The 126,691-nt window shown below is 39.0% G+C and overlaps 2 protein-coding genes and 1 long non-coding RNA gene across 6 annotated transcripts; 2 read left to right on the forward strand and 1 right to left on the reverse strand.

Moving 5' to 3' along the window:
* Positions 1-16,667: 16,667 nt before the first annotated feature.
* LOC119779306 lies at positions 16,668-60,452 on the forward strand. The gene is made up of 3 exons (XR_005280208.1): positions 16,668-16,829; positions 17,158-17,237; positions 60,409-60,452. It is a non-coding gene; the product is annotated as an uncharacterized LOC119779306 (long non-coding RNA).
* Positions 60,453-65,321: 4,869 nt separating this feature from the next.
* Positions 65,322-92,003, forward strand: LOC119779293 (mucin-2-like). The gene is made up of 4 exons (XM_038278881.1): positions 65,322-65,386; positions 65,624-65,774; positions 90,589-90,822; positions 91,224-92,003. The coding sequence occupies exons 1-4, from the start codon at positions 65,384-65,386 to the stop codon at positions 91,274-91,276; spliced, it is 441 nt and encodes a 146-aa protein (XP_038134809.1). The 5' UTR covers positions 65,322-65,383; the 3' UTR covers positions 91,277-92,003.
* A 7,587-nt stretch (positions 92,004-99,590) lies between these two features.
* On the reverse strand, positions 99,591-117,036 carry LOC119779310 (heterogeneous nuclear ribonucleoprotein C-like). 4 transcript variants are annotated; one of them, XM_038278928.1, is made up of 9 exons: positions 116,878-117,036; positions 115,154-115,263; positions 113,609-113,877; positions 107,075-107,147; positions 106,865-106,915; positions 106,542-106,708; positions 102,097-102,210; positions 101,833-102,011; positions 99,591-100,173 (listed from the first exon to the last, which is right to left on the reverse strand). In XM_038278928.1, the coding sequence occupies exons 2-9, from the start codon at positions 115,156-115,158 to the stop codon at positions 100,066-100,068; spliced, it is 966 nt and encodes a 321-aa protein (XP_038134856.1). In that variant the 5' UTR covers positions 115,159-115,263; positions 116,878-117,036; the 3' UTR covers positions 99,591-100,065. The 4 variants fall into 4 exon arrangements, with proteins under 4 accessions (XP_038134856.1, XP_038134840.1, XP_038134850.1 ...); XM_038278912.1 differs by having other exon boundaries at positions 106,865-106,918; positions 116,878-117,035; XM_038278922.1 differs by lacking the exon at positions 116,878-117,036 and adding an exon at positions 115,996-116,871 and having other exon boundaries at positions 106,865-106,918.
* Positions 117,037-126,691: the final 9,655 nt, after the last annotated feature.

A 126,691-nucleotide genomic window follows, 5' to 3' on the forward strand; every position in this document is an offset into this window, starting at 1 on the left:
TCGTCGCAGTCTCCCATTGCCGGAAATGCTAGTGACACAAGGCAGCGGGCGTCAACACATCCGCAGCGACATCTGCTGGACTGGAAGTTGTATTCCACTTGGTTTGGCTGATGTGCGCCAACCATTCATGTATTTTATTTGTTCATTTTTTTTTATTAAGAATCGATTCTTGCCATCAATAATCGATGCAGTAGATCACAAGAATTAGAATCGCGATGCATCGTAATGGCGATTATTTGGCACACCCCGAATATATATATATATATATATATATATATATATATATATATATATATATATATATATATATATATATATATATATATATATATATATATATATGCTTGGAGGTTTGATGGAAATGTTTGGAAACATTTCACACCTGTTTTTCTTCGGCTGTAGTCTGTGGACAAGCCCCACTGGGTTCTCGTATTTTGGAAGGTGTTTCAGTGACATCAGCTGGCGAGTGGCCATGGATGGCGAGCTTGAAGAGAAATGGCCAGCATGTCTGTGGAGGGACGCTAGTGTCTGAGAACTATGTGCTAACCAATGCTGACTGCTTCGCAGAGTAAGTTGATGCTGAAGGTTTTGACAGGTTTTGAGAATTAGTATTAACTCAATAGCAATTTTAAACTGGTAAAATGCTAAAATACCCTTTTAGCCCTTATTCAGTCCATCTTCTGTTCATCAGCTCAAATGAGGCGTCCGAGTGGACAGTCATGTTGGGTCGTCTGAAGCAGAACGGATCAAACAAATTTGAGGTGTCACTGAATGTGATACATATCACTATGAGCAACCTGACAGGAAGCAACATCGCAGTGCTAAAGCTGTCATCCCCACCCCCCCTGAACGACTACATCCAGCCAATCTGCTTGGACAATGGAAGAACTTTCCCAGTAGGGTCAGCTTGTTGGGCAGCTGGCTGGAGCTCTGAAAGAGGAGGAGGTGAGCCTAATACAGAAAGGCTGAGAGTATTGTTAATATTTACACAATGATCAATCAGAAATATTGCAGCTTAGTTCAATGTACCTGAAATAAATGTTTTCTTATTTCACCACTATCAGACGAACAAACTCTGCAGCAGTTAGAGACAACAGCACTTGATTGTGGGGACTCATCAGCATCTGACAGCATCTGCACACAATCATTCACCCTGGAGAAGGTACACATGCCAATATTTCTCAGCCACTGTTTGGTTATGTATATTGCTGAATTTATGTTTCCTATAGTTGTAAAACCTAAAACATGCTGTCTGTCAAAGTATGATTTCATATACACAATCACACAATTTTGATTTATTTGTGAGTTAATGTTAATAAACTAGAATATAATTGAAAACTTCACATTTACTTGAGTATATCATGCAAAGAAACCAGAATGGCCTTTGGGAGGAGCTGCTACCAGACTTGGATGAGGAGCAGATATATTTTTCAGAGTTTCCAACCTCAGGCCGGATCAATTCAGAGTCGAGGATTTGAGTCTAAGTTCAATAAACCTGTTTTGTAACGGACCTCTCATCTCCAACTATTTGTTGTTGGTGTACAGGTGTTACTTTGGAGGATAAAAGCTTCATGTTTTTCAATCATAGCAGTTTGAAACCTGGAAGCTGGCTAATTTGCCCTCATTTTGTCTGTATAATGTCAGGATTTGTAGCAGATACTAGTCTGACAGTCTGAAACAGCTTCTCTCTCTTTCAGACTGATTCCGGTGGTCCGCTGATGTGCAACCAGGATGGGACCTGGTTCCAAGCTGCTGTGCTAAACTTAGCGAACACCTCCAATAGAAGCAGACGAGACAAGCCTATGATGATCTTCGATAAAGTGGATCGTTTTCAGTCCTTTCTGACTCGTACACTGGGAATATCGAATATATTGTCTCCAGCCGTGAATGCCAATGACAGCAGCACTACCAGCACAACCCCCTCAACCACCTTGACAACCAATAGGGTTTTGGTTTCTTACTCCCCATTTTCTCTCTTAGGCTATCTTCTTTTCCTTGTTTTAAGCCTTCAGTTAAGTGACCTTTTTACTGCCTGATTTACAAAATATGAAAAACATAATCCTCTCATATAATTCTGTCATATAGTATAAATCTTGTTTCTGCCTTTGGTTAATCCATGGAGACCTTCAAAGCATAAATTGAAAAATGTTTCTAAGGTTAAATCTTACTAAAAGGTCTGTGTTGATAACATGAAAATATTAAAAGGTCATTGAATGCAAAACCGAGTTTACTTTGTCAATGATGAATAACGATGGTTCAGTGGGTAAAATGGACATACAGAGACGTTCAAACCCCATCATTTCCTTTACCTGCAAATCTCACAATTCCAAACTTTCACCATAAAACGGGCGAATACAAACAAAGCACCGAATTGACGTCAGTTCGGGGATGTTATCTTTATTGGTTAGGGCCTGTACTTTTGTTACGCCCCGAAATTGACATGCAGTAAATGCAGTGTTCCAGGCTGCACAGAGAAAGGGTAACATTTTAACAGTCTTCCCAAGGATGCAAAGACTTGACAGGCATGGATTATTTTTGTCTATCAGAAGATCCTTGCAAAGTTTTATGCTCAGCTGTTGTCATGTACTGTCAGTACTGGTCCGGGAACCCCGGCGGCAGGGGACGGAGCGACCGAACCCGACCCAGTGATTCAGGTCACTCATGGATCGAGCGTAGAAAGCAAGGACAATTATTGATGGCACCATGAGGTGCTGTGCCGATCATGGTGTTGTGATTTGGTGTTCTATTCAATTCCCAGGCAGCTGGGAATTTATATTTATGATACTTTAGGATGTGTATTGCCCTCCCCGGTAGGGGTGGTAAAATATCTTATTTAATCAGATATTATTTCGGCTGTTAATATTGTTTATGAACACACGCCCTACTAGCTGTGTTTTAGAACAATAAAAGAAAGAGTGATTCAAGCACTAATCATGGTCAAACTGTTAAGTCTTCACATACATGGAATAAATTCACCACAACTTCTGTTCAAAATATAAAAGTTTATTAACAAAAATCATTCAGCTCCAAGTCAAACATATTTCAGTTTAAAACTCTTAACTAAGACTAGTAAAACTCCACTAAACTAAACTAACTACTATGTACAAAGAGGAAGGGGAACATGGTTGAAAACCATATCACAGTTTAATATGAATTTTGAGTTTGAAAACCAAAGTTTATCTGGAAGAAATTGGGATATGATCAAATTAGCATTTCACTAATTTAGAGAAATTGGAATGTTTTTAGACCAATTTACAATGCAAATCCATGAGGTTAATAAAACATTAAACTTTATTAAATTATTTGCTTAATCAAGAACCAATAACCTTTAGTCAAATGATTCTTTACCCTCTTTGGAATAGCTAGTAGCGAATAGACATCAGGATACCACTAAATGACTCTTGGTCATAGTTGGTAATGGAAATGTAATGAGCATATGAGGAACTCATGAACACTAATGTTATATCAGTGTTTAATGATTCTGATAAAATTGCTCACCTCTGGGCTCACCTTTCAGGAAGTGGTTCCGATTACCAGTTAAAAAGACATTTTTTATGTCTCCAGTCTGCCACATCATCATACTTTACATCAGACACATCAGCAGATGATGACACTTCATTCTTAGCTGAAGGACACTGCTCTCATTCCATTTCCAAATCTTTGCCACGTACAAAATGAAGATTATAAATGTATGTCCAGACAGAGGAATTGTCCTAATTAGATTAAAATGTCTGTTCTGATGCACAACAGGCAGCCCATACCAGGGTGTGATAAACTCACACATCTTCAATGATAATTATCCTACCAGTCACGATAATGACTCATCCTTGAGAATTCTGGAGATCTGGTGCTTTTTTGGGCCCAGATCTCTATTCATTCCAGAGATCCTGCCCAAGTGGACCCCAGCTTCATGGGCAAGGGAGAGGAGGCAAAGATATAGAATCTGGTTTGTGCTCTGTGTTTTTTTTTCTGTCCTCACCAGAGGGGGCTGGGAAGTCACACCCCTGTGGGCTGCCATGTTACTTGCCTGTGGAGGCCTTGGCTGAAAAGGGGGGGATAGCAGAGATTCCACAGCTGTTTATTCATCAAACTTGCGTTCTCTTCTCTGGTCGTCAAGATGAAACATGGACACTGGTTTCCAATGTCCAAAAACCATGATCATAGCATATGGTACAAAATGGACTTCAGTCTGGATACACCAGAGTTAAATATAATATTTACATTTAATACATGTTAATTGTGAAGCAAACATGAACTTTAATTTCAAAAAAATTTAAATGGTTAAAAATCATGGATGACAAGCTCTACCATATTTAGAAATATATGCTCAATAAATAAATAAGCATACAATTAATTGCCCCCAAAAATACCATAAAAAATATATGTAGGTAGAAATTAAATTATACAGTGAGACATAAATGTATATATCTGCTTTAATGCTTTCTTGTCTTCTTTATTTATTCGCCTATACAATAATTCAATTTTTTATTTATTGTACGTAATAATCTTCAACTTTATTTATTAGTTACTTATTTTTTAAAGTATTTATTTAAGTGTATGTTATAATATTTTTGTCTGTTATATTTGAAAGTTGAAAATGTGTTCTTAAAACTAAATGTAGATAACAATATGTAAAAGCTGCATTTTAAATGTTTGGTACATAGTTTTGTCAAGTTGCCTTTTATTTGTGCTATAGAAGTCTCGCTATGCGCTGCAAGTTCATATGAAGAATGACCCATCTACTAGAGGGCCACAAAAAACTATTTTCTTTTGCACAATTTATAATTTAACAAGGTATTATTTCTTCGTAATCTAAGATAATGTAAAAATATGCATGAATTTATCTTCTTTGTTGTAGTTACTATAATTAGATAAAAATCATAATGTGTGCATGAAAAAAAAGAAAACTAATTGCTCTTGGGGGCCCTTTAGTAGCCCTTGAATTTGCTTTTGCCTTGGGCCAGCCCTGAATCTGCAGATTCCAATAAAAAAGCCTTGTTTTCACACAATTGTGACTTAATTTTTTCACTGCTCTTTTATGTTTCATAATTAGAACACCTTTTAGGTGTTCACCTTAAATCTGGAGTTAGTGTCACGCCTGCTGATTTACAGCTGAAGAGCAAATTTACTATTTGAAATCACATTATATGTCTTTTACCATGACAGTTTGAATTGAAAAGTACCAAGAAAAATTTTTTTTCCATCCTCTTTTCAAAGCTGTTAACCAATTAACAATCTTGCTGAGCGTTTTAAACAACAGCCGTCATAATGCCTTCACCAAAATACCTGACTGCAGCTTCTGAGCTCGTGCCACACACTGCCATTGCACAGCAAAAATATTTTAGTTGTCTGACGCTTTCCGCACTACAACGGTGAAGTTGGTTAGGAGTTGGATATTGGCAGTAGACGAGTTGTAAAAAAAATAAATAAATAAGGGGGATGTTGTATTTTTATTTATTTATTTATTATTTTTTTTGTAAGCATACATAGCCTAATTAATATAGTCCAGGGGTCTTCAATGTTTTCCAGGCCAAGGACCCCCAAACTGATGGCGTGACGGACCAGGGACCCCCTAGTTATAATAATTGTATAAAATTGTGTGATATCAAACTGGTCCTATAGTCAATCTATTACAGATGGAGTAATGTAACCAAAGTAATTTCGCCCTGTAATAATTCAAGTATTTCTGATTGTGATTCCTGGTTGATGGGACAGGTGTTGTGAATCAAACGGTGCCCAGCTTGAAAGAGCTCCTGTGTGTCGCTGAATGTGTGCGTTGATGACTGAAAGACATCTTCTGCCTCCATTTATCTTTTTACTACAGTGTGTTGAGTTCATGTTAATGTGTATTTAAAGAAATTTCATTTAGTGGAAAAAATTATAAAAAATAATAATATAAAAAAAAGTCTAATCAACCAAAACTTTTGCGACCCCCATGCAGTACCTCCGTGGACCCCCTAGGGGCAGCAGATCCCCTGTTGAGGACCTCCGCCTTAAAAAGTAGATAGTTCTGCCCCCTGAGCAAGAGTCTCACTTTACTATATATTATGAAATAATGTATGTGTTTATTAAGATAGCCACTTTCTCTTGCATATCCAGTTTAGAAAGGGGAATATTCACAATGATCAAGCATGGAGAGACAAAAAACAAATCGCTGTGATGAATAAACTGGAAGTTATTCCCAAACCAAATTCTGCTTAAGTGCCTTTTACTGGCACTGGACAATGTTCTAGCTCAAAGCAATCTTTAAATTGAATGACACATCCTTCATTATCCAATAAACTGTGGAAATTGTAATACCAAAAAGAAATTTTCTAAATAGAGTCACTGCTACTTAAAAAAAAAAGCTTCCACAATGGGGGGTTTCGGTTGTTTGTTTTAAAGATCTTATATTTAGCAAAACTGTGATGGAAACATTTTATTTGCTTCAAAGGTCACGTGATCTTCAAGTGGACCTTTATGCATTGTAAAGAGACGCCATGTATTTCTTACATTTAGTTTGTGATGATGAATGCAATATGCAGTAGAGCAGTGGCTGAACTATTTATAAATCTCCTGTTTACATCAGCCACTTTCATGTTTTTTTTTCAGGAGTTATCCCTTGAAGAAACATACTTGCATGCAATGGACATGACCTCGGTATTCTCATTGTAAGTTACGCTCTTGCAGTTAATCAAAAGCAAGAGAGGTGTGGGAGCAAAGTTTCAAGTTGTTGGGTTAAATAATCTGTTTGCAGCATGTTTTCTCTATACAACTGTAACAAGATATCATTACTTGGCTCATCTTTTGTATATTAAGATGTGAAACAGTCCTTCTGGTAAATCCCGTGCCTCCATTAGATGAGATACAGCCAGCACAGAGTTTTATGATTGCCGTCATTGTGGTTTGGATAGAGTTTGGCTGTGGCCTTAAGGTTCTCCTGTTTTTTTTGTTTTTGTTTTTTTTTTATGATTTCAGTTTCAGTCCCCCTGCTAACTTAACTATGGAGTGACATGAAAACATTTAATGTCTTTCAAAGGAAAGTATAAATCCTGTCCAAGGAGTCTTTAAGAGAAAGCCACTAAACAGACACTATGGTGCTGTTTTTCAGTTGTGTCCCTGCTCCATCTCTTCTGGTCGAATTACTTCCTCTGTCTGCAGTAAAGTTCAATAATGAGAGTTAATTGATTTTGGTCTCTTGATTGCACAGAAATTTCTAAACTTCGATGACCACCCATAATGGAGAGCAAGCTTTGACACAAGTTCCCAAAAAGCTAGTTTTATCTTTCTTAAGATTGTATTTAGTTTAAAGTCATTTTTATGCCCGGTTAACTAACAGCTCTTGAGAATTGTTGGTCAAGACCTCTTTGAAAGAATAATGAGGCCTTGAGGGTTTTAACACAGTGATGGCCTAACTTTTTTGACAGATTTGAAAGTTGCTGAGGCTAATGAGCAAATGCGGCTGGTGGAGTTTTCTCCGGGGGGGGGATATAAATTCAAAATAGACGTATACCAATAACTAATTAAAGATAAAGTTATCACACCAGTATATTTATATGAATGCCACAACAAAAAACATTATAAAAAAAACATTTTATAAAAACAAAACATAATGTCATGTACAGTTTGCTTTTTTGTACATGTGCTTTGTGAAGGTAAATCTATGTTTTTCATGGTCCAATATTGTGCCACAAACCTAAAAAAACTAATGTACCAGTTTAATAATGGATAAGCTATTAGTCAGCTTTATTATTCTTTAATATATAAAAACTATTTATGTTCTGAGAATGTGTTTATTTAAGAGAAACTATGCAAATTAACACACATCTAGAAAAAATATTATGTTATTTTCAATGTGAATCCTAGATTGTTCATTCTTCTTTGCCATTTCTAAAAAGTCCTTTAAATCAGTCCTACCTGTCTTTATCCATGCTGGACATTTGAAATGGAGGCAGGCAGTCAAGGCAGCAGAATAAAGCTTTAGCCTCGCTCCATGCAGTTAGCCAAGCCTTGTAGCTAAACGGGTCCTGTGAAAAAGACAATGTGTACCGTTTCTATCTGTCTTTTGGGCTGCTGGTTAATATTGATGTTCGGCGGATCAGGTCCAAACGGTTTCCTCTCCAGCTTCTCTTGGTAAGTTTGCTTCCCTCCCATGACTCTGCCTGTCAATTCTCCCCACAACAACTGTGATAACATTTCCTGTCACCTTAGGGCTTAGATTTGGTGCACCCCAAGCTCTTCTATACTTCTGTATTGCAGAAAAGGTACTGCGCATGTGTAGGGTGGCAGTCCTACCCACTGCCCCACTGTGCAGCCCATGCAATGAACTGTTTGTTTTCAGCAAAAAAAAAAAAAAACAACTAAAAACTGAAAACTAGTTCAATATTAAGCAAGCTAAAGTTGATTAAAAGTAATTACTCTATTAATTGGCAATTATTAAATTGGCAATTAATTGGCAGCTCCATAGTCAGAAACGTGGCATTAGAGAAACCAGGGACCATAGTCAAATGTTTGCTAGGGGCCAGAATGGGCGACATCAAATCCTACCTTAAACTGCTGGCTAAGGATAAGGTTAAATACATTAAGAATGTTATTCATGCTGGCGGTAATGACATCCAGTTATGCCGAACAGAGGTCATTAAGATTAGTGTTGCTTCAGTGTATAAGTTTGCCAAAACAATTTTGAACTCTGTAATCTTCTCTCGTCCCCTGCCTGATCTGACCAATGAGGACCTGTTTAGCTGCATGTCGTCATTCAACCGCTGATTGTCTAGGTGGTGTCTTGAAAACAACGTGAGCTACATTAATAATTGGCAATCCTTTTGGGAAAAGCCTGGTCTGGTTCGGAGAGACGGCATCCATCCCACTTTGGATGGTGCAGCTCTTCTCTCTAAGACTCTGGCCACATTCTTTAGTCCACTAAAACCCTGACCACCCAGGGTGCAGACCAGGAAGCAGAGTTGTAGTTTAACACACATCTCTGCAGCTTCTCTACTGTTACCCACTCATTACTCCATCCAGACAGTGTCTTGCCCACGACCAAAATAAAATAAATTAGAAAAGATTCCCAAAGAAGTAAATCATGATAATCAAATTAAAATAAAAATTACTCCAATTGGGGACAAGGTTTAAATGTGCTTTATTTAACATAATATCTCTTTCTCAAAAAGTCTGCTAGTTAATGACTTGATTTGTAATAATCACATTGATTTATGTTGTCTTACAAAAACTTGGCTGCAGCAAGAGGATTACATGAGCATAAATGAGGCAACTCCCTCTAGTTATTTAAGTTTTCACATACCCAGAAATTCTGGCCGAGGAGGAGGAGTAGCAACAATTTATCAGTCTGACTTACTTATTACTCCAGAGGCAGTTAATAATAATAGTCTTTTGAGATTGAGAGGAGAGCAACTTGGAGGAATCCCTTTCTAAACTTATGTATGTCGTATATCACAACAAGAAAAAGTTTTAGGAATATTTTAAAATTATAACAATTTGCCTAACTTTATCATAAAACCCTTTAGTTGGTGTCATGTCAGACATAACTCAGAGTTTACTGCTATCAATTTTTTACATTAGCTGTTTTCTATTTTGCTTACAATGCTGATCCCTCTAAAATAAATGTATTTGTAGTGTATGTTAAATTATTTTTATTTGATTAATGTATAATTTTCTGTTGAAATTCGATAGAGCTCCTCTGTTTGGGGCATTTCAGATACTTTCCTCATAATTTTAACCTTACATCTGTTTTCTCATAATCAGCGATTTCTCTGAGCTGCCATCCTGGAGTGATTCCAGTCATAATGACAGCATCCTACTAAATGTGAGTGGCTGACACAGAATCATCATCTTATGAGCACTGGATTTATCTCTTGTACTGTATATGTTTTATGCTCAAAGTTATATTTCAAGTGTCAATTAAAAAGATTATATGCTTCGTAGATCAATCTCTGTCTTTGGAATATTCATGTTTTTCCACATTTGCACTGTTATTTGTTGTCATTTGACCAAATGTATGTATTTATTTTCTGCACAGTTATCCATAATTCCATAATTGTTGTTTCCTTTTGGCACCACCAGATGGTGCTAAAGCCGTTCCTTTCAGCACCACAGTATTTGGTCATATCCAAGCTTTTACAACCACCTGGGTACTTAAAACATGATTTAAATAACATTCAATAAATCACATTTATTATTCTGAATATATATATATATATATATATATACATCCATCCATCCATTTTCGCTTAATCCCAGGTGGGGTCGCGAGGGTTGCTGGTGCCTATCTCCAGCTGTCAAGTGAGAGGACATCATCATGTAAGTTCACTATGGAAATGTCAACTTACCAACCTTTTGTTAACATTATTTGAATGAAACCTTATCAGATTTCTAATCTTCTGTCCCCTAAAACTAATATGAGCTTTAAATCAGAGTCTAAATCTTGACATTCCTAAGTGGTGACACAGGAACATGAAGAAACACATGAATGAGGAAAACTTTCTTCACAATTAGGTTGTGGCATATTTACCAAAGGTGTTCTTTTAATGATACAGTCCCTTACTTTCTTATCAGCTTTAAAAGAGAAGACTGTACTTACAGTGTGTATACATAGTAAAGCTCTATGTTCCTTCATAAAATAGGCCTTTTGAGAAGGAAGTTTACTAGAACACATTTTTGCTCTGTCTCTTTTACAGAAAAATGCATTCCTTCCAGGAAAGCAGCATCTACAAAACTATTTGATTGTTTTTGGCAAAATACCAGCAGGGAAAATGGCTCAAGGCTTTAGTTTGATCACACACATCATCCTCGGCCGCTGAGCTAGGGGCAGAGTATCTTTGAAAACATTTTGTTATTTTTATTTACTCGTATCTGACAAAGTCAAATGCCATCACTGGAGGAAATGTCCTCAGATCACAAACAAATCTGTGGAACGGAATTTGTGACTAATGGAAAAAAAAAACGTAATGTTCTGTCCTGTGACCCAAAATGCATTCCTTAAACACCTAAGATGATCACTTTACAGTGTTCTACAAACACATTTTATTTTCTGCTGCGAAGAAACTCTTTTCAGAAATCAGAATAATGTGTTTAAAAAAAATTGTTTTTATAAATGTGGCATGAAGTCATCATAGGAGCTTCCAAGAAAACATAATCACCAAGCTACTGTATATCTGATACATTATTTGTATCTGATGAATCTTTCTATACATTCTCACATTACAAACATCATTTTTGTATATTTATATTTACTCTTTAATCTCACTCACTGGTTTTGTTTCCCAGTTTGACTAAAAGTGTCCCATTAGATGTTCAAAGTATGAGATACTATTCTATGATTTTATGATAATGTGGATGTTCCTTCTTTTTGTTTTTAAACCCCCACGCTTGACTTAGTCCATAGCCAAAAAATTATATTAAAATATTAAATTAAGTTCCTGCCTTCTATGTTTTTTTTTTTTTTTTTCCGTTCGTCTTCTTTTGTTGTTACTTTGAATTGTTTAAAAGGAAAAAAAGCAAAAAGCCTATAAGCTTCAGGGTTAGCATCCTTACCTTGTTTTTTTTTTTTAATGGGCTACCATTGCAATATATATATATTTTTTTCTTTGTGGCAATTATTCTTTGTCATTAATTTTCATCAATGTTGTGTTGCCAGTAATTTGTATCTGATGCATCCTTCTAGGACGGGTAAAAACATTTCCTTCAAAGCTGCTTAAGTCGACCAGCAGATGCTCAAAAAGGCACCAAACCTTGACCTATATATTTGAGGTTTCAGCTAGCAAAGCATTGCACAAATAACACAATAAACATTTCATAGGCTTGGCATGACAGAATTGAACAGAAATGTGCTAAAATTCTTCACGCTTAGACTCAAGTAAATCTCAGTTTTACATCAACATAGAAAGTTAGCAGACATACAGTCTGCTTGCAGCTCTCCTGTCACCCTTTCTGGGGACATGAGGTAAACGTTTTATGCTTTTCCTTCTTTCTTATTGGGAAGTTAAAAATAAATAAGTCTGTTATTAATCTGTAACCCTAAAGAGTTGCTAACTCAGAGGACTGGAACGTCTTTGAGTCATAAAATGAAAAGGAATCTGAATATTAGAGCTATGTGTGGTTGTTAAAGAAGTGACCCAAATAGTGAAAGAGCACAACCCATGATAATAAACCGAGGTAGAGGCAGAGATCAGTGAAGCAAAAGGGGATTCAAATTTGACAATATAAATTTACAATAAAGGTACTTTGATGTCTCTTATAAGACCGAGAGGTCAAACTAGTTGCAGATTCTAATGGATCTAAAGAGAGAAGTTCAGCTAATGACAGAAGCACTGAACAAGGGACACTTCCTATGGGACAGAATAACAATGAGCCTACAGAGTGAATGGTAACGATAACTCTGCCCCTGACTCAAACAAATGGATGCTTTCTATGAGGAAAGAGAACAAGGCTCACAAAAACAATGATGCCAAAAGATCTATTAGATAAGATAAGATTTATTGATCTCACAGTGGAGAAATTTATTTGTCACATTGGCTCAGTAGTCTAAAGAAGGTGGCAAAAGGAGGAAAAGGTCCATGGGGTATATACACTGCGTCCTCATGTATTCAGTGGGTCGAGTAAAAAAAAGAAATAAGCCAGAGATTTAAGTTGACCTATTCACATTTGGATTTGTACATTAAAACACATTTATGTACTTTGTACATGAATGATGAAAAGAGAAACACAGAAGCATGGAACCTGGAGCAGTTTCTATGGTAACACAGCACATAGTTACTGCAGCAATGGTTCCTCCTATTAATTCACAAAAGAGACTTTGCTAAACACGGGATTACTCAGCAACTGGTGCTGGTTTCTGTATAGGAAAGTTTTGAGAAAAGTGACTCCATTGAAAAAAGAGAAACGCAAGTAAACATAGAAGCACTGAGCCAGGAACCTTTTCTATGGGAACAAAGACATTAAACAAGGAGTTAACCGCAGCAGTTGCCCTTTCAGTGGATCTACCAAGGAGAGAGATTCTCACTGATAACAGAAATGCGTTAAAAAGGTAATTTCAAATAATGCCCTAAAGGAGATTAGTAGAAGAAAATGGCTCAGGGTAAAAGAACTTCTGTTTGGTTTTTTTGTTTTTCATTTTCCCCAGGATGTGTTGGGAAGGAAAGATCAGATTGTTGTGACATTTGCACCACAAATGGGTAACTGATTATTGTCTATGATAAACTCATCCACCACCAAGCAAACATCTTTATAAGACACAGAGGGTGTAAATGGTTGTAAAAGTGCATGGTTAAAAGGCTGCAGAGAAAAGCGACAGGACACCGTCTCTGTGTTATAATGATAGAACATTAAACAGCGGTGTTGACCTCTGAGGTGACCTTGACATCCAGCTCCTCCTTGTTGTACAAACATTCTTACTTTTGACTCCAAATCAACCGGATTCAGAGCCAAATAGTTGTTCACACCCCAATAAGTACTTCTAATTAGTAGCATGCCTTTTCCATAAAGAGTTAGCCTGATTTTATAAACACGAACTCTGCAGGTTAAATAGCAGACTGACTTCTCGTTAACAAGGGAACCTATTTAAATAACGTCTAGTTGAATGGCAGCGCAGCTCGGACCAGTGATCACATGGAAGTTCTTGCATGAAAAGCCTCATTGTTGTTTATTGGCGATTCATGGTCTGTCTGTGATCTACAGCTCTTTAAACAAGCCTAACTGAGCAGGGCTCGGTCTGTTTAAACTGTGCCACAAGGACTTCAGAGTGAAAAAAGAGCAAACAAAAACTGGAGACAGCCTGTTGGCTTAAGAAACATAATCAAAATACTGAAGTCAACGGAATACCAATGAATAACCAGGCCTTTATTTAATGAAGTAGCTCACTTTAATGGTTTATATGTATTAGTTTATTATTTTTGCCAGTAATTACTGAAGCAATTATGGGCAACTCAAACTTACTTGGAAAGATTTCAAATAGTTCATTTAACGATTTTTGTTTTGTTTTGTTTTTTTTTTGTTTTATTGCAAAGATAAATGAGTATTTTTGTAGAATTTTTCATGTTTCTATTTTTACATTGTCTTTACTTTAATGCAACAACTATAGTTTGCATTTCTTGTTCACTTTGAACCAGTCATCATTTATACCCCAAAGAAAAAACAATGTTTCAACAAATGTTTCTAATGCTCTAATCTTGTTTTTTCTCTATAATTCCTTTAATATTGCTCATTTTTTTATATCCTATTACTGATGTTTTTTTTAAAATTGTTTGTTTAGTTTTACCTTCAACCAGGATTGTTCTAGATAATAATAACATGTAAACGCCTTCTATAATCCTGCATTTGTCTCCCAAAGCTCTTAAATTAACACACTTAGGAAACAAATGGCATCTTTTAAAAAGTTGGTTGGAAGTTAGTTGAAGTAGTCAACCTAATAAGTCAATACCATAAAAATATATCAGCTAGAAAAATCCAAAGACCTTAATTAAAAAGACTAAATTTCCATTCAGTTCAATAACTGAGTCCAATGAAACCTGATTTACTTCCAAATCTTGATTCAAATATTACGTTTTTTCCTTATGTCTTAGTGAGGGATCCATCACTGATTTGTAAGGCCCTCTTCCCCTGTAAAAAACATGCATTTTATCATTCTCTTTAAATAAATAATAGGCCTTCAAACAGGGAAATTCATTCTTTTATGTTAGAAGTTCCTGTTGAAAGGCAGCTCATCACATGTTCATTGTTTCTTCCTGTAACAAAGCTGATATTTATAGACAACTATGAGGAAAAAAGAGGGACAAAAGTAAATGTAACTTCCCCTATGATATAAGACTGCCTTTAACTATGTAAAGTTAGGACTCTTTTTTGCTATTTTCTTGTGATTGTATTATTATATCCAACATTTTTCTTTCAATCTATTTCTTTCCTGTGTTGCTGTGGTTGTCAGGATGAAAAACTTGATCCAGTTAGACTGTAAGGACAGGGATTCTCTGTTTAAAATGAGATTCCAGGAGAAACATCTATGTTTGGATTGTTGAAGTTTAATCAAATTATCATTAAAACTATGTAAAAAAAAAAAATCCACCAGCATAATGACTAAGACAGAAGTTTTCTCATAGGTAAAACAATAAAACAGTCAATAAGGAATGCAGCCCCTCCCCCTCTGGCATCATGGCACCAAACCAGCAGGTTTTCTTTCCACAATGACGTCAAAGTTTTTGCGGGATGATTCAGGTGTCGCATTCCAAATGTTATGAACTAATCATCATGTGGTTCAATCACTTGGAAAAAATGTAGCTTATCTTCTAATGTGGTTTATCAAAATTAAAAATGACTCCGATTGTTGTCCCTCATGTCATGTTATCACATGTACTTTAATTTAGGTTCTACCTGCTAATTCCATTTTTAAACAATTTATATGTTATTCAGTTATGAAAACTACAACATGAAAGAAATTTGATGAAAGGTCATTAAGTAGATTATTGAGTTTAAAAATTAAAAAAAGAATACATGGATTACAGGAACTGAATCTGTTTGCCAGTTTAACATAACTGGCATAAGAAAACACAAGAAATATAAAATGCAGTATTTAATAAAATAGACCATCAAAGCTATTCAGACTCTTTATCAAAACCCATTTTTAATTATGAATTAAGCCTCTTTAAACAGATTGCACTCATTTTAAATCAGATATTACCTAATGGAGGTCAGGCCAGCCAACTAGAATTATTAGAGGAGGGCTTCAATGTTTTATTCCGAAGATCAGAAAAAACCCAGACCAACATTTGAAACACTTAAGGCATCAATTCTTCCTTAACATTAGCGTTAATTCAAGAATAACAAAGAGACGGAGGCAGAAACAGCCTCCATGTGAGGGATTCACTGGCAACAAACAGCCTGATGATCACAGAGAATATTGGGGAAATAAAGGATGAATTTTAGGATGATGAACATCCTGGATACGATCATTCTGACAATCAAACACCATAGTAGTTACATTTTGTGTTGAGCTGCTGGACCTGATCTGAAAGATCTCCTGTATCCAATGGAACCACGAATCCTGCTCTGTAGCAAGAAATGTCATTTGAGCAGCACTGGGGTTACGCAGCAGAACCACCATCCAAAGTACAAGTACGCATTTGAATGTTAATCAAACCAGAATGACGGTTTTGAAGTGGCCTAGTCAAAGTCTGATTAAGAAGCCAGGGCATAACCCTCACCAGGTTGTTCAAAAAGGCTCTGAGACGTTTCTCCAGCCGACTCTAGAAAGCAGTCATTTATCAAAGAATAGACTGAAACCAAGACTTATACTTGTCTACCATATTAAATACAAAAATCTAGAAGCTTTGCAAAATATAACCAAAACTAACCATTACTATCTTATTGCTGTATTGGATTCATAATACTCTGAAACACATTTAAAATACTGGGTACTTCTATATAACCTTGGCTTTGGTTAATTAATAGGTGTCTTCTCTCTCTATTATTTAAAAATATCGAGGACAAAATGATGATGAGTGATGTATGACAAACCAAACAGACGAGTAAAGTAAATCTTTAAAAGAAGCCCTTGAGGATCTTTATATTCTGCTCTATTAGAGAATAAATTCCCGTCAGTGGAAGAACTTGTTTTACAGAAACCGTTTTCCGCTGAGAGAAAGACAAAAGACACAACTAATCATACCCTGCTGGTGACACAGGTGTTCTTACAAAGCCCCGCCCCTTCCGAGGTGATGTTAAAAAGCTCAGCCAGCCTCCCCTCATCAACACAACTCCACAGCATCAGCACTGACATCTGCTCCTAAAGCGGAAAACACTTCTCCCTGCTTCAACCCAGCGTTTAACCTTCAACTCTACATCAAGTAAGTCAAGATCTCATTATTTCTTTAACAAAGTTTGTTTCGCTTGAGTCTTGAAATTAAATGAATATTAAGCAGATGGTTAAATGTGACGTTTTTTTTCATTAAACTCAATACATTGTGATTCAGTTTCATTAAACATAATCGAAACCTTAAAAAAATAAAATTCTAACTTGTTTATTTCATTTCGGGGGTGTTTTGCGCTCAGATAAAATACAGAATAATTATAAGTAATAATGCAACTTAAAATATTTTTAAGGCTTTGTAACATTTTTAATGTTTTCTTTCTAAAAATAAAGCTTTGTGTAAATAAAATGTATTTTCCTGACAGCAATGGAGCATACAGTGATCCAGGTTATCGCCACAATGATGGTTTTCCTGACTCTGAGTTTCAAGCCAGTGTCGTCACAGGTTAGTATTTATCATCATCAAGCCTTTTATGCTTTAAACCACCTTTTTATGACCAGCTTGTTCTTCAAAGCAGAAAAAAATCATTAGATTTTTAATGCTAAAGATCTGAGCCTTCAAATATCTTCCTCTCAGTTTTACAAACTGAAGATTTTGACAGAGATTTTTCAAACGTTTACTTCTAAAAAAAAACTTTATTAGACCCAGATTCATGAAAAAAAAATAGGGCAACAAAGAAAGGATAAAATCTTTTGATTTATTGATGTTAAAGAGTAACTGATGGTTTACATAGAGCTTAACATTACCAACACAGCGACAGAAGTTAACCATTAGCCATAATTCTTTGGGCCTTACTGGAGACCTTCGGTGGTCAGTTTTCTATCAGATTTAAAAAAATATAAATAAGACAATATTTTGTGTTGAGTCATTTAATGTGTCATATATGCTGTTATATTTTCACATTAAAGATACTGGGTCAGTTAAGGTGTACTTAACTTCAACATAAGTTAAATTATCCTTTGACTGTTTATTGACTTTGACTATGTGTTTTTGTCTTAATTAGGTTGACATTACCAAGACAGGATGTGACTCTGCAAAATTTTGTTTGGAGGAACCTACCGACTGTGACCCTGCAGGCAATATGACCTGTCTTTTTGGATCTGTGGATACCACTGCTATAAACATCCCAAACGGCATGGACCTGGCCTTTGAACTCAGTGGAAACTCTTCAGGATACATCGCCATTGGTCTCAGTCCACGTAATTCTGAGGTAAATCACAAATTCTTTTAGATGGTTAAAAGTAAATTAAACTACAGTAGTTTAATAGTTTGGATCAACAGTGAGAGATTTTACAAAGACAAATGATCACTGTAACATGTGACTCACAGAAACCACGTCAATATTTAAGGTTTAATGGTTATCAAATTTTAGAGTTGCTGAAACACTGAACAAATGTTTTCCCAAGTCCCAGAGACGGACCTTCCTCCAACCCCTATATCCTAATGGTCTGAGTCAATAGCAACAGGAATCCACTGCAAACAACAGCTGGATATGGCATAGCCACAGGCCTTTATGGTCGGAATGTGTCATGAAAAAATCTAAGAACATTAAAGAATTTTAAAAAACAATCAACAAAGGATTTGTCAGGTTTTGTTGATATATTAGCAAAATAAAATTAATACCAATGTTTTTATTTTTTTATTATACATTTTATTAAAATACAATAAAAAAACTTTCAAATTTAAATATTATTTCAAAAGTCTCTTCACAACGTTCTACCGCAACGATAAAAATGCTTATCAGAATGCTTTTCTGTTTGTTTTTACATGTTGTTCCTTTTTTTATTATTTAATATAACTGTTTTTTTTTTTGGGTTATGTAACTTGGAATAATGTTTAGAACTAGGTTTTTCTTTTTTGATTGACAACCTCTGACTTCTCCTGGGCATGCTTATTTCTTTAACTCTGACTCCACCCTTTAACTGAATTACAGGATATCATGCTTCTCTTTAGATCTTAATGTCCACAAATAATGACAGAAAGAATATTTTAGTTCAAAGATTGATGTTTAAATATGAATTGTAGTTCATATGAAGTTCCTGTAGATGACTTTTTTTGTGAACTGACACTAAAACATTAACTGCATTAAATATGGACTTATATAAAATGATGGGCTCCATCCTTTTATTTACTAATGCCTTCCTTTAATAGAGAGACTCTGACATATGCCCTCTATTGTTTCATGGCTGTGATTTGACTTGTCTGTAACCTTTAGCCTTTGCATCTCTCTACAGCGTACCCTGCTGTTCATCTGTGGTCAGAACAGCTCATCAAACGTGAACTTTTTCTCCACAGCAAGGATATTCAATGAAAGCACAAAAGACCTCACAGAAACAGCAGTGGTAAGACTTTGAATTCATTTTTACCATTGCATTTCTAAATTAAGGGTTATAACAGTAATAACTGCCTTGCAAGTCATGAGAATAATACACTACAAAGCAGTGATAAAACAAATAATCTCTAAATTTATTCATTTGCACTTTAATCTCACAATATGCTTTTATAATACTAAAAAAATGTAAATTCCATATAAACAGATCCATTTTGACAAATCATATGTAAAAATGAGCAACTACAAAATGTGAAAAAAAACTTTTGTCTTCAAATTTATCCACAAAGTGTTTATGCAATACTGTGGTATTGATGGCAGATTTCAAATTCACAGAATATTTCAGTTACTGCACAAAATGTCAGTATGGACAACATCAAGTGTGTGTTTACGGTTGGTGGACTGAATGTGACCACCGTCGGGTCCTCAGCCAGGGCCGCTGAGGATACCAGCTTTACTGTGGTCATCGGGAGTGGCTCGATCAATGGAGGTAAGAGCATGACTATGAACGCTTTTCTATGTACATAGGACATCCTATCTGTTTTTAGCTTTTTGAAATGCTGAAGAAATTCTGCTCATTTTTTAATTTTCGATTTCCTTTTCAGGGGTACTTTCAGCCTTTGTGTCTGCTAAGAATGAAAGTGTAAATCTAGCCAACTTCCTATCAAACTCCACAACAAACTCCACAGCAGCACCAAATGGGGCCAACCATCCTGTCTCCTCTAATGGTAAATAAAGACTGACCTATTTGGGTCTACTTTCTGCACATATTTAGGTTGTCTATATTCAAAATAATGTTTTTGTGCTACAAGCTGATTTAACTGGATCTTAATATGTTGCAAAAGCGAACAAATTACTGCACTGATTTCATTTTAAATTGTTAAAGTTTCTGCTTTGCTGTAAATTAAATAGACATAGACTTAGACAGATTTATTTTGTCATTTTGTATACACAAGTGTAAACAAAAAGAAATTTCGTTAAGAACAGCTCTCTGGACAATTTCATGTTTTTAAGTGCAGCCTTAAAAAACAGTAAAAAATAAAATCTATAAATAAATACCAAATAAATAAATCTATAAATAAAAACTAAAATAAATCTAAAACAAATGACTTTTTACGTTGCACAGAATCTGGTTAATTAGATTAAATTAACATAAAGATTTCTCTGCTTCCCAGAAGCTTAGAAACTGTCTAAAGGTCAGATTTTATGCAGATACCAACATATACATTAATACATGAAATTAATATCAAACTGCAAGTTGATAGTTTTCCAATCTGTCCTGTTTTTTTGTGATTTTATTTCAGTCACTAACACCTTTTGCTGCTTTCTGTTCTCCCTCCAGCTGTGCTGCCTCTGCTGAGCTTCCTCACCTTGTCCCTCCTGAAGTTCGCCTGATAGAGAGCAGAAACAAAGCTGGTATAAACAAAGACACAGTGAAGGAAGCTGATTAAAAACAGCAGAAACCGAGTGTCCTTTTTTTTAAATTGGTTTTACGAAGACACTTCAGATTTTTTTTAATATTTTGCACTTTGTTTGAAATAAGAGATGAAGAAACTAATGATATAGGTTCTGAAAACCATTTTTTGATTTAAAGTATATTTTTATGTTGTAAATATATCTATTAAAACAGTTGTTTTAAATCATTCAACTGTAAATAACTTTAATGCTTTTATTACCATGTGAAATGTGAGCAGGTCTCGTCTGTTTTATTAAATCTGTCATCCAGCATTCTTCAAGGGGAGCCCTTCCTAGGATTGGCATGTTTTTAAAAGTATCTGTCGGTTAGTGATATAACAAGACGAACTCACTTTACAGAAAATACAAACTGAAAGAAAGATTTTATGTGTTGCTTTTGTTGGATCTACTTTCTGAATTTGATTGTCAGCTGATCCTCTTGTTCTGGTAAGATTGAAGAGAAACAAACCAACTGATATTTTTGCAAGTGAACAGGTTTTCAAGTGTGTGGGAGGTGAAAAATGATTACACACTAATAAGGGCCATTTTGCCAGCAGATAATGGACAGACAACACATATATGTGCAGATAATTCTTCCCACCAAGGTGTAATGGGAAGGCATGAAACATTTACAAAGAAGAGAGAAAAAATATGCAGAAAATATTGATAACCACATCCCTGTCTGTGCTAACTGTAATTTCTTTTTGACAATAAAGTGTTTGAATCAAAATAATTTTTTGTGAGTTTCTTTCAATATGTTTCAACATAATCCCCATCATAATTTCAGTTTAATATCAAGCGGCATTCATGTTTTAAAAATATTAACATCAGCTCTTCCCTGACAGCATGGTGGGAATTTCTTAAAAAAGTCATCACTTATTCCGTGCAGTCGTACATCCATCTGAAATAATCCTGACATCCTAAAAAATAATATTAAGATAAACTTTCCGTATTGGAAGACTAAAGGTATTACACATCTGGATAATTTTTTTAAGTTTATCACATTTGCTATATTAAATTTGCAATATGTCATTGATAAAAATAAATTCTTAGAATATGAACAAATTAAATCTATAATTAGAAATAAGTTTAAACATATTAATGGAGGTTTACAAATTCCAACTAATATTTCAATCTGAAAAACTCACACAGAGAGAAAAGATAATTAGAAGAATTTATTGATAAGAAAGTATAGTCTTTGGCGCTCAGACCTCGGCAGAACAATTCATGCTGAATTATGCTTTAACATGCATGAGTAGATGAATGAGAATAGGGATGTTCCCCCCGGCCTGAAACTGGTGGTGGTTTTGTCCAAGCTGGTTGACAAGGTGATCTGCTGAGCAGAATTGTGGGACTAGAAGACTGAGGGAGCTGACGCCGGGGCTTCACTCAGACTCGGGATATAGAGGTCCTGCTCGATGATGCAGGTACCGTGAACTGTCCATGATGAGCAAGCATGAAGCGACAGTGGAGAGGAAAAACTCCCCCTTGGGAAGAAACCTCTGGCAGAACCGGGCTCAACATGGTGGTCTTCTGCCGGACCAATGCGATGAGACGAGGGATGGTGACAACTGGGATTAATACTCTCTGATGAGGTTGAGGTGAAGTCGTGTCATGGAGGACGATTCAGCTGTGATGGCGGAGAGGGGGATGGAGGTGGGTGAATTGTCATCTGAATCGAAATCTGACATTGCGATTGCAGGATAGCGGGCTGGGATGAGGATTTGAAAGGAGTTTATAAAGTGGAAGCAGGACGCTGATTGGGCTTCGTGGTGGAGTAGTTCGAAGCTGATTGGCTCGCTTAGGAGACGGATCAGCTTCTGATTGGATGGAGGTAAGTCAGAGTTTCTTCAATTGAACTTCCGCTAGAGCTTCATATTAGAGTTCCTAGAGTTAAACCCTCCAAAACTGCTGTCTAAATTATACAGGACACTGACTAAACTGGATAATGTAATATCTCCTCCTCTTATGAAATGGGACGATGATTTATGAGTCAGCTTTGAACAAATATTTCTAGGCTCAGATATGTCTAAGAACTTTCAAAATGACTAGAAACCATCATTTACAACTAATACAATACAAAATCTTTCACAGAGTGCACTATACACGTCAAAGATTATTTAAGATGGGTTTTGCACAATCTAATATCTGTACACAGTGCACAGGCAATCATCTTGATATTATTTTATTATTATTCTCACGTTATGGTTATGCACACCTTTTCAGAGTTTCTAGATACAGATATGTAAGGACTTAAAAAAGTGCCTGAGTTGTAAAAATTTCACCTTCCCCATCAGTTTGCTTGCTAGGGAAAAATAGTATGTATGGCTTTCACTGCCTTATGTATCCTTATGTAAGAAAACTGTCCTCATGAAGTCGAAAAGTAAGGAAAAACTCAGTATCAATCAGTATAGAGATCTTTTGTTGGATCTTGAGACTGTCACATAGGGGGTGGAGGTTGGACAGGACCCAAATGCAGACACAAGAGCTTGAGGTGGTTACTTGAATATTTAATTTACCACAAGTCCAACAGAAGCAAAAATCCAAAAAGACATAAATGCACAGACATCCAAAAATGAAGAAAACCAAGAATACTCACAACAAGAAGGGGACAAAGTAATGACGACAAACCAGCAAAGAGTGGCTGAACAGGAGGAGATTATATGGTAGAGAGAAACAAAGACCAGGCTAATTAGCAGATTTGGAGCAGGTGTGAACAGAGGCAAGAAGGTAGTTAGGGAGAAGGAGACTGACACAAAAGGGCAAACAGGAAATATCTAAGAACTAAAAAAAAAAATCCCACTCAGGGTGGGTGGAGCAAGGACCAGGAAGGAGGGGACGAAACAAAAGCAAAGTCAAAAACACAACACAAACCGCCAAGGGTGGGCGGAGGGGAAAGCAGAAAAGAGGTCAATAAACAAAAACCAAAAAAAGAGTTCAAACACAAAACAACCCACCAAAGGTGGACTAGGCCAAGCAAAGTCCAATGAAAGACCAATGAAAGATCAGAGATAAAACTAGAACAAAACCAAAACCATGACAGAGATAACATCTGAATCCATATCAGACCCATCTCTTTGGGCTTTCTTGATTGGCTCCATCACTTAGTGGAAATGGGGCCTGTGGGATGGGTCCTGCGGGGCGCGGGGGGACTGTGCGGGGGGTCCCTTCGCCATGGGCTCTGGGGGGGTAATCGTAGTGGGGCGCCTAGTGGGTCTGACCCTGGGGTCTGTTGCCCCCTTCGGGGCGGGTGCCCTCGCAGGGCATCAGGGGTTTGGGTTCTGGGGTCTGAAGGGCTTCATGTCCGGCCCCCTATCTTAGTCCTGGTCCATGCCGTCTCCTGGTGTGGGTTTCGCCTGGGGTGGGGCGTTCTGCATGGTTTGTGTGGGCTGGCTAACCATGAATTTTTTTTTTCTCTCTTTTTTTTCTTCCATTACAGCCAGGAGGTTTGGTGAGCAGGTTGGGGGGGTATGGGGTGTTGGCCCTGGTGGGTGGTTGGCTCACAGGCCATGCCTCCTGTCCCTGGCCCCCGGGCTATGGTGGTGCAACTAGAGGGGCCCCCCTCTCAGGGGTGCCTATCGGAGTCAGCTGGGGAGCTGGCTCCCTGGGAGTGCAGTAGGCCCCCCACTCCTTTTCTCCCCAGCCCAGGATTCCTCCCTCTGCCTGCTCAATCACACTGCCACACATGTAGGACCTTGGGCAGGGGGTCGTTACTTGAGGGCCCCACCTCCTGATGACAGCCCTCACCACAATTTTATTTTGCATTTAAGACACTTTCATTCACAACATTTTAACAACACACATCTATTTAGGGCATTGTCTGGGAGGGTGGGGGATAAAGACACCTGGGGGGGCTTATTGCGTGGGCCGCACCTCGGATGGCTACTCATTTCGCATTTAGACATTGCGGACCCTGGGCGGTTGATCCGGAAGATCTTCCAGACGGGGGAAGGACTGTGCCGCACACCCCCTTTGCTACTCTCAGTTTTAATTACAGCTGAGAAGAACACGCAACAACACAAAATTTGAGCAGGAGCAGAGAGGATTGGGGTCTTTCTGACACCCCCATTCTCTGGTTGCCACGCAGAGTCTGGGGCCCGGAGGAAGAGCAGGCCACCTGGTACGGGGTCTTGGCAAGGGTTGTGCAGGGCCTGGGTGGCTTTCTGGGACTGGGACTGACATTTCTACTCTCCCCAAAAATGGGTGGGGGGAGGGGTGGCTAGGGTATGGAGGGGGAGGGAGTGGGCCTGTGATGGGGGAGAGAGGTTCCGGTTGGGTGGCCTGTGTGGGACATGTTAGACCCGTTTCTTGCACCAGGGTCATCTGGTCCGGATGCGAGATGGGGGAGTCAGGTGCGAAGAAGCAACTAGATGGGTTGGATTGTGGTGGTGACACTGCTCACCTCCCCCCATCTGGATTTCAGGGTTCACCTATTGAGTTATCCAGTAATCCCAGGAATGGGGGCGTTCCCGGGATTACTAGATTACTGGGGTGATGGGTTCTTGGTTCTGGGATTATTGAATGTGAGTGTAATATGTGAATGCGCGTTCGTCGTTTTTTTGTTTGATTGTTTTTTGAAGAGTCTGTTTGTTGCGAGTGGGGGCACTAGGGTTTGAAGGTGTGATTGACATTGAATGTTTTTTTTTTTTTTTACTTGTAAAGTTCGGGTGCTCCCTTTCCAAAGAACATCTCAAGTCTCCGCTGAGCGTGGAGCCCATTTCCCCCGTCCCCCAATACATAAGGCGGTGAAAGCTTTAAAAGTAATTTTCGAGCACAGTGAAAAGCCACGCCCACAGGCAGGCCCTTATCAGGGTTAATTATCATTTTATTTCTTCATATTTATTATATTCTTTTCCTTAACTACTGTCAGGACTCCAGTTTTTGTGTTTGTCTGTTTGTCCTGTCTTTGTGTTCTCCCTTCCACCGCCTGGCTCCGGTTCGCCTCCTCACACACCTGCGAATGGTTACCTCATCACCGGACTGCTCTTAAGCTGCTGGTTGCCACTACCTCGACGCCAGAGTGTTTGCCAGTTTGGGGTACTCTAGCCAAGCCTTGTTTATTCTGAGCCTAATCTGAGTTTTTGCATTGCGAGTTTTTGTACTCAAGCCAAGCTGAGATCACATTGAGTTTAACTGAGTGCTTGTTTCTCCCTGAGACTCAACTTTGTTTGTTTTTGCTTTTCGGCAGGAAGCCTTCCTGCAAACTGGACCTTTTCGGACCGCCTCCTCCCAAGTGGGATCAACTGAGTCTTACACTGAGCGACGGATTCCAAACAGGAGGTTTGGATCCAGCCACCTTTAAGAATGCAGAGATCACTCTCTGAGTAAGGAAGTCATCTTCACCACTACCCGTTTAAGTACCACAGGAAACCTGAGTTGCAACCAGCGGCTACATCATTCAACTCCGTCCGAGTTCTGGGTAAACCCTGTTCAGCCCTCCACCGAATCAGACAAACTCTGGAAGACCAACACACTGACTGGATTTAAAGAGTCTCCACTTCTCTGGAAATGTGAGTGGCAACAAATCCCCTCCTTCATATTAACAAATCCATTTTCCCACTGAGCCTGAATCTAACAGTCTGTCTTCCCCTTGTCTCCCAGTTTCCGGCTGAGCAGAGTTCGGAGAAACTCTGCACCGAGCTCAAAATACCCACATGCTTCGCTGCATGTGGGTCCGAGCCTTAGATAAAATCATGACAACTACAGTGCTGAAGCCCTGTAATATTTATTGAACAGAAGATAAAATATGTCCTAAATTAATTTGGAATCCTAAGATCAAAAGGTGTGTTTTCCAAGCATCATTTGCCTATTAAGTTAATCAGCTGTAACTGAGTAGTAGTATATTCAATCATGGAATCTGTTAAGGTCCTATCATGCAGTTCCTATATTTGCAAGAACTTTTAAATATAACAGCATAAAAATGTCATATTTCCACATTAAAATCTTAGCTTCATCCCTTCTCCTTCAAGCTGTATATTTCACAATATAAATGTTGCCATATACTTAACCAATATTGTTGTTTGATAGAAGCTGAAAAAATTGGTCATTTCATTTTGTTTTAAGCAAATACAACTAGTAGTTACATTGTACATCTCCGCAATACATACAAATAATATATTTCCAGCAGAATGCCTGTTAACAGGTCTGTGCACCAGAGAGTACATTTCAGAATTCGAGTAACGGGCCAAAATGACCCCAGGGACCCCAGCAGTTAGAATACAACCCTACCTGATCAACCCTCCGGTTCATTAAAGCCATTGTTCTCATACAGCTTGTTAAAGAAAAATGATTATTTTTAGTTTTTAATACAGTTAATCTTATGGCATGTGTAAAAGGTATGTTGAGCACTCTCATTTTGAACATATTTCTTAATTTTGAACAAGTTTGTGAAGATAACCTTTCCTTGAAGCAAATTACTGAATTTAAGTTTGTTCCTGAGAATTTATGGCAGGAGAGGCCCCGCATTCCACAGCTGTCTGTGAAATCTTATCTTATGTTTTCCTTAGCCAGATGACCTTAAGAATTCTAGAGGCCAAGACAAGCTTTCCGCTTTTTCTTGTTAAAACAAAGAAGCAAATGACCCCAGATGTTTGCCGTAAATTAGGGGACGTTCTAAGTTTTTCTGAGTGTCCAAGATAGCTCCTGGTTGGAGGAGCAAAAGCCAGCCTTATTTGAATAAATTAAATACAAGAGGATAAAACTTTCTACACAGAAGTAACAAATCAGATTTGCTCTTGCAACTCGCCAAAGATGACTTTCAGGTAAATGAATGTATGTCTCCGTTGTTCTGCAGTTTCTGGTGTAAGTTTTTGCATTGTCTTACTTCTAAGTTTATGCATTGTCTTATATTGGATTAAACTCTGTAATTCTGTGACGTCAACACGCATTGCTGGTTTTCCTTGTGGCCACATATGGCCGCCAAGAGGAGCTGGGATACAGAGAAAGAGAGAGAGACAAACTTTTTTCCAAAATTAACTTTTTATAAATTTCTTCCTTAACAATTGGGGGCTCGTGCCGGTTCTGGAATCTCGGTGGGCGGCTGTTTGGCACTGATTGATCCGTTTCGGCCCGACGCTTCGGTGTGGTAAGACACTATTTAATGTTTTATTTTTTTTGGGTTGTCTGAAGCGCTGTTTCGTTGGACCGTGGCTGATTGCTCTTGGTGTGTGCGGCCTCACAGAATTTAGAAACTGCAGCGGTATATAAAATCCCTCCTCAAAGAGTCTGTAGTTTGAAGAGAAAATACACATTACAGGGAACTTTGGCTAGTTCAAACAGAGCCTTTACGTTAACTCTGATTCTAAAGCTGGGTTTCTTTTAAATTCTTTACCCTGAGGATCCATGCCTGTGCCTCAATAAAAGAATTTCGGGTGTCTGTGTATTAATTAGCATGGGCTTGTATCAGCCCGGAGATTATGGCTCATCTCCAGTGGACTTATAATTAATTATTTGGGTTAATTGGACTGAGTTGTATCACTCATGGAAAAAGGACTAATAGCAGGTTGGATCACCATTCTCTGGCATCCTGAATCGAGTTGCCAAAGAGCATAAAGGACTGAGAATACTTAATTTAGTACAGGTTGAATCACCTTAAAGGACTGAGACAAGTTATTTAATTCGGTACAGGTGGAATCACCTTAAAGAACTGAGAAGTTGAAATGAGAATAAAAGAGATTTGTAAAAGTGAAGTTGGAAAATTAAAAGATGCGTCATACATTCTTTTAGCCGGCGCCTGACATTTTCTTTTCTTTTCTGTCTTTTCTTGGCTGAACTACGACGTTGTCTGTGTTTCTGTGTTTTGTACGTTTCTTTGTGTTTGTGTGCGTGCTTGGCTGCGGGTTGATCTATTGCTGTGTGTCTGTCTTCCGCCTTTATATGTTCCACCACGCGCTGCTGTCTATTTGTCTGTCTGTGTCTGAATTGTGCTGAGATTGTGCAGAAGTGATTTGTGTTTCACTACATGTTATGTGTTTGTCTTGTGATTTTTGTGTTGGTGGATGGTTAATTAGATTGTGTTATGAAATATTGTCAAATGTTTTGGCTGGATGTTGTATTACTAACTTTCTGTTAAAATGTGCTTCTGTGGGACAGAGGTTTCTCCATTTTGGTTACAAGTTTTGTTTCACAGCAGGGGGACTGATTGACCACTCCATTTGCATTTTGGGAGTGCTTCAGTTCTGTTAGCACTGACATTTCCAGCTCACTCTTTCAGGATTCTTGGATTTTGATGTGAATTTCTTTTAGAACTGTGTTTTGTGTTGAAATGAAAAGTACAAAATAACAGATTTACAGATGTTTTTACTTTCTCAGCGGGAGAAATGTGTGGCATCAGTTCCAGGCTGGAGCACTGGAATTATCCTATTGTTTTTTTTATAATATTGTAACATTGACAATCACTTCAATTTCTAGGTTTCCTGACACAGGATGGCACAAACAAAAGAACAAAAACGAGAACATATGGATGTTTTTCTGCTTGACAGTGTTTTCTACACTGTTAATGTAGGACATGTTGAAACACTAATGAATGACTTTGTTTCTTGTAGGACGATCTTCGTGTGCAGCCCATTTTGCATATTACATGACCACATGAACGGTTTTTGGGTTTTCCTACAGGGGGTCTGGGTAGCCATTCAATAACAGTGGGCTATCATGAAATACGGTTGTGTGTATAATATGGAGTTTTTAAAACAGGTTCACTCAAAACTGAACAATATTAGAACTATTGGATAATTATGTTTTTTTTTTCTTCTCAACCATGGTGTTATAATAATTGTGTCATGATCGGTTCTCTAATGGAGACCCAAAGATGCAGAACACCACTGACGGACACAGGATGAAAAGTTTAACACGTTTATTTGCACATTCACACAGTTTATGCAGAAGGCTGGTTCGGGCCTGGATTCTGGTTTCACCGGAGTCTGCGTGAGAGACAGCACTGTTAAGGACTGTTGACGGGGTTTGGTTCCCAATGGTGCAGAGAAAGTACCTTGAGGGTTCTTGAGGTTCTCTTTGGGAGAGTCACTGTTGGTTCTGGAGATGGATTTAGTAGCAGAGTCCGTTAGCTGCTTCAGCGTCTCACGTCTAGCTTGAACAGACCTTGGTCTTGGTTTCCCAGCTCTAGCTCAGAGCTGCTTGGAGGTTCTCTGAGAGTCTTCAGGGTTTGGCTCTGAGGGTCGGCTCGGCAGGTTAGCTCTTCCAGAGCTTTCACGAAGGAAGCACGGGTTTCCTAGAGGCACAGAGACAAAGGTTAGAATCCAACCAGGAATTTGAGTCATAGAAAATCACTGAGATCAAGGCTTTAGCGCTGACCAACTGGAACAACACTGCGGCGTTGAGACAAGGTCTGAAGACAGCTTATATAGTGGATCCTCTGATGATCTTGATGAGTTGCAGCTGTGCAGGAGGCTCCCTCAGAGGATCCACGGCGGACTCTGCTGGAGAAAGATGGGATTTTCTCCAGCTCCCAACAAATTGTGTTTAAGACTTTCACAGGACGAATTTTGGTTTGAAATCTGGGGAGATATGTGGTAAATGGACTCAGTACAAATTGGGAAGTTCTAACTCTATGGTTCACAAATATCTTTATTTTACACATTGGAGTGGGACGAACAAATTAGGAAGCGCTATGTACATATGACGTCACTTTAGTGAGTAGCTGTGTGATATTTTTCTTATTTTAAACTATTTAGGGACAGTAAAGGTTTTGTTTCATAAATATACTTTTATTACTGCTTTCCGGACAATTTTAAGGTAAAGACGATTACATATTTTGGTGTCACAATCTGGTTAAAGCTGAATCATCTGCTTGTGCAGTGGAATTAATATGAAATGAGAATTCAGCCTTGGCTTAAAGCAGATAAATGTAGTTATTAGGAAACTGTGTTATCCACTTTGACTAACAACACTATTCAATTCAATTCAATTCAGTTTATTTATATAGCGCCAAATTCACAACACATGTCATCTCAAGGCACTTTACAGTTCAACCAGATCATACAGTCAAATTGATACAAAGTTTTCTATCTAAGGAAAACCAGTTGATTGCATTGACTCATTTACTCAAATACAATCCCTCACACTAAGCATGCTTGTAGCGACAGTGGAGAGGAAAAACTCCCTTTTAACAGGAAGAAACCTCCAGCAGAACCAGGCTCAGTGTGAGCGGCCATCTGCCAAGGCCGACTGGGGTTCAAGTAGACAGAAGCAGAGATACAAAAAGCAGCTGTAAAAGGCGGCCCTGTCCAGGAAACACACAGCCAGGCAGACGAGCTCCAAGGCAGCTCCCATGCCAGAGGATGAAGAGAGCACATCCACCCAGCCACGGCCAGAGAAACAGGACCACACCTGAAGACAGGCCGATCTCCAACATCTACAAACAAGGGTGTTGATGGAAGCAGCACAGCTGATGTTTCTTTCCTGGATGACGTCACAGCCAAACAGGAACAGACGAGGCAAAGCTACTCTGAGGAAAAGCAGAGAGAGCAGAAGGTTAGAGATTGAACAAACAGATTCTGCAGAATAGGAGAACAGAGAGAGAATGAAGCAGAATGATGAAATGGGGGTCCCTATGTCCTCCAAAAGTCTAAGCCTATAGCAGCATAACTATAGAGAGAGAGCTCAGGATAACCTGAGCCACCCTAACTATAAGCTTTATCAAAAAGGAAAGTTTTAAGCCTAGTCTTAAAAGTAGACAGAGTGTCTGCCTCACGGACTAAAACTGGTAGTTGGTTCCACAGGAGAGGAGCCTGATAACTAAAAGATCTGCCTCCCATTCTGTTTTTAGAAATTCTAGGAACCACTAGTAAACCTGCAGATTGAGAGCGAAGTGCTCTGTTAGGAACATAAGGAACAATCAGATCTCTGATATAAGATGGAGCTTGGCCATTTAAGGCTTTATATGTGAGAAGGAGGATTTTATATTCTATTCTGGATTTAACAGGAAGCCAATGAAGAGAAGCCAGGATAGGAGAGATATGATCTCTCTTTTTCATTTTCATCAGAACTCTGGCTGCAGCATTTTGGATCAGCTGAAGGCTTTTAACTACAGTTTGTGGACTTCCTGATAGTAAAGAATTACAATAGTCCAGCCTTGAAGTAACAAATGCATGGACTAGTTTCTCAGCATCACCCCTGGACAGGAGATTTCTAATTTTTGCAATGTTCCTCAGATGAAAGAAGGAAATTCTAGAAACCTCTTTGATCTGGGATTTAAATGACAGGTCCTGATCAAAAATAACACCAAGATTTTTTACTTTATTATCTGAAATCAGTTTAATCCCATCCAAATGAAGTGACTGGCTAATCAGCTTCTTTTTCAGAGACTCTGGTCCAAAGACTATAACTTCTGTTTTGTCTGCATTCAGAAGCAGAAAGTTAAGAGTCATCCAGGTTTTTATGTCTTCAAGACATGCTTGTAATCTATGTAATGGGTTAGCTTCATCTGGATTTATAGACAGATATAGCTGGGTATCATCAGCATAACAGTGGAAATTAATCCCATGCTGTCTAATAACTCTACCAATTGGGAGCATGTATAAAGTAAAGAGAATTGGTCCTAGCACTGATCCCTGTGGTACTCCACAGGTAACCTTTGAGTGTGTTGAAGATCTATCATTAACATAAACAAACTGAATTCGATCAGATAGATAGGATTTAAACCAGTCTAGTGCTGTTCCTTTAATTCCAACAAAATATTCAAGTCTTTCTAAAAGAATATTATGGTCAACTGTATCAAATGCAGCACTAAGATCCAACAGGACGAGCACAGATACAAGTCCATTATCTGAGGCCATGAGAATATCATTAGTGACTTTCACCAGAGCTGTTTCAGTGCTATGATGAGCTCTAAAGCCAGACTGAAACTCTTCAAAAAGTTCATTATGGTGTAAGTGGTCGCAAACTTGTTTGGCAACTACTTTCTCAAGAATTTTGGATAAGAAAGGAAGATTGGATATAGGTCTATAATTAACCAAGTCATCTGGGTCAAGAGACGGTTTCTTAAGCAGAGGTTTAATTACAGCAACCTTAAAAGCTTTAGGTACATATCCCTGTAACAGAGATAGATTAATCACATCTAAAATGGAGGAGGAGATCAAAGGGAATACCTCCTTAAATAACCTGGTTGGAACTGGATCTAACATACAAGTTGAAGGCTTAGATGAAGACAATAATTTTGCTAATTCAGAAAGTTCAACTGGATCAAAGCAGTCTAAACCCGGTTCAGATTCCATGACTACCTCAGGTACAATCGCGGATAGAGGAGTGCTTATTAACTTATTTTTAATAAGATCAATCTTATTTATAAAGAATCCCATAAAATCATTGCTGCTAAGAGCAGGTGGAATGGACGGTTCAACAGAGCTATGGCTCTGGGTGAGTTTGGCAACTGTATTAAAAAGAAATCTAGGATTATTCTTATTCTCCTCTATTAATGAGGAGAAGTATGCTGCTCTTGCTTTACAAAGGGTCCTCTTATACAGCAGTAAACCATTTTTCCAGACTAGGAAGGACTCCTGCAGGCCTGTGGAGCGATATTTTCTCTCCAGTTTCCTAGCATTTTGCTTCAAAGTACGCAGCTCTGCATTAAACCAAGGAGCAAGCTTTCTATTTTTAACGGTTTTCCTTTTCAAAGGAGCTGCGTTGTCTAAGGCAGTACGCAGAGAACTAGCAACCCCATCAACAAAATCATCAACCTGTGAAGGGGAATAAGCTATACTTTTGCACTCTGCAGCACTGCTCAGCGACACAGAGGAGAGAGAAAGTGAAGCCGATTCTTTAAAATTTATAACTGCACTATCTGATAAAGATCTACTAAAATTGAACCTTCTTTTGGGGGAGGAGAACTCTGTTAAAGTAATCCTGAAGGTTATTAGAAAGTGGTCAGAGAGGACAGGGTTGTGAGGAAATACTGTTATTTCTTCACATTCTATGCCGTATGTCAGCACAAGATCCAAAGTATGAAGATGAGAATGTGTGGGACTATTCACATTTTGAACAAAGCCAATAGTGTCTAAGATAGCATTAAAGGCTGCTCTTAAGCTATCGCCTTCAATGTCAGCATGGATGTTAAAATCTCCCACTATGATGACCCTGTCAGTATTTAATACCAAATCAGAAAGGAACTCTGAAAACTCATCTAAAAATTCAGAGTAAGGACCTGGCGGACGATACAAAGTTACAAAAAGAAGAGGTTTTCTTGCCTTGAAATTTGGATGAGGGAAATTAAGGGTTAAATGTTCAAAAGAGTTGTAGGTATTAACTGTTTTGGGAGTAATCAGTAAGTCAGACTGGAAGATTGTTGCTACTCCTCCTCCTCGCCCAGAACTTCTGGGTATGTGAAAATTTAAATAGCTTGAAGGAGTTGCCTCGTTTATGCTCACATAATCCTCTTGCTGCAGCCAGGTTTCTGTAAGGCAAAACAAGTCAATGTGATTATCACAAATCAAGTCATTAACTAGCAGACTTTTAGAGGAAAGCGATCTTATGTTAAACAGACCGCATTTAATTGTTTTAACTTTTTCCCCACTTGGAGTTATTTTGATTTTAATTAGATTATCATGATTTACTCCTTTGGGAATCTTTGCTAATTTATTAGATTTTGGTCGTGGGCAAGACACTGTCTGGATGGAGTAAAGAGTGGGTAACAGTAGAGAAGCTGCAGAGATGTGTGTTAAACTACAACTCTGCTTCCTGGTCTGCACCCTAACTAACAAACTAACCTAAATTTTAACTAAATTAACTTGGTTTATATTTCATATGGGTAACTGATTGGACATGTTGAAATTTTAGCATAATGGGGGAAAGTTCTTCTATTTTTGTTTTCCACCTCTAAATTGTTTTTCTTTTGGAAATAAGAAAAACACAGGGGGATTGTTGGGAGCTGGAGGAAAATTTAAAAACCCTTTTTCCAGGCCGAGTTTCCGCTGTTTGGGTTCCCCTGAGGGGAACCTCCTGCCCCAGCTGTCAGATCATCAGAATTTCCCCCCCCCCTTACCTAATTCTTTGCCGCCCTTGCCTTCCCCAACGCCGCAGGGTTTGTTCCGGTTGGGGCAAACGCTTAAACCAAAAAATTTCTGGGTTATTCTAGACTTTGAATCCAGCGGGGTTCTAACCCCTTTTGTCTGTTTTCCAGGAAACCTTTTGTTTTTCTCTTCCGGCTGTTGAAAAGCTTTTTTTGGGGAAAAAGGTGTAACCTTGGTTGGGGGCCAACGGGGGGGCCCTTTGGGGGGGAAACCCTGGATGGGGGCCCTTTTCCCCGGATGGGCCCCCCCCTTGGGGGGAAGGGAGGCCCCCCTGGAGCCCCGGTTTGGGGGTGGGGAAACCCCAAACCCCAAAGGTTTTGCCTTTAATTTGGACGCGGAGCTAAGCAGCCCAAACGGGGGCCTTTTTGGGTTCTGAATTTAAAATCTTCCCAGAACCAACCCCCGGGGCTGGGGCCGGGGGAAAGGGCCCCAACCCTAAGGGGAACCGGGCCTTTGGTAAAAAAATTTGGGAACTTCGGCTGGAGAATTTAAACCTCTTTTTCGGGCAAAGCCCAAAATGAACTGTTTTTCAACCCGCCAGACTCCCGGGTTTTAAACCCAGGGTTTCCCGGCCCCCGAACCTGATTTCCGTTAAATTTTTTATGGCTTGTGCATAAAAATTTAAAACAGTTAAAATTTTTTCCTTGGTCCATCAGTGGGTGTTCTGGGGTTAATTGGGGTCGCCCTTTTTAGTGAAACCCCTCATTTACAGAACACTGCGGGCCCAAACTCTAGGCGCCCCCAGGGTTTAACTCTCCGTCAATTATTGGGGAGGGGCGGGATGCCCCAAAAACCCCCAGGGCAAATTCCCCCGCTCTGAGTGAAATTTTTTTAAAATCCGCCCCTAGATTTTCCAAGATATGTTGTCCAAAATTTACCAAATCCGGTTTTTTAAAAAAGGGGGAAAAGCTTTCACCAGTTTCCACAACCCCTTTTTTCCCGGGTTCCCGTTTCCCACCGGGGGGTCACCACAGTTTCCCTCCATCTGAGTTCCGCCTTTTTCTACCAGAAAGAGTTTCTGGTAAAAATGGGGAAAAAATTCCAAAAGGATTTTTATTTTTAGTGGGGCGTTTTTGTTTTTTAACTCCCCCGGCCGCTTTCCCCCAGACTTCAAGAAGATAACTTTTATTTTCTATCAGCTAACGGAAGAGCCTTGGGGTGGGCTCAGGCCCAAGATTTGCCACCCACGGTAGCCCCTTAAAAAATTTCTTTTTTTTGACTTTCATCTCTGAATTTTTAACCCGGATTCAACCCAAAAAACTGGGGGCCGTAAAATATTGATTCCAGAGCTTTTTCAAACCCAAAAACAGGGGAAAACTTTCGGTGGGGTGAATTTTTCTATTAATTCCGGGTTAAAAGCGGCAGCCTTTTCCCCGGTGGGAAACCAAAAGCGCTCTAAAGGGAGCCTTTTCTTTCCCTTTATGAATTGGGGGACATTTTTAAATATGAGTAGCCCAAAACCTTTTGTGCGAAACCTGGGTCCCTCGAAAAAATTTAATTCGCCTTTACCCCTTTAAATTTGGGAAAAAGGGGTTTGTGCCGAAAAAAGTTTTCCCGGAAAGTCAGTGGGGTCGCTTTCCCCCTGCCTCCCAAAAACGAGACTGTGGTTCTTCCTCTAACAGAGGGAGCAGCCCCTTTAGAGACCTTAAAGGGCCCCCGTTTCCATCGTTGCCTTTTACCCCCCCCCCCCCCCGGCCCCCCTTTAATTTTGGGGCAAAAGGGATGGGCGAAACCCCTGCCCGGTGGGGGCACCACCCAGGCCCCCATCCAGAAAGGGGAGGCAAAGGCGACTGCCCCCAAGCAAATATGTATTTTAATTTTGGTGAGAGTGGAAATTCATCGCTTTCCTTTCCCCCGGCTAAATCAAAAAGGGCCCGGTCTCGCCCGGGGGATCTGGGAGTCTGGGGGCCCCAAAAAAAAATTAAGAAATCTCCTCGGTTCCCCGTTGTTTCCCTGGGCCCCAACCTTTTTGTGCCCCTTTAACCCCGGTCTTTGCTTCTTTTGCATTCATCGGGCCCGGGTGAATGGTTTTAACCCAATCGATTCTTAAAAAATCGTCCAGCAAATCCAGAATTTAAAAGTTCCTTTGACTCAAAACCTCTCCGAGTTTTCCGCCCCATTTTACGGAAGGGGAAAACTCCATCAAATTACCCCATCAGACTTAAACCCCCTAGCTACTTCTGTCAGGGTAACCACCCAGGAAAATATCTTTTTTTTGTTTTTTTTTCCTTTCTGCATTTTTCCCCGCTGGTGGTCGGGGTTCGAAAAGGTTGGGAGAAGCTAATTCCGCACATAAAACTGGGAAAAGTTTTTCCTGGGAAAATGGGCCTGGCATTCATGCCACCCCGGGAAAAAAGCCCTTGGGGTTCAGTGCCCCCCCGTGTGGGGGTTTTCCCAGAGGTGGGGGGGGGGATGGATCTCCTGACCTTTTTTTTCAGTTCCTCCCGGGGTACCATTTATCTCGCCCCTGTTTCGTTTTAAAAGGGCAGTGGGGACGTCCTACCCCCCACAAAAGGGCCCTACGATTGCCCATTGAAATTTTACCCGGGCCCCCCACTACCCCAAAACCAAACGGTTGTAATTTAAATTTCCAAGCCTGAAAGGGGAAACCAAAGGGGAAAAATTACATTAAAGAATCATTAGGGGGAAGGAATAATCCGCCCATTTTTTCTCCTTTTGGGCGCCGGGTTTTCTTCTTTTTTGGGGAAGGGAAAAATGGCTCCCCGAGACCCTGTATTGGGGTATCGAGGTTTGAAAAACCCGATCACTTTTTAAAAACAAATTCCCCCACTGCTTTCTTCCCCCTCTTTTCTTTTGACCCCGTAAAAGGGGGCCCCTTTGTATTTTCTAAACTGGATTTAAGAAAAGCTTTATTATTTCCCCTTTGGACCCTGAAAGGGCAAAGAGTGGAAAACTGGGCCCTTCCCAAAACACCCCTTGGGCCAAATTTCGAAAAACCTGGGGTTTTGCCCTTTGGAGTTTAAACCCTCGCTCCCGCCTTTTTCCCCGGCCCTCGTTAACGTATGTTTTTTAAAAAGAATTTTCTTTCAAGTTTTTTTTTTTTTGTTTGTGTTTCCCTTGAATTTACATTCTTATTTTTTCCAAGGGGCCTCGGAACCGAAAGGGGGTAAAAAAGGCCCCTGTCCGTCTTTTTTTTACAGGGGACTGCCCCGGAGAAAAATTTCGGGGGAAAGGCCCAAAGTGCGAAAATTTTAACCCAAACCCCTTAGTCCCTTTTTGGGGGGGTTTGGGGGCTGAGGGGGGGCCAGGTTTAAACCCCTCTGAGGGAAAGATCAAGGCAGTTTTAGGCGGCCTTTTTTCCCCGGGAAAAAACGTCCCAAAAAATTTAGAAAGGGGTTTTTTGGGGTTTTGTTTAAAAATTCTATCGTTCCCGGGGGTTTTCAGAAACTACAGCCCAGAAACTGGCCCTTCCTTTTTAATTAAGGGGGGTTCTCGGGGGGGGGGGGGGGGAGACCAAATTTTTTTTTTTATTTTAAAAGGGCTTTTTTTTTTTCTTTTTTTTTTTTTTTTTTTAAGTTTTTTTTTTTTCCAAGAACTCCTGGAGGCTCCCCCAAACAGCATTTTTAAATTTAAAATTAAAAGTCATTGTTTTCCCGAGCACCCGTCCCTTTATTTCCCAAACCCGAATTTCCCGCTAAACAATGTTATTTAGAGGGGGATGCTTCCAAAATTCCCGGGGGTTTTTGGGGCATTTCCTTTTCCCCGAGATTGACTCTTGGGTCAGAGGTTACCCCCCTTTTGCTTTTTTCTCCCGTAGGCCCTTTGGGCACCTGAGCAGAATTATGATTGGGGTGCCGAGAACTCCCGGCCCTTTTAAAGGCCCCTTGGAATGGGACGGGGGGGGGGGGGGGGCATTGGCTGGAGGGAAACTGAGCACCCGGGGTTTCCTTTTTTTGTTTTTTGGACATGACCCAAAAAAAACCCGGCCCTTCATCCCAAGTCAACAAAAAAGAGGTTTTAAACCCTCGGGAATCCAGGTGGTCAATTTTTCTTTTTCTTTGGTTCAACTTTAATTTATCTCCTACAGGGCCCCGGGTCCAAGAAAAGTGAAAACCCGATTTCCTTCTCTCGTCTTTTACGTCCGTCGATCATCCCGGGGGACTTGGAACCCATCCTTTTTCCCGGGTTCATGGGACAGGTGGAGTGGTCAACTGGGAGTTTCTGAAATCATTCAACTCAGCCCCGGCCACTGAAAACCCCAATTTCCCGGTAACGGGGCCCCCCTTCCCCAAACGTTAATATGGTTATCCCTTTTGTCAGGGTCCCCTCGTTATCCAGTGGTGTCATGCCGCCCAAAAATTTTTTTTGGGCCCCCCATCCAGGGGGTTTAAAAAAGAAAAAAGTTAAACTCTATCTCCAGCGCCCTTCCCGGGGCCCCCCCTCTGCCCAGGGCGTTTAAAAGGGGTTTTGTGTTGGCCCTTCCCCATATTTTGCCCGTAAAGCAAAGCCCACACCCAAAACCTTTCCCTTTTGGGCCCCGCTTTCAACCCCCTTTTTGTTCCCCCGCGGGCCCCGTCCTTATTTTCGCCTGCGATTTTTGTCACCGGGGCTCCCTGTCTCTCGAGGTAATTTTCCACCAAAATTCACTATTGTTGGGCCGCCCTTTTCCGAAGTCCTGCCTTTCCTTGTTTTTCCCCTCAAAACTTCCCCCCGACCTTCCAGACCTTTCCCCGCCCCCCCTAATTAAGCATGTTTTTCGGTTTTCACGGCTTCCCCGAGGGTCCTCCGGACCCGAGGCCCGCAATTCCAAATTTCCCGGTCTGGAAGGCGTTTCTGGTTTTGCCCCTCGGTTGCAAATCCCCTTCTCACCTCCCGGTTATCACCCCCGAATTAAAAGGGGGGGATGGTGGGCCCGACTGAACGCTTTAAATCAGCAATTGGGGAAACCACCCTTCGGCGCCGCTTACGGGGTTTAAAAAACCCCGTGGATTGGAGCCAATTTTTTGGGCCCTGGATTAGAATACGGGCCCAAAAACTCCCTCAGATCCTTTTCATCCATTGGACAAGGCCCGCCAAATTCCCGGGTCAGTTCGGCTAATCAACCACCTCTTTTTTCCGCAGGGGCGAGAGGAAAAGGGAGATTTCGGGGGCAGTCCCCTTTTAAAAAAACCCCCGGTTTTAATCCCCCCCAACCCCCCCTGGAGGTGATGGACATCCCGGGCCTTCCGGTTCGTTTGCATCGTGGACTCCCGGTCGACGTGGTCGGGGGATGGCCATTTCCTCGGTTTGGCTGGGGGGGGCTTCGGACCGGAGGCCGTCAGTGGGGTTCCAGGGTCGGGACATTTTTCGGGTCCAGCCCCTTTCATTGGGGAAATTTTCTGGTGGGTTTTCCCGCCCCCTTAACCCCCTTCCGGCCCCCAAAAAGGGGGGGTGTTGAGGGGGGGGGGCTTCTGTTGGGGGCCCCGGGGAAATTCAACCTTGTTTTCCAGAGGTCCGCCCGGGGTCCGTTTAGGGAGCCTTGCCACAGCTGCAGCTCGTAGATCATCAGAGGGTCCCCTTCTGTTTTAAACTGTCTTCGACCCCTTTTTTCTCCCAACGCCGATGTGTTGTTCCAGTTTTGGGCAGAGCTTTTAAAGCCAAGATTTTTTGGGGGTTTTAAATTTTATGACCCTTTGAATCCAAACTTGGATTTTTTTAACCCCTTTTGTCTGTTTTCCCGGGAAAACCTTTTTGGGCCCCCTCTGGTGGAAAGGCTCTGGGAAAAGCTAACCTTTCCCGGGGGACCCTTTAATGGGGCCAAACCGGGAAAATTCAAGGGGAACCCTTTTCCAAGCAGCTCTGGACTAGAGCTGGGGAAACCCCAAGCCAAAAAGGGCTGTCCTAATTTAGACGCGGAGGGGCCCCGAAGCAGGGAAACGGGCTTGTTTATGAATCTTCTCCCCGGGAAACCCAACAGTGACTCTCCCAAAAGGCCCAACTTCCCAAAACCCAAAGGGGATAATCAGTGGGAAATTTTAGAGAAGTCCAAAAACCTCTGTTTGACAACGCTTTTAAATGGGAAATGTCTCTCACGCTTTAAAAACCCGGGGAACCAGAATTTTCCCGGGCCCCCCAAAACCCGGGTCCAGTATTTTTCTAGTGCCTTGTTGGGATAAATAAACCCGTTAAACTTTCATCCTTTTTGTCCGTCAGTGGGTGTCTGCATTATTTTGGGGCGCTTTCGTGGGAAACCCCTCCTGACAGGGAAAGTTATTAAAAATAAGAAAAATTACAGAATTTTGGGAACCCTTTTAAATTTACAAAGTGCTTTAGGGTCTAGTTTGAATTTTCTTGATGGAAAAATTTGGAGGAAATGGGGGAACAATTTTTAAAAAAAAATATTTTGGGTTTTTCAGGCAAATTATTATTGTTTAAATATAAAGGGGTGAAAAGCCTAAATTTTTTTTCAAAATGATAATTTTATTTTTATCAACAGGGGGAGAAGGAGAAAGGGAGACCCCTTTAAATTTCCCGGAAATTTTTGGTTTTGGGTTAATTTTTTAAAAAATTTGTTAAAACAATAATTTTGATTTTTTTTTTTTCATTCAAACAAAAAGGGGAATTATGGGATTTCTTTAATGTAGATGTATTTTTGGGTTCCTGTTGACTTAAAAAAAATGGTGAATGGGGATATAGAAAGCTTTCTACTAAATTAGATTTGATCATCTAAAATTGAACGGTTTCAAATAACATCTATGCCATGTTTATTTACATTTAAAATTGTTGATAGATTTCTGCATCACTGCTGACTTTGATTATATACAGTTGGGTGTAAATTGTTAATTTTGAGGAAAATTTTGGTTAAAACTGCTATGAAATTCAAATGTAAATAATTTCTGAAATTTTAAAATAGGACTTTGTCTTGAAGCGTGGGACAATGATAAGGATGTTTGGTATTTAGTAGAACAATATGAAATTCATAATTATTTGACAAAGTGCAATTCAATCACAACTTTTATTAGTGTCAGTACTAGGACATTCTAGAGTTTGTTCTAATTCTTTAATGAGTTTGTGAGGTTGTGATTTTAAAATTTGAAGTTGATATTTGGCACAAGCAGAGTGAATGTCATCGAGGTATTGACGTCTATTGATTTTGAACAGTAAGTTTCATTATTTTCTTAATTCTTGCACATCTGATCGTGGACTATTTTAACACATTTCTATGTTTATTCTTTTTGCAGTTCAGGATTTGGGGCAGTTGGCCGTTTTTGCTAAAACAACAACAAATTTAGAGCCACACGGGAGGATGCATCACAAGATAAATTTTATTTATAATAGTGAAAGTAACAAAATGTGGCATATATAAGTTTAGATTTTTTAATTACTTTGTATTATTTTTTCTCTGGCAGTTCTCCTTCCTTCTGACTTGATGGCGATCTTGGGGAAAGGGTCTTTTAAGCTCAGAGATCATGGGACGATGTATTTGAAGGGATCTTCTTGATTACCGCATCAGGCCGCTGTTGTTGCTGAACAAGAACATGATGATGCTGAACTGTGCCCATCTTCTGCTGGACTGCTGTATGAAAGCCAAAAGCTGTTGAACGATTACAAAGGTCAGCGAAGACGAACTGTTCTTCTGTTGTCACGTGAGGGCAAAGTGCTACTCACAGGACCTGGCAACAGATGTCTCCTTTGAGTGTTGCTTTTCACACCTGGTGGAAAACGAAAGGGACTCAGGCGTTATCTGTGGGAGTCTTCTACGGCTGGGAATCAGCAGGGAGTCCGGACCACAAAGATCATAGCCTTTTGTCCAAACCCGGACGGGGGTTTCAGTGGATGACTGATCTGCTGGTTTCTACGTCCTGCTCTGTCGACCACGAAAGGCTGACCAAAGTTCATCAAAGAGAGACTGTATCCAGATGCTTCTGCACTGCGGGAATGACTGCTACTCTGGACACCTTCTGATTCAGCAGATAAAGAATTGGGGCATGGCAAGTCGCTCAGCGGTGGTCCTGTTGTGTGTTCTCATGTTTGATCCTGGATTCTCACCTCTGATCATGTGACCTGGGCGCCAAAGCCCACTCCTGGGGTTCCTTTCAGTCTGCAGGTTGGAGACGAAATGGGTGCCAACAAAACTTGGTAGTGGTGAATAAGTTCTTTTTAAATGTTTGTAGTGTGTGATGCCATTGTTCTCTTCTTACTTTAGTTATAGCACTGATGCGCCCTGTTGTCTTCACGTCCTGAACCCCTGCAGTGTAATGCTAAGTGTTGAGGACACCCCATCTCCTGGTGTCAGAGGTTTTACAATGCAGTTTGAGGGTTGGTGTGAACCAGAGATGGGAAGTAACGAAGTACAAATACTTCGTTACTGTACTCAAGTAGATTTTTCTGATATTTTTACTTTACTTTACTACTTATTTTTATGGCGACTTTTTACTTCTACTCCTTACATTTTTACACAAATATCTGTACTTTCTACTCCTTACATTTTAAAAAATTGGCACGTTACTTTAGTTTTGAATCATTTCAATGGAGTTACCGTTATTATTTTTCACGTCACTGTGAAAACGGAGCCGTTTTCCCCCTCTGTTCCCAAAGTGTAGCCGCTGTCTATCACGCACAGCGTCACATCCTTCACTACATTTCCCAGCATGCACCACAGACCGGCCGTCGTGGCGGCGGCAATTCCAAACAATTCACCCGGTAATTTACACTAGTTCCGAAATTACAACGTCACCTTTCATTCAACACTTTACTTACTCACCAGCGTAGCAAACTCTGAAGGTACCCACTGCGACAGCTTTAATATACATTCCGTAGTCGGCAATAAAACTTCCCAGTCAAATTACACATTCTCTTCCCTTAGTCCGTCAGCATACTGGTCCGTGTGGAAACACGTATCGCATCGGAGCCAGTCTCTTATCCATTGTCCCAGGGCATTGAAAAAGACTATTAGGGGGCAGCGGTGTTAAGTGGGATTTCAATGTATGTAATAATTGTTTGCATGGTAATAAGTAGGTGAAATGGTAATGTTAGTATGGTTAAATTATTTCATAAATATGTATGTTTTTGTATGAATGATGCTATTGTCTGTATTCATTTTTCTACAATGTTTTTTTTTTTGTTTTTTTTTTTTAAATGAACTTTATTTAAACAAGGTGGGTACAAACAAGTTAGGCAATAAGAACATTAGAATTCTAACTCTATAGAAGGCATAGTAGAGGCAGATTTCAGAATGAAAATACAAAGTAACTTTGATGAGGAAAATAAAAAATGCGTGAGTAATGCTAATAATACAATAAAATAACATAAAGACAAGGGGATTCATATGTTAGGATTAATGTACATCAGTGGGCAGTTCCATTAGTATTTCAGTCAGGTATTTGTAAGATTCGATACATTCAAGAGATGTCAAATATAAATTAAATTCAGATAAAAAAATACTAAAGATAGGGGAGGATCTCAAGACTCTCTGTTTATGAATAAAGAATTTTGCTAAGCAAAAAATTAGGTTACAACAGAGTTCTATTGTTTTGTCTTTTAATAGTATTCCAAAAACTACCATATCTCTAGAAATAGAATTAGGGAGTGCAATTTTTGATTTGATCCATCTTTCTAAGCAATTCCAAAATGTTTTAGTCTGACTGCATTCATAGAAGACATGGTCTATAGTTTCTACATCACTTTCACAGAATGAGCATTTATTGTCATCAATATTAAAACGAATTCTTAGTAGTTCTTTTGATGGGTAGATGGCATTTAAAATTTTAAAGTGAGTTTCTTTAGCTTTTGGTTGTATAGGAAGTTTAAAAAAAAAGTTCTTAGTATTTTTGTTCAAATTTGCAAAGAATGTAATTTTTATTTATTTTCCCAGGGAACAAAGTTTCATTTAGACAGTTTCTAATTGTGTGGTTATTGAATTTTTGATCAGTGATTGATATTCCATTAATAGATAAATCGGGTAGTTTGGGGGTAATTGGATGATATATTATTATATTTTGAATCTGATTAATAAATTGTTTTGGCAAGGCGTTAAGTAATCTTGTAAATTCATCTTTTGGAGGAAGGAACTGATATTTTGTACAGAATTGTTCATAATTTAATATGTAACCATTAGTGTCCATTAAGTGTATAATAGACCAAATATTCTTCTCCATCCAATCTTTGTAGAATAATGACTTATTGCGATGTAGAATAAATCTATTATTCCATATGATAGAGGAGTGTGGCGAGTAGTTATGAACATATATCATTTTCCATTTTTTTCTACAATGTTAACTGTGCTTTATTGGGGATTTGCCTTCCTGTTTAGTTGGGCTGTCCCAATTGGCTGATTATTGGTGGGTCTATTTAAGGGGCACACTCACAATGGCTTAGGGGGGCTGCTTGGAGAGACTGGTTGGAGAAACTGCTTTTGAAGGTCTGCTTAGAGAGACTATATTTAAAGTCAGCTTGCTGTGAGGCTGTCAGTGTTTTGTATTGCCTGCAATGGCCAGTTTTGTTTTCTTTATTTGAAAGTATTTTGTTTGTTTTGTTTTTTTTTTGTCTTCACCGTTGCACCAGTAAATAAACCACTACACGCTTTTGAACTGGAATTTTGTTGTCCGCTGGTTCTTACCACCTTTTTGCAAGTCATCTGCTTACTCCTCCTCTGACGTGAGACGGGAGCTGGTGAGCCGTTTTCTCACAAATACCAAATTCAGTCTAAGTGGATGGGAATCTACGTTGCATTTGACGCACCACTACAAGATGAATCGACAGATTCGGCGGTATTAATTCGCGGCAAATCATTGCAGCTTGGTGGCGGTGGCGTTAGCATAGTAGTATGGACCACGAGATGATTGAAAATGAACACAACGGAGATCTAGTCCTATTGGCAGACATCCATTTAAAATGTAGGCAACGGCATGAAAAAAGTGGTTTCTACTTTTACTTTTATACTTTAAGTAAATTTACAAGCCTGTACTTTGTTACTTTTACTTGAGTAAAGAAGTTTAATCAGTACTTCCACTTTTACCAGAGTATTTTTTAACACAAGTATCTGTACTTTTACTCAAGTACAGAAAGTGAGTACTTTTGCCATCTCTGGTGTGAACCAACTGTTACGACTCTGCATTTCTCGGAAATGCATTAACTTCCTCCATGATTCACTCTGTTTGTCTCAAAAAATGCTGATGTGTATTTTTTCCCTTCCTGCCTGAAAAGAATGGGCAGGGACTAACTATTGCAATTACATATTTTTTCTTAACCATAGCTGAATTGCATTGTGTGTTATGCTTCATCTACTAAGGAAGATGATCTAAATTTTATTTACATAGTACAGTGGCTACCATTCAGTAAAACTAAATTTAAATGGAATTTAAAATTAAGTTGTTAAAGTGGATTGATGGGTGTCTATAGAGCTTACTGAGCTAATGACACCAAGTTCTGTGTTGATTTCATAAATTTGATCAAACATTAAATTCTTTGATTGAGGTGTGCAGATTGTAACAGCATCTGGGACACCATGTTTGAATTACATCCAACTGTGTTACATGAGGCTAAAGTTAGTGGTGATGGCGGATTTCATCTCAATGAGTTGTATAGGATTTTTATTGTATTCTATGACAGAACATTTGTTCTGTTATAGAAACAGGGGGACATGAATGGAATTGATCTGATAAGCAAATTTTTAGTTTGGATCTCTCTTTACTTTACGGAAAAAGAGGTTATTGAAGTTAAATCAAAATACATTAAATGTTTTACGGTGTATTAGCAGCATTAAATATGAGCTAACTATATGAAATAAGTAAAATTTATAAATTGAATATACTAAACTAAATATTACCTATCAAATAATTTACATAAAAACAGTGTTTCTTAAACTAAGGAAGGTGATCGTTGGATTGTTGCATCTCTATTCATATGATTTAAAATAAGTTGTTTAACTAAGACATCGAGGAAGGTCTAAACTAAAGACTTACATCATTTAATAAACTTAGCTGTATCGAATCTCTCTCCAGAACTGAAAAGGCATTGATAATTGATAAACAATATAAAAAGGGTAATACATTATTCAATTAAATATTTTATAAATAGGTTTTCAAAAGAATAAATGGATCAAAGGTAAAAAAAAAATGGTTGAAATTTTTGGGATTTAAAACTATGATTGGAATAAAGTAGGTCATTTTTTATATTTAGTGACAAGGTTAACTTTACTCATGTAAAACAGGCTGATCATTCTTTAAGGTTTTAAAATAGAAAATATGATGATTGAAATTAAATTGGTCTAAATTGGAGATTTACAAATTAACTATTATGGAACTGCTTCTAAAATGCAGTTAAGTTTTGGTTTCAACATGATATGAAACATTTATTTCTCATGTAGGCCTTATATGAAAAGAGGGTAAAAGGATTGATAAAATACAGCTCTAAAGGACCAGATTTATAATAAAAAAGGAGGACAGCAAAGCTGTCATAAAGTGTCGGATCAATCATTACATTCCGACCCATGGATTCCCAGAGAAGGTAAGATCAGACAACGACACTCATTTTAGGAACCAAGATCTGCAGAAAGTGGAGCAGATGCTCGGATTGAAGCATTCATTCGGTACAGTATATCATCCCCAATCACAGGGTAAGGTTGAGAGACTAAACCAAACTATTAAACAAAAATTGGCTAAAGTATGTGCACATACCAAATTAAATTGGGTAGATGCTTTGCTTATTGCTTTGATGTCTGTCCGAATGTCTATTAACCAATCAACAGGGTTCTCTCCATATGAGCTCCAGACAGGACGGATGTTTCCAGGACCTGCTACCCGCATTTCAGGATGGAAAGGTGAACTTGCACATTTATCTCATAAAGATTTCTTCAATGAGTTACAGGTCCTGGCAGCGGAATTTACAAAATACCAGACGACACAGGAACGTCCAGGCTCGGGACCAGTTCCGGGAATCGACTGGGTGCGGCTGAAGGTCATCAAAAGAAAGTGGTCTGAACCTCGCTTCACCGGACCATACCGAGTCGTGGAGAGGATGTCGCATGCTGTCCATCTGCAAGGGAAGGGAGACACCTGGTTCCATTGGAGTCAGTGCACAGCAGCTGAGGAGCCACAACGCACGTTACAAGGCATACAGGAGAATCTACAGTCTCAACCTGCGGTCGAGGAGTGTCTGCTTTATTGTGTGTTTTCGTTTTTTGCGAGCTCTTAAAGAACATTCGTTTCTTTTTGCGCGTATTTTTGGATCGTTTCCTGACGAAGAATTTATATTCATTTTTGGAGGACTATCGAAGGAGCATAGAGACGAACTCTAAGTTCTTATTATTGAATTGTGTGAAAAAAAAAGAAAAAAAGGTATTTTGTAATTTTTATGTGTTTATGATTTATTTTCTTTTTTGATGTTGTTGTTTTTTATTGACAAATTGTGATTTTTGTGGCGAGTATTGTCTTTTAAGTTTCCTGAGCATTTTTTTTTAGTAATTTCGAGATATCTTACTGTTATTTTCTAATTTTATACTTGGACTGATATTTCTATTGTGTTTTTGCTTCTATTGACATAACTGAGTTTTATGATTTTTCATATTTGATAAGTGAAATGTATTTTTAGTTTTAGTTTTTACTGGTTAAAATTTTGTGGTTCATCAGGTGAGTATTAAATTGTTGGATAGCGCAGGATACATTTGATAAGTTCAGATAATGGAGTTCAGCTTCAGACACATGACCTGGCCGTGGAGCTAGGAGGTTCTGTTTAAAAAGGGGACTGTTATATAATTGGGCTAATGTTTTAGTTTTTTAGTATACTAAATTGTTTTTTGGTTCCTCTATTAGAAGGCTTAATCAATTTATTTGTGAGGTCTGTGTGTCTCAGACCTCAAAAGAGGGACTGTTAAAGAAAAATTATTATTTTTAGTTTTTAAAACAGTTAATCTTATGGCATGTGTAAAAGGTATGTTGAGCACTCTCATTTTGAACATATTTCTTAATTTTGAACAAGTTTGTGAAGATAACCTTTCCTTGAACCAAATTACTGAATTTAAGTTTGTTCCTGAGAATTTATGGCAGGAGAGGCCCCGCATTCCACAGCTGTCTGTGAAATCTTATCTTATGTTTTCCTTAGCCAGATGACCTTAAGAATTCTAGAGGCCAAGACAAGCTTTCCGCTTTTTCTTGTTAAAACAAAGAAGCAAATGACCCCAGATGTTTGCCGTAAATTAGGGGAAGTTCTAAGTTTTTCTGAGTGTCCAAGATAGCTCCTGGTTGGAGGAGCAAAAGCCAGCCTTATTTGAATAAATTAAATACAAGAGGATAAAACTTTCTACACAGAAGTAACAAATCAGATTTGCTCTTGCAACTCTCCAAAGATGTCTTTGTACGTCTTTGCTTTCTTTCCTTCTCTCCATTTATGTCAGGTAAATGAATGTATTTCTCCGTTGTTCTGCAGTTTCTGGTGTAAGTTTGTGCACTGTCTTACTTCTAAGTTTATGCATTGTCTTATATTGGATTAAACTCTGTAATTCTGTGACGTCAACGCGCATTGCAGGTTGTCCTTGTGGCCACACGTGGCCGCCAAGAGGACCTGGGATACAGAGGAAGAGAGAGAGCCAAAATTTTTTCCAAAATTAACTTTTTATAAATTTCTTCCTTAACAAGCTGCACTTGGAAGTTTCTCAATAAATTTTCTAGCAACTGAAAAGTTACACTGCATGAAAAGTGAGATTTTCGTCCCCGTAAACTCCCGCAGATCTCCCTCATTTTCGTCAGTTAATATAATTTGCAACCCGCGCTTGTCGTCGTTTGTCAGTGCCACAAATTGTCGGAAACTGACTCTGACGTATGTGGAGAGCGATCAGCTGTACTAATGGTCCTAATTAGCATATGAATGCAGCAAACCCGCGCGGCTGGCCAGGTCTGGCTTGAATAACCTACTCAGTATTGGCTGAAACCACTATTCTCAAACAAGTAAAATCGCTCGTGATTGGCAGCAAAACCACACGTGGCCACGCCAGGCTTGAATGTTCTTACTGAGTATTGGACGGAACCACTTCTTTTTAAACAAGTAAAATCGCTCGTGATTGGTTGGCATATATATATATATATATATATATATATTTACATATATATATATATATATATATATATATATATATATTAGTGCTGTCAATCGATTAATTTTTTTTAATCGCGATTAATCGCATCAATGCCTAAGTTAACTCGCGATTAATCGCATTTTAATCACACATTTTTTTTCTGATTGAAAATCATTTAAATACTCTCGATGACATACAAAAAATACATACAGGCTAGGTTTGTGCCAATGTTCTTTTTTTTAAATGAAAACAGGTCACAGACACTGATTTATGCCATAGAAACATATGGCAAGAAGATGGGGAGGCATGTAGCAAAAAATAACAAATATGTAGCCAAAAAAAAAGGCCCTGAAAACAGGCTGATGTAAAAGACAGTCTTTACAGTCAATACAGTCTTTTGAACAAAGACAAGCATTTTACCCTACTGCTATAAAATGTAGTAGAGTTAACATTAGATGTTAATTAACCAAGATAATAATGAACAATTTTCAATCCATACATCAAAATCAATAGACCGACATCACTAGATGGAGGTAGTCTATGCTCTAGAAAGTTACTTTTCAGCCTCTTAACAAAAATGAGAACACACACACACAAACCCACACACACACACACACACACGATACTGACCTGTGGCGTACACAGACAGCAAGAGTGCCGTAGCAGTTTCCATTTCACCTCAGTAATCTGTTTTCTCAGCGTATTTCAGGTTGCTACTAGGCACCAGACACTCAACTTGTTTGTTGGTGGTGGGGCTTAAAGAAAAGGCACTAGCGCCACCGAGTGTGTGCGTCTTTTTTCCTTGAGGAGCTCCGCTCTCGAAGCCTATGGAAAATGTATAGACTGGGAGAAAATAGCCCCACCTTCCCGCAGGCTGCAGCGGGATGTACTTAATATATATAATAACGCGATAATTTTGACAGCACTAATATATATACATATATATATATATATATATATATATATATATATATATATATATATATATATTTAAATATATATATATATATATATTTATTTATTCATATATTTATTTATTCATATGCTGTATATTCATGTTATCCTACACTACTACACTATTATTAGGCTACCATCAAGGACATGAATGAATTTATACAGGAAATGAACATTTGCCAGGAAGATGTTTATGCAAAGAAAGAGCTTTATTAAAACAAACACAACTATATACAACGCGAGGATCTGCCCCAGTGTTGCCAACTCAGCGACTTTGTCGCTATATTTAGCGACTTTTCAGACCCCTCCAGTGACTCTTTTTCAAAAAAGCGACTAGCGACAAATTTAGCGACTTTTCTGGTGTCTGACGTCGGGTGGCTCCCCCGTCCCAACCCCGTTCTCCCGCTTCCGCAGGAGTCCCTCTCAGCGCTGCAGTCGTAGCCACAACATGTTACCCTCAGCGCCCAGTCTGCAAATGAACAGCGCGCATGAGCCGGGATTCAAGGCGCAGGTTGATCAAGCTGGAGTCAGCTCCCTCTGTTACCTGCCATAGAGAAACTTGACCAACACGACAATGTGGTCAAAGATTATGCAAATTAGGCAATGACGTCATTCAGCGACTTCTGGCGACTTATAGCACAGCCAATAGCTACTTTCCTCACTGAGGAGTTGGCAACACTGATCTGCCCAGACATGCGTATCCAAAGATTACAACTCCGTGAACTGTCCGTTTGCCTCCTCGGGGTTGGAGGTAACTTTCAGCATTCTCTCCGAGGCAGGTCCGATTTGCAGACGCCTACTGTGCGTGGCCCTGTACTTCGGCGTCACCTCTAACCGGGACTGCAGCTTAACACAGTTCAGAGAGATCTGGCCTACGAAATGACGGCGGCCATACAATCCATCCGCCAACGACGCCATCTTCTTCGTCAGACATGAGGTCGATGGTGGCGGACTTCCAGAGTTCCACTTCCTCATCAGCTAGCACACTCTGCCTCGATTCCAGCAGCTGTAAAAAAACAAAACAATGAATCAGCACTATGCGATGGGATGCACTGCGTATGGACACAACACATCTATCAATGCACCTGAAAAATAGTCACCAAATAAAGTCTTACCCTCTTTCTTCTAGCTCGACTCCGAGCTGAATGCTTGGCAGCTTCCGCACGCAACGTGTTCTCAGGCTGCGTATATCTGAAGCTCCTGCGTACCGTCTCATAATACGTCTTACAGGCAGCTGGAAAACAATTAAATGAGAGTGGTATGAATAATATGAGGTCACCGCCTCATTATGAGGCGAAATTAGTCTGTGAAAACAAAATGTACAGCTATGATCGGTATCTATCCGTATCTATTTCCTTTTACCGCAGAATGAAAGCATATTCTTAAATCTTACCTTTGCTCCGGTTCATAGCGCCTGCAATTTGTCGAGTTGTGAAGACGGCGTACTGCTTCCTGTGAATCACAAAAAATACACTTTAATAAAGCTTGTTCTTGCAAGGGTACTATTAGCCGTAGTTTTAGGCTAGGCTGTTATTAGCCGTAGCTTTAGGCTAGGCTGCTTTTAGCTTACCTAGCTAGGCTAGGCTGCTTTTAGCCTAGCTAGCAGTAATCGAACATATATTTACCGCTAGCTTGGGGTTGTGCACCCGTCTTCTCTTCCTCGAGTTCGTCTCTCCCGCACAGTTGTTCGACTGCAGAGCGGACATCTTGTCCTCTATGGACAGCAACCTGGAGTGTACCGAATTCTCCAGCTGAGTGAGCCGCTCATTCATGTCGGCAGTATGTTGGGCAAGTTGACGAGACAGTCCACTGATAGCAATCAGCAGTTTCTTCTCGTCAGTCTGCGGACTGGCTGAAAGTTGTGGATCGCGTCCAAGAGGAGTTGAAGACGAGTTGAACGCGAGACGTCGTCCAGCCATTGATCACGTACCAGCAAAATCCAAACAAAGGAACTGGAGATAAAGTTCTTCTGACAAACATGTCTGCTTGCCCATAAGCTCACACGTGATTGGACGAGCAGCTCCCCCAATCACATACGAGGTCATTGTTATACGGAAGGACTCGCGAGAACAGCTCGCGTCTATCATGTTTTTTTTTTTTTTTTTTTTTGCTTTATTGGCAATTCCGTGTAACAATACAGAGTAATTCAAACATCAAACACAGATACACAGAAGTTGGTGACATTATAACTTTAAAAAAAATGAGACATAGAATGTAAAAAATAAATAAAGATAAAACAAGGGAAACAAACATATAAATAAATAAACAAATAAATAAAATAAACATAAAATAATAATAGCTAGGGGTTTACATTGAGTTTATGGTCATTTACTAAAGTCTATAATATACCATTTTTCTTCTTCATAAATATAAATTTAAGACTGAAAATACAAAAAAGTTTTTTTTAGAAAAACGTTGAAGTTTGGCTTGGTCCTCATGCATTTGTTTTTGTGAATGTAAAATTTCCCCATCATGAGTAACACATTAAAGGCTAGGTCCTGCAGGTTATCTGTCATTTCTATTCCAAACAAAACATTCTCTTTGTCCAGATGAGAAGGAGAATCAAATTTAGATGAACACCAGAAGCAGAAATCTTCCCAGAAAACTTTCATGTACATACAATCGTAATGTACATGGTGACCAACAGTTTCAATTTCACATTCACAGAAGGTGCAATCATTTTCTTCAAAAACCAAAACGGAGCCTCAGAAATTCTTTGGAAGGATATATTTTAGTGATTATTTTGAAATGGACTTCTTTAACCTTTGGAGCAACAGGAAACTGTAGATATTTATTCTGCAGTTTTCCCACTTTCTCTTTTGGAAAATGCTTGGAGATTAGGTTTCTGTGGGATGTATCGGGATGAAATTCCTTGACAAACAAACTACGTATGACATTGTTGGTCGGCTTTTTATCAATAACAGACTGACCGTTGAGTAACAGAGAGGGAAGTTTTACCTGGACATGGTTTAGGAGTAGGTTGTATGACATTATGATCAGAGGCTGAGGAAGGGCTTTGATTAATATATTATATTGTTTTCTGTTATTTATTTTGAATTTAGAGCAAAGAGTTTCAAAAGGTAAAAAATTCCCTTTGTCATCAAGAATGTGCATTATCGACCATATACCACTTTCTAGCCAGCTCTTGTAAAATAAAGACTTGTTCCTGAATAGGACATATTGGGAGTTCCATAGTGGGGTGTTATGCTTAAATATTAGTTTCCAATAAAGTAAGACGCGTTGATGAAAAGAAGAAAGTTTAACAGGAAGTTTCTCGGGATCAAAATCACATTTAAGAAGGAAGTTAATTCCTCCTAATTCTATAAATAATTTGGAGGGGATATGAAACCAAAAACTATTTTAATTTTTTAGAAAAGATTTGAGCCAATTCATTTTAATCATTCCGTCTAAACATTTAAAGTCTATTGCTTTAAGACCTCCATCATTATACTCTTTAACCATTGCTCCTTTCCTAATGTAGTGTGTCTTGTTTTTCCAGATAAAGTTGAAGTTAATTTGATTTACAGCTTTAATTGCATGTTTAGGAAGGGATATGGAATAAGCTGGATAGATAAATCTTGAGAGACATTCCATTTTTGTAAGGAAAGTTCGACCAAAAATTGATATGTCACGTTGAGACCACAAATTTAAGTTAAGTTTACATTTATCTAAAATATTCCAACAGTTTAGTTTTTCCAGTAATTTATTGTCTTTGGTGATGTGAACACCAAGATATTTCACGGCAGATTTAACAGGGATGTTATGAATGGCAGTCTGGGAAGAGTCGTGTATCGTCGCATCTATCATGTAAACATGGCTTCATCCCCATCCGGACAGACATTTTTATGGAAAGCCAACAGAAGTTTGGAGCTTGCAGGGAACAGACACGTCATACCCAGCATCATTTCTGCCAGTTGAGCGCATTGCTAGAAGATGTGTGGTTAATACATCCTCTGTGCATTTAAGACCAAAAAAAAGGTGACGGTAGTCATGCCACTATGTACAGTAGTTGAGCTCTAGGAGACTGTGATCTCTGCAGACCCCTCATTCTGATTCTAATGTTGTTTGCATGGAATGCACATTTTACCTTGCTGATTCTGATTTACATTTTACCAACTGATTCTGATTAAAACTAATTTTTGAAATAAATTATTTTGTGTATTTTTTTACATAACATTTGCCATTGCTAATGGCATACACAGTAATCTAGTGTACTTTAATTAAATAAATCAATTCAAGCTAAAATGTAAGAGTATAATTAGGCTATACTGAGCCAGAGATTTCCTTACCTTTTAGAAAAATGTCACTTGGGGTAAAACTCCCCCTGCAACCCTGATTTGCATTTGTATAGCTCACAGCATTTTCATTTACATGTTAAAGCCTCCCCTAGAATTCCATGGGGGGGAGGCATGGGGGGAACACTGCCTAAGAAAGCCCACGTCAATTTCTTACAATTTATGGGAGTTTTCGGTGTTGCCTGCAAATTACCGTGAACAGCCGTTAACCTGAACTTCCAATCTACAATGCCGCAGAGTGACGAAAATCACACTTTTCATGCAGTGTTACTAGGATGTTGTTTTTTTAAATCTTGGCCAAAATAATCCTAAAAAGATCTTCAGTTTTTATTCTGTAACCCAACACCAACTCTTCTCTACACCTTTGAAGAACTCTTTATAAAATATGACATCAAAAACGTCCACTTATTAAACCTGATTTTAATATGCTTTATTAATAAACGGTTAGCAGGGCATAAGCACCTTTAGAAATTAGTACATGTTTGCTCAAAGGTTACCTGTGGAGTACCACAGGGATCAGTGCTAGGACCAATTCTCTTTACTTTATACATGCTCCCAATCGGTAGAGTTATTAGACAGCATGGGATTAATTTTCACTGTTATGCTGATGATACTCAGCAGCATCTGTCAATAAATCCAGATGAAGCTAACCCATTACATAGATTACAGGCATGTCTTGAAGACATAAAAACCTGGATGACTCTTAACTTTCTTCTTCTGAATGCAGACAAAACAGAAGTTATAGTCTTTGGACCAGAGTCTCTGAAAAAGAAGCTGATTAGCCAGTCACTTCATTTGGATGGGATTAAACTGATTTCAGATAATAAAGTAAAAAATCTTGGTGTTGTTTTTGATCAGGACCTGTCATTTAAATCCCAGATCAAAGAGGTTTCTAGAATTTCCTTCTTTCATCTGAGGAACATTGCAAAAATTAGAAATCTCCTGTCCAGGGGTGATGCTGAGAAACTAGTCCATGCATTTGTTACTTCAAGACTAGACTATTGTAATTCTTTACTATCAGGAAGTCCACAAACTGTAGTTAAACACCTTCAGCTGATCCAAAACGCTGCAGCCGGAGTTCTGATGAAAATTAAAAAGAGAGATCATATCTCTCCTATCATGGCTTCTCTTCATTGGCTTCCTGTTAAATCCAGAATAGAATTTAAAATCCTCCTTCTCACATATAAAGCCTTAAATGGCCAAGCTCCATCTTATATCAGAGATCTGATTGTTCCCTTATGTCCCTAACAGAGCACTTCGCTCTCAATCTGCAGGTTTACCAGTGGTTCCTAGAATTTCTAAAAAATAGAATGGGAGGCAGATCTTTTAGTTATCAGGCTCCTCTCCTGTGGAACCAACTACCAGTTTTAGTCCGTGAGGCAGACACCCTGTCTACTTTTAAGGCTAGACTTAAAACTTTCCTTTTTGATAAAGCTCATAGTTAAGGTGGCTCAGGTTATCCTGAGCTATCTCTATAGTTATGCTGCTATAGGCTTAGACTTTTGGAGGACATAGGGACCCCCATTTCATCATTCTGCTTCATTCTCTCTCTGTTCTCCCACTCTGCAGAATCTGTTAGTTCAATCTCTAACGTTCTGCTCTCTCTGCTTTTCCTCAGAGTAGCTTTGCCTCATCTGTTCCTATTTAACTGTGACGCCATCCTGGAAAGAAACATCAGCTGTGCTGCTTCCATCAACACCCTTGTTTATAGATGCTGGAGATCGGCATGTTTTCCAGTGTGGTCCTGTTTCTCTGACCGTGACTGTGTGGATGTGCTCTCTTCATCCTCTGGTATGGGAGCTGGCTCAGAGCTCGTCTGCCTGGCTGTGTGTTTCCTGGACAGGGCCGCCTTTTACAGCTGCTTTTTGTGTCTCTGCTTCTGTCTCCTTGAACCCCAGTCAGCCTCAGCAGATGGCCGCTCACACTGAGCCTGATTCTGCTGGAGGTTTCTTCCTGTTAAAAGGGAGTTTTTTCTCTCCACTGTCGCTACAAGCATGCTTAGTGTGAGGGATTGCATTTGAGTCAATGAGTCGGTGCAATCAACTGGTTTTCCTTAGAAAACCAGTTGATTGCACCGACTCATTGCAACTTTGTATCAATTTGACTGTATGATCTGGTTGAACTGTAAAGTGCCTTGAGATGACATGTGTTGTAAATTTGGCGCTATATAAATAAACTGAATTGAATTGAAATTTAAATTAAATGAAAAAAATATTATTCAATTAAATGCTAAACTATCTAATCTATCTAAACTGACTACTGAAGGAGAGGCTTCAAATTCAGGTAGGGGAGCAAACAACTGTTAGTCCAGATGGCTGATGAAAGTCTCTGCGTCCTGAGCAAAAGGGAGATAATCCTTTTTCTTAGTGATGAGGGCCTATCACTATAGGCAGGACAAGAATAATCCAATCCTTAAGGGTTCAACCTATAAAGATCGGTCAGGTACATCCATGTGTATCAAATAATTCTTTCAAAAAGGTGAATAGTAATCCAAACCGGAACTTAAAAAGAAGGAAAAAATAAAAAAAAGAATCTATTCAAAAATGCAAAGGATAAACTAGACTGGAATCCAAAACAATAGAAAAATAAAATCCACATCCACTGTGACTTCTGTCCCCAACTCCATCAATCAGGTAGAAACTCCCAAAATAATGTTCAGAATGCTGTTTTTCTCTTCTCGGCCGCCAACGTTAAGTTATTCCATCTCTGAGGCAAAGAATGGAGCAAACTAAAACAGCATCCAGCTCATTCTATATCACGCAGTAAAACCCATGTGTCCATTAGTACCCAACCTTTCTTTGTATCACGCCACTATTCAGGGGATTTACTGATGGTAAATCTACATTTGTGCAATTAGGAACCCTTAAACTTCTGTGCAGCTTCTCGGCCTACACTACAGCCCCCAGCTTCTTTCTCCTTCCTCTTTTTCACTCTCCATCTGCCTCCCTCACTAACTGTTTGTTCCTCTAAACAGTTACTTCTTCATTGCCACAAGTTATTATTGTTTTAGAAAAAAGAAGAAAAAAAATTACATACTTTAATATATGTTGCTAAAGGAACTTTAACAGATTTAGCACCTTTGTATACATGTTTTTGAAAGATTATAATAATCAATTATACTTTCAAACAATGTTATTTCTTCTTCACAAAACACCCTTTGTATATTTTACAGATCAAGTTTAACCATTAGGAGTTTTTCATACATTACTTGCTAATTCTCTCTCTGTTCTCCTATTCTGCAGAATCTGTTTGTTCAATCTCTAACCTTCTGCTCTCTCTGCTTTTCCTCAGAGTAGCTTTGCCTCGTCTGTTCCTGTTTGGCTGTGACGTCATCCAGGAAAGAAACATCAGCTGTGCTGCTTCCATCAACACCCTTGTTTGTAGATGTTGGAGATCGGCCTGTCTTCAGGTGTGGTCCTGTTTCTCTGGCCGTGGCTGGGTGGATGTGCTCTCTTCATCCTCTGGCATGGGAGCTGCCTTGGAGCTCGTCTGCCTGGCTGTGTGTTTCCTGGACAGGGCCGCCTTTTACAGCTGCTTTTTGTATCTCTGCTTCTGTCTCCTTGAACCCCAGTCGGCCTTGGCAGATGGCCGCTCACACTGAGCCTGGTTCTGCTGGAGGTTTCTTCCTGTTAAAAGGGAGTTTTTCCTCTCCACTGTCGCTACAAGCATGCTTAGTGTGAGGGATTGTATTTGAGTCAATGAGTCAATGCAATCAACTGGTTTTCCTTAGATAGAAAACTTTGTATCAATTTGACTGTATGATCTGGTTGAACTGTAAAGTGCCTTGAGATGACATGTGTTGTGAATTTGGCGCTATATAAATAAACTGAATTGAATTGAATTGAATTAATGAGGCAAACGCTACCAACTAGTCCTAGAATCACATCCTCATTCACAGCCCCCAGCTAGACTAGATAGTTACTTCCCTTCCCTTTTCGGCCTAAAAGGTAACATTGCCTTCCTTTTAATATTGACAAAAGAACTGAACTCATCACTGTCATGGGTCATTCAACATACCTTATAAAGCTCTTGCAATTGATCTAATATTTTCATTACTTCTCTTTGTTTCATCACTTCATTTCTTTCTCTTTTTTATTCGTTCATGTAAAGGTAGACGTTCCTCTGCATTTTGAGCTCTAAATAAACAGATAACTTTATATAGTTTCATCAGCTTTAGCAGGATTCGACTCTAATTCTAAAAAACGGCACCATTTTTGTTGTTTTAGAACCTTTTTTACCCGGTCCAAATTCGATGGAGTTTTTGTTTCTCAGAGAGCGTACACAAAGAAGGAAACATGGTTAAATATTAGCAGAATTTATTCCAGTCATGTTTAACAAAATTCCTTAGCGGAATAACTTACAGAGTTACAGTTTTACAGAAACAGTTCTTCATTAAGAGAAAGACTAAAGTCATTATTTGCATCATATTCTCCCATAATATCTTTGTAATTGCACAAGTGATCTTACAAAGCCCCGCCCCTTCTGAGGTGATGTTAAAAAGCTCAGCCAGCCTCCCCTCATCAACACAACTCCACAGCATCAGCACCGACATCTGCTCCTAAAGCGGAAAACACTTCTCCCTGCTTCAACCCAGCGTTTAACCTTCAACTCTACATCAAGTAAGTTAATATTTCCTTATTTCTTTTATTTTTAAACAAAGTCTGATTTGCTTGATTCTTGAAATTAAAAAAATAATAAGCAGATGGTTAAATGTGATGTTTCTTTCAGTAATTTAAAACAATGTGTTTACATTTCTTTAAAAATAATCTAATCAACCTTAAAAAAATAAAATTCAAAATTTTTTTCTGTTGCGCTCACACACAGTACTGAATTATGTTAGATTGTAGTAATATATCTTAAAACAATTTAAAGACTTTGTAAATTTTTATATTATTTCTATCTGAAAATAAAGCTTTATGTAAATAAAATGTATTTTCCTGACAGCAATGGAGCATACAGGGATCCAGGTTATCGCCACAATGATGGTTTTCCTGACTCTGAGTTTCAAACCAGTGTTGTCACAGGTTAGTATTTATCATCATCAAGCCTTTTATGCTTTAAAACACCTTTTTATGAGCAACTTGTTCTTCAAAGAATAAAAAAATGATTTGATTTTTTATTCTAAAGATCTGAGCTTTCAAAAATATCTTCCTTTCAGTTTTACAAACTGAAGATTTTGACAGAGAGATTTTTCAAACATTTACATCTAAAAACTTTTATTAGACCCAGATTCATGGCGGGGAAAAAAGAGCAACAAAGAAAGGATAAAGTCTTTTGATTCGATGATGTTAAAGAGTAACTGATGGTTTACATAGAGCTTAATATTACCAACATAGCGACAGAAGTTAACCATTAGCCATAATTCTGTGGGCCTTACTGGAGACCTTCGATGGTCAGTTTTCTATCAGATTTTAAGAAAAAAAAATAAGACAATCTTTTGTGTCATTTAATGTGCCATGTATGAGGTATTAAGGTTTAATTTCCACCTCAACATAAGTTAAAGAATCCTTTGACCGTTAATTGACTTTGACTGTGTTTTTGTCTTAATTAGGTTGACATTACCAGGACAGGATGTGGCTCTGAAAATTTTTTTATTAAAACACCTTTTTATGAGCAACATGTACTTCAGAGAAAACATTTTTTGATTTTTTATTCTATAAATCTCATCCTTCAAAAATATCCTCTATTCAATTTTACAAACAAAAATTCATGTGAATTTGGTGATTTTAAAATAGACAAATTTTTCATTGACATACAGTTGTGCATGAAAGTTTGCATACCCTCTATGCTAATGAAGGTTCTCAGTCATATCGGTTACCATTTGCATGTTTCCAAGCGATACAAGGCCTTGTCCATATAAGACTCAAACTCACTGCGGATCCAGACATTTGAATTGAGAAAGCTTCCTGGAGAGGTGGCGAAACGTCTTCAAATCTTGAAAACCAAGTCCAGTGGATATTTTTTGAATTTTTACGGAATTTGCATACCCTCCCATTAAAGAAAAGGATACGCTCACACTAGTAGTTTAAATAACACAAAAGTTAAAAAGACACTAATAAATAAAAATGTACTACCTGATAATGTAGTAAAAATAAATACTGATTTTTAATTTTTAATCAGGTGAAGAAGTCTTACTGAATATTTCTAGTATATATATATATATACAGTATATATATAAAGTTTTTTTTTTTAACCTAAAAATAAAAAATATATTTTTTACTACAATAAGTAGTGAATGTATCCTTTTCTTATTCACACTTTCAAGCACATCAGCAGTTCATTGCTCCTTAGTGAAGTGCAATGGTCAGTTTTCTATCAGATTTTGAGCAATAAAACTAACTCTTCTGTGTAATAGTTTCTTATAAGTTTGACTAATTCAAAGTTTCATCTATGCTTTTATATTTTCACATTAAAGATACTGGGTCAGTTAAAGGTATAGTGGAGGATTTTCACGAATTTTCGTGAAGACCAGCCCTTTCCAGTTTAAAAAAAAAAATGCACATGCTCACCTCAGTACCTGCTCCCGAGAGGGAATGTCTATTAAACACGTGCAAAAGCATGCACAAGCCCATTTCTCCTCGTGCACCCTCTGTTTAAAAGTTGCTGTTTGCATTGCTTATACAAGCTTATTTTCCGAAAGAAGATTAGCAAATTTTCCACTATGTCAGACTCACCAGCAGGATTGATAATTAGGAGGACCACTTATTTAGATGATCCACCCGGAAAAAGAACATCCCCCACTAAACCTTTAAGTCGTCATTTCCACCTCAACATTTAACAGTTAAATAATTTGACTGTTTATTGACTTTGGCTATGTGTTTTTGTCTTAATTAGGTTGACATTACCAGGACAGGATGTGGCAAGACCAAATTTTGTTTGGCGGTACCTGACCACTGTGACCCTGCAGGCAGTGGCACCTGTCTTTTTGGATCTGTGAAGCCCACTGCTATAAACATCCCAAACGGCGTTGACATGGCCTTTGAACTCAGTGGAAACTCCTCAGGATACATCGCTATTGGTCTCATCCCAAATAATTCTGAGGTAAATCACTAAGTCTTTCAGATTGTTAGGGAAATGAAAATAAATAAGTTGTAATTAATAATTAATTTAATTATTTAATATGTTGAGGACATAAAATAGTTTAATAGTTTTCATCCTAAATGACAGATTTTATTAAGACAGTCACTGTAACATATGACTTTCAGAAACAAATTGTTTAAGGTTTAATGCTCACCCAATCTGAACAGTTGCTTAAACAACGAACAAATGTTTTCCCAAGTCACAGTGATAGACCTTCCTCTAACATCTTTATCCTATTGTTCTCTTTATGGCCTCAATGTGTCATGTGTTCAGACAAAAAGTTCATGTAAAGTTTTTTCACATTTATTTTAAATCATCAACAATTTCTCTTTAGAATTGTGAATGTAATAGGAATATACAAATATTATCATTGTTGGTATATTTCTATTATCAACCAGTTAAACATATTATGTTCTTACATATAATGATCTTGGCACCTTCAGGCCTTTTTGCTCTGCTCTGCTCTGCCCATTGCTCATTAGCTCTTATCACATCCACCTGTTCCTGCTGCCATTTAAGCCTCTGGACCCCGGCCTTTGGTGCCAGATTATCAAACTTCCTAGCGAGACTAACTCTACAGCTCCCTTTGTTTAGTTCTGCTGGTTCTTGATCTGTTTTCTGCCTACGGACTTCTGAGTTTTCTATTGCCCCTGTTTGCTCTGTTTGCCTGTTCTGTTCTTCCTGTACTTTTACCTAAATTCCATCTTGTGCTGACCTTGGACCTTGGTCTTCTGACCATGGCTTAGATTACCCTTCTGGATCTTTTGGTTCCCGTGCGCGTTCAGGATGCTGAAGAACGCTGTTTCTCTTCTCTCCTGGATCTCTGGTGCCGACTCAGTAAAAAGCAAAGGAGTTCCGCTCCTCTGGATAACACTCCTTCTTCTGGGCACAGACTGAACCTCTCCAGGGTGTTGGCTTTCATGCTTATTATCGTTTGAGTTTTGAAGTCACTGACCTGAGCCTCTATTCCGGCAAAGATACCAGTGATCTTAAATCCGCTGCTGCAGTCGAGCTGGCGCACGCTACGTTAATAAACTCTTTTTTGAATATACCACTGTCTGTCTGGCCAATTCTGGGTCCTATGTTCTGATCCTTCTCACAATCCAAAAAAATACTGTCACAACCTTCCTCCGCTTGCCAGAAAGTTTTCTTTTACTTAATGTTCAAATTATCTGGATATGTCTCAAGGAAATTCTTAAATAATTATATCATCTGGAGGTGTGGATGACTTCTATGATTTGCAAAGTTACTCAAATCATTTGTGCAATTCTCTCCAAGTAATCTGAATAGCTGCGACCACAGCCAGATAAGTAACTCTTACAAACTGTGTTCATTGGGTGTCATATTAACTAAGCTGTAATTATTTTAGCCTGGATTTATGCAGCTGATTAAAGAAAGTCATAAATCTTAATTGATTTAAAATGTCTACTAGTAGGCTACATTGTGTATAATTACTAACATTTGGAGATATAGCTATATATGTAGAATTATATAGTTCTGAACTATTTTTGCTACTAGTTATTCCCAGCCCCGGGGTCTTTCTGCATGGAGTTTGCATGATCTCCCTGTGCATGCATGGGTTCTCTCCGGGTACTCAGGCTTCCTCCCACAGTCGAAAAACATGACTGTTATGTTAAATGGCTTCCTAAATTCTCCTTAGGTGTGCGTGAATTGTTGTTTGTCCTGTTTGTCTCTGTCTTGCCCTGCAATGGACTGGCCACCTATCCAGCGTGTACCCCGCCTCTCGCCCATAGACAGCTGGAGATAGGCACCAGCACCGATCGTGACCCTGTCATGTTCGTGCGAATATGCCTAACCCACATGCAGAACACTCTGAGGCAGAAGAAAAGTTCAAAAATGTATTTGCCAATAAATGTACAAAGTAGTTATGGTTCAGAGAGTGGCTTGACTGGTCACAAGAGGGTTCTGTTAGAGCACACAGGTTAATCAGATCCAGGATGTGATTTGACTGGTCACGAGTGGGTTCACTGCAGGGGAGGACAGAGAAGTTAGCAGAGGTCCAGGGAATTTTGCAGGTAGAGTGATTTTAGATCTGTACCTGTTCTTGAGTGGAGGAGAGCTGCAGAGGGGTGGAACCTAGAGGGTCCAGAGGGTGATGGCAGGCAGAGGGCAGAGGCGGAGGCAGAGCTTAACTGAGTGCAGGCAGATCATTGATTGAGTCTCCGGTAATCTTCTGAGAGCGGGCAGGCAGATCTTTGACAGGAACTGTTCTCCAGAGAACTTCTGAGAACTGACAGGCAGATTACCGGCAGAGAAACTCTCCAGAGTTTCAGGTTTCAGGCAGGTTCAATCTGAGGTGATAACCCTTGATACAGAAAAGTAAGTAATGATATTCCAATGCAGTGGTTTTCAATTCTGGTCCTCGAGGCACAGTGCCCTGCATATTTGTCAGGTCTAAGCACCTAAAACATCATACATACATACATACATACATACATACATACATACATACATACATACATACATACATACATACATACATACATACATACATACATACATACATACATACATACATACATACATACAGGGAAAGAAAGAAGGCACAGAGACAATTAATTTAGTTACTTGTGAGGAGAGTAGGAATTGACTGCGAAGTTTACAATCTCCACCCCTCTCTGCAGGCTTCAGCTTTCTCCAAGCTATTCATTGAAGAAAAGGGGATGTCCCTAATTACACCAGCTGAGGTTTAACTAAGGGGAAAGATGTTTCTCTGCTTCAACACTTGATTCAGACAATTGCAATTCAGCAATACCTGTTAATATGCTATCAATTGATTTTTTTTCTTGAAAGCTAGGAAACATCTAAGACATGCAAGGCAGTGTGCATTGAGAACCAGAACTGAAACACTGACACCAAAAAAATAAAGATTATAGAACAATCACTAAATCCCCAATATTTCTATATGTTTTAAAGAAACATGAGTTCACTTTGGGAATGTCCAAGCATAGATCCTGTTAAGTTTGCTAAATGGAGGATTGCAGCATGATTGTTGTAGAGTCAATGACCCAATGCAAGTGAATTCCAAGAATATCGACAGATGTTCATCAAAGAGATTGAATCCTGTAAGTCAATGGCTGGAACCAACTGCTGGTTTTCCTCAGACAGAAAAGTTTTAACCAATCTGACTGTATGATCTGGTTGAATTGTCTCTTTAAAGTGCCTTGATATGATGTGTGTTGTGAATTGGCTCTATATAGATGCACTGAATTGCTTTGTTTACCAATACCAAGCTTTAATAGAGAGAGAGACTTGGACATTTGCCATGTTTCATGGCTCTGATTTTGACTTTAACCTTTAGCCTTTGCTTCTCTCTACAGCTTCTCAATTTTTTCTCCTGTGGTAAGAACAACTCAGACAGTGGGTCTTTTTTCTTCAGATCAAGCATTGCTAATCAAACTTCCACAACAGAGGAAGAAGAACCGATGGTAAGAAACTTGGCATACTTTAACTGTCGCATTCCCAAAGATCTGGAGAATCACCACATACTGACCAGTTTTTAAACTGACAATGAGCAATCCATGGAAATCGAGAAATTAAAACAACACATATAAAATATTAAAATATTAAAAATTAAAAATTCTCAGCTCAGCTATGTCTCCAAATTAATTTACTGCCTGTTTAAGCAGTACTGTGGCATTTATGAGTGATTTATATTTTTACAGGAAACAACAGTTACTGGAAATAGCACCGATGGTGTGAATATTAAGTGTACGTTTACAGTTGCCAAACTGAATGCTAGCAAAATTTCCTCAGCCAGGACTACAGAGAATATCACCTATTCTGTCGTCATTGGGAGTGGAAATGTAGAAAATGGTAAAAGGAGGACATAAATGCAAACAATCGACTTTTTAGGGCATATATTAATAACCATGATTTCCTTTTCAGGTAAGCTTGCTAGCTTTACACCTGGTAATCAGTCAATGACCATAGATCTAGCTACCTTCCTATCAAACTCCCCAACAACCTCCTCTACAAACTCCTCTACAACTTCCCCTACAAACTCCCCAACAACCTCCTCTACAACTTCCCCTACAAACTCCCCAACAAACTCCACAGCAGCACCAAATGGGGCCAACCGTCCTGTCTTCTCTAATGGTAAATAAAGACTGAGTTATTTGGATCTACATTCTACATATATTTAAGTTGCGGCTACAGGCTGATTTAACTAGATCTTAATATGTTTCAAAAGTGAACAAATTACTGAACAGATTTCCATTTAAATTGTTAAACTTTCTACGAAACTGTAACTTAAATATATATTTACGCTGCTCAGAATCTGATTAATGAGATTAAATTAACATAAAGATGTCTCTGCTTCCCAGAAACTTAGAAACTGTCTAAAGGTCAGGATTTTATGCAGATACCAACATATACATGAGATTATGAAATTAATTAATACAAGAGATTATTATCAAACTGCTAGTTGATCGTTTTCCAATCTGTCTTGGGTTTTTCGTGATTTTATTTCAGTCATTAATTAACACATTTTGCTGCTTTCTATTTTCCCTCCAGCTGTGCTGCCTCTGCTGAGCTTCCTCACCTTGTCCCTCCTGAAGTTTGCCTGATAGAGAGCAGAAACAAAGCTGGTATAAACAAAGACACAGTGAAAGAAGCTGATTTAAACCAGCAGAAACTGAGTGTCATATGTTTTATTGTTTTCAAAATATTTGCATCATATTCTCTCATTATATATCCCATATTTGTTTTATTGTTTTGAAAACCCTTTTATGATTTAAAGCATATTTTTTATGTAGTGAATATATCTGTTAAAAGAGTTGTTTTAAATGGTTAAACTGTAAATAACTTTAAATGCTTTCATTACCATGTGGAATTTGAGCGGGTCTTGTCTGTTTTATTAAATCTGTCATCCAGCATTCTTCAAGGGGAGCCCATCCCAGCTCAGGATTGGCATGTTTTTAAAAGTATCTGTCGGTTAGTGATATAACAAGACGAACTCACTTTACAGAAAATACAAACTGAAAGAAAGATTTTATGTGTTGCTTGTGGTGGATCTACTTTCTAAATTTCATTGTCAGCTGATCCTCTCGTTCTGGTAAGATTGAAGAGAAACAAACCAACTGATATTTTTACAAGTGAACAGGTTTTTCAAGTGTGTGGAAGGAGGTGAAAAATGATTACACACTAATAAGGACCATTTTGACAGCAGATAATGGTCAGACAGCACATATATGTGCAGATAATTCTTCCCACCAAGGTGTTTTGGAAGGCATGAAACATTTACAAAGAAGAGAGAAAAAATATGCAGAAAATATTGATAACCACATGCCTGTCTGAGCTAACTGTAATTTCTTTTTGACAATAAAGAGTTTGAATCGAAATAATTTTTTGTGAGTTTCTTTCAATATGTTTCAAAAGCTTTTTCCTTTATGACATTTACTGAAAGGTTTGTGGGCTATGTCCTCCAGCAGCCTAAAAAATTAGCAGCATAACTGTAGAGATTGCTAAGGAAAGTTTAAAGCCAAGCCTTAAAAGTAGATAGGGTTTCTGCCTCAAGGACTTGAACACACCCGTTGCGTACGACTTTTTCGATGTCCGATCTGATATTTTTCCATGTTACACCTATTGCATATAGAGAGGCTCTCAGGGTAGGCAGATTTGCGCAGATTTTTTTTTCATTTCCGTCTCTGTTCTATACATAAAATGATTTACCACATGTCACTTGGACTGATTATTAAAAGTCATGAAAAATAAAAAAATTTAAAAAAACACTGGCAATTGTGCATAAATTTGTTTTTTTTTTCTTTTTTTTTAAATAAATTGGCTAAAAATCTTATACAGCTTCCCAACAGCCTGCTTCAGGACAAATATTTAAATCAATAATTATTTTCCAGCTTTTGTCTCCAGAGGGGAACCAGGCAGGGATGCCAGCTCTCCCCCTCACTTTTTGACATTTTTATTGAACCTCTAGCAGCAACAGTTAGGGCCGGATTTATCAAGATCCAATTTTGCGTGCAGTAATTTGCGCTCGCAAACTGGAATTTTGCGCGAGGGGCTGAACCATGGTTTGCGGGTGATTTAACAACAGTGATTGCGTAACTGGTGGCAGGTGCAAAACTGTTGGAGACGCCCTATTTAAATGATGGTTTTGCGCGTTTTGTGGTTTGCGGCAAAGTAGTTTGTACAAACTAGTGCATTAAGAAATTTAAATCTTACAGTGACCCCCCCCCCCCCCCCCCCCCAAAAAAAAAAAAAAAATATATATATATATAAAGAAAAAACTTTGGCAACCTTTATTCCCTAAGATGGTATGTGGCTGAATTTCTACTTCACTGCAGTAAAAAAAACAAAAAAACAAAACTGGTGTTTTGTATTGGCCTGTAGAAAAATGCACATACCAAATGGCTCACAAGAAGTGACTGTGGATGAGATTACAGCCCGTACGCATCCCCGCAGCATTGGCATGTTGCTCCACAGGCGCAGGGGGGAGGTCTGGTTTCTCCGTTAGGGCGTCAGGGTGACATGGTATTTAGAACGTCAGACAGCACTTCTGAAAAACTAGATAGGGAGATCCAATGTTGCAAGGAGTTTTGTGATATCTGGTATTGTGTGGGTCCTCCTTGTGGCTGGCTCCAAATCCATTCGAAGTTCCCCCAACAGCTCCAAAATGGCAATGCTATATAAACCATATGTTTTGATGATCGTTTCCTCGTTCATTCCAAAAATATTCACACGGAGTGAAAAAATGCGTTCTCTGCGTCTCTTTGCTTCATTTCGATGTCTCCTTCTTGCGACAATAACCGCTGCCATGTGTGCGCAATTACGCATACAGACCATTTGCACCTTCTTTTGAAACGAGTTAAATATAGAGTCAGATACTGTTAGCAAAATTGCTTTCAGGTTTAATAAATCACTTTGTGAGTGCTAAATTAATATATTTACATGTTCTCCTCCAACAAGACACATTTTTGCGTGTAAACGCCCCATATTGCATATTCATTGCAGAAAAAGTACTAAATGGATAAGAGGCGCTATTTAGCACGTTTTAAAGACCAAATCCTTTTAGCACGCTGTTGATAGATCAGTTTGTACATTTTTTAGCGTGCGCAGTGAAATAGCTCACGTTTTTATACACGCAAAGATCCGGCCCTTAGACAAACTAATGTTGTTAAAGGTATAAAATGCAGGAAAATTGAGCATAATATTAGTCTTTACACAGATGATGTATTACTCTATCTCCAGCACTTAAACACTTCCCTCTCTCAAGTATGAAGATTACTAAAATCTTTCTCAAAAGTCTCAGATTACTCTATAAATTGGTCTAAATCTACAGTACTGCCAAGTAACTTCTCCCTACAGAACCCCCTAGATTTACAACTGCAATCAGGAAATATTCAATATTTGGGAATTACTGTGTCATCTAAATTAGAAACTTAACCACATCCCGCTTTTAAAAAAGATAGAAGAGGACCTTGAAAGATGGAAATCGCTCCCAATTTCACTTATTCATAAGGTAAAATAATTAAAATTATGGTCTTACCTAGAATTAACTACTTATTTTCAATTATCCCCAATCTAAACCACCATCTGACTGGTTTAAATCTCTTGACTCTTCCATCTCTAAATTTGTTTGGAATGATGAACCCCCTTGTAACAATTTAGAGATACTACAGAAAACTAAAGACAGAGGGAGACTAGATTTACCTAACTTCCAAAACTACTACTTAGCAAATAGATTACAATACATCTCTAAATAGATAAAACATAATCCCTTAGATGAGCCCTGGATAGACACAGAACAGGAAATATGTAGTAATATCATAATTTCAGTTTAATATCAAGCGGCATTCATGTTTTAAAAATATTAACATCAGCTCTTCCCTGACAGCATGGTGGGAATTTCTTAAAATGACAAAGTCATCACTTATTCCGTGCAGTCGTACATCCATCTGAAATAATCCTGACATCCTAAAAAATAATAATAAGATAAACTTTCTGTACTGGAAGAATAAAGGTATTACACATCTGGATAATTTTTTTGAGTTTATCACATTTGTTAATCTTATCACTGAGATTAACCCATGAGACCCCCTGAAAGCCTCAAAAGCAAAATTTAAGGGGGGTCTTAAATTGTGTCAAAAAATGTTTAAATAAAATGTTCTGGCTCCTTAGGAAGCCATTGCTCATATTTGCGTATTGTTTCTGAGTTATATACTATAAGCTTTCTTATGTATAATATTTGATATAGTCTTATTTTGAAAGCACCGAAAGTTGAGCAGTTGGTGTCTTCCTGTTTAACGAGTAAACACAGCATAGTTAGGCCCCCGTCCACACGAAGCCAAACCCTGGCCTAAACGCACAAATTTTTCACCAAACCAGCCTCTCATCCATACGAAGCCGGCGTTTCGGGGGTCTGTAAACGATCTTTTTCTTATGCAGCCTTCAGAGTGGGAAGATTTTGAAACGCCGTTTTCGCGTTTCCATCTTTAAGCTCTAACCGCATTTTTTTTTTACACGCATGTGTCATAGCGTCGCCTCTAAACACGCATGCGCAACACAGTATCACAACAACAATGGCGCCGTACTGTGTTGAATGGTTGCTGCTAATGCTACTCACCCTGCTGTCGGGCTTACAACAGAATCTTCTTCTTCTGGAATATTTCCAGGAAGAACAGAGCAATAACGACGACATAGTTCAGCACCTGAATTTGACTGAACCACGAAAATGGACCCGCAGGGCAACCATGTATAAATATTAGTGCGCATGCCCAACATTTCGTCGCTTATTTTTGCTTTGGCACCACAGCGCCACTTATAGGCCTGGCATACATTTTGCAGCTTTTTTATGCATTCGTGTGGACGATTACATTTATTTTACGTCTCCGTCTTTACGACAAACGTTCTGGAAAATATTAGCGTTTCGTGTTTGTTTTGACTTCGTTTGGACGAGGCCTTATAATCTGTTCTCACTGTGCTGCGTTTTTGGCCAGTACAGCATGTAATTTGATGTGAAGGGTGTATTTCGTTTATGTACATATAGTACTATGTTTCATGCTGTGTTTGGAGGTTTATTGCAAGAAAGGTCACCGAGAAGAGAAGTTTAAAAAGACGCTAGCATACGCGCTAACTAGCCGCTAGCATACGCGCTAACTAGCCGTTAGCGATGCCGCTAGCTAGCGGCTAATGTTAACATGTTGTTTATGTCATTATGCGTTTCTGTACATATTAAGGGAATATGTTGAGTTTATTATTTAGGAGAATTGTGCCTCTTTATTTGGAATTGTGCCTGTTTAAATAAAGACTTATGCACATTATTTCTTTGTTGCAGTTTTACCATTCATTCATCCATCCATACCAGCCAATAAATCCAAAGAAAAGGCTTACAGTGGAAATGATGGTTATCTACCTGCTAAGCTAAGAGTGAGGGCAGGACATAAATTATTTTTTTGTCGTTAATGGTCACTAAAGTGTTTTTAAGCTCAACATGTCCAGTATTAAAATTCAAAACCTTTATTCACAAATATGCTCTGTTTTTTGGGAAGTGGAGCCAGCCAATCCAGTTCGCGTATGCAAATTAGCCATGTGCTTTTCCGCAGTTATTAACACAGGCAATTTATTTACTCTTCTTTTGCACTGTTACTGTTACAAATGCTATATCTTACATAATTGGTAATAATAATAATTTTTCTGCTGCCTTTACCATCTGCCTTTTTGCACTAGCATAAGTATTGGATATTTTATATTATTGTACATTTTATATTTTATTGTGAAATTGAATGTTTAAATTTTAGTATTAGGAACTGATCTTATCTGTTGTGCCTGTGCACTTTATCTGTTTCACTGTTCGAGTCCTTGTATGTCTGGTGAATCTGAAGAATTGACATTAAAGCTGACTTGCCTACTGCATATTGAGAAAATCTAGATCGGTATTGCGCAACAATCGGGAGATGGGGACCTCCCAAATATTGACAGGTATTTCGCACACTGGAGCTGAGCCTAGAGAGGGAAAACTAGAAGGAGCTGAGCCTAGAGAGGGAAAACTAGGGGGAGCTAAGCCTAGAGAGGGAAAATCAAAAGAAGCTGAGTCTAGAAAGGGAAAACTAGAGGGAATTAAACCTGGAGAGGGAAAACTAATCTGGATGGGTCGTGGAGAGAGGCTAGGAGGAGTATAGTTAGAAGCAGGCTGACTAGGGGGGATCTGAAATTTCTGCAAATGATTAAAAGGAAGTTAATTTGTTCAGAAAAATGGATCATAAACTTGCCCATTTGTGCAGTCAGCTGTTTCAGCTCTGTTTCAGATTACAATAACGCCAGTTGTTCCTCGTGTTTGCTCAACTGCCTCTCCTGGGTGCCCAAAACTGAGTCAAAGTCTGCTGGGTCCATTGTTGGCTGGTTTGTACTGTCACAGTGGGTGTGGAGGTTTGACAGGACCCAAATGCAGACACAAGAGCTTGAGGGGCTGTGGGATGGGTCCTACGGGGTGAGGGGGATGGTTCGGGGGGGTCCCTTGGCCTTGGGCTCTGGGGGGTAATCCTAATGGGGCGCCTGGTGGGTCTGACCCTTGGTTTTGTGTCCCCCATCGGGGAGAGTGCCCTCACAGGGCATCCGGGGTTCTGGGGTCTGAAGGGCTTCGTGTCCAGCCCCCTAGCTTAGTCCTGGTCCATGCCGTCTCCTGGTGTGGGTTTCGCCTGGGGTGGGGCCTTCTGCATGGTTTGTGTGGTCTGGCTAACCATGATTTTTTTTCCTCTTTTTTTTCTTCCACAACAGCAAGGAGGTTTTTTGAACAGATTGGGGGGGGTAGGAGGTGTCGGCCCTGGTGGGTGGTTGGCTCACGGGCCATGCCTCCTGTCCCTGGCCCCCGGGCTATGGTTGTGCAACTAGAGGGGCCCCCCTCTCACGGGTGCCTATAGGCGTCAGCTGGGGAGCTGGTTCCCTGGGAGTGCAGTAGGCCCCCCACTCCTTTTCTCCCCATCCCGGGATTTCTCCCTCTGCCTGCTCAATCACACTGCCACACATGTAGGACCTTGGGCAGGGGGTCGTTACTTGAGGTCCCCCCCACCTCCTGATGACAGCCCTCACCACATTTTATTGAGTCTTTCATTCACAACATTTTCTCAACACACATCTATTTAGGGCATTGTCTGGGGGGGTGGGGGGTAAAGACACCTGGGGGGGCTTATTGCATCGGCCTCACCTCGGATGGCTCCTTCCAGCTCCTTTCGCATTTAGACATTGCGGATTCTGGGTGGTTGATTGGGGGGGTGTGCTGGCGCCACCTATCTTCCGGAAGGGGGGACTGTGCCGGACACCTCCTTTGCTACTCCCAGTTTTAATTACACCTGAAAACAACACGCAACAACACAAGATTTCACCTGTTCCCTTGTTGCCTCCCGGAGTCTGGGGCCTGGAGGAAGAGCAGGTCACCTGGTACGGGGTCTTGGCGGGGGTTGTTGCAGGGCCTGGGTGGCTTTCTGGGACTGGGGCTGACATTTCTGCTCTACCCAAAAATAGGTCGGGGGAGGGGTGGCTAGGGTATGGAGGTATGGAGTTAGCTCAGTTTCTTGCACCAGGGGTCATCTGGTCTGGATGCGAGATGGGGGAGTCAGGTCCGAAGAAGCAACTAGATGGGTTGGACTGTGGTGGTAACTGCTTTTAAGGTTCACCTATTGAGTTATCCAGTAATCCCAGGATTCCCGGGATTTTTTACTTGTCAGCTTAGGGTCTGACCTGCTCCCTTTCCAAAGAACATCTCAAGTCTCCACTGAGTGTTGAGCCCATTTCCCCCATCCAACGATACACAAGGCAGTGAAAGCTTTAAAAGTAATTTTCAAGCACAGTGAAAAGCCACACCCACAGGCAGGTCCTTATCAGGGTTAATTTTCATTTTATTTCTTCATATTTATGTATATTCTTTTCCTTAACTACAGTGCTGAAGCCCTGTAATGTTTATTGAAAAGAAGAATCCCCAATAATCTATGTATGATGAAATATTCCCATAGTCTCCATATGGGTCTACAGTATGAGACAGAGAGAGAGCAAGTCTAACCAGTTAAAATTATAGATAAAATATGTCCTAAATTAATTTGGAATCCTAAGATCAAAAGGTGTGTTTTCCAAGCATCTTTTGCCTATTAAGTTAATCAGCTGTAACTGCGTAGTAGTTTATCCAATCATGGAATTTGTTAAGGTCCTATCATGCAGTTTCCTATATTTGCAAGAACTTTTCAAATAACAGCATAAAAATGTCATATTTCCACATTAAAATCTTAGCTTCATCCCTTCTCCTTCAAGCTGTATATTTCACAATATAAATGTTGCCGTATACTCAACCAATATTTTTGTTTGATTGAAGCTGAACAAATTGGTCAATTCATTTTGTTGTAAGCAAATACAACTAGTAGTTACATTGTACATCTCCGCAAAACATACAAATAATATATTTCCAGCAGAATGCCTGTTAACAGGTCTGTACACCAGAGAGTAAATTTTTAGAATTCGAGTAACGGGTCAAAATGACCCCAGGGATCATAAGGTATTGTTTTCTGTCTGACCTTGTCTGACCTGTCTTCTTCCCAAAGCCGCATCCTTTTCCATCGAGCAGGTCAGTTGTATTAGCAGTTAGAATACAACCCTACCTGATCAACCCTCCGGTTCATTACAGCCTTCTGTTCTCATACAGCCGCACTTGGAAGTTTCTCAATAAATTATCTTGCAACTGAAAAGTTACAAGGATGTTGTTTTTTAAATCTTGGCCAAAAGAATCCTCATAAGATCTTCAGTTCTTATTCTGTTACTGTTGGGATCTGGAGGCTTTGTCCACTTTCTCCACGAGAGGGTGCACGAGATCTCTCCTGAGGGCATGAGCTGACTGCGACACCTGTTTCCCATCTGCTCATCAAGAGGCCCTACTTAAGGAGGAGGAGGCTGACACTTTCCTGCCAGAGTGTTTGCCAGTATTGGTACAGCAAAACCTGAGCCTGCTTATCTGATCTGAAACCCTGATTGTTGTGACCCAATCTGATCCTGTGTTCTTCTGCCTCACAGATCCTGACTTATCTGGAAACCTGACATCCTGGAGAAAATAATCTCTGTCTGGAATCTGCCTGCCTGCCCTCCGCCTCAGCCCTCAGCCCTCTGCCTGCCGACTAGCCTCTGGACCCTCAGGGTTCCCCCCCTCTGAGCAGGTATTTATCTCAGTCATCTGAAAACTGCAAGTTTCCTGGACCCACTCTAACTGCTCTGTCCTCCTCTAGTGGCTTCCCTCCCGTGACCAGTCTGACGAACCGAGAACCTGTGCATCTTTATTCTTGTAACCATTGTTAAATAAATCATTTAACTTTTTCTCAGTCTTAAGAGTGATTTCTGCATGTGGGTTAGGCGCCTCGACCCCAATATGACAGTTACACAACACCAACTCTTCTCTACACCTTTGAAGAACTCTTTATAAAATATGACTCAAACATCCAATGTCCACTTATCAAACCTGATTTTAATATGCTTTATTAATAAACGGTTAGCAGGTGATAAGCAGCTTTAGAAATTAGTACATGTTAAATGAAAAAAATATTAATGTCATGATGTTGTTCAGACCTAAATGCAGAAAACCGAACAGAGAGACCAGGGAAAAAGTTTAACGGGTTTTATTGAAGAATTTAAATAGAGGGAAAAGTTTTGCTCTGAATACTGCTCATCTGGAACTGTAAAGTGAGTGGAAGACACAGCAGTTAGTTCAAGCTCAGTGGGGAAAATGACTCGTGAACTTGGAGAAGAGGATTTGGTTGCCGACTCACGTTTCCAGAGAAGTTGTTGAATCCTTGACTCCTGTCTGTATGCCGTGGTTCCAGTGTTTGTCTGATTCGGTGGAGGGCGGAACAGGGTTTACCCAGAATTAGGTTGTTAGTTGGTGAACGGAGAAACTGACTGCCACTACGACCCGTTCAAGTACCTGCAGTACTTGAACGGGTCGTAGTGAAGAACAATCCCTTTCTCAGTGAGAAGCTCAAACGATTTCTTGGGGAAAGTGGATCCAAACCTCCTGTTTGAATCCCCAGCTCAGTTTGAAGCTCAGGTGATCCTTCCAGGTCAGAGAAAACCAGTTTGCAGGATGACTTCCTGCCGAGAGGCAAAGACAAAAAAACAAAGTTAAACTCAGGTTGACAAAAACTCTGTTTGACTCAGCAAATCTCAGCTTGGCTAGAGTACCCAAAACTGGCAAACACTCTGGCATCAAGGTAGTGGCAGTCAGGAGCTTAAGAAAACTCCGTTAATGAGGTAACCATCAGCAGGTGTGTGAGGAGGCGGACCAGAACCAGGCGCCTCCTGGTGGATGAAGGGAGACAAACACAGAAACACAAAGACAGGAGTCCTGACAATTAATCAATTAAAAAGCTAAACTATCTAATCTATCTAAACTGACTACTGAAGTAGAGGCTTTACAAATTCAGGTAGGGGAGCAGACAACTGTTAGTCCAGATGGTTGATGAAAGTCTCTGCGTCCTGAGCAAAAGGGAGATAATCCTTTTTCTTAGTGATGAGGGCCTATCACTATAGGCAGGACAAGTCACAGTTAACAGATCTTGTAAAAGTTTGGAAAAACGCACAGAATAATCCAGCTGTAACTTCACCAAAAGGTTTTAATTAGTTCCATTTAGTAGAATTCAATCCCCAAGGGTTCAACCTATAAAGATCCGGCAGGTACATCCATGTGTATCAAATAATTAGTTCAAAAAGGTGAATAGTAATCCAAACCGGAACTCTAAAAGAAGGAAAAAAAAAATAATATATATCTATTCAAAAATACAAAGGATAAACTAGACTGGAATCCAAAAAGATGGAAAAATAAAATCCACATCCACTGTGACTTCCGTCCCCAACTCCATCAATCAGGTAGAAAATCCCAAAATAATGTTCAGAATGCTGTTTTTCTCTCCTCGGCCGCCAACGTTAAGTTATTCCATCTCTGAGGCAAAGAATGGAGCAAACTAAAACAGCATCCAGCTCATTCTATATCACGCAGTAAAACCCATGTGTCCATTAGTACCCAACCTTTCTTTGTATCACGCCACTATTCGGGGGATTTACTGATGGTAAATCTACATTTGTGCAATTAGGAACCCTTAAACTTCTGTGCAGCTTCTCGGCCTACACTACAGCCCCCAGCTTCTTTCTCCTTCCTCTTTTTCACTCTCCATCTGCCTCCTTCACTAACTGTTTGTTCCTCTAAACAGTTACTTCTTCATTGCCACAAGTTATTATTGTTTTAGAAAAAAGAAGAAAAAAAATTACATACTTTAATATATGTTGCTAAAGGAACTTTAACAGATTTAGCACCTTTGTATACACGTTTTTGAGGGATTATAATACTCAATTATACTTTCAAACAATGTTATTTCTTCTTCACAAAACACTCTTTGTATATTTTAAAGATCAAGTTGAACCTTTAGGAGCTTTTCATACATTACTTGCTAATGAGGCACACGCTACCATCTAGAATCACATCCTCATTCACAGCCCCCAGCTAGACTAGATAGTTACTTCCCCCTCCCTTTTCGGCCTAAAAGGTAACATTGCCTTCCTTTTAATATTGACAAAAGAACTGAACTCATCACTGTCATGGGTCATTCAACATACCTTATAAAGCTCTTCCAATCGATCTAATATTTTCATTACTTCTCTTTGTTTCATCACTTCATTTCTTTCTCTTTTTTATTCGTTCATGTAAAGGTAGACGTTCCTCTGCATTTTGAGCCCTAAATAAACAGATAACTGTTGGGATCTGGAGCTGTACCACCTTTCTCCAGCAGAGTGCGCCGTGGATCCTCCTGAGCTGAGCCTCCAACACACCTGAGGCGCATCTCGTCATCAGAGGATCCTCTCCTATTTAACCTGCCTTCAGACCTTGCCTCAACGCCGTAGTGTTGATCCAGTTTGGTTAGCACCTGAGCGTAGCATCACCTGAGAATCTTTGTTTTCTCTGATTAGATTGGATTCTAATACCTCCTTGTCTCTGCTTTCAGGAATCCTTTTCCCTTGTAAGCTCTGGATGAGCTTAACCTGCCGAGCCTGCCCTCTGAGCCAAACCTGAAGACTCCTCTCTGGATTCCCATGCCGCTCTTGGCTAAGAGCTGGAAACCCAAACCCAAGGTCTGCCCTCAAGTCAGAAGTAAGATGCTGAAGCGGTTATTGGACTCTGCTGAACAAAACAGTCTCTGGACCCAACAGTTCCTCTCTCAAAGCGAAACCCGGATTAATCAAGGTATCCTTCAGAAACTCTCTAACTCAAGATCTTCAGTTCTTAAGCTAACTGAACTGTCATCCTCACAGACTCTAGTTAACCTGCCCCCAGGCCTGAACCAGTTCCTGTGTTTATTCCATGTGCTTGTGATCAATAAACATTGTTAAACTTTTCATCTGTCTCCGTGGTGTTCTGCATATTGGGCTTTTCTGAAACCCATCATGACAGAACACTGCGGCCAAACACAAGGCCCAGCAGACCACCTCCGTCGTCGGTTGGAGGAGCAAGACGCTCAAATCCAAGGACAAACTCAAACCCTCCGTGAGTTACATAACTTGGTCAATTACCATAACCAAATGCTTCAAAGCTATGCTAACTACATGAGCAGTGCTAATGCCACGTCGGCAGCACAACCGTTTCCGGGTCCAGTTCCGCCCCCGAGGTCACCGGCAGTGACGTCATCACCTGAGTTCCACCCTAGTCTTCCTGAAAAGTTTTCAGGTAATATGAAAGACTGTAAAGGATTTTTGTTTCAGTGCCGTCTAATTTTTCAGAACTCTCCTGGCAGTTTCCCAACTGATCAAAAGAAAATAACATTTATTCTGTCCCAACTAACCGGACGAGCCCTAGAGTGGGCGGAGGCAAGGTTTGCCTCCGAAGACAGCCTCAGATGCGAATTCTCTGATTTTGTTTCTGAATTTTCCCAAGTATTTAACCAAGAATCTGACCAAACAATTGACTCTCGTGCTCTTTTGAATCTTAGACAGGGAAATTCCTCTGTAGCGGATTTTTCCATCAACTTCCGGGTCAAAGCCGCAGCTTCCGGATGGAATCAATGTGCTCTCAAAAGTGCATATTTCAAGGCTTTAAATGAGAATATTAAAGACGAACTTTCAACCCTCGACGAACCAGCAACTCTAGAGGAATTAATCCGCCTGACTATTAGGAAGAACTTGTTTTACAGAAACAGTTCTCCGTTGAGAGAAAGAATAAAGTCAATATTTGCATCATGTTCTCCCATAACATCTTTGTAAATAATAAGTGTTCTTAAAAAAGTGACGCCCTTTCTGAGGTGATGTTAAAAAGCTCAGCCAGCCTCCCCACATCAACACAACTCCACAGCATCAGCACTGACATCTGCTCCTAAAGCGGAAAACACTTCTCCCTGCTTCGACCCAGCGTTTAACCTTCAACTCTACATCAAGTAAGTTAATATTTCCTTATTTTTTTACTTTTAAACAAAGTCTAATTTGCTTGATTCTGGAAAAAAGAAATAATAAGCAGATGGTTGATGACATGTTTCTTTGACTAAATTAAAATAATGTGTTTACATTTCTTTAAAAATAACCTTAAAAAAAATAAAATTCTAAATTGTTTTCAATGTGTTTTTCTTTTGCGGTCACATACAGTACAGAATTATGTTAGATTGTAGTAATATATCTTAAAACATTTTAAAGGCTTTGTAACATTTTTAATGTTTTATATCTGAAAATAAAGCTTTGTGTAAATAAGATGTTTTTCCTGACAGCAATGGAGCATACAGTGATCCATGTTATCGCCACAATGATGGTTTTCCTAACTCTGAGTTTCAAGCCTGTGTCGTCAGAGGTTAGTATTTATCATTATCGAGCCTTTTATGCTTTAAACCACCTTTTTATGAGCAACATGTTCTTCAGAGAAAACATTGTTTGATTTTTTATTCTTTAAATCTCAGCCTTCAAAAATATCCTCTATTCAATTTTACAAACAAAAATTCATGTGAATTTGTTGATTTTAAAACAGACACATTTTTCATTGACATACAGTTGTGCATGACTTTTTTGCATACCTTCCCATTAAAGAACCCTCCTTACATACCTACCCTTTACCTCACAGAATATTTGAGCTAGAGTTTTATTACAACCTATCCCGCTACCGGGGTAGGTTGGAACACCTGCTGGGGTAAGTTGTAAGAATTATACAAAAGAAGCAAAAACAGAGGCCACACCATGCGATATGCTTTAAAAAGAGGTTTACTGAATTAAAAGAACAATACAAGAACAATTTGACCCAAGAGCTGCAGACCATAACTCAAATATACTCTTTTGCGGGTGTGCATGTGGGTAAATTATTCTACTAGAACAAACTTTCATATGGGCCAGTATTTAAGGAGACATAGTCAGTAGGAAAGTTCAAAACGTTTATTAAATAAACAAAACAAAAGCGGAGCTGTGGCTTGCGGACACTGCAGGATGGGGAGCGGGGCACCGCGCAATCACAGACACTCTGCAGGAGAAACACAGGTAAGTGACCACGATCATCTGACAGAAGATTATCTGGGTTAATCACTTACCTGGTTTAACAGTCCAGACCAAGAATGTCCCCAAGAGCTGCAGTCCCAGAGGAAATGCTGGAAGCTGATCCTGGTCAGGGATCCAGAACAGACAGGAACAGACAGAGACAGGATCAAGATAAGGCAGGAACAGGAACAGGTGGCAGGATCCAGGCTTCCAGGCATCCACAGGCTCCCAGGAGGGTTCAGAGTCTGACTGGGACCAGAAGCATGACCAGGTGGTCACGCACAGGAGCAGACAGGATCAGGTGCAGACAGGCAGGCTCAGTGGAAGAGGGTAGCCGAGACAGGACGTGGAACCGGAACTTGAAGCAGGACTTTAAACTGGTCCCCTCCCTGGAGCCAGGCTTACTTTGATAAAAACTGAACCTCCCCACATAATGAGCCAAAAACCCAGAGGACTCCGCGGGGGAGGAACAGTGGACGATCAGGAGACGAGACAAACACAAAAACCCTCTTTTCACTGGCAGCTAGGACCCAGGACATGAACCATGAAATAAAACTGAACAGACAGACTAACAGAAAGACAAGTAATGATCTGGCACTGAATGCTCAGGGAGAACTGAATTTAAATCAGAGGAAACAGGTGAGGGGAATAAATTGTAATTGAGGCAGGGAGGGAAAACGGCAGGTGAGAGGAATTACTAATGAGGGAGGAGCAAACAGGCCAGATCATATACACAAACTTCCTTAACATGTATGTATGTATGCTTAATGAACACTGAACAAACATTTGGGTATAACAAAAAACAATGTCAATGTGTGTGTGTGTGCTTGTGTTTGTGTCTATGTGTGTATCCTGCTGTATGTTTGTGTATCTGCTTCTCATCCCATGTTTGTGGGTGTTTGATGTTATATGTTACTGCCAGTTGACATGCAAACTTTCTGACCTAAAGAAAGAGGAATACAAAATCTGAGTAGATAGACACAAAAAGTTTTTCAAAACCTATGCTGGTATTTGATTCTTTCTTGTCTCCAGTGACTAACCTGTCATATGCTTACCTCACGTGGAGTCAATCCATAATACAGCACTGCTGCCTGAGTCAAACAGTCAGCCAACACTTCTTCCTGCACCTCAGAGAAGACTTTGTTGCTGCTCCAATAACCTACACTGGGAAGATCACTGGACCACTGTTCTCCCAGCTTCTGCAGTTATTTGCAGTATCTTCTCAGTGTTACATGGCAGTTCCCATGCGCCTTCACAACTAATCTGACTGATTTGCTCTTCTTTGTGAACTCATCAGATGCCTTTTTTAAAACATCTGCAGGCACACCTCTATCAGTCTTTCATATCCACTGCCTAGGCGTTTTGTAAAATTATTCAAATCAAAATGTTCTTAGTTGTATGTACAGGGATGGTTGTAACACTTTTTAAAGATGTGTTACAGCCCACCCCAACCCTGTCAGCCATGTTTAACAAGCTGTAGTAGCATAGCAGTTTGAAATTAGCACGGGAAAAAGCATCACATTTTGCCTGAGAAATACTGTTTCATCTAATGTAAGTAATATGGTTTTATCTACAACAGTATAAGTACTAAACAAATTATAGTCATGGATGTGCCTGTTTCCAGTCTTGACTATCACAATATGGGATAGGGGAGGAAGCGGGTAAACACTGAAATGATCATGTGACTCCTATCTTATCCCTGATTCGTGGAACTGGTGGTGTTACAACTCTCCCTATGTTACGACCATATCCGGTTTCCCCTATATATATATATATATATATATATATATAAATATATATATATATATATATATATATATATATATATATATATATATATATTAGTGCTGTCAATCGATAAAAATTTTTTAATCGCGATTAATCGCATCAATGCCTGAGTTAACTCGCGATTAATCGCATTTTAATCGCACATTTTTTTTCTGATTGAAAATCATTTAAATACTCTCGATGACATACAAAAAATACATACAGGCTAGGTTTGTGCCAATGTTCTTTTTTTTAAATGAAAACAGGTCACAGACACTGATTTATGCCATAGAAACATATGGCAAGAAGATGGGGAGGCATGTAGCAAAAAATAACAAATATGTAGCCAAAAAAAGGCCCTGAAAACAGGCTGATGTAAAAGACAGTCTTTACAGTCAATACAGTCTTTTGAACAAAGACAAGCATTTTACCCTACTGCTATAAAATGTAGTAGAGTTAACATTAGATGTTAATTAACCAAGATAATAATGAACAATTTTCAATCAATACATCAAAATCAATAGACCGACATCACTAGATGTATAAATATATAAAAAATTTTACAATAATTTGTTTATCTAAAAATTAAAATTGAATACTTTATTTTACTACAATAACTACTAGTGTGAATGTATCCTTTTCTTATGCACACTTTCAAGCACATCAGCAGTTCTGTGCCCCTTAGTGAAGTGCAATAGTCAGTTTTCTACTCTTCTTTGTAATAGTTTCTTATAAGTTTGACTAATTCAAAGTTTCATCTATGCTGTTATATTTTCACATTGAGGATACTGGGTCAGTTAAAGGTATAGTGGAGGATTTTTATGAATTTTTGAAAAGACCAGCAATCATCTCCAGTTTAAAAAAAAAGCACATGCTCAACTCTGTACCAGCTCCCGAGCGGGAATGCTTATTAAATGCGTACAAGAGCATGCATGGGCCCATTTCTCCTTGTGCATCCTCTGTTTAAAAGTTGTTGTTTTCATCGCTCATACAAGCTTATTTTCCAAAAGCAGATTAGCAATTTTTCCACTATGTGAGACTCACCATTGAAAATAGGAATGAGTACGAAGGACGGCCTTACATAAACATATCACCAGCATGATTGAATTTTAGGAGGACCACTTATTTTGATGATCCACCCGGAAAAAGAACATCCCCCACTAAACCTTTAAGGCATCATTTCCACCTCAACATTTAACAGTTAAATAATCTGACTGGTTATTGACTTTGGCTATGTGTTTTTGTTTTAATTAGGTTGACATTACTAGGACAGGATGTAGCAAGACCAAATTTTGCTTGGCGGTACCTGACGACTGTGACCCTGCAGGCAGTGGCACCTGTCTTTTTGGATCTGTGAAGCCCACTGCTATAAACATCCCAAACGGCGTTGACATGGACTTTGAACTCAGTGGAAACTCTTCAGGATACATCGCCATTGGTCTCATCCCAAATAATTCTGAGGTAAATCACTAAGTCTTTCAGATTGTTAGGGAAATTAAAAGAAATAAGTTGTAATAAATAATTAATGTAATTAATTAATATGTTGAACACAAAAAAATAGTTTAATAGTTTTCACCCTAAATGACAGATTTTATTAAGACAGTCACTGTAACATATGACTTTCAGAAACAAATTGTTTAAGGTTTAATGGTCACCCAATTTGAACAGTTGCTTAAACAATGAACAAATGTCTTCCCAAGTCACAGTGATAGACCTTCCTCTGACATCTTTATTCTATTGTTCTCAGTCAAAGCAACAGGAACAAAATGCAAACTAAAGCTAGATATGGCATAGCCACAGGCCTTTATGGCCTGAATGTGTCATGTGTTCAGACAAAAAGTTCATGTAAAATTTTTGTCACATTAATTTTAAATCATCAACAATTTCTCTTTAGAATTGTGAATGTAATAGGAATATACAAATATTATCAGTGTCGGTATATTTCTATTATCAACCAGTTAAACATATTATGTTCTTACATATAATGATCTTTTTGCCTTTTTGCTCTGCGCATTGCTCATTAGCTCTTATCACATCCACCTGTTCCTGCTGCTATTTAAGCCTCTGGACCCCGACCTTTGGTGCCAGATTATTCAAACTTCCTAGCGAGACTAACTCTACAGCTCCCTTTGTTTAGTTCTGCTGGTTCTTGATCTGTTTTCTGCCTATGGACTTCTGAGTTTGCTCTGTTTGCCTGTTCTGTTCTTTCTGGACTTTTACCTGGATTCCATCTTGTGCTGACCTTGGACCTTGGTCTTCTGACCATGGCTTAGATTACCCTTCTGGATCTTTTGGTTCCCGTGCACGCTCAGGATGCTGAAGAACGCTGCTTCTCTTCTCTCCTGGATCTCTGGTGCCGACTCAGTAAAAAGCAAAGGAGTTCCGCTCCTCTGGATAACACTCCTTCTTCTGGGCACAGACTGAACCTCTCCAGGGTGTTGGCTTTCATGCTTATTATCGTTTGAGTTTTGAAGTCACTGACCTGAGCCTCTATTCCTGCAAAGTGTCCAGTGATCTTAAATCCGCTGCTGCAGATGAGCTGCCGCACGCTATGTTAATAAACTCTTTTTTTAATAAACCACTGGCCTGAATTCTGGGTCCTATGTTCTGGTCCTTCTGACAATCCTATAAAATACTGTCACAACCTTCCTCCGCTTGCCAGAAAGTTTTCTTTTACTTAATGTTAAAATTATCTGGATATGTCTCAAGGAAATTCTTAAATAGTGATATCATCTGGAGGTGTGGATGACTTCTATGATTTGCAAAGTTACTCTTATCATTTGTGCAATTCTCTCCAAGTAATCTGAATAGCTGCGACCACAGCCAGATAAGTAACTCTTACTAACTGTGTTTATTGGGTGTCACATTATCTAAGCTGTAATTATTTTAGCCTGGATTTATGCAGCTGATTAAAGAAAGTCATAAATCTTAATTGATTTAAAATTACTACTAGTAGGCTACATGATGTATAATCATTAACATTTGGAGATATAGCTATATATGTAGAATTATATAGTTCTGAATTATTTTTTGCTACTAGTTATTCCCAGCCCAGTGTCATGATGTTACAAAGTTCAGACCCAAATGCAGAAAACCTAACAGAGAGACCAGGGAAAAGGTTTAACGTGTTTTATTGAAGAGGTTAAACAGAAGGAGAAGTGTTGCTCTGAACACTGCTCAACCGGAACTGTAAAGTGAGGGGAAGACACAGCGGTTAGTTCAGGCTTAGTGGGGAATTTGGCTCGTGAACTTGGAGAAAAGGATTTGGTTGCCGACTCACGTTTCCAGAGAAGTTGTTGAATCCTTGACTCCTGTCTGTATGCCGTGGTTCCAGTGTTTGTCTGATTCGGTGGACGGCGGAACAGGGTTTACCCAGAATGTGGTTGTTATTTGGTGAACGGAGAAACTGACTGCCATTCAGATTTCCTGCGGTACTTGAATGGGTCGTAGTGGAGAAATATTCCTTTCTCAGTGAGAAGCTCAAACGATCTCTTGGGGAAAGTGAATCCAAACCTCCTGTTTGAACCCCCAGCTCAGTTTGAAGCTCAGTAGATCCTTCCAAGGAGAGAAGGTCAGAGAAAACCAGTTTGCAGGATGACTTCCTGCCGAGAGGCAAAGACAAAAACAAAGTTTAACTCAGGTTGACAAAAACTCAATTTGACTCAGCAAAACTCAGCTTGGCTAGAGTACCCTAAACTGGCAAACAATCTGGCGTCAAGGTAGTGGCAGTCAGCAGCTTAAGAACACTCCATCTAACGAGGAAACCATCAGCAGGTGTGTGAGGAGGCGGACCAGAACCAGGCGCCTCCTGGTGGATGAAGGGAGACAAACACAGAAACACAAATACAAAGACAGGAGTCCTGACACCCAGGGTATTTTTGCGTGGAGTTTGCATGATCTCCCTGTGCATGCATGGGTTCTCTCCGGGTACTCCAGCTTCCTCCCACAGTCTAAAAACATGACTGTTAGGTTAAATGGCTTCTCTAAAGGTGTGAGTGTGTGCGTGAATTGTTGTTTGCCCTGTTTGTCTCTGTGTTGCCCTGCAATAGACTGGCGACCTCTCTCTATGAATATCGCCAGATGTTCATCAAAGAGATTGAATCCTGCAAGTCAATGGCTGGAATCAGCAGCTGGTTTTCCTCATCCAGAGAGGTTTTAACCAATCTGACTGTATGATCTGGTTGAATTGTCTCTTTAAAGTGCCTTGATATGATGTGTGTTGTGAATTGGCTCTATATAGATGCACTGAATTGCTTTGTTTACCAATACCAAGCTTTAATAGAGAGAGAGACTTGGACATTTGCCATGTTTCATGGCTCTGATTTTGACTTTAACCTTTAGCCTTTGCTTCTCTCTACAGCTTCTCAATGTTCTCTTTTTCTTCTGTGGTAAGAACAACTCAGACAGTGGGTCTTTTTTCTTCAGATCAAGCATTCACTGTAACAAATTGCCCTGTATTTTTACAGTAAAATGCTGGCAGCAGGGTTGCCAGCATTTTACTGTTAATTGTACAGTACCCTTACTGTAATCAACTTTACAGTATATTACTGTCACAAAAGAAATCTTTTGATTACAGCACATTGCTGTTTTTATCAGATTTACAGTAGACTACTGGCAGCTGTGTTGCCAGTATATTACAGTTTTTCTATGGTATCATTACTGTTGAATTCACATACAGCTTACTACTGTAAATTTCCAATACAAAATAGAAACATAAAAAAAAAACACTTAGAAAATGTAAGTTCCATCATGTCAACCAACATTTATTTGGGAAAAAAAAGAACCACCTCAAACATTGATTCATACACAGTCTTTAGTGGGCCACATAATAAAGAAGAATGTTTTGAAACGACAACGTATTTGTGCCTTAAACCATAACATTTTCTACAAGAATGTTAAGGGTAAACTGTCCAAAGTAAGTCGTATTCTGGAAAAACAGTAAGAAAATCACCATCTGTTTTGTAAAATAAATTTCTTAATAACTGATTTAAAGAGTTTTTGAATAAAGCATGAATTGTGGCCTTTTGATTAGTCTGAAATAAAATAAGTATGAAAGAAATTATGGAAATAATGCATTGTACAACTCAGCACACTACTTTTTCAATACAAAATACTACTTTTAGTTGAAGTGAGGACCAATATGATGCAACATGAAACAAATGAAACATTTAACTTTCAATCTAAAGCATAGAAAAAAATTGCGAATTTTAGTTTGATAAAAATTTAAATCAAACATTTAGACTTGAATTTCCTTTAGGGCAAAATCAGAGCTCCAACTTCAAATGATAAAACAATGACACAATATTTGACAACACACTGCCAAGATAAGTTAAACATTGTGCCTATACAGTCAAAATTACAAATTACATCTTAATAACAGAAAGTGGGAGCCTCTACAAAATTTATGCTATAAATTAAAAGAGAGATTATGCTGACCCTTAAACCAAAAAAAATCTCTCAAGAACACTCCTGTTCAGGGATGAGTTGCCTTCATGCCTGTATAGTTTTTTGTTTGTTTGTTTTTGCGCAGAGGGGCAACAATAGCTGGTTAGAAAGTTCTCACTAACCTATGTGAAATTCCACTCAAAGTCCATGAGGTTTTTTAACAGAGTTGAAACACGGGGGTTGACAGTGACCGACTTCTTTTTAACAGTTTTTCCTGTCCTCTTGAAGACAATCTTGCCACAGCTGGCCTTGGTCCCTCTTTCAGGGTTGATATCAGGAAAGCACCTGAAAATGCAGTAATTGCAGATTAGCATATGATGCTTAAGGAGTCAGGGTTTAAGGGGTGCTAGGTGGGAAAAGGGGGGGCGGACAGACGGAAACAAACCTTACCTCTGGATGAATTCAAGTGTACATGCAGCCTCTTCTTGATATTGTAGATTAAAGATGTAGTACACTGAAAACAGTGCAGCAAGCCCTGTCACAAAGGTTGGTTGAATGCCCTCACATACAACATGGCTCTCAAGACTGATCATCCAGTGCCCAGCAGTCACATGGTCTTTTCCACCTGAAAAATAAAATAAAAAAAAATTATAACAAGTATTGTGACTTCTACAAATTACCTTTACCATTATTTCTAAAACAACATTTATTTAAAGATATTGTGTTTCATGCAATACAAATAAATCAAAACCTTGTCTCATCTGCATGTTATTGTATCGTATTGTCGTAAAAATCTTAAGCCACAACGTCTTTTATTTTTCTTTGCAAAGTTATGGCCATCTTTATTCATTCTCCAGTTAGGTCATCTTTCTTAAGATTTCTACTGACAACCTAAGAACATATGAGCTAAATCTTCAAAAAAAAAGAAGTTTCTACAGGCAAAGTTGATATTGACCTAACCGTGAGTGATCTCTGCTGCCACTCAGCTTATCGTGAACTCTTGGCAAAACTAGATACAAATTTGTAACTTATCTTTGACAGCTGTTTTGTGATCAACTTCCCTTGATTATTTCATTTTTTTTTCTATGACATTATTTTTAAACAAAATTGTAATTTTTCCATCTGTCAAATTCTTTGATCGTTGGCTTTTTGAATGGAATTGTAATAGAATGCACGTTATGCTTGACCCCCAAAAAAACCCAAAAATAATCAACCAGAAGCTTTTTTGTGTGTTTTGTAGACAAATGTACACAGGTTACACTAAATACTCACTTTGGGCTGCAGAACACATTTTTCCAGAAAATTCTTTGAGGTATGGTGACCTATTTTCTGTCATGTCTGGTTGTATTATAATTCAAGGACTGAAAAATAAATATAGTCAATGAAACTTTGCAGTCCATGTCAGTTAACAGTGTACTCACAGAGTAGTATCAGGCGTGGTGTTAAAGGCAGGTTGAAGGTCTTCTCAACATCAGTCACTGTGGCAGATGACTGTAAAGAACAAAGAAATATTAGTAAGAGCATTAGTTCTTCAGGATGAATTCAGATGTCAACAATTCAGTGAAATATATCAGAATAATTATGAAAATAAATTAACAAAACTAACATCTGTGGAAAGGATGAGGCCATCTGTGCTCTCTTTGAAATGGGCCATCAGTAGCTGGACAACATGAAGTGCCACCTCAGCATCTGCATCCTAAGAGAACATTTAAACAGTTTTCTGCCAAGTCAACTTTGTGAAACTCCAAATTCCCAGTTGATATCCATTCACCAATTTCACTTCAGTAGCTAATCATAGCAATTCAAGTCAAATTGCACAAAAGAAAGAAAAGGAGCTTCCAAACATGTCCATATATGTAAATATGAATCATCAAAAAATAACTAAGTAACAATGAAAACGGATTACTTTAATTATTTACCTTCTTATCTACAAGATATATCAAATAATGTTATGCTAGCTTCCTTATTACAGCATGACAGATTAACTAAGCTAACTTTCAAACAGCTACAGTCTGTTTAAAAATGAAAACTGTATGACAACATCATCTGACAAATAAATTATGATCCAACTTACCTTAGGATTGGCTCATAAAATGCAGGATTCAAATGGATAGTCCTTGTAAAGAAAATTCTAGAGTTTGCTTGCATGTCACAACGACGTGTCTTCTTGAGAAATACAGTAGCATTCTGTTTAAAGAGAGCCTCCTTGCCGTTGAACGTAACATTATTCCATAAATGCAATGCAACTCACAGTATATTACAGTATTTTATTAAAAACAGTAATAATTGCCCAGAATGCATTGTTTTTCACGGTGCAGTACCGTTTTCAATAGAAACAGTATGATACTGTTCAGTTTTGGCCGTTTTTATACAGCAATTTGTTACAGTGTTGCTAATCAAAGTTCCATAACAGAGGAAGAAGAACTGATGGTAAGAAACTTGGCATACTTTAACTGTCACATTCCCAAAGATCTGGAGAATCACCACATACTAAGCAGTTTTTAAACTGACAATGAGCAATCCATGGAAATCCAACAGGTTAAATCAGCAATCAATACATTTTTAAATGTGTTAATCCCAGCTTTAATTCCACACAATTAAACAGTAAAATACACACAAGTTGACAAATCATCCCAAGAAATCAGCAACAAATATAAAATATTAAAAATAATATTTCTAAGCCTGGTTCATTCAGCTCAACTATGTCTTCAAATTAATTTACTACATGTTTAAGCAGTACTGTGGAATTTATGAGTGATTTCAATTTTTACAGGAAACAACAGTTACTGGAAAAAGCATCGATGGTGTGAATATTAAGTGTACGTTTACAGTTGCCAAACTGAATGCTAGCAAAATTTCCTCAGCCAGGACTACAGAGAATATCACCTATTCTGTCATCATTTGGAGTGGAAATGTAGAAAATGGTAAAAGGAGGACATAAATGCAAACAATCGACTTTTTAGGGCATAATAACCATGATTAATAACCATGATTTCCTTTTCAGGTAAGCTTGCAAGCTTTACACCTGGTAATCAGTCAATGCCCATAGATCTAGCTACCTTCCTATCAAACTCCCCAACAACCTCCTCTACAACTTCCCCTACAAACTCCCCAACAAACTCCTCTACAACTTCCCCTACAAAATCCCCAACAACCTCCTCTACAACTTCCCCTACAAAATCCCCAACAAACTCCACAGCAGCACCAAATGGGGCCAACCGTCCTGTCTTCTCTAATGGTAAATAAAGACTGACTTATTTGGATCTACTTTCTACATATATATAAGTTGCAGCTACAGACTGATTTAACTAGATCTTAATATGTTTCAAAAGTTAACAAATTACTGAACAGATTTCCTTTTTAATTGTTAAACTTTCTACTCAACTATAACTTAAAAATATATTTACGCTGCTCAGAATCTGATTAATGAGATTAAATTAACATAAAGATGTCTCTGCTTCCCAGAAACTTAGAAACTGTCTCAAGGTCAGGATTTTATGCAGAAATTATGAAATTAATGAATAGATGAAATTGTTATCAAACTGCTAGTTGATCGTTTTCCAAACTGTCTTGGGTTTTTTTGTGATTATATTTCAGTCATTAATTAACACCTTTTGCTGCTTTCTGTTCTCCCTCCAGCTGTGCTGCCTCTGCTGAGCTTCCTCACCTTGTCCCTCCTGAAGTTCGCCTGATAGAGAGCAGAAACAAAGCTGGTATAAACAAAGACACAGTGAAGGAAGCTGATTTAAACCAGCAGAAACTGAGTGCCATATGTTTTTTTATTGTTTTCAAAATATTTGCATCATATTCTCTCATTATATATCCCATGTTGTTTTGAAAATCATTTTATGATTTAAAGCATAATTTTATGGAGTGAATATATCTGTTAGAACAGTAGTTTTAAATGGTTAAACTGTAAATAACTTTAAATGCCTTTATTACCATGTGGAATGTGAGCAGGTCTTGTCTGTTTTGTTAAATCTGTCATCCAGCATTCTTCAAGGGGAGCCCATCCCAGGATTGGCATGTTTTTAAAAGTATCTGTCGGTTAGTGATATAACAAGACGAACTCACTTTACAGAAAATACAAACTGAGAGATTTGATGTGTTGCTTGTGGTGGATCTACTTTCTGAATTTCGTTGTCAGCTTATCCCCTCCTTTTTATAAGTCAACAGGTTTTTCTGAGTGTATGGCAGGAGGTGAAAGATTATTAAACACTGATAATATAAGGCCAAGGGCCATTTTGATAAAGCAGATAATGAACAGACAGCACACACTTATGCAGATTGTTCTTCCTAACAAAATGTAATAAAGAGGCATGAAACATTTAACTGGGAAAAGTGGAAAAATATGGGGAAAATGTTGATAACTTACCGTCTGTTTTTACTCTTTTTGACAATAAAGAGTTTGAACCTAAAGTATTTTTATTTTATTTAAAGACGTTTTTACAATATTTCAGTTTTAAAGAGTGTTTTTCCTTCTGAACCTGACTCAAAGATTTCTGGGCTAGAAGTAGGGGTGTGGGGAAAAAAAGTGATTTTGCCATATATGGGGATTTTCAGGTGCCCGATATAATATTGTTTAAAAAAAAAAAATTTTTTTACTTGCTACTGAGGTAAATAGTGTTGTTGAGCCCTTTTGCTGTGCAGCGCAGCACTGTACTGACTCAAGCCCCAAACAACCTGATCACTATCTTCTGATGAACATATAGGGCATTTGGCTGGTGATGATTCTCAGTCATTCAGGTCATAATCATTCCATAAAAAGTTAAAAACAAACCACTGGACTTTGTTTTCCAAGTTGCCATCGCTTCCCATCCAGAAAGCTTTCTCAAATCAAAATGTCTGGAGTGGCGTTAAGTTTCAGGCTTTATGGGGTAGCCTTGTTATGGCTTAGAAAACATGCATGTCGAGCTGAAAACAGGTCCACCTCTTTTTGTGAAGAATGCTTCACGACGAAACCACGAGTCTAAAAGTTCCCATTCACGAAGCATGTTCTTACACTGTAGATAGGTTGAACTGTAAAGTGCCTTGAGATGACATGTGTTGTGAATTTGGCGCTATATAAATAAACTGAACTGAATTGAACTGTACAGCTCTGTGCTCTGATGCGATCTACCGGCTCACACTGCACGTCCAAAAACCACATATCAAACCCAGCGTAGAGAGATAGCGGAGGTTGCACTCTTCAACCAGGACGAAGAAGAACTCCCTTGCTTGCCCAAGCGCAGTGGGTGAGGTTCTGATAAATAGAACCTAGACGCTCATAAGTCTGCTTCAAAGGCAAACACATTACAAGGGCCGACTGAATTTCAAACGTTTGATTTTCTCCCGATCTTACGATTCCTGATCAGCAGGTGGTCATGAGAGGCTGTCCCCATTTTCCTGAGAGTCACAGTGAGGCTGAAATGCGGCCTGATCCAAAAAGTTCTTGCTTGTCTGGAGAAAAGGGCAAAACTCTAAGTGTATGCCCGGCTTAAATAACATTAAGCATTAACTGATTACAGTTATGTCAAACTACATTGCTGTTTTCCTTTTGGACTTATTTATAATGTTAATTCAACTTTGGAAAATAAAAAGAAACTTTCAGGAAATGATCAGTATACCAAAAAGGAGTATATATACAGTATGTGTACTTAGACTTTACCTGGAGGCACTGAGAGGACTAAGGAAGGAGGAGCAGTGTGTGTGTGTGTGGTGAGGGCACTAATTTGTACCGTGTCTCTGCTATGTATTCATATCATTTACAGATGCATGAGCGTGAGGGCGAGCACACGGAAGGAGGATCTCACGCAAATGCCACCCTGTACGGCCAGGAAAACCTTGGGCTGCTGCTCATGTTGCACATATCAGAAACTGCCACTGCACTCAAAAAAGGAAGGGTTCTCCATTTCTTGGTGCCTATGCTCTGTGGCTGATGTTTTGTTCATTTTTCAATGTTCTTGGTAGCATTAGACTGACTACAGCCCACACAAGTGGCTCAGGTAGTACAGCTCATCCAGGATGGCACCTCAGTGCAAGTTGTGGCATGAGGTTTTGATGTGTCTGTCAGTATTGAGTCCAGAGGCTGGAGGGGTTACCAGGAGACAGGCTAGTACCCCAGGAAACATGGAGGAAGCTATAGGAGGGCAACAACCAACAGCAGGATGACTATCTCTACCCTTGTGCAAGGAGGAACAGGAGGAACACTGCCAGAGCCCTGCAAAATGACCTCCAGCAGGCCACGGATGTGCATGTGTGCACGAGGATGGTATGAGGACCCAACATCCACAGATGGGGGTTGTGCTTACAGCCTAACACCGTGCAGGACACTTGGCATTTTCCAGAGAACATCAGGATTGGCTAATTCACTACTGCGTTCTTCACAGGTTACTGAGCAGATTTGACAGACGTGACAGAGTCTGGGGACACCGTGGAAAGCGCTCCACTGCCTGCAACATCCTTCAGCATGACCGGTTCGACAATGCTTCAGTCAGGGTGGCATTTTTTGGTGGGCCGCACAGCCCTCCAAAGGTGGATGACAAACAGGCTGGTACAGAGATAAGATCCTCAGACCCCTTCTGAGACCATATTTTGGTGCAGTTGGCCCTGGGTTCCTCCTAAAGCAGGACAATGCTAGACCTCACTTAGTTGGAGTGTGTCAGCAATTCCTGCAAGATGAAGACATTGAAGCTGTGGACAGACCCAACCCTTCCTTAGACCTGAATCAGACTTAGCACATCTGGGACATCGTCTCGATTCATCAACCCAACATCATGTTGCACAAGTCAGTCCAGGAGTTTGCAAATACTTTAATACAGGTCTGGGAGGAGATCCCCAAGACCATCCACCACCTCATTGGTAGGCAATGTAAGGAGAACATACAGGCACGTGGAGGCCACATACAATACTGAACCTTCTCTTGACCTGTTTTAAGAACTTTACAAAGTTGGATCATCCTATAGTCTGTTTCTCCACTTTAATTTTGTGTGCGACTCCAAATACAGACATCCCTTGGTCAAGAAATTTGATTTCCATCATGATTTTTATACACATTTAACTTGAACTTTTGTACATATTCAATGAGAATATTTCATTCATTCAGATCTAGGATGTTTTGAGTGTTCCCTTTATTTTTTAAGCAGTGCACTTTGGTTCAGAAGTTCCCACACCGTTCTACGGATGGGACGTCAATAAAGTCAAGGTTAAATGGGTTTAATCTAGTAGACATCTGGAATATATATTAGGAATGTTTGTTGTGGATGCTCAGAAGTGACCAGCATCCAGCTCAGCTCTGATACCAATGGCACCTCACGTTGGGGGACTAAAGTAAGAAAAAAAAAAGTTTGATTGCGAGAAGTCATATTGCAGTTCTGGGTTTTGGCCACAGGTGGCAGTATCAGAAGCCTCTGTCATTCCTCTTGAACTTTGAATGTGAAAAAAAATTACCAACCACGAAAACAGATTGTTCATTAATGCTTTGTGGTACTTGAAACATTTATTATTATTTCCTCCTCATCTCCGACAGGTACTGCTGGAAGTGTGGGTCGTTGAAAATGCTCCTTTTCTAACAAGTTAACAGTAACTTTAGAAGATGGGATTTTAAAGTCAACAAGTCAAACTTGTTTTATAAATAACAGTTTGAACTGGGTTTAGACTGCTTCAGAGAGGGCAAAACTATTGTCTTCATCTAAGCCTTCAACTTGCATGTTAGATCCAGTTCCAACCAGATTATTTAAGGAGGTATTCCCTTTGATCTCCTCTCCTCCTTTAGATATGATTAATCTATCTCTGTTACAGGGATATGTACCAAAGGCTTTTACGGTTGCTGTAATTAAACCTCTCCTTAAGAAACCGTCTCTTGACCCAGATGACTTGGTCAATTATAGACCTATATCCAATCTTCCTTTCTTATCTAAAATCCTTGAGAAAGTAGTTGCCAAACAAGTGTGAGAACACTTACACCATAATGAACTGTTTGAAGAGTTTTAGTCTGGCTTTAGAGCTCATCTTAGCACTGAAACAGCTCTGGTGAAAATCACTAATGATATTTTCATGGCATCAGATAATGGACTAATATCTGTACTTGTCCTGTTAGATATTAGTGCTGCATTTGATACAGTTGACCATAATATTCTTTTAGAAAGACTTGAATATTTTATTGGAATTAAAGGAACAGCACTAGACTGGTTTAAATCTTATCTGATCGAATTCAGTTTGTTCATGTTAATGACAGATCTTCAACACGCTCAAAGGTTACCTGTGGAGTACCACAGGGATCAGTGCTAGGACCAATTCTCTTTACTTTATACATGCTCCCAATTGGTAGAGTTATTAGACAGCATGGGATTAATTTCCACTGTTATGCTGATGATACCCAGCTATATCTGTCTATAAATCCAGATGAAGCTAACCCATTACATAGATTACAGGCATGTCTTGAAGACATAAAAACCTGGATGACTCTTAACTTTCTGCTTCTGAATGCAGACAAAACAGAAGTTATAGTCTTTGGACCAGAGTCTCTGAAAAAGAAGCTGATTAGCCAGTCACTTCATTTGGATGGGATTAAACTGATTTCAGATAATAAAGTAAAAAAATCTTGGTGTTGTTTTTGATCAGGACCTGTCATTTAAATCCCATATCAAAGAGGTTTCTAGAATTTCCTTCTTTCATCTGAGGAACATTGCAAAAATTACAAATCTCCTGTCCAGGGGTGATGCTGAGAAACTAGTCCATGCATTTGTTACTTCAAGGCTGGACTATTGTAATTCTTTACTATCAGGAAGTCCACAAACTGTAGTTAAAAGCCTTCAGCTGATCCAAAATGCTGCAGCCAGAGTTCTGATGAAAATTAAAAAGAGAGATCATATCTCTCCTATCCTGGCTTCTCTTCATTGGCCTCCTGTTAAATCCAGAATAGAATTTAAAATCCTCCTTCTCACATATAAAGCCTTAAAGCTGCCTTGGAGCTCGTCTGCCTGGCTGTGTGTTTCCTGGACGGGGCCGCCTTTTACAGCTGCTTTTTGTATCTCTGCTTCTGTCTCCTTAAACCCCAGTCGGCCTCGGCAGATGGCCGCTCACACTGAGCCTGGTTCTGCTGGAGGTTTCTTCCTGTTAAAAGGGAGTTTTTCCTCTCCACTGTCGCTACAAGCATGCTTAGTGTGAGGGATTGTATTTGAGTCAATGAGTCAATGCAATCAACTGGTTTTCCTTAGATAGAAAACTTTGTATCAATTTGACTGTATGATCTGGTTGAACTGTAAAGTGCCTTGAGATGACATGTGTTGTGAATTTGGCGCTATATAAATAAACTGAATTGAAATTAAATGGCCAAGCTCCATCTTATATCAGAGATCTGATTGTTCCTTATGTTCCTAACAGAGCACTTCACTCTCAATCTGCAGGTTTACTAGTGGTTCCTAGAATTTCTTAAAATAGAATGGGAGGCAGATCTTTTAGTTATCAGGCTCCTCTCCTGTGGAACCAACTACCAGTTCTAGTTCAGGAGGCAGACACCCTGTCTACTTTTAAGACTAGGCTTAAAACTTTCCTTTTTGATAAAGCTTATAGTTAGGGTGGCTCAGGTTATCCTGAGCTATCTCTATAGTTATGCTGCTATAGGCTTAGACTGCTGGAGGACATGGGGACCCCTTTCCATCATTTTTGCTTTATTCTATCTCTACAGGTGCTGGTCATAAAATTAGAATATCATGAAAAAGTAGATTGATTTCAGTAATTCCATTTAAAAAGTGAAACTTGTATATTATATTCATACATTACATACAAACTCATATATTTCAGATGTTTATTTTGTTTAATTTTGATGATTACAAATGACAACAAATGAAAATCTCAAATTCATCATATCAGAAAATTAGAATATTGTGAAAAGGTTCAAAATTGATGGCCCCTGGTGCCACACTCTAATCAGCTAATTAACTCAAACCACCTGCAAAAGCCTTTAAATGGTCTTTCAGTCTAGTTCTATAGGCTACACAATCATGGGGAAGACTGCTGACTTGACAGTTGTCCAAAAGACGACCATCGACACCTTGCACAAGGAGGGCAAGACACAAAAGGTCATCGCTAAAGAGGCTGGCTGTTCACAGAGCTCAGTGTCCAAGCACATTAATAGAGAGGCGAAGGGAAGGAAAAGATGTGGTCGAAAAAAGTGTACAAGCAAGAGAGATAACCGCACCCTGGAGAGGATTGTGAAACAAAACCCATTCAAAAATGTGGGGGAGATTCACAAAGAGTGGACTGCAGCTGGAGTGAGTGCTTCAAGAACCACCACACACAGACGTATGAAAGACATGGGTTTCTGCTGTCGCATTCCTTGTGTCAAGCCACTCTTGAACCACAGACAGCGTCAGAAGCGTCTTGCCTGGGCTAAAGAGAAACAGGACTGGACTGCTGGTGAGTGGTCCAAAGTCATGTTCTCTGATGAAAGTAAATTTTGCATTTCCTTTGGAAATCAAGGTCCCAGAGTCTGGAGGAAAAGAAGAGAGGCACTTCATCCACGTTGCTTGAAGTCCAGTGTAAAGTTTCCACAGTCAGTGATGGTTTGGGGTGCCATGTCATCTGCTGGTGTTGGTCCATTGTGTTTTCTGAGGTCCAGGGTCAACGCAGCCACATACCAGGAAGTTTTAGAGCACTTCATGCTTCCTGCAGCTGACCAACTTTTTGGAGATGCAGATTTCATTTTCCAACAGGACTTGGCACCTGCACACAGTGCCAAAGCTACCAGTACCTGGTTGAAGGACCATGGTATCCCTGTTCTTAATTGGCCAGCAAACTCTCCTGACCTTAACCCCATAGAAAATCTATGGGGTATTGTGAAGAAGAAGATGCAATACACCAGACCCAACAATTCAGAAGAGCTAAAAGCCACTATTAGAGCAACCTGGGCTATCATAACACCTGAGCAGTGCCACAGACTGATCGACTCCATGCCACGCCGCATTGCTGCAGTAATACAGGCCAAAGGAGGCCCAACTAAATACTGAGTGCTGTACATGCTCATACTTTTCATGTTCATACTTTTCAGTTGGCCAACATTTCTATAAATCCTTTGTTTTTATTGGTCTTCAGTAATATTCTAATTTTCTGATATGATGAATTTGAGATTTTCATTTGTTGTCATTTGTAATCATCAAAATTAAACAAAATAAACATCTGAAATATATGAGTTTGTATGTAATGTATGAATATAATATACAAGTTTCACTTTTTAAATGGAATTACTGAAATCAATCTACTTTTTCATGATATTCTAATTTTATGACCAGCACCTGTATTCTCCCACTCTGCAATATCTGTTACCGTAGTTCAATCTCTAACCTTCTGCTCTCTCTTTTTCTCATAGTAGCTTGGCCTCGTCTGTTCCTGTTTGGTTGTGACAGCATCCTGGAGAGAAATATCAGCTGTGCTGCTGCCATCCACGCCCTTGTTTATACATGTTTGAGATCTGTTTTTTTTCCCCAGTGTAGTCGTTTCTCTGACTGTGACTGGCTGGATGTGCTCTCTTCATCCTCTGGCATGGGAGCTGCCTTGGAGCTCGTCTGCCTGGCTGTGTGTTTCCTGGACGGGGCCGCCTTTACAGCTGCTTTTTGTATCTCTGCTTCTGTCTCCTTGAACCCCAGTCGGCCTCAGCAGATGGCCGCTCACACTGAGCCTGGTTCTGCTGGAGGTTTCTTCCTGTTAAAAGGGAGTTTTTCCTCTCCACTGTCGCTGCAAGCATGTTTAGTGTGAGGGATTGTATTCGAGTCAATGATTTGATGCAATCAACTGGTTTTCCTTAGATAAAAAACCTTGTATCAATTTGACTGTATGATCTAGTTGAACTGTAAAGTGCCTTGAGATGACGTGCTGTGAATTTGGCGCTATATAAACAAACTTAATTGAATTTTATGTTGTAATGTTAAGTATCTTCACCGTCACACCTAAAGTAAGTTAAATAGGAAAAAGGAAACCAAACTGAAGCATTTATAAAAAAAAAAAAAAAAAAAAATAGTTGGGTCAAACTTTGTTTTAATATTTTATTGCAATTTATTTCTTTATAGTTAAACTAAAAAGTGATTTTATATATATATATATATATATAAAAAAACTGACATGAACATACATACACACAAAGTCAAACAAACTCACTGAGGAGGAAGGAAAATGCAGAGAAGCTAAAAACTAATCAGTGTATAAGTTCCTGTCCTCGTTAAGAGATGTCCGTCGAGCTGTCGTCTCTGAGAACATTAGTCCATGCTCCCGTCTCACTCTGAAGACGAGCAGAAACACCATCCTACAGCTAGATATTCCTGTTACAGTAATACTGGACAACTAAACAAAAACTAAAAAAAAAACAAAGAAAATCTTCAGGGACAACATGACAGTAAGGTGTGCGCACCATGCTTGTGATTTCGTGTGCACGTTTGTGTTTCTATCTACATGGTGAGTGTTAAAACAGGAGTCCAGGCTCCTTCTGCAAACAGGGTGCGGCTCCGGTTTACGAGTCGTCGTCGCCGTTGACACTGTCACCGTCGTCTTCATCTCCTTCCACGTGCTCTCCTTCCTCCTCTTCCTCTTCTTCCTCCTCCCTCTCCTGACTCTTTACCTGAACAGTCAAACAGAGCAATGAGCAGAACTGCAATGTTGAAGCTACTGAAAAAGGACAATCGTATCCTTTTTAAACACATTTTAAACAACAAGCAATAAAATGAACCGCTTCCTTTATTTAACATTTTCTGTTTTAGGTCATTTAGGATTGCTAAACTTCATACCAGGACAGCAGTAAGCAACACACCCAGCAGGGAAGCCAAGACCTCCCTCTCAGACGGGATATTCATTTCCTCCATCATGAAGAAGTCACAGTAAAAAAACTCAAAAGTTTTTCCTTTATGGTTGGCCATTTTCAATTTTATAAATCTAGTCAGATTTTGTGCTCAGGTTTTATTATAACCAGCACACTGATGTCTAGCTTGAAATTGTGTCTAACTTAAGAAAATAGAAAGTAGAGTAAATAGAAAGTAATTCCCAGTGAAATGTAGTAATTCAATATTATGTGGATGATGCTGTTGTTTTGCTGTTTATGTTCATTTGAAACAGTCATGTGCTAAAATATATTGGATGTTGTATTAGGAGGAAAAAAGCAACTCAAACATTTGTCATATATATATATATATATATATATATATATATATATATATATATATATGACGAGGGAAAAAATATTGATACATTAAAATATCACAATATCTTCTTATGCTGATATATTGTCATTTAAAAACACCATATCAATCTCTTTTACTAATGAAATATTGCTTTATGTCATCGTTATGCTAAGAAATACCCCGAAAATTCAAGAAATTTTGCCATATTTTTTAAATGTTGATATATTGACGCGGTATCGATCTATTTTACTAACAAAATCTCACAAGAATTTGCAAAATATCACGAGAGTTTGTAACAGAACGATGAAATTTCACGAGATTTTGAAAGTAAAATAGATCGATACTGCGTTTTTAAAAATCTATTTGATATCAACATATGAAAATATATTTGAGTTTATTATTGTTCAAAGTGTCAGAAATAGATAAAACTGCTATTTTCAATGACTACTTATTTTTGTCCAGCTTTAACATCGGTATCGATATCGGTTATCGGCTACATGAGTTTTAAAATATCGGCATATCGGCCAAAATCCCAATACCGTGCATCCCTTATATATATATATATATATATAGTACATGCATTACCAGACATGTAAGATGTAATTACCATGACAATGTCATCAATACATATACATCATCAATTTAGTACTTTTGGCACATTTATATTATTATGCTCCATTAACACATTAATTTTATTGTGAATGATTTGTATAATATATTACATGATTTATGGACTTCCGTGATTTCATAATAACTATGCAATGTGCCTATTTGTTCAATCATAAGTAAACTACTTATGGTATGGAACAGCCAGTGTGTCTCAAAGTGATGAATTTATCTTTACTTTAAAAGTCTTAAGTCCCCCTGAAAATGAGAAAATCATCGTCGTTTGATGCTGTAGCGCATGTATTGTTTACAATTCGACTGGTCTAACAAGGGAGTACCAATATGGCAGCTTCACTTCAGCCCTGTACTACCAACAGGCAATCAGCAATCCAGGGAATAGAGATCAGTTGTTGCACCAGAAAGGGCACACAGCCTCTCTAAAAAGGAACAGTCTGCTGTTGAACAAAGCCAGGCAGAAATTGGTCCATTCCTCTCACCTCTTCTTCCTCAAGCAGGTCTCCCTCCTCTTCTTCCTCCTCCTCGTCATCATCGTCTTCCTCTTCGTCCGAGTTGTTCATGTCGTGGCTCTCCCTGTCCCTCTTGATTCCATCGTTCTTCTTACTGCTGGAGTGTGGCGGTGAGGTCACCTCTCCTGGCTCTGGCTTTATGCTCTTTGCTATTTACAGACATTAAAAAGTGCCTTTGTTAAAACCCATCATAGAACTATTGAACATAAAGCATCAGAAGCGTGATCCTCGTACCAGACTTCTTGCTGTGGTCCTTCTCCATTCGCTCCAGGCTTTCCAGCAGGTCGTCCACTTTGCTTTTAATCTGCGACAGCTCCCGCTTGATGGTTTGCAGCTCATCCATTCTCACTGCAGGGAAAGACATGAGAGATTTGACGATTTGCTACCAGATTTGCTTCATACCACTGCCGTCTCAGCAAGCTCCACTCTGCTAGTTACCTTTTTACAATGCAAGGGGATAACATTGTGAGCTGTACATTATATACAGGTGCTGGTCATAAAATTAGAATATCATGAAAAAGTAGATTGATTTCAGTAATTCCATTTAAAAAGTGAAACTTGTATATTATATTCATACATTACATACAAACTCATATATTTCAGATGTTTATTTTGTTTAATTTTGATGATTACAAATGACAACAAATGAAAATCTCAAATTCATCATATCAGAAAATTAGAATATTACTGAAGACCAATAAAAACAAAGGATTTATAGAAATGTTGGCCAACTGAAAAGTATGAACATGAAAAGTATGAGCATGTACAGCACTCAGTATTTAGTTGGGCCTCCTTTGGCCTGTATTACTGCAGCAATGCGGCGTGGCATGGAGTCGATCAGTCTGTGGCACTGCTCAGGTGTTATGATAGCCCAGGTTGCTCTAATAGTGGCTTTTAGCACTTCTGAATTGTTGGGTCTGGTGTATTGCATCTTCTTCTTCACAATACTCCATAGATTTTCTATGGGGTTAAGGTCAGGAGAGTTTGCTGGCCAATTAAGAACAGGGATACCATGGTCCTTCAACCAGGTACTGGTAGCTTTGGCACTGTGTGCAGGTGCCAAGTCCTGTTGGAAAATGAAATCTGCATCTCCAAAAAGTTGGTCAGCTGCAGGAAGCATGAAGTGCTCTAAAACTTCCTGGTATGTGGCTGCGTTGACCCTGGACCTCAGAAAACACAATGGACCAACACCAGCAGATGACATGGCACCCCAAACCATCACTGACTGTGGAAACTTTACACTGGACTTCAAGCAACGTGGATGAAGTGCCTCTCTTCTTTTCCTCTAGACTCTGGGACCTTGATTTCCAAAGGAAATGCAAAATTTACTTTCATCAGAGAACATGACTTTGGACCACTCACCAGCAGTCCAGTCCTGTTTCTCTTTAGCCCAGGCAAGACGCTTCTGACGCTGTCTGTGGTTCAAGAGTGGCTTGACACAAGGAATGCGACAGCAGAAACCCATGTCTTTCATACGTCTGTGTGTGGTGGTTCTTGAAGCACTCACTCCAGCTGCAGTCCACTCTTTGTGAATCTCCCCCACATTTTTGAATGGGTTTTGTTTCACAATCCTCTCCAGGGTGCGGTTATCTCTCTTGCTTGTACACTTTTTTCGACCACATCTTTTCCTTCCCTTCGCCTCTCTATTAATGTGCTTGGACACTGAGCTCTGTGAACAGCCAGCCTCTTTAGCGATGACCTTTTGTGTCTTGCCCTCCTTGTGCAAGGTGTCGATGGTCGTCTTTTGGACAACTGTCAAGTCAGCAGTCTTCCCCATGATTGTGTAGCCTATAGAACTAGACTGAAAGACCATTTAAAGGCTTTTGCAGGTGGTTTGAGTTAATTAGCTGATTAGAGTGTGGCACCAGGGGCCATCAATTTTGAACCTTTTCACAATATTCTAATTTTCTGATATGATGAATTTGAGATTTTCATTTGTTGTCATTTGTAATCATCAAAATTAAACAAAATAAACATCTGAAATATATGAGTTTGTATGTAATGTATGAATATAATATACAAGTTTCACTTTTTAAATGGAATTACTGAAATCAATCTACTTTTTCATGATATTCTAATTTTATGACCAGCACCTGTAGGTCTGAAATCCTCATGTGTGCAAAAATGCAATTGCAAATGACTGAGACTCAGTTGGATAATATGTTTTTGAGTGCCGTGAATTCACTCTGCATACATTTGGTTAGCTGGATGAAGGCCAGGGAAATAACAAAAATATTTTGTGGTAAAGATGCAAGTACTAACAGAATATGCTGCAGATGCTGATGATTGGGTGGGGAATGAATCTGGAATATTATTAACATTAGTTTTACAGGAACATGTTTCACTGATATGGTTCAAACAAAATTTTTTTCATCCTTAAATGAAAAGAGCACTAATTCCCTGTATTAGAAAACACACCTGATGTGACCAATTTAAATTCTTAAAGAGGTTTTTTCAACGTCAGGGAGATGAAATGAGCAACAGTTTACAAAAGACAGCCTGAAGATCCTGGAAACATAAATATGCTTAACCTCAGAGGATTGCTGAGCTTTTACTTGAACAAACCATAAAAGGTAATGTTTGTTACTGCAACAGTTTCTATTCTCAGTAATCCAGGTGTTCACTATCCTAAGAATGCTGTGAAGAAGTATAAACGGAGGTATGGGCATTATAAAACTCAACACAGGGAAACATTTGATACTGAGGCTCAGCAAAAGGCTTTTTCATTTTATCAGACACAATCAATTTTGCATTGGGGCCAAAAAGTATTCAGTCAGCCACTGATTGTGCAACTTCTCCTACTTGGAATAATGAGAGAGGTCTAATTTTTATTTTAGGTAAACTTCAGCTATGAGAGACGAAATGAGAAAAGAAAAATCCAGGAAATCACATTGTAGGATTTTTAAATAATTTATATGTAAATTATAGTAGAAAATAAGTATTTGGTCACCCACAAGTTGGCAAGATTTCTGGCTCTCACAGACCTCTAACAACTTCTTTAAGAAGCTCTTCTGTCCTCCACTCGTTACCTGTATTATTTGCACCTGTTTGAACCCGTTATCTGTATAAAAGACACCTGTCCGCAGCCTCAAACAGTCACACTCCAAACTCAGCCATGCCAAAGGCCGAAGAGCTGGCGAAGGACACCTGGGAGAAAATTGTAGAGCTGCACCAGGCTGGGAAAGGTGAATCTACAAAAGGCAAGCAGCTTGGTGTGAAAAAGCAGCTGTGGGAGCAACTGTAAGAAAATGGAAGACTTACAAGACCACTGATAATATCCCTCCATCTGGGGCTCCAAGCAAGATCTCATCCCGTGGGGTCAAAATGATCATGAGAACGGTGAGCTAAAATCCCAGAACTACACGGAGGGACCAGATGCTGAGAGCTGGGAACAAAGTAACAAAGGCTACCATAAGTAACATACGACGCTGAGAGGGGCCTGCAGGGCCAGACATGCCCCCCTGATCATGCCAGAACATGTCCAGGCCCGCCCGAAGTTTGCCAGAGAGCATATGGATGATCCAGAAGAGGATTGGCAGAAAACCATGTGGTCAGATGAAACCAAAACAGAACTTTTTGGTAAAAACCCAAATCACACCACAGCTACTGTGAAGCATTGGGGAGGAACATCATGCTTTGGGTCTGTTTTCTGCAAAGAGGAAAGGGAAACTGATCTGACCTTAAAGACAAAACGTGGCTGGATCTTCCAGCATCATAATGGGATCCCAAACACACCGTCCGGGCAACGAAGGAGTGGCTCCATAAAAAGAATTTCAATGTCCAGGAGCGGCCTAGCCAGTCTCCAGACCTCAACCCCATAGAAAATGTATGGAGTTGAAAGTCTGTGTTACCAAGCAACAGCTCCGAAAGGTCACTGCTTTAGAGGAAATCTGCATGGAGGAATGGGCCAAAATACCAGCTACAGTGTGTGCAAACCCTGTGAAGACTTACAGGAAACGTTTGACCTCTGTCATTGCCAAGAACTGTTCTGTTACAAAGTATTGAGTTGAACTTTATTTATTGACCAAATACTTAATTTCCACAATAATTTACAAATAAATGCTTTCAAAATCCTACAATGGGATTTACTGGATTTTTGTTTCTTCCTCATTTCATCTCTCACAGTTGAAGTGTACCTATGATGATAATTACAGACCCCTCCCATTATTCTAGGTAGGAGAATTTGCCCAATCAGTGGCTGATTAAATATTTTTAGGCCCCACTATAAAATTAAGTGAGGTTAGGATCATGTAATTTTCCTTCTGTCAGCCTGAAATTGCAAATGATCTGCACCTTAACTTACCCAGGTTTGCTATCATGAAAACGAGTTAGAAATGAGAAGAAAAGGCTTTAGGGAACTTGACAGAAAACTGTCGACAGGCCCTTATCTAGTAAACAATGCAAATGTCACACAATGTTTGAAGCTAATGGCTTTGAACAATGAGCCTGTTTGTCATTTTGGAACAAGGAACAAGGCTGGCGTCGCTCTATAAGGAGGCCTAGGAGGAAATAGTTCATCTCCCCAGGGCTGCAACTAACTGACATAAAAAATAAATAATTGCACAGTGTACGCCCGGCTTTAGATGAAACACACCGAGGTGTTGTGTCCTAATGCAACAAAAAGGTGAGCCCGTCTATTATTGCAATGCTGTGGCCTATAAGGTACTGAGAACACTGACTGGTTCTGGACGATGAAGTCCTCTGGCCGCTCTTGGATGAGGAGGAGAAGCTGCTCTTGGTTCGCCGGCTGCTTCCTCCGCTCAGGCTGACCCGTGGGCGTTTGGACGGGATCACGGCCCGTGACAGAGGGGGCGGGGCGGGGACGCGAGACGGGTACGAGTACATTCTGGAAAGAAATAAAACGAAAAAGATAAAAAAAACAATCAACCAGCTGCTTAATGAACACAAAGTTTTATTTTTCACAGAATGGAGCATATGCAGTGTAAACAAACGGAAGGTGTGAGGACAGGTGTCAGACAGACAGAAAGCAGCTTTCACTCACCTGTCATAGTAATCTCTTTGAAAATCATAGTCGAGGTCAAACGACGAGCTGCTGCTAAACAGAAGATAAAACAAAGGCAGTGAAAATATGAAATCCAGTCAGTAGTGTTACATTCACTGAATGTTTACTGAGGGCATGTAAGCCTCTCTAAAAACACATTCTGAACCGGTTATTTATCTTCGCATCAGTTTACGACGCGCCGACGCCTACCTGTACATGTCCCCAGCAGAGCGCTTGGAGGTTTTTGACCTCTGTGGTTTGGGTTCTCCAGCCAGGTTGCAGTCTGAGACGAGAACAAAGACAACATGCTTGTTAACTGCCTGATAATAAACAGTTTCAGACAAAACAGGAACACCGAGTTAAACACAGCTGCACTTTTAGATGACACCATTTTAATTCAAGTTGTTGTTTGGCTGTCTTAGTCTTAAGATCTGCACCATTAGTACTTCTACCTTATTTGCATTAATACTGACAGATTTAGAGAAGAACACTCTGTAAGCATGATGCGGCCACCACCATGCTTCACCATGGGGATGGAGCATTTGTACAACACATTTCAATAGCAATACAGTTCAAAGTGCTGTAAATTACAGAGGCATAAAGGCAACAAATAATTAGAATAAAAATTATTTAAGATTATATATACGGCTGAAACAATTAATAAGATTGTGATTAATCGATTATTGAAATAATCGTCAACTAATTTAGTAATTGATTATTAGTTAAAGTTAAAGTAGAGAGACTGTAAAACATGCCTTTTGCTGACAGAGAGACCAACTTAAGGGCATCAATTATACATTCATTAAATATCCATCCATTTTCCGTCATGCTATCCCAGCTGGGGTCACGAGGGGTGCTGGTGTTCATCTCCAGCTGTCTACGGGCTAGCGGCGGGGTCCACCCTGGACAGTAGGGCTGGGTATTTTGGCCAAAGTCCTGAATCGATTCGATTTTGATTCATACAGTTCTAAATCGATTAATTTCGATTCGATCCGTTTTTACAATAATGAAAATGGTTCAACTGTGTTTCAAAATACTCATGTATTTTATTTCTTCCTGTCATATTAAACACAAAGTGCAAACCTGTAAATCAGACGGTTTAAGCTTGAGACGTGAACAAAAATGTCTCAGAAGTGAAAAAGTGAAGCCTCACTGGAGCAAGCAGACGTGACACAGCAGACATGGATGAGCTGCATTATCTCCGCTGCACAAACCATATTTGCAGCGTTGTCTGTAACAACTACAGGTTGATTGCTGGTCAGTCTCCATTTGTTGATGTCAGCTATATTTGCAGCTGTCAGGCTTGAAGTAATCTTGAGATGCGAGGCGCCACTCATCATCAATGCAGTGGGAAGTCACCTTTATGTCACATATCCAGCAAATTATCTTTAGCTGTTTTAAATCCAAAATGGTTCCAGACATCAGACTTCAGTTGGGGCAGCTTGCTGAACGCTGTGTTACATTTGCACACGCCTGCTCATTTGAACGTGAACGTCACTATAAAACTAATCGATCTCATTCCCTACACATCGATTTTGCAAAAATGTGAAGGAATCAATCCAAAATCGATTAAATCGTTTTTTTTACCTAGCCCTACTGGACAGGTCGCCAGTTCATCGCAGGGCAACACAGAGACACACAGGACAAACAACCTTTCACGCACACACACACACCTAAGGAGAATTTAGACAAGTCGATTAACATAACAGTCATGTTTTTGGACTGTAGGAGGAAGCAGGTGTTAAATGAGGAAGTTATGTCCCCTTGAAGGCAGTTGCGCCTCGGGACTTCCCTTCCGGTTCTTTTCCTGGGAGCAAGTTATTTACTACTCTTAACTCAAACTGGGTAAAACCATGTAAAAAGGACTATAAAAACAGGAGTAAAAAAGTAACAGAGTTTATTCCGGATCAAGTCGTTACAGGACAGAGAAAAATGCTTGTAGCTTGCACAGCTGTGGGCTCAAAAATCACGTCCGGCAAAGATTGAGCCCCGAACAAGGTCATCCCCTTCTTCTTATACCTCATGTGTCTATGTGTTGCATCAGGTGGATGCTTAGCTGTCCGTATCAGAAACTGACACGCCATCAATGCTCTGACCTATATGCGTCTTGCTTCTATGCCTCAGGATTACAGATAGCTCTCCTCTATCAGTCCTGCTCCAAGATATGCCCATATCCTGTGTATCTTTAAAAGACAAGAAGGCTGTCCTATTTAGATGACCCACTTACACACAGTGACATCCACAATGTGAAGGAAGGCCTTCTACTCTCTATCTGGCTAACAAAGTAACAATGCACATTATGTATAAAGAATAAACCGAATGAACCAGTAGGGAAGTCCCGAGGCGCAACTGCCTTCAAGGGGACATAACTTCCTCATTTAACACAGGAGTACCCGGAGAGAACCCACGCATGCTCAGGGAGAACATGTTAACTCCACGCAGAAAGACCCTGGGCTGGGAATCACATGCACCTACTTGCTGCATGTCAGCAGTGCTACCCATTGCCCCACCGAGCATTTTTAATATAAAAAAAAAAAAAAGGCAGATTTTAATTTAATAATTACAAGAAATACGTTAACATCTTGCATTTAAGATTTAAAAAAAAACTCTTCCTCTGTCAGTTTGCTCTTACCAGAACTCCTCAACTGGAAAAGTTTTAGTTTTACCTCGTTTAAGTTCGTTAAATCTATTTTAACCCTTGATAGGACACTCAGTTTAATACTTTAAAAATCCACATTTTCAATCCAGGACAAGACCTTATTACCTTTGTAACATTTAAAAAATACGGATATTTGGATGGCAAAAATGAATGTCAACATAATAAGAAACGCCAACTTGCCCGAAAATATTGAGAAAATAACCAAAGTGCTTCAATAAGAAATTCATGAAAAACACTGAAGAGTGAAAGAAACACATTTTTTGGTACAACAAAACCTTAGAGGCATTAATGCTGATACTGGCACATACATTTTCTAGTTTACAAATCTAAATATAATTGTTAACTAGGCTTATTAACTTTTTAACTTTTCAATTAGCTTTTTACCTTTTTTCCAACTTAATTTCCAGCAGGTAATATATCATCCAAGGGCTCATCTAATTGGTTGAATGCCAAAATAAGATGTAAAGCCATGTAGCAGGATCTTAGCTAAATGGCTGGATATAGATGTTGTGCTTCTAGACGTCACTGAGGGACGGTGGGCACTCCATTTGTAAGGGGAATGCAAGTGATAAAAAAGGCTAACTTGCCCTATAAAGGATTAAGGAACCTTTTTCTATCAGATTATCAATCGATTAAAAATCAGCTGATTAATCTACTTGATTACATTTGCTTAAACTGAAAACCTAACTAATGTTTGGATAGAGCTGTCAAAGGCGGCTCTGAACAAATGTTTTTAATCTGGATATAAAGCAGCTGAGGGTTTCAGCATATCTCGTTTGTTCCAGATTAGTGGAGCATAAATATCTTTGGTCTCATGGGGTCAGAACGTCTCACATGTTTGCCAGGTTCCCTACATTACTAAAGGACCTAAAATGACAGCACCTCTGATAGGCTGCCCTGTTGGTTGTGAATCATGACACCATGTGTTCACCGATGTTCTCTATCCAACCTAGGAGGCTTTTAAAGAACAGCTGATCCCTGCAAAGGTGGAATATGTTTAGAGAAATGACCTTCATTTGCTTGCACTATTATTTATCCACGGTTATCAAAACATAAACAGCTGAAAAGCATGCCATGCAATCACTCTGCGCTGTTACATAAAGTTTCTACAATATGAGGAAGTTAATAATCAAAACACCAAACAAAAAATATTCAAAGGCTGTGAAAACATTCGCACGGCTAAGTTTCCGAGAAGTGAGTCAATTAAATATGTGGGAAAACGATAAGAGGACTAGATGTCCTGGAAGGACATCTGCACACAAACTAGTTTTTCCTGTTCTCCTAGATTTCAGCGAACTTGCCCTAAAGCACCTGGTAAAACTTGATAAAGGCAACAATATAATGGTATCTATGGTCCTGCATGTAGGCATTAATACGGATCTGCAGATTTACTTCAAAGGTTTCAGACACAAATCATTAACAAACTCCATCTAATCTATACAAGCATCATCGGGATGTTGCCACCTTTTACTCTTAGGGTTTGATGCGACGGGAAACTACAGAAAAACACTTGTTTCAGCCCCCATATATCTCACTGTGACTTTTACCACCAGATGTTTGTAGAAGGAAATTTAAAAATCTGATCTTAACTTTCAAAACCAATGTCAACTGAGTTTATTTATGTATCACCAGTTCTTAACAAATCTCATTTTAAAGGTATTTTATAAGACAACAAGATAAACAGCTTTAACTTAAAATCAAAGGCATCAGTAATTTTTAGTGGTTGAAGTTACTTGATGTAACCGTTTTTTTTAAGGGTCAAACAGTTTGCAGCACATTCAGATGCTGCATTCAAATCCAACTATTAAAGTCAAGCATCTGCTTCCCTGTCAAAGATGCTGAATTTTCACAAGAACTTTTAAAAACTAGTCAATAGAAGAACTGAGAGATGATGAATCCTGAAGCTCAGTTTGTTTCTATTTTTTTGTTGAGTCCCCATTTTCTGGCCACCTGAGCAGCAGTGCACAGGGCAGGAGGACGGAGCTGCTTTATGCTCCAAACAAGCAGAGAAAACCTCAATCCCTCCCACATTTTCAGAAGGGCTGAACGATTTCGCCAAAATTCCAAATTGTGATTATTTGACCAACATTACGATTTTATTTCGATTATCCTCTACACCAGAGGTCACAAACCCGACCCAGCCTGATTTAAAACATTTATAAATAACCGCATGTTGTCTGACAACAGTGTTTAATTTCACTTGCGCTGCTTCTCCTGTTAATACGGTAAAGCCCTCCGGAGCGTCCGGGACCAGGCTGCATGTGATACAAATGATCCAATGAGCTGCTGTCAGTCTGGGTTGCTGCTGCTGCTACTTTTAGACACAGCAGGCAAACCTGTGGCAAGCCGGGCGAAGGGAAAGAAGGAGAAGATGATGAGAAAAAGAGAGCAGAGAAAGTGTGGACTGCTGGAAGAACTGCGGTGATCTGGTGACAGAAAAGTGAAATGGTGCTCAAAGATGACCCTGCACATTTAGAGGATGTTTGGCTCAACCTGCTGCTGTGAAGCAGGATTCTCCACCATGAAAAGAATCAGAAATAAATATGGATCCAGGCTCAGAATGAGCTCCTTGAAATGTGCTTTAGAATGGCTTAGTCTCCATTCAAACCCAGGTTTAAAGCCTTGCCGAGCAGTAGGGGTGTAAATCACATCCATCATGGCGATTCGATTCAGTATCGATTTCCTGACCCAACGATTCGATTATTTTCGATTCTCAAGAATACACCACGATTCGATTAATCGGTTAAATTTTTCCTTTATTATTATTTTTTTTTTTTACACCTTACAGGCTAAACAAAGTTTCAAGTTTGAAATAAATCAATGAAAGCTGTAATATCATTATGCATTTTCTTTAGAAACAACAGCAAATAACAGAAGTAGAAAAGTTGCATCAAAAAATAATGCAAAAATACTGCACAATATCAGTCGTCGTACTAAACTCGCCCCCACTTCCTCACCGCCTCGGCCGTATCTAGACCCACAGTGTGTAGCTCAGACCACGCTTCAATACTGAGCATAATTTAAAAATGTCTGTGTGAAGCTTACTCCAACACACTGCTGTAAGAGTATAACCAGGAAGCGCGGTAGGAGGGCAAAATAGGTTTAGCGCCACCGCAGCACGGGAGGGAGACTTACGCCCAGGAGCAAATAGATAAAAATAGACCGGAGGAAAAAAAAAACATGAATCGATTATCTTGCGCACGTGTCGATGCATCGGATCGTCGGCTTTTGGATCGATGCATGGATACAAAGCGATTATTATTTACACCCCGGGCAGCATAAAGCCCACTGCGAAAGAAGAAAACGGTCAGTTCAGGTGTTTTATAAATAAAACATGAGAATCAGGAAATTGTCTTTATACCAAACTGAACGATTGTTGTTCTCTACTTTGAAAACATTTTAGATTTTAAATTTGGAAATTTTTTTTTTTTTTTTTTTATGTATAGCATGGAGGCATAAACATTTAATTTTATTTCAGTGTTAAATTCTGGATTAATTAACACATAACAAAAAATGTCTCCGGACGTTTACTGGTGCTTGACTTTACTCAGACCCCGCTGATTTTAAATTGGTGACCCCTGATCTACATTGAGCACAAGCTTGTGAATGTTTCAGTTTTTTCATCATCTTAAAAGCTGGCTTGTCCAAAGTCCATTGCTGCAGGACTTTACTGTAACCTTTTAGTGAAAAAAAAATGCTTACTGCTACTTCGATGCAAAAATCTGTGTCAGCTGGAAGCTCTGGATTTTTTTTTTTATGGCAGCAAACGCATTTTAATACAAAATCTTAAATGTAACATGAACAAAATTGAGCGCTTCTGCGATATGAAAATTGCGTTTTGTTAAACTGCGATATTTGCAAAAGCAATTCATTTTCCCGCTCTAATTTTCAGCATGGCATCAAGTTTTCCATTTTAAAACCAAAACTATTTGATTTCAGTATTTTCATTAATCTTGATTCCTCTTAACTGATAAATGACTAAAGTTTTAAGTACAAAGGGAGAAGTTCATGCTTTTAACGCACATAATAAACCAACTATTCTATGAAAAGGATTTCCCTTTTAATTGGTTTTTAGGCGTCCTCACCGAGCACTTGTCCGACGATCATCCTCCCGTCCTCCCCTGTGACGGCAGCCCGAGCGTTCCTTTCATTGGAGTACTGGACGAAGGCGTAGCCCTTGTGGACAGAGCAGCCCACGATCTTCCCGTACTTGGAGAAGATGGCCTCGACATCCGCCTTGGTGACCAGCAGGGTGTTGAGGTTGCCGATGAAGACCCGGGAGTTGAGGGAGCGCGGGTCGGTTTTGTTGGTGACGTTGCTGCTGGCCATTAGGCTGGAAGTGGAGGATGAGCGTCTGGCAGAAAACGAGAGAGACAAACACACAAAAATACGTAGCTTTGAGATTTTAAGGAAGATTGCAAGACATTTACCCCTCTGAGTATTAAGACTGTCGCTCTGTAGATTCAGAATCAATAAGGGGATAAAAGTAGTGATGAAAACAAGTTCTAATTATGGACACAAACATGCATCAGTCAGATCATCTTAAAACAATTGGCTCTTATCTACCATTGAAAAGGTCAATTTTTCTCTTCCACTATGCATCAAATACATCATGAATAAATAGCTGCAATTTAAAGTATATTTAAAACTAGATAAGGTTTAGGCAGCTGTGCTTTAATCATGTTTTTATGCATTGCTCCAAAGCGATACCTCAATGCATGAAGCTGCAGCGTATTTTTTGAAAACCTTGCAATACGGTCCCTAAATATTTTAGAAAAATTGGTCTTAGGAGGTCAGAGCTAAAAGAAAATCTATATGACCGGTCCATCTCTGTGCAGCGGCTCTAAATCTATTAAAACAAGTTATTTTCCTTGCACGCTAAAAAAACCCCACATGTAAATATTATGAAACAAATTTCCTGGTTGTATTAAGATACACAACCAGGCCTTTGAAAAGGAAATTCAATCCATAGGAAAGTGTGTGATGAACCCAGAGATAAAACGGAGCATGCAAATGGTAACCAGAAATAAAGAACTTTTAGAGAATTGAGCTTAATACAAATGAGCACGTTAGGCCAGCGTTTCATTTTAACCCCGTAAAGTGAGACACAGAGTGAAACTATAAACACTTCCTCTACACACATTCACTCATGCACAATCCAAATGCTTCATGTTCCCCTAACCCAACCAAACACATCACAGTGCAGATCCTCACTGAGGGAAACAGAGTTTTTAATCTAAGAGCCACTCCCCGGTAAAATGAGACGGCAGACATGTAACACAGACGCAAACAGAGACATCTGGGGAACTTTGAATGTTTCAGGTCAGAAAATCCTCTATAATCAAGCTAAAGGCTAATAAGAAGGAAATGCATTTCTGCATTTTAACTTCATATGAATATATTTAATGATGTGTAGGAAATTCTGCTAAGTATTGAAAAGAGAGCTGCAGTCTATATCCTGACTAATAAAAACTATTCAGAACCATAGTCTTGTTTAAAGTCAGATTTTTCCTGTAAAGAGGGGAGAATCTGGAGATATTCACATGAAAACATCAATGTATGGACAGTATGTCTGCCCCCTCCTGCTGACAGGAAGGGAGGGGGGGCTTTATTCAACATTCATGACTCACTCCATAGCGTCTGTGTGCGGGGCTCTTGTCTGCCTGATGTTTGACACTGTGGGCTGGGCAGTTTGGGCTGGGGTCTCGACCTTCACCTTCGCCCCCCTTGCAGATTTTTACTGAGGCGACAAAAAACACATCCTCAGTCAAGCTGGGAAGGGTTATGGTTCACCAAATCTTACCTGGGCTGGATGGAGTGCGTGCAGGAACAACGCTCCAGAACCGAAACCAAAAAAATAAAATAAACAGAAACTAGAGCTAATCAACTAACTACAGCTAGGCATTACTGACATAAAAGATTAAGAAATCAATCAAACTCCTGAATAGCTGAACTTATGTCAGACCAGCCGTTTATGATAGCTTTATTTTTGCATTTTAATAAATAAAAAAAATGCTGTGTTTAAGCTACACAAACAGGATTATCAAGTGATTCAAAGTTTAAATATCAAAAAATGGGAAACTGTGGCAATAATTAATCCATGAGTGAAAGTTTAACTTGGAAACAGCTCACTAAAGCATGACCTCCCAACATATGCAGGTAAACTACCACTTAAATCAGCTGTTAGGGGGAGAAAGGGATTTTACTTTTAACTAATATGAAAAAAGCAACAAATTTTGACACAGCAAAGCATTCATGTTAGTGGAATCTCAGTTAATATGTCATATTTCAGCCTTTGCACAAAAGTTGAGAACCAATTTCATAAATCCTCTTAACCATTTCCCTCCATTGGGGAATTGCTTTACACGTATATTTATATGAATAATCATAAATGCAGTAAGAGACATGGTTGAAATCTATCAGGGACTGATATATACATATATTTAGCCATAAAGTAGGCGTGGGTATGTACCTGAGGCTCATGGGTGAATGTAGAGAAGCATAATAACAGCCAAAAGAAGACACTTTGCGTACAAGATGTTTAATTAAATGTGTATTTATCATGTTATGTGATGAAACTTGCAATCCAAAGCTTTAAAAACCATCATGCGAGGGAAAAACTCCGTTAAAAAAGAAAAAAAAAAGTAAAAAAAAATTGAGGAAAACAAAACATCCCGACGCACGATTGAGGAAAGTTCTTAAAAATTACTCAAATTAATCATCAACACACCCTCCTGCACGCCAACAGCGCCCTCCTCTGGGCTTAAGAGTGAATGACAGGGCCTGCGCTATCATTGTAGCGCTCCGTGTAGGCTAGCACTGCTAGCTAGCCCTTCCCATTCCATTGCATTGCCTAACAACTAAAAAAAATGTGTATATACGAAAAATTAAATATCAATCTAACCAGTTCTTGTGTAAAAATAAAAACCTGTAAAAATCTGAATTTAAAGTCAACAATAAGGAATCGTGGATTGAAATGATGTTGCATCTGACGCTGTTAGCTGAAGCTAACATTAGCTGTCCGACTGTGAAAAGCGAGCCAAAAACAAATCAGTCCCATCAAAGAAAAATATCCATTTAAACGCTATAAAACTTATATCTAGCCAGACATGGAAAAAATGGGTCAAAGTGTAACTAAAATGCTTCCAACACGTCGAGGTTCTTTAAAAAATAATCTGCATTTTTGTTTGTCTTTGAGGGGGCCGAGCGCTTCCACGTTAGCTAAGCCAGCTAACCCTGCTAGCCAGCACATTCTGTCCACTCGCAAAATGGAAAATCACCGTGGAAAAATCCAAAAAGAAAAGAAAAAGGAGGGAAAAATGAAAAAAAAAATGTCTGGGGACAAAATACTCACCACGACCTTTACGAGCAAAATGTCTTGTTTTATCGTAAAATCTGTCAAATTGCAATTTAGGTCGTCCTTTTTTGGTGCACAACCGATTCGCCCCCTTTGAACAGCGAGCTAACGCAACAGGTGGTGGCGCAGTGGTGAGCAGCAACGTTGGCTTTGTATTAGTGCGCTGCCCGGAGGGGCGGTATCTTTCAGAAAAGGACGACACAGACCACACGTTACCACCAGGTTTGCAAAACACAGTAGGTTATGTATAATTTATAATTTATCAAGCAGATTATATGGTCATCGTTTGTCTTATTAGGGCAACTTTTAGTCAAACTTGACCTGCTTTGTTAATTTCAGAATCACTTTTTAACTACATGTTTGTGATCATCTCTGGTTTAGAATGTAAACTTGTCTCCAGATTTAATTAAAATGAAGCTGGAACATCTCCTTTTAATTATTCCATCCAATGTTTGCAATGCTTTAGCACCTGTAGCACTGAAAAAGGACCACAGACCATGACACTTCCACAAACAGTTTACATGTTACTGTTAAGCCTCCTCATAAATGATGCATGACAGCTCAACCTTGGTTTTATCTGACCACATCTTTATCCATGTGAGCAAACTGAGCTGAAAATATCAAATACCTTCTTGTCCAGCATCTTTGAACACCGTGTTGATGTTACAATGCTGTTTGCAACAATGTGGAGAGGCGTGCTGTTGCTGCATCAGTCAATTTTTGTTTGCAAGGAATCTTCATTATTCAGTATAATAGAAATAATTGCAATTAAACTAGAAAAGCTCTAGGAGGGCACAGCCTGCGGCAAGCAGCAAAAATTTGCCCAATAGTGAATTCACCTATGGATAAAACTTGCACATGATCTGGATCATTACCAAATTTAAATGAATGTTCCTTAGCATGGGGTATACCTCTGATAAAACAAATAAGTAATATCTGTCCTTAAATTTTCATGTTATGTTGTAAACAGACAGACAGACAGACAGACAGACAGACAGACAGACAGACACACACACACACACACACACACACACACACACACACACACACACACACACACACACACACACACACACACACACACACACCCTCCCTTATAACATAGCCTCCTTATAAACCAGGTCAGATTTATAAATATTTTCTATTTGAGGAACCTAGATACCGTGCCATGTTGCAGACAGCCAGCAGATGGCAGTGTTGTCTCAAAATAATAAATTCCATTGATGAAAAAAAAAAAAAAAAGATTTGACGTATTGTGTATAATTTTGCTGCCTTGCATACTTCTAAACACCTGAAAGACCCGGAGGTTTAACACTCAGTAGGAAATGCAAACATTTTATGAGCACTGTTTTCTATTATTTGATGTTATAAATGCAAGAACGATGCCTCCCTTGATGCTGCTGGAGGGGGATACCTATAAAGTCTTAAAAAAAACAATTTTTATTTTTTATCAGACTTATTATTAAGTCTAAGTCCATCAATGTTTAAAGAAAATACACAGATGGCATTTGAATACAGGCATAAAAATAAAGCAAAATGCATATATATTTTATTGTGGTTAAAAAAAACAATTTTATTAAAACTTTTTGGACTTGAGCAAACATTTAAATACATTTACTGAGCAGTTTATTGGGTTCACTTGTTAAATAGCAAACAGCGAATCAGCCGGTGGCATTGTATTAAAATACTGCATTTAGATGGTGAATACGACTATTTGAATATGAAACTGAGCAGCAGAAGGGGGACAAAATTTGTTTCAAATGACCTTGAGTGTACCATCCTTGTCCTTGTTTTCCCTTCAGTCATTCTTTCTACATACTGTTGTTTGAATAGATGATTAAGATGTGAGTAATGGGAAATCAAAGTCCTGTTCCTTGTTTGTGCACACAAAGCAGGAGCTTCATGAACAATAATTCAGATTTACAGAAAATAGGAAAAGAATAAGAATGTACTCCCAACAGTTGTGTGGCTAATAAGTACACGCCTTGTTGGTGTCAGAAGACAGAGGAGGATGGAAGAACATAAAGAAAACAGCATCTCAGAAAATAATTTGCTACAACAGATGTATGTGGAATTCTGCCTCTGAACAAAGAAAACAGCACAAGCTTAAACAGGGTTTCCACGGGTCATTAAAAATCATTAACAGTCATAAAATTATTATTATTTTAATTAGGGCCTTAATTGGCATTAAAATTCATTAAAAGATTATCAGTAGCATTTAAATTGCTTTAAAAAAAAAATTATAAAACAATTTTGTCAGATATAGCTGGTTCTGAGTGTTTGCGTGGAACTGCTTCCGGTTGATCGTAAAGCCGAAGAAGAGAAAAAGGGAGAATATATAACTATGTATATATATATATATATATATATATATATATATAGTTATTGGTAATTGTTGAGATATTATATAAAATGATTCCTAAGAGAATTAAAAGAGCATTAAAAAGCATTAAATTTGAGTTACTCATTCCTTTATAAACAGCATTAAAACAGCTAAAGCAGGAGAAAACCAGGAGAACAGGAAACCAAGATTACAGAAAACTTTAGTTCACCAAAAATAAACAATGACTAACTGTAAAGACCGTAGTTTGATTTGATGAATCTTTATTTTAACTGCTACATTTACACAGCCATTTACATGGCAGCATCATCGCTTCATGTTAAATACCCCTCCTTGTATCTATGCTACAGGCTTGTGGTGATGGTGGTCTAATGTTGTGACAGGAGTTAATTTCTAAGCACTATAAGCATCTTTGTTGCACCTGAGTATCTGAGTAGCTACTTTTAGATGAATAATGCATCATGAGACAAAATCATATAATCGTATAATCATAATAAATAAATCATATAATCATATCAATAGTTTTTTTGCAGATTGACAGTGAGTGCACTGTACTCCAGTGGTTACCGCAGTAACCATATCTAAGACCAATTAAGCTCTATGGGATGGAAAGGACAGAACCAACCTGGATTAACTCTGTGAGGAATATTTTTAACTCTTTGTGAAATGCATCCTTTAAGATTACATAATTTCTGTTTAGCAAAGTTTGGTTTATTGTAAGTTATAAAGTGTCATAAAGTGTTTATAAATAAAGGTGAGGACCTCGGGTGATCCATGTAGATGGAATTTGATAGAGAGCTGAAATAATTATAGCATTTTCTCTGCTAAGAGAACTATTTTTTGTTATTCAACATCACTTAAAAATATTTTTATGCATAAATTAAAAAAACAAAAAAAAAAACAAACATATTTTATTTCCTGGCTTTTATGTAACACCAAAAACTCAAATAAATGCTCAAAGAAAAAAATGACGGATTGCAACATCAAGAGTTCCTGTCCAGTTTGGCTTTTGGTCTATTACAGATGAAAATAAGCTGCAGCTCTCGGGAGGAGGTGTGTCTTTTTTGGATTTAATATTCGTGTGACCCTTTGCTTAAATTTTCATTTTGCCACTTTAGAAAAAAAAAAGGACAGCAAACAAAACAGACTGATACCAGCTGTTTTCTGTATCTAGTTAACAGAGAAACCCCATGTCCCAATTTTTCTGGGAGAATATGTTCTTTTGTGAATTGTTTTTGCCCATCTGGTTTCGTTTGGAGCTTCAGCATCCCAGAGGACTTGTTTACAGCTCCAAGCATCATCCCGGGACTCAGAAATGTAACTCTGACTTGCAGGTTTCACTCTACAGTCATGTCCCCAGATGAAACATTTTCTGCTCGTTCGCCTCCTTTGTGTATTTTTCAAGGCCGCAGAATGTAGTATGCCATGTCAAACATCTGACTGCGATGGCTTCAAATGCTAAAGCAATAAAATCCCCATACTATCTACATTTTAAGACTGGCAGTAATGGGAGAGTAAAGGGTGTCATTAAGTTTTAGCCCATTGCGAATCATACAGAGCTGAGATATACTGCTGGAAACTGTGCAGATCAGAAACCAGAAAGTGGTCAGAGTGAGGTCAGTACTGCAGACCTCAAACATACTGGGATAAATTGCAGGAAAACCTCTGGAAAAAAAAAATACCATAAAGTGAAGAGGAACCATGTGAACTCATAATCCATGCAAATTATTAGTTATGTAGAAATGCCAATAACCTGTAGAGGAAAAATAGCAAAGCATCATAATGTTGACCATTTATGCTATGTATGTGCATCTAAAATGACCCAAAATCCAATTCCAAAAGTTTAATTTACAACCACCAGTCGCTTCATGAGGTACGACTTGTTAGTACTGAATTAATTATTTGTGGTCTATATTGAATAAGTTGTCAAAAACATTCCTCTGAAAATTTGTGACCATGTTGATATGAAGGCATCTTGCAGTTGCAGCAAATCCGGGATGTAAATCCCCCATTTGGTCGCGTCCCAAAGGCCTCCTGATTACATTCTGGTCTCTGCAGAAAACACATGGAATCAGAAGACTCTTGCTAAATGTTGAGGAAATCAGTTTAACAATTTTTCATTTGGTGTAACTAGGCTGCTCAGTGGAGCAGTGGGTAGCACTGCTGCCAAGCAGCAAGAAGGTTCTGGGTTTGATTCTCAGCTCGGGTCTTTCTCCATTGAGATGTATGTTCTCCCTGAGCATGCGTGGGTTCTCTCTGGGTACTCCGGGTTCCTCCCACATTCCAAAAACATGACTCTCTAAATTCTCCTGATGTGGGTGTGTGTGTGTTGCCCTGCGATGGACTGGTGACACCCGCCGCTCACCCATAGACTGCTGGAGATAGGCACCAGCACCCCTCGCGATTACAGCTGGAATAAGCGGGACGGAAAATGGACGTTTTGGTGTAGTAGATGTCAGAGCCTGGGTACTACAAACTAATCATGGTCAGTAGCAGAGATGGCAAAAGTACTCACTTTCCATACTTGAGTAAAGGTACAGATACTTGTGTTAAAAAATATTCTGGTAAAAGTGGAAGTACTGATTAAACTTCTTTACTCAAGTAAAAGTAACAAAGTACAGGCTTGTAAATTTACTTAAAGTACAAAAGTAAAAGTAGAAACCACTTTTTTCATGCCGTTGCCTACATTTTAAATGGATGTCTGCCAATAGGACTAGATCTCCGTTGTGTTCATTTTCAATCATCTCGTCGTCCATACTACTATGCTAACGCCACCGCCACCAAGCTGAAATGATTTGCAGCGAATGAATACCGCCGAATCTGTCGATTCATCTTGTAGTGCTGCGTGAAATGCAACATAGATTGAATTTGGTATTGATGACGTGAAAAATAATAACGGTAACTCCAGTGAAATGATTCAAAGCTAAAGTAACGAGCCAATTTTTTAAAATGTAAGGAGTAGAAAGTACAGATATTTGTGTAAAACTGTAAGGAGTAGAAGTAAAAAGTCGCCACAGAAATAAGTATTAAAGTAAAGTAAAATTATCAGAAAAATCTACTTGAGTACAGTAACGAAGTATTTGTACTTCGTTACTTCCCATCTCTGATCAGTAGCAGGTAGGCTTTAATGTTTAAAGGCTTTCAAAATGTGGCAGGAAAATACAAACTGCACCATTAAGCTGCCACTGCCAATGTTTAAAACTGTTATAGAGCTGAAATCAAGACTCATCCAACCAGTTAATGTTTTTGTGTAGTTATTGTCCAATTTGTGTCTTTCTTCTTAGAGAGAAGTGGATCTTGGTGCAGGTTTCTGCTGCTGTAGGTGATATGATTCAGTGTAAAATTTGTTGTGCATTTAAAATTTTGATTGTGCAAATATCTGTTTGAATGAGTTGGTATTTTAACCACAGTTTCCCTTTGGTCATCTCGACTCCCTCTGAGTAACAACCCATTCCTGAAGCCTACCTGCTGATGGCTCTCAGTTGTCTCCTTCACCTCTGCTACTGCTTCAAGTTTTTGTCGCGGGAATGAGTCTCAAATCCAGGACATGTATGATGTTCCTCTCTGACTTTGTTATAAAAATGCATTTTTGCCCATACACTGTTTTCACTGGATATTTTATAAAACGCTAAAGAATGTTTAGTATGAAGATTCCATCTCATCATCAGTTTCTACCCATCTGACACCAGCAACAATCATAATATTATTTTTCATTCTGATGCTCAGTTTTATCTTCACTACAGCTCTATATTTACCACAAACATTCAAACTTCTCATTATGCTGCCTCTGATATTAATCAATGGCTAAGAAAATGACACAGTCATTGTCAGTAGTGTTGGTGGTTATCTTGTCTGTTTTCAAAAAAACTAAATACATAAAAGTAGTTTAGGTTATTTGAGAAATTCACATATTTAGGTGAAAATCATTCAAAGAAATAATGAATTAGTGTATATTGTTAATATTAGTCATTGTGCTTCATAAGCATGAAATGAACAAATCCAACTGGTTTTCCAACTTTTAACAAAAACACAGTTAGCTTAGTTGAAGTATGATTCTAAATGGAAGGCAAAGTTACATGCATATTCTTTAATAAATAACTAAGTTATTTATTCATGATTCTATTTAGATTTATAGGCAGATTGAAATGAGATATATAAACTAAATTTGTTAGCTAAATGCAGCCCTGATCACATGTCTGGATGGCTTAGCAGAAGCTAGCTTTGTCTAAACAGTCTGCATTAGGACTGGGCCATGTCTTCAACAAAGTATCCATGACAACCAACAGCTGTTCTGAATGATGGATGCTAGTACTCCTTTGCATTTCCAATACGTCTTTAGGTTTTTGTCCCACAAATTCTTTAAAAATCAAGAACACCAAATCCAGTCCTCGTACTTTGTCAGCCACACTGAAGGGTGTTAAGTGTCAGCTCCTTAGTAGGTAAAGTTAAAGGGACGTTGCTATGGTAACCAGTCAGAAACGATTAACAAATTCCCCATCCTTTTAGCTTAAGGATGAATATAAGTAAAAATCTATATATGAACATTTAATTTAACACTAGAACAGAATGAGAAATAGAATAGATTTATACTACACATTCAGAAGTTAACCCTTTCATGCATAGTGATCACTACAATGTACAGCTGTTTTCTATATATATATATATGTCTTGAATTTTGGGCACTTATACAAATCTATCGGAAGCTATTGCATCATCCCTTACAGAAAATTCCCATTTGTTGATAATTGCAATGGAAAAAACCAAGATGGCTGACACAGGGGAAAAAGACCAAACACGTCGGCTATTTCGGTTTCTACAGTAGAGGAGAAGTGTAGAGGAGAAGTGTAGAGGAGAAGTGTAGAGTAGAGGAACCACCACTCCGACAGAAAACCATATTACAACTTAAAATAATTTACAAATTTATATATGCAATTACCTTGTTGCTTATTGTTTTTTTCACAACATGACATGCATAAAGTACACTTGAGTGGACAGATAAACATTTCTTTATAGAATTAAGAATCAGAATTAGAAGACCTACGACATAGTGAATGTAAAACCTTGTTTGACTTTCCTAAGGATGCATAAAAACATTTAGTAACTGACTTTATAAATGTATTAAATGACTGAGTTTATAATTCAAGCATGAGAGGAAAACACAATTGCATCTGCTATCACTGTTTCTTTAATGGACCTATTTTCTGCAGTCCGAAAAAGTCTGAAAAAGTATTTCAGGATAACGATGGGAAATAAAAATAAACAAAAAAATGGTGGTTTTCAATCTTTGTTTTATGCTTAATATTATACCTCCATTACATCCATCCGTACATACATACATACATACATACATACATACATACATACATACATACATACATACATACATACATACATACATACATACATACATACATACATACATACATACATACATACATACATACATACATACATACATACATACATACATACATACATACATACATACATACATACATACATACATAGCAAATAAACATCTGGGGTTAACAGTGTGGGTACATTTTTTATTTCTTTGTCCGTACTACTAAACTGAGAAAACTAATATATAATAAATTTTCACATAAACATAATGGAGGGAAAGGTGTTTCAAAAAGTGAAGCACATACAGTATTTTAATCTGATTCAGAAAAACCTTTATTGTTAAATATTGTTTTATACTTACAAGGTACACTATATTGCCAAAAGTATTTGCTCACCCATCCAAATTATTGGAATCAGGTGTTCCAATCACTTCCATGGCCACAGGTGTATAAATTCAAGCACCTAGGCATGCAGACTGTTTTTACAAACATTTGTGAAAGAATGGGTCGCTCTCAGGAGCTCAGTGAATTCCAGCGTGGTACTGTGATAGGATGCCACCTGTGCAACAAATCCAGTCGTGAAATTTCCTCGCTCCTAAATATTCCACAGTCAACTGTCAGCTGTATTATAAGAAAATGGAAGTGTTTGGGAACGACAGCAACTCAGCCACGAAGTGGTAGGCCACGTAAACTGACGGAGCGGGGTCAGCGGATGCTGACGCGCATAGTGCGAAGAGGTCGCCAACTTTCTGCAGAGTCAATCACTACAGACCTCCAAACTTCATGTGGCCTTCAGATTAGCTCAAGAACAGTGCGCAGAGAGCTTCATGGAATGGGTTTCCATGGTCGAGCAGCTGCATCCAAGCCATACATCACCAAGTGCAATGCAAAGCGTCGGATGCGGTGGTGTAAAGCACGCCGCCACTGGACTCTAGAGCAGTGGAGACGCGTTCTCTGGAGTGACGAATCGCGCTTCTCCATCTGGCAATCTGATGGACGGGTCTGGGTTTGGCGGTTGCCAGGAGAACGGTACTTGTCTGACTGCATTGTGCCAAGTGTAAAGTTTGGTGGAGGGGGGATTATGGTGTGGGGTTGTTTTTCAGGAGCTGGGCTTGGCCCCTTAGTTCCAGTGAAAGGAACTCTGAATGCTTCAGCATACCAAGACATTTTGGACAATTCCATGCTCCCAACTTTGTGGGAACAGTTTGGAGCTGGCCCCTTCCTCTTCCAACATGACTGTGCACCAGTGCACAAAGCAAGGTCCATAAAGACATGGATGACAGAGTCTGGTGTGGATGAACTTGACTGGCCTGCACAGAGTCCTGACCTCAACCCGATAGAACACCTTTGGGATGAATTAGAGCGGAGACTGAGAGCCAGGCCTTCTCGTCCAACATCAGTGTGCGACCTCACAAATGCGCTTCTGGAAGAATGGTCAAAAATTCCCATAAACACACTCCTAAACCTTGTGGACAGCCTTCCCAGAAGAGTTGAAGCTGTTCTAGCTGCAAAGGGTGGACCGACGTCATATTGAACCCTATGGATTAGGAACGGGATGTCACTTAAGCTCATATGTGAGTCAAGGCAGGTGAGCAAATACTTTTGGCAATATAGTGTATTTATTGTAGTGATAAGGAGCTATGTGTAAACATGTAATTGACATCAATAAATTCAGTGATATATAGTTTGGTAAAAACAAATACAGGTTTTAATACACATTTTATGAGAATATTGATAAATAGTGTAACCACCTTGATAAAGCGGAGCACCGTAGTAGAAATTAAAAATAAATAACCTTAGTAAGTAATTAGATTAAATATTAAGGACATAAAGTAATATGTTATATATGTTAGTAAAAATCCTATGGTAAGGAAATATTGGTTTCTTAAAATATAAAACAAAATATATGAGATGGTTGCTCCGATTTTGTACAACATTACTTAAAATGAATGTAGGGTTTTTAGGCCAGTTATAGAGTGTAGCTACTAATAGTGACTTTTTTTTTTTAATTCAAGTTACTTTTCCCAAACTGCTGTTTTTCATTGCTGTTGTTTAAATTTGAAACAATGGACCCTTTAATAAAAGACGATAAAGGTTTATTGTAATACCTCCGCACAGCTGCTACACT

This window comes from Cyprinodon tularosa, unplaced genomic scaffold (assembly GCF_016077235.1).
Source record: "Cyprinodon tularosa strain WSP-4 unplaced genomic scaffold, ASM1607723v1 ctg1018, whole genome shotgun sequence".
Taxonomy (NCBI): Eukaryota; Metazoa; Chordata; class Actinopteri; order Cyprinodontiformes; family Cyprinodontidae; genus Cyprinodon; species Cyprinodon tularosa.

What these genes read in the sequence shown, in the direction of transcription:
- LOC119779293 (XM_038278881.1), top strand. An exon ending in GAGTGGAAATGTAGAAAATG is followed by an intron (nt 65,775 to 90,588) that starts GTAAAAGGAGGA and finishes TTTCCTTTTCAG; the next exon opens with GTAAGCTTGCAAGCTTTACA. An exon ending in CCGTCCTGTCTTCTCTAATG is followed by an intron (nt 90,823 to 91,223) that starts GTAAATAAAGAC and finishes TTCTCCCTCCAG; the next exon opens with CTGTGCTGCCTCTGCTGAGC.
- LOC119779310 (XM_038278912.1), bottom strand. An exon ending in GGACCACAGCAAGAAGTCTG is followed by an intron (nt 102,012 to 102,096) that starts GTACGAGGATCA and finishes GTCTGTAAATAG; the next exon opens with CAAAGAGCATAAAGCCAGAG. An exon ending in ACCTGCTTGAGGAAGAAGAG is followed by an intron (nt 100,174 to 101,832) that starts GTGAGAGGAATG and finishes TTGACTGTTCAG; the next exon opens with GTAAAGAGTCAGGAGAGGGA.